The sequence below is a fragment of the Diorhabda sublineata genome, chromosome 8 (assembly GCF_026230105.1).
Source record: "Diorhabda sublineata isolate icDioSubl1.1 chromosome 8, icDioSubl1.1, whole genome shotgun sequence".
NCBI classification, from domain to species: Eukaryota; Metazoa; Arthropoda; class Insecta; order Coleoptera; family Chrysomelidae; genus Diorhabda; species Diorhabda sublineata.
The window spans coordinates 25,171,605-25,315,783 of record NC_079481.1 but is presented as its reverse complement, the minus strand read 5'-3'; positions in this window follow the sequence as shown (position 1 = coordinate 25,315,783).

Below are 144,179 nucleotides of genomic sequence, written 5' to 3'. Positions count from 1 at the left end.
CAATAACTTAACGAGGTTAGAGTTCATAATGATAAATAAGTAATTGATGATGATGCGCCGCTGTGAAGAGGGTTGTTTTGGATTAGTTAACTATATTATCTTGTATGAAATTTCTTGTTTGTGATGATACATGCGATTTTTAAATATAAAAACACACCATATGATATTGGCACCTCTCTTATACAACTGAACTGAGAAGCCTGCAGTTCAGCTGTGAAATTTAAAAACGTATTATGCTTTGAAAGAACAACTTGACACCGATCCAGATTTTCTGTCATTATTGGTTATGAGTCTTGGTGCTATAAGTCAAGATCAAAACACCAAATAAGTTAATGGAAAACGTCATCAAGTGGGAAAGTTGAATTTATTATCAAAATATTGCTGATTTTTTTATGTCAAAGATTTAACTGTATTTCATATCTGGTTTGTTCCAACGTATGAGATAAACATGAAAACACATGTTCCAAAAGATTAAAAATTGCAAAATAAAAATAAGGAAGGAGATGTCAGCTATCTCAACAAGTAATTACAAAAATCTGGTAGGTACATTGGAATATTGGGAATCCTTCAAAAAAATTAGAAAAAAAAGTAACTGAAGACACTGCTTACACCAGCTTTACATCAAAACTCACAATTACACTGTATGATGCAGGTTTCGATCAACAAAACCTCGTCTTCAGAGACTGAAGTTAAGCTAAAACCTATCAACTTGAATTACCTGAGAAAATATATTGGCCAGATTTAGAGATCCCTTAATGTCCGGTTTAAAGAGCACATAGCTCATTTAAAAAATGGATGAACCGAAAAATCGTGTATTGCCGATCACGCTGCAAATCATAATCATGAAATAAATATAAATAATGTAAAACATTTGAGAAATGTATTCAATAATAAATTGTTGAAAACATTTAAAAGCTTTGAAATTGTTGAATATGAAAACAGTTTGAATAGGGGCTAAGGTTTGTTGAGGAATAAATGTGAGTGAAGATTGTCGCCAAAGATGTTCTCCTGCTGGAGTTATTTTACGCAGGAAAAAGTTCATTGGTGGAAACATTTTGTATAAAATAAGTTGTTGGTAGGTTTTAGTTTACCTTCGGTCAGACAGTGTAATTGTGAGTTTTTGTATAGTGCTAGTGTAAACAGTGTATTCAATACTTAACGATATACTAGAGAGATTAGTGAACACCAGTAACAAAGTTCCGAGTCGATAATTAAGACCGATAAATGTTATCTTGTTATAAGGGAGGAATATTACGAAAATTATGTTGAGTTCACGTTTTGGGTCCAAAACCAAGTGAACTTATAAAACTTCAATATGTTTTACTACGCAATAATCTATCCTCCGCGATATATACAATGCGGTCCATATGTATGGAATAAATTTAATTTTAGCGTTATGATGTACTATGTGATAAAAACCTGAAACAGCTCGATTTTCATTCTTAAATTGCCAATTTACAGTATGAAAATATCATCCCCTCCTCACCTCCTCTGAATTATAGGCACCCCTTCGAAAATTTTAAATAAGAAAGGGGATCGTGTGGCACCTTGTTGGAAAAGGATTTTAGTCTGCTCAGCAATACAAAGTTTTTCCAAATTTTGGGCTGTTATAATTGACCTCGGGGGTTTTTTGTAAATTTCTTTCGTTATCCTAACTTTTAAATCAGCAATATTATCCGGTCCATTGAAATATACTATACTATATTATAAATAACCACATAAGAAGTAATCGAAAGGAGTCAAATCGAGGGATCTAGCCGGCCATTCGATCGTTCTACATTTTCCAATCCACCTATTGGGAAAAACCTCGTTTAAATTATTTCTAGCTTCACGTGTAAAATGCGGTGGAGCTTCGTCTTGTTAATAGTAAAAAGATTGATCTATCCCATTTGAATGATATATGATATATAATGTTGTATCTTTTACTATTATTATGTGAATATGAACATTACGATTCTATTTATACAAAAGATATAAGCGATCAAACATCTAATATTCCCAAGTATAATTTCTATACACCACGCAAATAATCCGCATTGTTATGTATTTCAATAAAGTAAAGTGATGAAACATCAAATATATACACGAAATTTCAAATAAAAGTTTCTTTTCTCGATACCCGCAAAACCAATAACTCGGAAGTAGTGAGGCATGACCTGGTTTTCGGCATCTACCCTATTTTAGAAGATTTACTCTTCTCATTTTATACTTATGCAGACGAATATTGGCAAAGCCGTATCTTGGTAGGAAATTAGAGTATTACCTCAAAATAAAACGAGTTCAGAAAGCCGCATAGATTCCCTCGTGTTACCAAATATATGGGATTAATGATATAGCGAATTTTGTAGGCCACTAATTCCTCTTAATCAATGCTATATATTATCTATTCCAATATATGTAGGAAAAAGGAGGTAACGGAATAATTTGAAGTAAATAAAGTTGTTAAACAGGAGGTTGAACTTATTTTGAATTAGACAAAAAATGAATCTGAGAACGACAGAAAACTTTTAGATTATTATTGGATTATGTTTCAATGTTACAATTATAAGAAGAATGATATCAGAAATGAAAGAGAAAGAAAAGAATAAGTAATATCTTGACGAGAATGACATAACAAGTTAAGGCAAAAACAGTACTACGTTTTTTGAAAAGTGATGAAATGAATGAAAGAACCAAGTGCAACATCATTATCAGAATATAACACAAAATAAAAAAGAATGGATGAACACAGGCAAGTTCAGATATCCATGGATTGAACTAGATGAGACTTAAGAAGTCTATAATTGACCCATATCAGAATATGTCCCCGCGTAAACTGAAAATTTCAGAATTGAGAAAATAATGGCTAAAATATTCAATGTGCCGATTAGAGAAGATTGAGAACTAAACTTGCTAGCGGTGTCAGGATAGAAATATATTATCCGGCTATTAAAAAATAGTTATTTATGCATTTAAGTAGTGAGTGAAGTAATACTTCGTTTCAAGAGTAGGACGGTTTGACGAAGACGAAGTTACTTTACTCACGAGTTTCGTACAAAAATTTTTCTACGTCTGTTGACTTAAAACAATTGGACAAAACTTTTATCATTTTTTATTTTGTGATAGTAATATTAAAAGTACAAATGTGAGCATTATTAATTTGAAGTGAAGAAGAATTTACATCACTATTGGTACTTGAATTGGCAATATTTAACGAGTTCAAAGAAATAACATCGTCTATAGTTGTATTAGTACTTATTGAGTTGTTGGTAATCGTGAACATTTACAATGTTGCTTCAAGTCGAACTAGTTATTCCAGTTAAAATTTTCACTGCGGAATTCATTTTGATTTCTATTGAGTCGCCTACGTAACCCTCCGCAACTGTGTTGGATTTCCACCAACCGTGCTTCTTTACTTGACTTATATCACCACCGTAATCCACTAATAGAGACGCCGAAGAGCGTATACCTAGTGTAGTTTTTTTGGATTAGGTAAATTCAAATATGTTGCGATAAGCGAGGCAGTTTTTGAAAAGGTATTGATATCTACACCTACAGCTTGGGTTTTGTATTTTCAATTTGTATAATGCAAAAGAAATGATCTGTTTTGACATTTGTGGGCCGTTGGTTTTTATATTTTTTTATAAATGTTTACCAAGTTTAATCTATTGTCATATATTTCACCAATAATATTAAATCGATATTGAACTTCAGTTTTTTTATCAGGTACTGTCATAATAAAAACATTTCCGGTATTATTAGTATCGTTACACTTCATTTTATATAATTCCTCCCTCCACAGAGCTCCTGCGAATCCGAATATGGAAGCAACCTGAAAGATGTTACAAATAATATCTAAGCCTACATTAAAAATGTTTGCTGTCATATCTTATGCATGAGATAATGATAGTCTGGAGCTGGCAACAGAAACTTAATAATTTCTTCACGGGAAAATGTCTTAGATTTTTTGAGTCTATAGCCAACTGATTTATTTTTCAAATATGCAATCAATTTCGAGTAGTAACTGTTGTCTACGTCGTTATTTACCATTAGGTTGCCTTTCAGTTTTGAATAAGTCGACCAAAGTGTTGAAGACTTTTTGGATTTAGGTTCAAAGTAAGCTAGTAACACTCCTTCTGTGAAGCTGTTTATACCTTTTTGTAGTACGCCACTTCATAAAAGAATTATATTTTTTTACATACTGTTCCAGGATTTCTCAGGAAGTATATTCATAGTCGCTGCAGTTGCCGATTCAACAAAATCTTCTGGCGTGTAGTTTAAACTTTTTTAACTATTACTCTCAATCACGAATAATACTACTACACTCCCTTTAGTTAGACACAAAAGGTTTTTCTTGAACTATTATCAATAAATAAAAGTGTAACTGTTTCTCGAGAAACGAATTGATATTATGAGAAAGAGAGCGTTCACTGCATACTATTTTGATCAAACAATTTTATAATTTCTTCAAAAAATGATACTTTGGCACTTTTTTAACGCAAAAATGTGAAAAAATGAACCGCCACGGTACTTATTTCCCGCTTTTTAACCGATTCAGAAATTACATTCCTTATGAATGCAAATTAATGAAAAAGAAAACGTGAATATTATAACGGACCTAGGAAAAAAATATTTTTTAGAGAAAAGTTATTAATTTCTATTAGATAAATTATCAATTTCTATCAGGTAAATCATCGAATTGAATGTAGTTCAACTGAGGTATATGATACGGTGAAAATTGGCCTAAATTTCATCCCAAGCTCCAACTTTATTATTCGTCCTGAAATGTGCAATAACGAACAATCGTGATAAAAATATCCTATCCGCATAATAACTTATCACTGACTCCATTGTAACTATATATATATATATATATATATATATATATATATATATAAATAACAAGAAATTAATTATTTAAATCAAATTATTCATTGAATATATTCAATAGGATATATCGCATCTTAACATTGATAGCTCTTCTCAGCTCTCAGTATTCTCTCAATTATGAGAAAAAATTGTTAATTTGCTGAAAAAACATAATTGATTAGAACAAATGAATTCGAGAACTGACCTGAAGAATCTTGAACAATTTGTTTTTATGTCAATTTATTAGTAACCTTGTTATAAAACTTAAGCTTAAACTCAAAACCCAGTCTTTATCAAATCCTATTGCAAAAATTGATGATATATGTATATAATCAAAGTAGGTATACTATACTTTATTCTTTCAGATGGAAATATCTCTTATTTGAATGTTGAACTGAATAAAAACAATAGCAGGTATTGCAGTGGAACTGATCTATATTAATTTGATAGAAGGAATAGAAATAGAAATAAATAGAATGATTAGGCTAATAACACATTCTTAGGATATTTATGGCAACCTAGATGGCGACAGTTGGTTACAACTCTTCTATAATATGTTTTTCAACTTATCTTAAGCCATCGAATACATTGATTTATTAACGATTTTCTGAAACTGAAACCTCTGAAATAACTGAAACAAATTGGTCGAGATCTGACTGTCGAATTAGTTTGAAGAATTAAAGAGTCTATGCTCATACATTTCATCTCTATGTATGTTTAATTATTTAATTATTTGCATATCTTTTTCAAATACATTGATCTTTTTTCCCATTCAATTCTTTGAAAAAACTTGATCGACAGTTTTATTTACCCACATCCAACTGTCGACTTAGTTTAAGAAATCAAGGAGCTGTAAATTTAAGTTCCATGTCTATATATGTTCAATTTTTTACATATCTTTTCCAAATACGAGGTATATTAAATAACGAAAATGGTTACCAAGATTTTATTTTAAAAATTACTACCTTCCCCTCGCCACTCACCTTTATATACGTTTTTACCATTGATCGAAGCAGTGCTGGAAAATCTTCTTTGATGTGTGCCTTTAGAAGCTCTGCCTTCTTTTGCTTTGCCGCTTCCATCGACTCAAATAAGGTCCCTTTCAAAGAAATATTTTTCTAGCCTTTCAAGGAAATCTGAGAAGACCCGTTGAAGCAATACCTTTTGGTTAGGATTTAGGTTTACAGCCTGGGCAATCATCCGGATGCTCACTCCACAATCTGCACGCATAATTTGGTTAATGTGTCCGGAGTTGAAACAATCCCAGGGCGACCTGTGTGCACGAGATAGAAAATTAGCATCTTGCAACAATTTATAGCACACAGTCGTAGTTTTTTTCAATTTGACGAGAAATTTAAGATTGATACGTTGCTCCTTTTTTGCGTCACACATGGATTTCAACACGAGAACAAAACACGTTCGTTACAAACCGCTACCACACAAATACTATAATAGTGACGGAAACGTGTTTTGGTACGTGAAAAACAAGATATCTAGATACCCAACGCACCACTCATTTTTTGCCCCACCCGTCTAGGGGGCCCTCTAAGCGCGCCGTCTCGTTATTTAGTAGCCAGACCTCGTACATTACATATTAATTTTTTCTCATCTATTCTAATATTACAACAATATATGTGAATATTTACTGTACATTTTTCTATTTCTTGTTAAAATTAGAGTCTTTAAGAATCTTTTGAATTGTAACGTAAGCTAGGTTCGGATTTACTACGACATTAAAAAAAGAACACGAGTAGGTAGGGAGAACCCGATATTTTTCATCCCTAAGTTTGGGACAGTAGGTATTACTTCTATGTCATTATAGTGTGAAACATTGACATGTTCAGTCCATTTTCTTTTACGTAAATTTTCAATTGCAATTTTCCTGCAGTCATTTTCCATTTAAAATGTTGTGTTTTTTGTATGGAAGTGCTCAGAACGTTTGACGAAAATAAATTAAAAGGGTATCCTGATGCATTGAAGTATCGAATCATAAAAGATTTCAAGTACAAAGCGTTGTGTTACTTAAAGACTGTAAACCATGGATAAGCTATCACACAGGATGTTGGAAAAAGTTTTTGATAAAGTATTGCCCGGGTTTCACGTGTATGCAGTTTGTGACTATACCTGTAGATCCTTTAAAAAAAATAAAACCAAACCTTTCAATATTTCAATGAATAATGTAAAATATCGGGAATTGTTTGCTTCACTTAATGATCTTGGTAGGATCGAAGATAAGGAGATGAAGGACACGATTCGAAAGTATACTTGCGAAATGTATGGTATAAGAAATTTCAAGCATGTTGGTTTATCACGATTAATCATTTTTCAAAATAATAAGAAATTATGATTACAGCCTAATGCCACCTTGCTGAGAATCGTTAAAAAAAAATTCTTAGAACAATTTACGTGTATGAAATGTGGTATAATTCTTTGTATAAACAATGTATTGGTAATGAGTTACGATGATTGGGGTTGGATATATGATCATGATAATATTACCATAACGCCGAATATGTTTAATCGTAGTCCTACACAACTTCAAGTAAAAGAAATCATTTTAACTGATAGTAGCAATAAATTTTTTAATAACTATAAAACTGACGACTTCAATAATGGTGGAAATAGCATTGGAGACAACAATGGCGATAATGGTAATATTTCGAATTATAGTGATGATGTAAATAATGATTTAAATGACGACAGTTATATGTAAAATTAATGGTTAATCATCGTATATCATTTTTGTATGTAATTAATCTCATTCATTTGTTGATTCCATCTAAGACTCTTTCATTCTATCTCACAGGAATTGATTAATACATAGAATTAAGAATGATTATCAATTTATTTAAGAAAGATGTGCAGATAATTAGAAATAGACATGGAACGTATGAGTTACAGCTCATTGATTTTTTTTAAACTAATTCGACAGTTGGATGTTGGTAAATGAAAGAATTAATTGAAAAAAAATAATCACTGTATTTAAAAAAAATATGCAGATAATTAAATAATTAAACGTACATAAAGATGAGATGTATAAGCATAGGCTCTTTAATTCTTCAAAGTACCCGTGCAAATAAAAGGACTCAAACAAATTTTTTCAGTCATTTCAGCAGTTCATGTTTCGCAAAATCGTAAGCAAATCCATGTATTCGATGGGCTCAGATACATTGAAAAGAATATTTTTAATGGTGGTCGAGTTTTCTTGATGTATTTCATAAATTACAATTACACCTTAAATAAAAACCAGAATACATTGTTCATGTATCTGATTCGTAAGACTTTTATAGAGTACCGCACTTGAAAAGTACTATGTCGATATTTATTCTATTCAAACCATTTTTACACTGGAAGGTAGTTTTTGACTGAAAATTATTTGATAATAGTGTATCATTGAATTTTCGCCAATGAAAAATATTTCCAGCAATAAATATAAAATTTTCAATTTTGAAATAATTTTCTTGTTTAGAAATTCTCCACTTCTTTTTGTTCTGTTTTAATTAATCATTCTTATACAGGCAACATTTTTTTGCTCGTTAAAGCTCATTATCTCTGAAATTCTATCTGACATGAAATAAAACTGGATTTATTCTTGATTATACGCCTATGGTGAAACACGCGCTCCAAACTGAAAAAAAACACTTTAGTTCTATATTGGTTACTAAAGTTTGAGTTTTATATGCTGTTTGTCGGAGGCTTTACTTTCCGTTATTGACAGAAAGTAGAAGGAATAACTAACTTTAATACTAAAAATTCACTTGAAACTGGAAAATGAAATATATAGCAAACTTGCCAGCAGTGATTGAAAATTTTATGAATAAATGATTAAATCATGTTTATTTTATTGAGTATAATATATAACTTTGGACAAAAGAGAAATTATTTATTTTGATATTTCGAGTTGAATTGCACTATTTTACAACGACTTCATCCCTATTTTATAATTCTCTCAGTCTTTTCATTATTTCATGGTATTTTCTGTTCAATACTTTCCATCTTTCTAGTTTTTCAGGCTTCCTATGTTCAAGAATGATTGATAGTAGCAAAGATAATGAATGAAATTCGAGATAACGTGGCGGAACCCCAAATTGGTCGTTTCGAACGTGCGTTGCTCGAAAGATAATGCATTCGTTTCCAATTCAACTTTTCCGGATATTTTTTTATAAGCTGATGGCGAGGGACAGGAGTTCAAAGTGGGTTTTAACGACTTGGAATAACAGACTTCTTGTAATTAACGTGAAGATCGGGAAAAATAAATCATCGAATGCTTGAATACGATATTTTCTGATAAAAAAATGATTGCTTTCGATTCAAGAGGAATCCATTACGATAAAAAGAATAAAAGCTTCCTTCGAAACAATATTCTGTGATTTGATTTAAAATTTGTGATTGTAATCATGATAATTCACAGTTCATTTTTATTTGTATGACGGTAAGGGTACATGGTAATAAGGCACTTTTAAACAATCAGCCAAATGTAATTGCTCAATGTTCATATCTATAAGTACATTGAGTTCAGAACATACTTGTGAGTTATTAGTTTGAAAATATTTTTCTAATCTATATCTGGTTTACTTTAAGGCAGAATGTGGTACACTAGATGTACTAGCAATTTGTATTAGACAAGGGAGAGAGAAATATCATCCAGCAAGGCAAAAATATTAGAAAGGATGAAGTTGCATCATATAATATCAAACAAATATGTAAATTTTCAATAAAGTTAAATCTGATGATAGTGTTTTAAGAAGAATTTTCAAAATTGATGTTTGCAATGAAAACATTTTCTATTCTTAAGTTATACAAGCTACGGTATATGGGCAAGTTTAACTGTATAGGTTCGCCTGCTCGGGTGAACATCACATCAGTATCGTCTATAGGGATGTTCCTGTGAGTCTTAATTTCTTTCTGCAATAGCATCGATTGAAACAAATGTCTAGTCCTTTATTTTGAAGATGATTAATACAAACATAGTGTAATGAGATCATTTGAAGATGAGTGATTATAACTTTTATTTATTTACTAATTTTTAAGTATTTCTACTACTGAATCAGATAACACCATTTTACAATATTGAATTGATATTAGTAGCATAGCAACGAGAGAATTGTCCGAGTCAAATACTAGAAAACAACTGACGCACTCGGAGCATGTGATTGAAATAAACGCCACATGCTTACCTTCTTGCGCACAACTCCGTAAACCGTAACGTGTGTGACAACTTGCACCAACAGGTTAAGAAAATGATAACATAACAAGTTTTCGAAAACGTAAAATAAAAATCAATCGTAAGCTATAGCTAAAAAAAATTCTTAGAACAATTTACGTGTATGAAATGTGGTAAAATTCTTTGTATAAACAATGTATTGGTAATGAGTTACGAAGATTGGGGTTGGATATATGATCATGATAATATTACCATAACGCCGAATATGTTTAATCGTAGTCCTACACAACTTCAAGTGAAAGAAATCATTTTAACTGATAGTAGCAATAAATTTTTTAATAACTATAAAACTGACGACTTCAATAATGGTGGAAATAGCATTGGAGACAACAATGGCGATAATGGTAATATTTCGAATTATAGTGATGATGTTAATAATGATTTAAATGACGACAGTTATATGTAAAATTAATGGTTAATCATCGTATATCATTTTTGTATGTAATTAATCTCATTCATTTGTTGATTCCATCTAAGACTCTTTCATTCTATCTCACAGGAATTGATTAATAGATAGAATTAAGAATGATTATCAATTTATTTAAGAAAGATGTGCAGATAATTAGAAATAGACATGGAACGTATGAGTTACAGCTCATTGATTTTTTTTAAACCAATTCGACAGTTGGATGTTGGTAAATGAAATCATCAATGATGAAATCAATCGTAAGCTACCGATGGACATTATTAGAAAATTGCAGACAATAATTCACGACAAATAAAACAATCTCATGAGGGTAGTGGACCCATTACCTACATGGAAGAACCGTGCAGTCATTATTTTCACACTTATTAAAAAGTTACATCTGGTAACAATGTAGTAGAAGCAGAGATTAGTCATATTTAAGGCAGAATGAGAAAATGGATCATATCAAATATTTTGTTCATGATAAGTCAAAAACAATCCATCAGATTTTGATCACAACTCCGTCAGGTAGAAAACGAGCAGGATGAAAATCTCCTATATCCTTATCCTGAAAAGACCAACTGAAATTGTGGTACCCCTATTGAGAATGGAAATTTTAAGGATGGAATGAGCTCTTAAGTTTTCACACCGATATCATTTCGTACATTATTTGATACAACAACCGATAGAGTAGATCGTGATTTGTTAGATGAGATCGATTTTATGCAATGCCATCATTAATTCATCATAGAGCGGTTGCTGTTGGATTGGGGACAACGATTTTGTGACAAGAGTTCAACATTTGCTTCATTTCTGTTATTTTCATCAAGGCTACCTAAAGAATTTACGTTCTCATAATCATGTCATTTTCCATATTTGTTTGTTGTGTTGTGTATTTTAATTTGAGCACGTTCTCTCTTTTCAGAATTATAACTCCAGCTAAGGAAAATTCTGTCTTATCCATGAGTGAGACAGATTTAAAAAATGTATCAAACTGATAGGAAACATCTCCTTCAATTACAGTTCATAAAAAACTAAACTTTTTCGCTGAGTGTACTTTTGCATTATCAACTTCTTACTTATAATATATGCATCATATTTTCTAAGTGCTATTCGCTCTGATCAGGTTGTGTAATTTATTGATTTTAGATATCATATAATCACAAAAATTTAGAGGATAGTATGCTTTCCTTCGGAGCCACGTATGTGTGAATTCCTACCTTACTGCTATGTGTGAAAGCTGAAAATGAAGAACTAGAGATGAACAATGAGTGAGCAGTGTTTTTCATTTCAACCTGATTTACTGTAACCTTTAACTCTAGAGGATCAATGGTACAGAAAACGACTATCATAAACTTAGAAATTGAACTATATCATCGTATTCTGTGATCAAATCCAGGTCTCTCTAGGTACGTGTGAGTGTCAAGCGGGGATTTGAGTGAAGCTAAGGTCACAACTGTCAATATTTTGCGGTATGTACATCTCCACGACCATTGTGTAATGCTACAGTTCACTTGTAGCTCTCATTAGAGCGATATTAAGGCACAAGAGTTGCAAGAAACGCTACACAATGCCAAGTAAACAACTTCCACTAGACTCAAATTCATCTCCTACTTCAGCCACAATCCACAATCCATAGATTTGTTGACTATGTTTGAGACATACTCGTTGAAAGTTTGAGATACATACAGCGGCCTTATCAAACACGGATGACTTTTTTGCACGATATAATATGTTAATGTAATGTTCTCATTTATTTGGACAATTTTCAATCACAAAACCGTATAATGAATTTCTATGTACGGTCTATCTAAATAAACTATTAATAAATAAATTACTATTTTGATATGACATCGTACTGTTCACCGATTCCCCTGCGACTATCATCACATTCTACAATTTTCGATTACCTGCAAATCTGTAATTTGCCGTAAATAACAAAAACGTGTTCTTATAATCGTCTCTATCAAAACAGGTCATAAAAAACGTAATGTGGACAAATACAAATAAATACCCACACAAAATTATCCGACGCGTCCGTCAAACTTCAGCTTCGATAACATATTTGAATAGGACCAGCTTCACGGTCTATATCAAAAGGCGAGTTCGTAACAATGGAATGAGATACTCATAACTTAATTGTGAGATGCATTAGTGAATTATTTACATATAACAAAGGCTTTAATATATATGACAAATATTACCGAAATTAAATAATTTTTACAGCTCGTTCAGATTTGTATAACACTGAGTATATTTTCCCTAAATTGAATCACTCATGAATTATCATTTTAACTGTGAAGTTGTTTACGTGAGCTCCACTACGAGTCATGAAACACAAAATGTTGATGGAATGAAGTGAAATATTTGCCCTAAAAGTTTATGGAGAAGTTTTAATGTTTTCAGTTTCATCGTTTATTCGCAAGAATAAGAAACATACTCTCGCATAAAAATGTCTTTTATGTGTATTTAATTTTATTCGGAACTTGCAAAAATCTGATCGGAATACGATATTCTCGTGTAGATTGTGCGCTCGTATAACCCCGAAAAAACTCATTCTAATGCGTGAAGCGTTTATAGGGCCTGTAGGACTGCGCTACGGACCCGGGAAAAGTTTCAGCTACCAATTTCACTCAATAAATACATTTTTTGTCACGTCTACTTAGTGAAAAATTAACCCAAAGAAGGATAAATATCGACCTCGTAGAACTTATTTTTCGAGGCGCGACACTTGCATTTAACAAATTCTAATTATAATATTTGTGATGGGGTGTTTATTGGTCTAACAAAGCTGTATGTTAACTTTTGATGTAAGGAGCATCCATTAAAATATATATGAACAGTTTAACCAAGTATTTTCATGAATATTACATACAATAAGTATAACTAATGTGGAATTTAAAAAAAAAACTGTACATAAAAATAGATTTACAGGTTTTTTATACATTCAACTTTATATTTGCTTGGGTAGGATGTGAATGTAAATGTTTCCCCCGTAAATGAGTTTAACCATTGGAAATATATAATTCCAGGAACATTACATCGAAGTATAGTATGTCGCATTTAAAGGAAAAGCACCTCGATATTTTTGTAATCTGAAGGAATTTGAATTTGTGTTTTTTCAAGACTAGAAACTGGAATTTGAAAAATTATACGGCTTAATCCAAGTAGATGTTTTATGATAAAATACACGTCAACCATTTTCTTGTATACATTAAATTAGTTCGTCGTTCCATTTTGATACTATTGTGTCCAAGAATAATTTTTTTATTCAAATGAGATGATAAAATTCAGTAAACTAGTCCATTTTTAGATTTTACCATTTTAATATTATTATAATTTGGAAATCCGTGATTTTTTAACAATTCGTTTTATCAGCTGCTATTTATAAATTTATCTTAGTATTGGTGCTAGCGAAAAAACAAAGTATCTCTAATCTGGCCATTAGGCTACCATGGTATGACAGGCAATAAGCATATAGCCTTTTTAAACAAAGAAGCAATGACTCCTCATGTCGGACCAGAGCCCTATTTTGGCCTCATGAGATGCCACATAGGCAACAACATGAAAGATCAGATGAAATCTTGATGGAGAAACTCTCTGGGGCAAAGATGCACATTATGCGGGAAACCCATAGAGCCAGCAAAGAATCAACTTTGCGATTGTCCTGCCATTTCATCAAGGCTTAGATACCTTGAAGTAGTAGTTCCAATACCTTAGAAAGTAGCAAAAATAGCTACTTTTGAAAGTTTTCTACCTAGTATAAAGATATAATAATGAAATTCATAGTCACCCACAATTTTTTTAGCGTACAGTGCAATTAGGAAGCCAAAACACTCTCAAAACAAACTTTAGTCTATTTAACTTCTTACATTTAATATGGGAATATATATTCGTCAGCTTTCATTGTTTGGGTGGTATAGAGCTAAAAGAAAAATGACTAATCTCTTTCAAATAATACTTTATTCAAAATATCCCAAATATTTGCTACACTCTGATCTTATATCACTGAGGACAATACTAACTTAGTGTTCAATACATTAACAAAAGAAAACACTCTTAATTCATCCCGGTATGGGATAAAACTACCTTTCCAACACAAAAATTACAAAATAATTCATAATCACGAATTACATATAGGATAGTTTACAAATCAAGGATATCGTAAATTGCAGAAGAGTTATTAGTGGGAATACAGGATTCAATTTGAAATTGTTTGAGTTCATTTTGCTAAAAATACTTACCTTTAGTGAAATCTAAGGATATGTAGAAAACATTCCCGATAGCTTGTATCATTTGAAACCTCAATTTTCACTACAAATTTATAACATAAACAATGTGTAGTCTGAGAGATTCAATTACCTAGCTCGGAGATCATCACAAGACAATAATCATAACGTACAATCCAATTTTTAATTTATTAGGTATTTAAATTAATAGTATGCAATTTTAACAGGTAATGGAGAGAGAAAGATCAACGAATAACTTCCGAACACCTCGATATTTTAGTGAAGTTAATTATTAACCTGAAAGCCCCCTAGTATTTCTTTGAAGCTGAATCTTTTGATGTATCCTCTCAATAACGTTGGTACACAATTGATTTTGTAGAAAAATGATAATAGCATTAAAATTCCCAGCAAGTGATCTCTGCACGAAACGTTTTTTTTTAAATTAGAATAGATACTCGTTTCTGAGTTTAATGAGAAAATAATTTTAGAATTAATTTCCGTTCAACAAATTAAAAATTAAATTGGGAATAATTAGAGCTTATTAGCAAGCGTTTTCAATACAATCAGGTCTCCTTGGAAATAGGTCTGAAAACGATGTCAGGCTTAAATTTGTAAATGATTGGAAAGTTATTGAATGGGGGTAACTAACCCAATCGTATCTCGATTCCCCACAATTCATGAATATGTTATGAAGTCTCACATATGATTAAAATATATTAGACTCTCCAAGCACTTAACATTTGTGGAATTGGAATTAGAAGTAAACAATTACTTAAGTCATCAAGAAACATGAAGTGAAGTTAAAAATCGATCTATTCTTAGAGTTTTTCTGGATAATTTTATTGAAAATATTGTTGAATCAAATATTGTATTACTATCTATAATCTTGAGTTGATATTAATTATTTGAGATCTGTTTCAATGAATAACGTCTTGTTTCATGGAAAATGTTTCTTAATAAAACTTAACATGAATATTTCCTTGTATCTCCTTTATTCACTGTACTACTACTATAAAATAAAATTAAATAAAATAAAAACTCACAATCGAGATCGTACAAAATAAAGTCACAGTAGAGAAAATAAGAAATAACATAAAAACAGAATGGTCCACAAAACCAACGATATTTGGACTTGGGATCAAAAAGAATCATGATCATTATCAGTTTGGTAGAACTTACAAGTATGGAATTATAGTCCAGTCAAATTTGACTCTACTCAAAAGAATGTATGCCACATGCTTTTTCTTGTACATCACGCTAATACAAAGCTACTGTGGAAAATGAAGATTATGAGTTTTGGCGGAATTGTTTGTATCACTATAGCGTCAAAATATGACTCTTCATATTTTGCGAAAAAACCAATGCTCAGAAGAGGTATATTGTATGGAAGATACTGTGAATATTAGGAAAACCTACAAAACTAAAGGTTATCCATTAGACACATTCATGTATTTATGTCGCGAAAAGCGCAAAATTTGAGTTTTTCAATTTTTTCATTGAAATAAAATATTATTTATTATAGATAATTGAAAGTTTGCATATTACGAAAAATACAATGATATATATGATGATTTACAACTAAAGACATTTTAAAATTAATTCTTACAGGAAAAAAAGGTCTTGTTGACACGGGTTGAAGCTTATTTCCCTCCTCAATTAAAAGAAATCACTCAAATCCATGGATTAGTTGCCGAGAAAAGCTAAATTCTTCATTCTATGTAATTTCAAAGTTACTAATTCAGATTTCAGGCAGCGCGCGATCGAGCGATTAGCGAAAATTAACTGTTCTTGTTTTAAAACCATTTTTCATAGTTTCGAACTAATGAAAGTAATATACTTCTTTTATAGCAATTAAAGTACAACTCTTCAAAAAGAGAATAATTTCCACTCAGAATAATGGAGCTTCGCTTTCCTGCGATATTTCATTAAAAAAAGTGTTAGTTGTAAAATTTAAAAATAATATGAACAATTGCACCAAATTATGACCTGCATTTTTAACTGTAGCTGTCTAATGGTATACTGAACAAATATAAGACACCCACATTTTAATTTTCTTCGAATATCATCTTTTTCAAGCAAATTTGATTGGACTCTTGAGATGTATTTAATAACTCATAAAAACATATTATCTTACATTCATCAAAATACTCTAATAGCTCTGAATTTAACTACAAAAAACTAAAAGAGATAGTTGCCTGCAAAATCATCCGGCCAAATACGTGATGTATTTATATCGCAATGTTGTGTAGACATTCGACAACAACATGTCGAAACGACTGCCTATAGAAATACGTAAAAATAAGATCAAATAACATAACTGGGTATAGGATCGACTGTCAACGATATAATTACTAAATTTGAGACCACAAGTACTTCAGAAGATAAACGCAATCCTGACACATCTAGGAAAAAACTATGCGTGTTGATAAACTTATTAACAGAAAGACTCTCAGAAGTAGAGAAGAATGCTGACATTAGTCGAAATACTATAACATGGAAATTGAATGAAGTGGGACGTGTTGGAGTGAAAAACTATGCATTAGAAAGAAAATAAGGAGAGTACGAGGATGTTCCCAGAAGTAACTGACTTAACAAAGAAAACACAAAAATTTTGAATAAAAATAAATTTGTTTTTCAACGTAATCTTCTTTTAACTTCATACACTTTTTCCATCGAGGTTCAATAAGTTCGATACCCTTTTTATGATGAGAATCGTCATAAACTGCATTGTTTTGATAAAACAACACGTTTTTGCTTGATTTCTTCGCTCATACGTTGTAATCTCATAATACTTGACCTTGATAGCTTATTCTTTTTCAAGAAAATTATCTCACGACCAGCAAAAAAACCCGATGCCATGACCATACCTGCATATAGAACGGTCTTTGCCTTCTTTGGAGCCAATTCTGCCTTTTCAGTACATTGTTTTTATGGTCTTCGCAGGTCGTACGGCCTCGATTAAACGCTGTTACCCAATATTTCACTGTTAATAACGAAGAAGCAGTTTCAGCGAGAGTAGAATTCAGTTCAGCTTTTATATTGGTTGGACTAACGCCTTTCAAATAAAAGTATTTTATGACAACGATGATGACCAATTCTTTCCATGTTTACAAAGTCACTTAAAACGTTCACAACGTGCCCAACAAATATCAAATAACGTGGCGTTACTAAACTTGAAACATATGTATAGCACTCGTACGTGTACTTTCTAATACAACATCCTCGTCAACTGGTATCGACAAAGTAATATCAACACTAGACGATTAAACATTGGAAAGAAGTGCTATTTTAGGAAGAAAACAAAATTAATTTGTTTTAAAATGATGGCAGATTATACGTTCGAAGACCAAAAGGTACAATATTCGATTCACGGTATCAAACACCAGCTGTGAAACACAACGGTAGTAACATCATGCTTTGAGCCGTGTTTTTTGGAAAAACGTCAGCTCAATCCTCAAAATTGAAGGTACCAAATATTCTATCACTCCAATGCTGCAATACTTTAATAAGAGGATGGATTTTTCAACAGAGTAAAGTTCTGAAGCATCGATCGAAGCATCTTCAGCAGGCCTTATCCTTTATTTATTTTAGAAGGCCAATTTAATATCCAGATCTAATTCCGATATAATATTTCTGGTATAGAGTTAAAACTAAGTGTAGGAATCAAAAATAATACCGGTGAAGCTATTTTGTCAGAGAAAGTGCAGAAAGAATGGAAAAATATTTCTCAAGGCATAATTATTTTGAAGTGTGTTTTTTGTGTTTGGCTGGATATAAATGAACAATGTTTATAAATGTTTATATTTGGTTCAAACATTTATAAAGAGTTACAGATAATTGTCGATGCTGTTATAATATTTTTAAAATAGCTAGAGTACTAGCTAAGAGGATAAGAAACCTAAAAGTACATTAGAAAATGAGTAAAAGATATTAAGTTAGTGTCCCTTGATTTTAAATAAGAGTTGTGGAAAGTAACTTGTCCACTAAATTCAAAAGTTGTCGCGGAATTTAGTAACTTTTAATAATCCATTTCTATTTTTCAGTTATAGTTTTTGCATCAATAACTACTAATTGTAATTCTCCAATGAAATAATCTCGATAGTCCCTTTTTTCTAACGGCGCAACAGTTTATTGAAGAGGACACCTTAAAAACAGAAGGCGTGGAATTGTTTGAATTTAATACAATCCATATATTTAGCATATAAAAAGTATCATTTATATTCTCAATGAGATTCACCATGACAAATATAGGATAACTTTGGAATGCTCACTTAAATATGCACCCTTAAATGGAACTTATCTATATCAACAATTCAATGGTGTTTTCAGGCGTTCCAAGTTCTAAAGCTTGTGACTCGTAGAGTGTGAATTTCAGATTTTTTGTGGCTTGTACTTGAAATTCTGAAAACGATTGAGTAGAAGAGAGATTCCTACAAAAAAGTATGAGAAGTATGAGAAGCCGATTAGAATGTTGAAAAATACCTAAAAGGCAAAGAAGTAAAAAAACTTTTGTATTTGGAAACCTTCAGAAATGATTTTCAACATTTCATTTAATGGACATCGAATACAATAAATTTTTTTAGATACATAGAAAGGCGTTTAAGCCAATATTTTCCTGAATATATATATATATATATATATATATATATATATATATATATATATATATATATGTATATGTACTAACAGACATTTTTTCATGAATATGTTCTATGAAATTGCTTGCTAGTTATCAATAGAGGTATGTACCAGAACGTGAACGTTATATAATTTAAAACTAAGTTTAAACATATTATGAAGCATAAATTAACAATTAATTATAGTAATGTTAACAAAAGTATCAATATGTTTAAGAGAATTTTAACTGATTCTTGTTCAGGTCAAATTCGAAATCAATATATCAAAGCAACATGTCTTTATTTAGTATTTACAAAAGTCAAACAATTGATGCAATTGAACAAAAATATCAGTCCATTAACAGAAATATTTTTATATGAACTACTGGAAGAAGTGTGCATGATCTAGCAGCGTCAAGGCGTTGGAATCCAGATATTTTTGATCTCAAATTTAACAGCGTCATAATTAAGATAAAATGTAGGCGGTTTGGAAAGTATAATCCTAATATAATGAAGTTACTATGTGGTTCTTCATCACTAAAAACTATGTCTTCGCTATCCTCATGCTTCGTTTTGTGGATTTCGTCCAATTTTTTTAAAAAGGGCTACTCATTTTCTGTTGAGTTCATCTTTTTCGAGAGTTTTTCTCCATGTTAGTACATGTCTGCGTTTTTCTGTTCATATCTTCATCATATCATATCTTCTTCAGTTATGTTCCAAAGGTGTTGATTACTTATCCTTTTGTGCTCACTATGCTTTCTGGATAGCAAAATTATTCGACTTTTTTTCTGATTCTTCCCAAGTAACACACAGCTTACCCTTCCATTACCGAGTTGATTAATAAATATTATATAACTGCTGTGTGAGAAATATAATAAATTTCTTAAGAAAATTTAGCATATTCTACCTTACGGTGATCGATCTATGTTTCATAAGCGTTTATTCTATCCGGTTTGTAAGCTTTCATAGAACAGCTCTATGGTTGTTTTCTCGAAGCTTCAGAAGAAACTTTGATGTCATTTAATAGGTCCACAAGTAACGTTTCTCACCTCGTTTATACAAAGAAACTGCTTTCTGGTTAAGGGATCTATAAGAAGTTTTATATCTCATATACAACCTTCAAAATATTCGATGGCAATAGATGAATTAGTTATTAAAGTTTTTGAAGTTGATAATTCAAAAGATTATAACGACTGGTCAGTATTGGTTTCATGATCATGAAAATCAGTTGCTCAATTTACTGAAATTTATTGATAATAATTCGGTCGGAGCTTCAGTAAAAGTCAATATTGTTGGATTATCTCTGTCCAAAAGTTCACAACAAGAGTTTTGGCCCATGTTATGTAATATTTCTGTGATTATTCAAACCTATAGGAGTATTTTATGAATATGAAAAACTTTCTGTTCTGTAACACATTAATTATCTATTTCCATTATTCACATAATACGATTCTTAAATTTTAATCCTTGTATTTGTTGTGTAGATTGTCTTATTTGTCTTGTGCTAAAATTTCGAGATTGAATTAACAATAGATCTTAATTATTAAACACAAAATTAAATGTAACTTTGCTAATTTATTTGTTAATAAAAAATCAGTATAATTAGCAATAGAATGAGCAGAATGTCATATGATTGTAATATTGGTATTTATATTAATAATAGAATGATTATATGACAGTATCATTTAAGTCTCCTTACCGAACTGTTTTCTGAGAAACTGACCAGAATACGAAAATCAAAATTTTGTATGTACTACTACTATGTCTGTTTACCTTTAGTCTCTGAAGACGATAACTTGTTTATCGAAACGCGCGTCAGACAGTGTAATTGTGAGTGTTGGTGTTGTGGTTGTGTAAACACTGTATTATATAACAAAATGATATGCTCGCATTAGGCCGCTGCCGTTGGCTAAGGCTTATAAAGGGGTAGAAGACAAAGCCATATTATTTCACCGTAAAATAATTCTGAATGAGTAAAAGTAAAAATTTGGCTGATTATCATATTATTATCACGATGATGTCAATTGTGATTGACACTGATGAAAGTCATTAACGGCATTGAATTTTCTTCTCTTTGAAAGAATTAAATAAATAGTTGAATTTGCTTATATTCAATGGGAGTCGTCTTTTTTGGAATTATCAGACAGGTTTCATAGTGAATACATTTTGGTGACAGAATTATGTTGAATAACGTTTCATGATCAATAATATTTATTCTACAGACGACATGTTGAACTTAATTAAGAAAAGTTATCGAATATCATATTATTGACTATAACATGCATCTTATACAGCTTCTAAAGCTGCAACTCTTTCTAATAATAAGTAAAAAGTGGTAGAACAGAATTCTTTACTGATATAATATAAATACTAAGTGATGACTCAAGTAATTCATAAACGTGTTGTGTTACTTGGGTTCTCAATAGATGGCTCTATCTGTATCAGTTTTGTTGTGTATTATCTCAATTTTCAATTTTTTTTATTTACTTGTTTAGTCCATCTGATGTTGAGCTATTAAGTAGCATCTTAGTTCTCTCTTGCATGTTATTTCTATTTTTTTCCATAGACTAATGTCAACTTTCAAACAGATTCCTAACCTTCTACTCTTTGTGTTCCTCAATATCCAATCTAATATAATGTTAAACAGGATTGGCGACACGACACATGCCTATAATTTCCCTTCCTGATGTATCCTGGTTTATTGTTATAAAAAAAAGTTGTAATATTCTGGTGTACTAGTATGATACTCAGTACACTTTTAAGATTTTCCTCAATACTTCTTTATTCATTGAGTAAAATACTTTTTCAAAACCTATAATATTTATCTAGATCTCTTTATTTTGCTTTTCTACTACGTTTTTGCTTAGTTTGTCGTTTACTGATTCTCTCATTCTTTCCAGGTCAACTCTAAAATTTATTTGACTTGTCACATTCAGTAACGCGATGGGCTGCTAGTTTTCACAATTAGATAAGTTTCTTTTCTTTTTACAAGTTTGATAGTTGTTCCTTCGTTCCACTTTTTGAGATTTTCTCTTCATTCCAGACTTTATTAAATAGATGAAACATTTATGTAGGAAGACATGTATGTACATATTGGATGAAAAGTTTTAACCTTATGATGAAATTATGAAGTTCTGGTTGTGAGTTTTATTTATAGTAAAGAAATAGCCGTAAAAATCACAAGGGCTGGTAATAAGGAGACTATATCCATACGATGGCGGATAAATGCGTCAATAAATAATATTAATATTTTAACTAATGCACTACATAAGAAAGGGATTATAAACATATTAAAGAAACCAACCAGTTAATGTAAATATTGCAGTTACTTCAAATTTATCAAATTCAATTTTCAGTTGTCTGAGCTGGTAGAGCTTTTAGACTCGCGATTGTACTTTATTAGACTTGAAGGTTGATCGACTAATCACGTTTTAAGTAGAACGCTTGATATGCTTCCTAGGTGTGAAAAATAATAATGATGCAAAATATACATAGAAGGCAACCAAAGGGAAAAAACACATAGGATGATGTGGTTGCTAGAATACTATAAAAAGTTGAATTAAATTGGTAGGAGTCAACCTTTGATACGAGGGCAACATTGATGTGAAAATATAAAATCTGACATTGCCATCATAGAATTTGACACTTTTAATGGGGAACGAACTCAGAACGTGTTGTCTTACAAGTTCTATTTGAGTTGTTTACAGATACTTGGTTAGGTTAGGTCAACAAATGGAACTAAATCAAGAACATTTTCTTGTGATAATTTCCACTTTTGACATAAACTAAACTAAAAGCAGCAGATCAACTGGCTTCGACTTTTGGTGGTGAAGCACCATGTTGAGTTACCGTGTTTGGCCAGTTTTCCGGATTCAATCGAGGCCGTACTTACCTACAGGACAAATTGCGTGAAGGTCATCCAGAATCGGCTGAAAACATCGAATCTGTGGGTAAGCTGACATTGCAAGTCATGTGACATACCGTAAGATTGGATAAATTAGCAGTCGCTCATGAAAATTTTGTGTTAATTGGTGCAAAGAAATGTTAAGCAAATTCAATCGCGTTGCTTCAAAATACGTCTTTAAGATCGTGAAAGGTGATGAATAATTGATCTATGGACTAAACAACAATTGACTGCTCACGACGAGCCAAATCCAACAAAATTTGTTCGCACATGAAGCACTTCGAAGGAAATGGTCGCTTGTTTTTACGGAAAAACTGGACATGTTGCCACCGTTCCATTGGAGCAACATATAACGTACAATTCTCAATTATACTCCAGCACTTATTTGCCAGAAAAAATCAGGAAATCAATTGAAGAAAACGAATCATCTTCCACCACGACAATACAAACCATTTCAATCAAAAACGTTTTCAGACTGTCAAAACATTGAATTGATGTATCATTCGCCGTAAAGTCCTTGTTTGGCACTCAATGATTTCTTCTCAATTGTTCAGATCAAAAATAAATTACGAGGTCAACGTTTTCTACACCTGAAGAAGCGCTTGATACGTTAGTATTACATGTATTTAACCGTATATTGATCTTAATGAAGATTATTTTGAAAAACAATCAAGTCAATTTAATTATAAATATTGGCTTTTGTTTGTTTATCTCAAAACTTAAATATAAACCTTCGTATAGAGACGAAGGGATTGAAATACTAAATATCAATATCTATATCTATAAATATCATCATATCATGTCAATAAATATATATGAATTATGACAGTTTTCCTTTCCTCTTTCTAATATACTTCAACTTAGTTATGATTTAACAAAGCAATAATCATAATGAATTATTTATTGGAATCGTTAGATTGAATAATAATCCTCGTCTTTATATATGTACAAATGAAATATATACATTTGTGAGAATTTTTCACAGTTTTCCAATAAATTCCTTTGTTTTCCAATACAAATTATGATAAATACACTTTATGTTTGATACATTATAACAAAATGTTTGAGGAATTAATATGTCGTTTTATCGTTGTATGGATGTCACTAAAATAGTTTCCGCTTATGTCCAACCATTTATTTAACAGTGATCATAACTTCTACAACGCATCTTCATTTATCTTTTTGTGTTATTTCCCCTTCATTCATTTCAAACGATGCGTAGTTACGGTATTATGATAAAATGTTAAATGAAAAATAAATACGATTTATTTCTTCGCCCATATAATTAATTACGCCTGTTGAGGTAGGTTTTTATTGAAGACACTTAGTGTGGAACGCATCAATTATTTCTGAAGAGGCTCACACGATTTTTATATATTCTGGTTTATGGAAGTTGCATGTCACGACAAATCTTAGGAAAGTAATAACATTGTTGTCAAGTATTCTGTTTTTCTGGAAATGAAATTAATTTTGTTATTTTTTACAGGCCACCCAATTTCTTAGCGTATTTGTAATGAAAACATTTCTGGACATTCTATATGGAAAATCCACATATTTCGTTATCATTATTGATGCTTCTGTAACTTACTTCGGTGTAGATTGTGTAGTCACTTCAAATCAGGAACTCGTTCCTTCCGTTCAATTTCGATGTGTAATATTACTGAAAAACTATGTTGCATCATTCATTCTTTCGAAACATCTTCCACACCCACAAATATATCACGATTTATACTGATTTCCTATAGTCAATTGGAACCTTTTCCATTAAATAGTTCGTAAAGTACAAACTCCCTTTACTAATGATCTAACAGTTTCTCTTTGGCTTTCATCGCACGCTGGAATCATTGGAAATGAAATTCCAGATCTCCACGTCAAGGAAGCTCATTCATTCAGAGATCCTAATCTAGTTTGCAAATAACTTCAAAAACCACAATATAGTTTTCCGGAGAGATCAATGGAGTAAGACAGCACTACACAACATTCATCTATCTACTTCTCAACTCTCCTTCAATTTTTTTAATAGAATATGAGACTGTGAGACTCCGTACTAATCACACTTAAGTAAAACATCGTATTAGATGTCTTCGAAAAGTCATTCTGTTTGTCACAATTATCACACTCCTTTGATTGTCCAGCACAACCATGCCGACTGCAGACGATAATCTCATATCACCAATTTTATGTGGAGCGTAGCATTGAGGAAATACTCTACTGCTCTATAGCGATTAGGAAAGTTTTTGAATTCTCTAAAGTTACCACAGAATATAATCATTTATTGCACAATGACTAATTTGGTTGCAATGGATAATTAATCTGAGAAAGAGCGAATTAAGAGTCAAATTATATTAGAATATTGTGGTGTGATTATGAAGATTAATAAAATAATTTATTCATACTCTATCTAAACTTTCAAAAGGAGCTAAAAAGAACAATTTATTGAAAAAGTTCAACTGAAATTGTGCCGTAGAATATTTATCTAAATCTTGAAGTAAACAAACTGAATGAAGTAGGATCCAATATTTAGTTGCATGTGTCATGTGAGAAAACGATTCACGCCTAAGTGATATCTACAGAACTAGGAAAATTCTACTTGATAATCCATCAATCCAAACTAATGTTTGTTTAAGTTGGATTTTGTTTATTATAACTTCTATAAACGTGAAGAATTTGCTGGAAAAATTATGAAATAAATTCATATTAACCCTCGTATATAGGCGACTGAAGAAGTGATTTCGTCCACACAATCACTTACATCAGTCCTTAGTTTTTCTATGACATCATCATTTCAAGAAATTTTCTACTATAATAACTTCATTCAAATTTTTCACAATTCACTCATAGTAGACATTAGAAAATATTTAAAATTAGAAAGCATGCTGGGTAATCCAGTAGAAATTACAAAGTTTGTTATATTCTGGGAAAAGCGATAGATCTAACAATATAAACGGTACTATAATATCGAATATATTAAAAAGCGCTTACAAAGCAAAATTCATAAAAATCGTGCAAGTCGTTTCCGAGATAATTGAAGCATAGTTTGGTCTATTCAATAATTTTTAATTAGTTTTTGTTACAGATCGGGATGATATTTATTGGATTCTCGAGGAAAAAATTTGTTTATAGGATATTTGAAGTACATATGTTTATATTATCATCTTGTTACAAAATTCAGCATTCTTTAACGAATTTGCTTTCTCAAATGTCGCGAAAGTGCCAGATGATCTTTTTTATTCACTGTCTCATCTTCTTGGGAGAATTTCCAATACATATACTTCTCATGATAGGAAATAAATTTTCAATATCAACTATCAATTTTTTCGATTCCATTTCATTTAAGAATCTCTATTTCAAAACATTTCTTAACGGTTTAAAAATATAGCATATAAACTACATTTTACTGACAAAAATAGGAAACAGATTTCTTTTGTCACAATCGTGTTAAAACTGCTAGTAAAATGAGAGAGATAGAGAGATGCTTTATGGTAAAAAATTGTTACAATTTGTAGACAAAAGCTTGTAAAACTAAAAAACAAATGTAAAAATAACTAATAAAGATACAAATAAAATGAAATTTCAATATACAGAAGAAAATCACAATGAGTAAGAAAATTATAGGTAACAGTAATATGTAATAATTAGGATATAAGTCCATACCAAAATTAAACTAGTAGGCAGCATGCCCGGAACTGAATATTTTTTATTAGAATTGAAGTCTTTTACAGAGTAGAAGGCACTTTCTAGTAAATAGTGAAAATTCTGAGCTTTGAGTTGGTAGTTAAAGGTCGTGGTCCGTGTTCCTAAGTGGATAGCCGTGCAACGACCTTTCTGAAATTGGAAAAGCGTGCTTACGAATTAGGCAAACTGACTCAAAAATAAATATCGGAGATGCGACTCAATAAGAACATAATAAACTGTTGAATAGATGGATAAATTCAGTTCTTTTGATATTGATCTCAGCGCAAAGCAGGAGAAACTTAATTTTTTAGATAAGGCGGTGTTTCAAGGAATTGTCCACAACAAGCCCTAAGAATTTTAGAGATTAAACGACGACAATGATGGTGTTAATTAATAAAAAAGGCTGGAATTCAATTTTTTATGATAAAACTTTTGTTTTAGAAACGTTGAGATACAGAAAATTAGAATCGCATGATGATTCAAGGGTGATTAGATCACTAGATATGGTCTTATGAAGTGCCGTGAGATCAGGGTTGCTCCAAGAGAAACTAGTACCGTGTGCAAAAAGACATATTTCACCACGGATGCTAGATAGGCGATGTCGTTTATAACGCGAAGAAACAAAATGGGGCCTAGTACTGAGTCTTGAGACACATACATTCTATTAGCTTGCAAGAAGACATCGTTATATCAACTCCTACAAGCTGACTTCAGTTGGTGAGGTATGACTTAAACTATGTAAGAGGTGTTTCCCTGAAACCGTAGTACTGCAATTTGTTAATTCAAATATTATGATTAACACAATCGAAAATTGTTGCAATGGAGAGTGATGGCTCTCACCAAATTGATGGGTAGTAAATATTTTATATTTGAACACAAATGATAACAGTCTCTTTTTGACCAATCTTTCTACGATCTTAAGAAACGTGAGAAGGAGTGGAATCGGGCGATTAGTTGATGTTTGATTTTTATCTCCTCCTTCATGAATAGGTAGAATTATAGCAGTCTTTTGTAAATTGGGAAAATTGCCATTATGAAATTAAACGTTAATCAAAGCGGTAGGGTAATGTATTGTGTAATCGGGCAGACTCAAAAACATTTTTAAAGTAAGTTCATCAGTTTGAAATAATGAATTCTACTGTGAAGCTCTGCTAAAACTACGAGCATAAAGAAGAAACTGTGTAAGTTAGGATTAGCAACAGGGAGATATGAAAGCGGATCATGAGAAACTTAATAAATTTTTGACTACAAATTATTGAGGTTATCAGGTGAAGTAGAGATTATGCTCGACAAGGCAGCCTTATTTCTTGGATCATTCACAATGGATCTTCTTTAGAAATATTACGAGAATTGGCAAGTCTCCTATTATAATGAATATTTTCGGCAGCTTTTATTGTCGGATAATAAATTCTTCTGTATAGTTTCAAGTAATTTTAGGTGATATGAAGATCGCATGATCTTTGCAGATATACGTAAACCTTCAGTGGACCAAGGTTTATTTTGCTTACTTTTAATACGCCTGAGAGGAATACGCCAAACTTTGTCATATTATCATTGAGTAGAAATATTTACTTATTATATTTCATATTTCTTTTGTAGTTTTGTATATACTTGTTGGTGACATACTGAGTTCCTGGAATTAAAGTTACTTAGTATAGTTTAATTTGTCCTTTTGGTGTACTATTTTTATATAAACAAATTGAATGTTTGGTTTATTTTCTTTTGAAGTAAAGTCTTGGTCTACAGGACGCAAGCATTATTCGAAATTTGCCAGTCGTGGTATAACTGGTTGCAGAATTATGTTGCTTGAAAGAGCAAAGTTGCTTCCCCTTAGAAGGTTCGAGCATCTAGTTAACTGTTCACGAATTAAGTTATTCGTGCAGTATTTTTGTAAATTTTGCGGATATTGATTTTTGGTTGTTCAGTACGTTAAAAGGTTGTTTTGATGAGTGATTTGTATTCTATTCTATTCCTATTTGTATTCTCCCGACAAGTAGGGAGCCTTATGTGTTGTTAAAGGTCAGATCAACTCATATTAGTTTACTTCATTATTTTCTGTAAACCGTCAAACTCATGAGTTTTGCGGGTAATTTTTTTAACATTGTTTTTTTCAAAATTTCAAATTTCAAATATAGATCATTGTACTTTGTCTTAACGAGTAGCGTTATTCCTAAAGATACCTCAACCTATTTCTCTACTTTTCTTAGTTTAGGCTAAAAAATTGAGTGGCGCCCCATTTGGGAATTTGAAAGCATACAAAATTTTTGTACATCTGAAACACAACAAAATCTTGCAACAAACCCTGACAACACACATTAACATGATGAGCTTAGTCGGAGCCCAAAATGTGACCTTTTAGGCTACAAGTTTTGAAAATTTTTTTCCAAAAGATGAAGCGTAATTTGCTAGAAGCAATGATTTTGTAAAAAAATGGGCTATACCTCTGAGCAGCTTTTACATAAATTATTTCCTAGTCCAATCTATCTCAATCAATTTCTGATTAATTGATCATTCTTAATCGATGAACTGCACAACTGAGAGTATCATGCAGAAAATTGAATTCCTTTCCATCAATTCGTTCATTGCTACAAAATGATTGGTGTTAAAGCTATCCGGCACGATGTCATTTTCTACGGTGTATATAACAATGAAATAACTTCTCCTGGAGAACTATAAGTGAAGTTTGACCTCAATAACCCATTTAGGGATTAATAAGGCAGCCTGAACTAAGTTGAGAACTTAAATGGTAGTAAATAACTAATTAGTGTCCCAGCACAATTAATCCATCATTCGAAGTGACTGATTGGTGAGATGGAAATAACTTAATATTGACCTATAGTCCTCGAAGGCCACAGAAATGAACAGGAATCAAATTATTCTACTAAAATGATAGCCTATAACTTTGCATATTTTCCATCCTATAAACTGTTAATTATTCAGAAATAGGTCTATAATCTTTGGTCCCTACGAATGGTACCCTCAAGAATAAGATCATTTTTGTGAAGGAATACGTATTTTATGATTTTCCAACTGAATTAATGCCCATTCTATTATTCTGATTATAATTGCTGGCTTGTACTACGTATGGGAAGACCGTGATTAGCAAATTTCGATTCCATAATTGAGCTAATTGAGCACCTTGATTCGAAAAAAGAGTAAAACTTCGTACAGAAGTGAGGATCATAGATATCGAATGGAACCATCATATGTAAACTGTGCAAAGTATGATACAAATGTCACAAATGTGACAAACTATTGAAAATATGACTCTGCTTCTCAATTTTTCTAATGAATTTTCTTTTGCGCTGTTAACTATTTGGATTCAACTTTATGTTAGTGTCTATCTACTCCTTAGTCTTAATGAAATGTCCAGTTTTCTCTCAATCTTGAGTTCGAGAACAACAATTTAATTCAAAGTAACAATAGAAGAGAGTTATGTGAAGTTATTTTGCTCACTTTATATAAAAATATCTGTGTCAGCTTTTGACGATAAAAGAACTTTATAAATTCATGATCATTCATTTTTACATTCATTCTGTTTGTAGCTCTGAAATTGTAAACTGGTGTAAAAATAAAGTTTATTTTTAAAAAGATATTTTTTATACAAAATATCTTAACTGGCGCAGTCACAGTAGGATATAGTCGTAGTTTTGTGTTTTCGAAAAGTCACGGCATCGAGACCGCTTTTGTGAAAAAACGGAACGTGAGTTTCAACTCTTAGACGACAATGACCTACACCAACCAGAGAAAGCAGAATCACGTAGGGAGAACTTCAAGAAGTACCTGTAAGTACCGAGTTTTCCTATTACACTTCCCTAATTTTAAGATAGGTAAAATATTTCCCGGTCGGAAATATCAACTACCTTTTATATTTAGGCATTAGAAAATATATATAATTATCCTGTTTATTAATTAATGAATAATTCTGACATAAATATTGAAGAATTGATTTCAAGTTTTAACAAATTAATAAATTTAGAAGAAAACGATAGTTATAACAATAATATTTCAAACAATATGGCTAACAATAATGAACAGATTAATATCCAAATGTTGAAATTATCAGTAGACTTAATTGCACCGTACGATGGCAATACATCGACTCTTATACAATTTATAGAGAATTGCCAATTTCTCATTGATACATATAATAATGTAGGTAATTTAGTGATCAATAATTATATCTTAAGAGCTATCCGCTCCAAATTAATAGGTAGAGCAAATCTTTTAGTTGGATGTAGAACAGAGTTAGATAGTTGGAATTTATTGAAAGTTGCTTTAGAACAATGTTTTGGCGATAAGAGATCATTAGAATGTCTAGAACAAGACCTTCTAATGGCACATCCTTCTAAAAATGAAACAACATTAGATTTTGCTAGGAGACTACAAGTGTTAAGAAGTCATCTGGTTCAAAGAATCAATAGCTTTTCTTTAGCAGAAATGCCTGCTAATACTAAAGAAATATATCGCAGACAATATGACCAAATGGCTTTAAAAACGCTCATTAGGAATTTAACCGGTTTGCTTCAACATACAATTAGACTCAAGAATCCAGTTTCAATAGAAGCCGCTATTACATTTATTATTGAAGAAGAAAATTTCAATTATTCTCAAAATAATTTCAGATTTAAAAGTAATACGAGAACTGTCACAAACTCAGAAAATTATAACAGACCAATATCAAATAGTAACAACCGATATTCAAATTATAACACATATCAAAATCAGATGTTCCGACAACAAACACCTCAAACTAATTTCACCTACCGAAACCCAAATCCCACACAAAGTCCAAACGATCAAAACCCAACAAACAATTTTCCTAGACAACCAATTCCAGTCCAACCTCGACAAATAACTAGACATTACCCGACCAATAGACAAGTATTTGGGCAACAAAAAAACGTCTTTGCACCCACTGGAAAAACTCCGGAATACAAACCAGAACCAATGTCAATAAATTCAAGAAATACTTTCAGACCTAACCAACCTAATCATTATTTCAGACCTTCAAATCCGAGAAACTTCGTTTCGCAAGAATTACACCAAATTCAATCAGACTCTCATGATTCAAACACCGACTACCCCGATTTTCAGATAAATCACGATTCCGAAAACCCTGCTTATGAAAGCGACCCTGACTACTCAGATTCCGTCACATATAATGCCAATTTTCCAAATGAGAACACAAAAAAATTTTCGTATAACGAGCCAGAAAGACAATGCAACATAAATGAAATATTTTCTGATTCTAATAACGTTCAATTACCATACATAAAAATCAAAAACCCTCCAATAAAACTCCTAGTAGATACTGGCAGTATGCAATCAATTTTAAATCCTAGTATCGCAGAAAAATTCTTCCCTAATACTATTTATCATGAAACAACCATAATATCGACAGCAGTAGGTCATAAAGATGCAAAATTCAAAGCGGATATTCCAGCTTTCCCCGAATTTAGATCACCCTGTACTATACCATTTATTTTATTTAAATTTCATAACTATTTCGATGGCCTCATCGGTCTGAATGTAATAAAAAAACTTAGATTATGTGTTGATTTCGAGAATAATATACTTAAAAATAATAATATTCAAATTCCGATTTTTTATGATTTTGTTAAAGAAGATTTTAAAATATGTGTTGACTCCCACGAAATAGCTGCCGTGAGAATTCCAGTCAGTTGTTTCAATGGAGAAGTCATAATACCCAGTCAAAACATAGATAATCTTTATTTCCCAGAAACAATTACAATTGCAAAAAATGGTTTCGCGAAAACTGAAATAATAAACCGCAGCGATAAACGCGTTGAAATTATAATTAAAGACAGACTGAAAGTGATACCTCTTACTAATACTATAAAACAAAATTATAATTTTTATTATACCGAGGATATTTTACAAAATAGATATTCGGAAAATCATGAAGAAAATATACAAAACTTCATTAGAACAGAACACCTGAACGAAGAAGAAAAAGAGGCTATTCTTAAATTATGTAACGATTTTAAAGATATATTTCATAAAGATAAGGACAAATTGACTTTTACGAATGAAATAAAACATGAAATTAAAACATTGGACGAAGTACCCGTACACACGAAATCATACCGTTACCCCTATATACACAAGGAGGAGGTTCAACGACAGATAAAGAAGATGTTAGACGATGGAATAATTAGACCAAGTTCTTCCCCGTGGAGCAGCCCCGTATGGATAGTCCCGAAGAAAACCGACGCCAGCAATAAACAAAAATGGAGAATCGTCATAGACTACAGAAAAGTGAACGAGAAAACTTTGGAAGACCGTTACCCTGTACCACGAATAGAAGATGTATTAGACCGGCTAGGCAGATGTCAATATTTCTCAACCATAGACTTGGCTTCAGGCTTTCATCAAATCCAGATGCATGAGAATTCCATATCGAAAACAGCATTTAGCGTAGAGAACGGGCACTACGAATATTTACGTATGCCATTTGGACTCCGGAACGCCCCTGCCACTTTTCAGCGTGTCATGGACAACGTCTTGAAAGATCTCCAAGGAAAAATCTGCATGGTTTACATGGACGATATAATTATTTTTAGTTCAAGCCTAGAAGAACATATAGCTAATCTCAAGCTACTCTTTCGAAGACTCAGAGAAACTAACCTTAAAATTCAACTGGATAAATCAGATTTTGTTAGAAAAGAAGTCGAGTTTCTAGGCCATGTCATCACACCGCAAGGCGTTAAGCCTAATCCAAAAAAGATAGATGCCATAAAACAATTTCCTTTACCTAAAACGGCTAAAGAAATAAAGTCATTTCTGGGATTGCTAGGCTATTATAGAAAATTCATCAAGAATTTCGCGAAAATTACGAAACCTTTTACCAAATGCCTGAAAAGGGGAGAAAAAATTGTTCATTCCCCCGAATTTATCGAAACATTCGCACTTTGTAAAAATTTGTTAACAAATGACCCTATCTTACAATTTCCTGACTTTGAAAAACCCTTTAACGTTACGACCGATGCCTCCAATTTCGCATTAGGTGCTGTGTTAAGCCAAGGACCGATTGGTAGCGACCTACCGATTGCTTACGCGTCGCGCACACTCAATCCCGCCGAAATAAATTATAGTACTATTGAAAAAGAACTTCTGGCAATCACTTGGGCTGTAAAGCATTTCCGACCATACATTTATGGGCGCAAAGTGAAACTAATCACTGACCACAAACCACTTAAATGGCTCTTCAATCTAAAAGAACCCAATTCGAAACTAATACGATGGAGACTTCTACTAGAGGAATACGATTTCGAAATACAATATAAGCCCGGTTCGCAAAACTCTAATGCCGATGCCCTGAGCCGAATAGAAATCAACGCAATGGACATCGAGAACGAATCTTTATTAGGAAACCCAGGAGACATAGACGAAATAATAGGAACATATGCGGACGAAAATACCACTAACAATCAAAACCTAACGGAACAAGAAATAAGGGACGAATTGGAAAAACTTTTGAATTCAAACGATAAAACTCCCATCGAAAAAGATGATGATGAAACAATACACTCAGCACAAGAAAATCCAATACTAGGTATACCGTATAGCGAAAATATAACTAATTCTTACAACAATCAAGTAATAATCAAGCAAAACGTACATAAAGCTTTCAACATAACAAAACAAACTCCATTTGACACAAAAACGCGTATATCAATTAATTTGACTAATGATTTCGAAAAAGAACTCATACATGTTTTCAAAAACTTTATAGATCCGAAAAAACTATATTGTCTACATATCCCAAATTCCTCAACCGATTTAATCCCAAGATTAATAACTACTCTCCAAAAAACTTTTAAAAATCACGCATTCAAATTAGTAGTTTCGCGTAAATTTGTCAGAGATGTAGAAATGGCCGATGAACGCAAAGAAATTTTACAGTATCATCACGAAACTAAAACATGCCACAGAGGAATAAACGAAACGCTAGAAGCTTTAAAATCAAAATACTATTGGCCCGACATGAAAAAGGACATTACTCAATATATAAATGCATGCGACACTTGTCAACAAGCGAAATACGACAGACACCCTCCAGTCATCAAATATTCACTCACGCTTACTCCCACAAAACCATTCGAAATGATTCACATTGATGTATTTCAGATGATGAAAACAAAGTTCTTGACATTTCTAGATTCATTCTCTAAATATGGCCAAGCCTATCTCTTAGAATCAGTAAACGCAATATCAATAATCGAAGGTCTATCTCTTTTTATATCTCACTTTGGCGTACCATCAGCGATAACTTGTGATAGTGGAACTGAATTCCACTGTCAGCTATTACAAGAGTTTTGTAAGCTACACAAAATCAAACTACATTTTACTACACCCAGAAATTCTAACAGCAACAGTCCCGTTGAAAGGTTTCATTTATCATTATTAGAAAATGCTCGCGTTATTCACTTGCAAAATTCAAACACGTCCCCTAAACAGATCATTCAAAATGCTGTGTTAGGATACAATTCTTCTGTTCATTCAGTAACTAAATGCAAACCTTTTGACATAATCCTAGGTGACACTAAGGCACTCGACCCTTTCGACCTCACCGAAGAAACTATTATTAATGACTTTTTAGAGAATAGACGCAAACGACTTAGTAATCTTTATCAATCAATAGCAGAACGGTCATTAAACGAAAAGGAAAAAGTAATTTTAAAACGGAATGAGAATCGCGAAGACCCTATAAATTTTGACGACAATCAGACAATATTCATTAAAAACCGTGAAGCAAAACGAAATAAAATAAAACCTCGACATGTGAAATCTAAAGTAAAACGTGACTTAGGCACAAAAATACTTTTAGAAAAAAATAAAAAGATTCATAAATCTATTGTTAAGAAACCTAGTAATAAGTAAACTCTTTCTTTACAGAACTATGAACAGAACAAAAACAAATCTTATCCTCACCATATTTCTAATCCTAATTCCCATCTCAATAACTTTCGACATAGAAATTCATGAATTGGACACTCCAATTATGCCACTTGACTTAGGACCAACTAAAGTGATTGAAACGAAACATACATTCTTACACTATATTCAAACAAATCAACTAACTAACCAACTACAAAATATAGAGTACTTTTACGCTAAAATTGACAAACTTTTGAATATTACAAATTTAGGATACAATGAAAATATGATAATTGATTTACTTTCCCATGCTAACTACTTATTGAAAAGAACTACAGAAAAATTGAACAATCTCACTCCTATTAAACGGCAAAAGCGCGGATTAATAAATGGATTAGGAACCGCTAGTAAATGGCTATTTGGTACACTCGATCACGACGACGAAATAAAATATAATTCTCAAATAGAGAAATTGCTAGAAAATCAAAACTCTATCAAGCATCAATTAGAACTTCAGACATCATTAAATTTCAACCTTATCGACCACTATAACAGAACCGTTCTAAGCCTAAACAAAAATCAACTCTCAATAAAAGTCAAACTAAAAGAACTCTCTACAGAATTAAGTAATTTTACCGAAGATATATATAACTATGTAAGATTTTCCAACGCTTTAGATCAAATAACATTAAACTGTCAAAATCTTATTAACTTCTTAGACAATTTAGAGAACGCCATTATGTTTGCTCACTCAGGAGTTTTACATACATCAATAATACCAATTAACGAACTACTAAAGTTAGTAGATCATTTAAGTAAAATCTACGGAGAAAATAAAATCATTAGATTCAATAATCCATTTTATTATTATGAATTAGCTGGTATACAAACTGTAATCCGAGAAACTAATATAATCTTTGCAATACACTTACCTATCTTAAAAAACGATAATTACCAAACCTTCCATCTTATTAGCCTCCCCTACCATAATTCCATAATTATTCCCGAAAAATCCTTTTTAATACTCGGTACAAGCAGCCACCAGTATGAAGACACCCTGTGCCCAAAGCTGAGCAGTCTCTACTTGTGCCAAAATCATGAAGACATCAATGCAGACTCCTGTATTATCCCATTATTAAAAGCCGAAAAACCCACCTGTCAAGCAAGCCCAGCAGTTTTGACCCATCCAGTCATTGAAAGGATTGACGAAAAATTCATACTAGCATTACCGACCATCGTCCCAGTCAAAATCGAATCCAACTGCGACAAGAGACGCATACTATTGATTAAACAAAACACCCTAATCAAAATTCCTACAGGTTGCCAAATCAATACGGAAAATTCCACGTTTAGTAATAATCAAGAAACAACCGCTGTAAACCCTCTAATACTCCCAAAATTTGATTGGGAATTCGCTGGAACAGAAAAATACACAAAACAACCCATTAAACTAGAAACAATCGACCTTCAATCAATCAAGGATTTGAAACTCCAAGCTGAATTAACAGAACCAATACAAAATCAAACAGTACACCCTGCAATATGGAATATTCCCGGACTTCTAGCAATCATAATACCAGCCATGATAATCTGGATATTTTGGAGACGTTTCAAACTGAAAAAGATGAAGAAAGCCAGTCAACAACCCCAGCAAAACAACCCCTTTGACGGTGTCGTTTTAACTTAAGGAGGGAGGAGTTATGTGAAGTTATTTTGCTCACTTTATATAAAAATATCTGTGTCAGCTTTTGACGATAAAAGAACTTTATAAATTCATGATCATTCATTTTCACATTCATTCTGTTTGTAGCTCTGAAATTGTAAACTGGTGTAAAAATAAAGTTTATTTTTAAAAAGATATTTTTTATACAAAATATCTTAACTAGAGCTACCGATAGGAAACATAAACGTAATATGAAAAAAGAATCGCTTATTATTCATTCTGCACCTTTCGGAAGAATTGAACAGAATTTTTTTGCCATTAACTCGACCACAAAAAGACACTACCTATAAACCAGCTCTTGTCTAAGGCATAACTTGATAAATGATGGTGACATGGCCTATTAAGGTGAAATTGCCCCATTTGCACGAAGTACTTCCATAAAACGAGCCCTCAAACATTTTTTGAATAACTACTCATACATTGGATTTAATCTCAAAAATTTATACCTTCCTGTTGGAACGAAAAATGAAACATTCAAGCAGATATAGTAAATATCGTGAAGAAAGATCAGAGAATCTGACGTAAAATGAAAACATTTCGGCGTTAGGGCAGATCGTTAGTTGAGATAAACAGCCATTTTGGCTGTATCTATCCTGTTGATACCTGAAATGGGTTCAGAGGAGTGTCTCACGTATTGTTTAAGGGTTGTTTGCATTCCATACGTTTATACAGACAAGAACGTTATTGAAATTCCATCAGGAAATAGAAAGGAGAAGACGAATCCGTTCCTCTTTATGTTTAGAGATTTATTTAATATAATTAAGCAAATAATTTGAAGAAATTTCAATGAACATGACACAAATAAATTAGAAATTGAATATATTTATATTCGTTGATAGTATAGAAATCGTTAATAATAATTGTATAACCTTATATCTCTAAAAATAGATTGGGTTTTATTTCATCTGTGAATTACTTCTGTATCCTAAATAGATATAGTAAATAAGTTTTTTTACAACAATTAGGGAAGACTTAAAACTTTATGTAACACGGTCGATGATCCATGACCAAATCGCAATAACAACGCAGCAAAGATTTCAGTTCATAATCATTCTGAATTTTAATCAGTAACTTACCTAAAATCCTTTCAGGATATACTCATATTTCAGTATTATCAAGTTTGATAATAGACAATGATAAAAGCATATAGAATCATATTACCTGATATTAACATTTCATATAATATTAAGTAATTATTTGGCGAAAGCTTGTAACAAATTTATAATGAGAGAAGTGGTAAGTAGAAACTTTGCTGTATTACAAAATATACACAATGTTTACTACCATTATACCAACAAAAACAGTTAAACCGCCACGAGTTTCGATAATGTTTTGTCGAAAAAAAAAAATGGAAGGTACATGATATGAGAGCGATAATGATTAGAACGAATGAAACTAATCGACTAACCGAATTGAATAAAACTATGGTACTAGTTAAAAAAATTACAAATAGGTATAAGATATCACACAAATCATTAGCTCACTAGTTATCTATTATATCTGCGATCTATGAATTTCCACTCATACTGTTTACCAAAACAGTTCTATCCGCATACATTCAATACTGCATGAACATTTGACTGTAAAATATATTGTAAACCGCCTAAATTGACAATAGCTTTAAAAAAAAGGTGGTGTGGATTTGAGCAAAGATATATTGAAAAAATTAATTGCGATATTTCAGAAGGTAATAATCGTAATGGATATTTGGTTAACACGTTTTTAGAAGTGTTTTTATCTCAAATGAGAATATTCTGTAAACACAATGAATCAATATTCAATAATAAATATTTGTTTATAAATGATTTTTATCGTGTTAGCTCCTCGTGGAAGTATTAATATTTGCTCTTAACAAAATTAATTCCATATTAATTGTCGAACTGATTTCTATGACTGAACTGACTAGACTTAATATCCTTTCCATTCCATTCATACAGTTATCAGATTGAATGAATTTTCTAGCTTCGTAGACCAATAACTATTCACATAAAATCCTTCTTATCTACACAACTCATCAAGAATTCCCAATTTGTTCAAAAAAACTTTACAGTTATTTATTTTCCCAACATAAGGACCATTCAATGACTAAGTCAATCAGTATTGAGAAATAACGTTAGAAAATCCATTTATCTCAAGAATCCAATCAACCAAAGATAAACTGTATGAACAGAAAAATAATGATGAGGCAGACTTCGTTATTACATTTTGTTGGAAGGGTTTTATGGAATTTCGCAGGAATAAAATGATTGAAAGTGTAATTTTAACTGACGTGTAAATAAGCAGATCTCCAACTTCAATTCTAATGGCTTGTTCTTGCAATGAATTTGAGACAAACTTTTCTCAACTTGTTAAAAAAGCAAATTTCTAATACGTTTGCTCTTAAGGTCCTTTCATATATCCTAAGCATTTGGAAACAAACTACGAGTAAGTCGAATTTAGTGACAAACACATTTCATTATGTTACAATTGTAGTTATCTAATAATTAATTATTTTCTCCTTTGCAAGTATCAAGATGTATAACAATTTGAATATTTCTAGCTCTTCATATTTACTTCCATATCTAAGCTTCAATTACTTATTATGGTTTGTTTGGCATACGCAATAACGCCATAATACTAAGAAAGACCATATAATAAATTCTTAACTCTAATATTTGAATAAAACAAAATAAATATAGGAACCAAAATATAAATTTTCTTCCAATAATTAGGATCTAATTAGTAAATTATACGAGTATAGTTAAAATTGTACCTGAATCAAACCACCTTGCTCAATCTAATGTTTTAAATCATTAGCTATGACCCTCCCATATGCAGATAGAAAATATTGTTACTTAGGTTCAGTATATTATTGAATTTTCCTTTGAGAGAAGGTCGATTAGAATTCGTATAAATGTTCGTGCTATAGAATTATGAAACTGAACTAATTCAAAGATAAGGGTAAGGATGTAGGTATGAAATCTATCCCATGTTTTCAATGTTTGAACACACTTTGAAAGAATGCAGAAAAACCTTCTCTTATTTTGTGAAAAGAATTTATTCTGGCTTTCATTTGAAACTTCCTAAGGAATATTGATTCCCACATCACCTCAAGTTTTATATACTAATTTTGAAGAGAGCCGTGACACCATTATGTTGAATTTACATTTAGAAGAAGTACTCGATATCCTTCAGAAGTCTTTTTGAACTGCAAGAACTATATTGAAACATAATGAATTGTATCTGACCATCGCAGCGAATTACTGGAATCTTAACCACTTCGCTAGATTACAATTGACCTCACGCGGTACTCCGCTAGAAATAATGGCATTAAGGAGAGCTTGTAGTACATACAATGTATTATAACATCAAAATTTATACTAGTCAGCTGCAATTTATGGTGAATAAAATAACCTGGTGATCGCCTTAGTGTACTAGTATTGTTTTGTACCTGCTAAATCATCTACACAATCAATGGTAACATCAAAAAATCCTAGTAGATGCAAATTGGCAGTCGATAGCGGAATAATACAGCAGGTAGGAAACTTGACAGAAGAGGCACGAATACAAGCGATGAAAGCATCAAAAGTCAGCGGTTGTCTGAGAGATATAGTGTGGAGAAACAAAGTGATGAGCTCACAGAGCAAGACCAGAATCTATAAAACGTGTGTGAGATCTATTCTCATGCATGCCTCAGAAACCAGAGCCGAGACACCAACAACAAAAGGAAGGATGAGAACCACAGAGATGAAAATATTGCGATACTTTAAGGGAGTCACCCTCACTGAATAAGGAGTGATGGAGTGATAACACAAGAGAAGAATTGGGCGTACAGGATATTGTAAGATGGGTCAGGACACAAAAAAGATTATGGAGTGATCACGTAGAAAGAATACCAAAAGACAGATGGGTAAAGTGGGCTAGAACTCAGAGACCGAATACACGCAGATTTGTAGGCAGACCACCAAAGAGGTGGTACGAGAGCTGGTGTTCAGTTTCTCAGGAAGAAAGCCAAAAGTACAGGATTGAGCAGGACCTGGTTCTATTGAAAGAGAAAGAAGAAGAAAAATAAATTATCTATCAACAACCTAAGGAGGAAGAGAAATAAAGCAAGTCGAACAAGTTTGTTATTAGGGCAGCATAATATGTTTACAAGGGGGTGCTGAAAATGGTATCCAAAGGAAAATATGTCTGGCGCTAAACGGTTTTAAGTCATTGTATAAAATATGGTATTCAACAAAAATAAGACTGCTTCAGACCAATGTGAAATCTGTTATGTTATATGAAGTTGACATTTAGGCATATAATATGAAGATATTCCAGGAAATTGGAACAGGAACCTACGAGTTATCTGCGGGTTCGAACAATATCTAAAACTGGAAATTCCGTTTAACGTCTGTCGAAACGCAAAGGCGAACAACAGAAAGTATAAAACCATAATAAACTCCCTGTACGTAACCATGGATCCGTCGTTAAATTGTAGGTCGTTTTTATCTGAGGTAAATGGAAAAAACAGTTATCAGTGTGAGGACGCCATTCCAATCATGGACATGAAGTAAGAAGAAAGTAATATCACTCCTTAATTAATATAATATAACCATTGCTTCTATGACACTATTTTATAGAAAATATTTCTAACAATAAAGCTTAACTTTGGGTAGACTGTCGATAATTGACTGTAACTGTTCATCATGTTGAAAAACTGTGGTTGCAAACATGACTTTTCCTTAGAAGAACATCCCGATATGACTTGGGTATTGGTAGAAAGCATGATAGATTGTTTTCTTGAATCCAGAACGGAATCACTGATGTACATCAGTATTTGAACGATTGAGAAAAGTATTTGAATAGTGGCACATAGAAAATACGGTAAAATGAAAGAAGCTGAAGGAAAGGAATATAACAAGAGGGTTCATACTCAAGTTTCGACAATATTTAACAAATAATTATGATTAAATATAGTTTTATTGTTTTTCAAAATACTCTCCATTGAGATCAATACATTTTTGCATGCGTTTGAACCAATTGAGGTACATTCAAAACATGTGATTGGAACGCATCAACAACTTCTTTGAGTATTGTCATGGTGGAGAATTATTCATCTTTTGATTTTTTCGAACATTTCATACAGACGGTGATATAGCATTCAAAATTGACCGTTCTATGTTACTCTAGTGAAACGGTGGCGATATATACAGTCGATTATTATTAAGATTCGGAATGATCTGCATAGACCCATGATTCGTCTTATAAATGTCTTTTGTAGCACCACGATTGAATTCTTTATGCCAATGAGCACGAGCTTTTTGTTTCAATTATCTGTAAACAACTCAAATAGCAAATAAAAGATGTCGAATGTGGGATATCTCAAAAATAGCTATCCTAGTTAATATCCCAAAGTTGTTTTAATGTATGCACTCCAAAATTAAGCTGGATCAGTTGAATAATCGCGGACATAAAAGTGTGAAAATCCAACAAGACAACTGGAAAAAATATAATTAATTTTTCCCCCTCCAAAGTATAAGCTTTCAATAATACAAATTTAATGCAAATCTGGAAATGTTATTTCAAACAAAATTGATAAGCGTAACTTTTGTTCTCTGGCGAAATTGCTTTTCAATTAAAAATCAACCAGAAAGGGAAATTTGTTGTTTCTGAATTTATATTAATGATTGAATTCGACAGTTAATTGATTTTATGAAAAGTAAGAAGAAATTAAACATCGTTATAAGAGACAGATTTGAAAAATATAACCTTGGTCTGAAAACTCAATTATTCACTAAAAACAGAATTCATAAATATAAAGCGTCACAGTATATACTTTATCATTCTCTCATATTCCATGTTAATTTTTTGTGTGACTAACCAGACGCGTTTTTCAGATGCTAATGAATTAAGTAAATTGTTCTTATGGATCTGTTTCGCTCAACGCTAAAATTATTTTTATCTCCTTTTCAAATTTATCACTGTACAATTTGGATAATCCCCGTGAGAATAATCATATTTACTTTTCGGCTTTCATGTTACATGTTTTTATTTGAATAATTCTACTATTTATACATTCAACGGTTATTGGAATTTCGTTCGGTTGAGAAGATATTAGGAAAATAAAAATCTGTCATTTGGGATAAAAGTTTTTTTGGCAATAATGGAAATGTCCACATATTTTTACGTGAAATTCTCTTGTGAAATGCATTTCAAGTGAAGTAATTTTTAGATTATATTCAGTAAAAAATCATCAAAAAATATGCTTCTGATATACTCAGAAATTCTTAAGCCATCAGTGTTTGGCCAGGGATTGTTGAAAATCGTACTTTTTTATTAATAAAAATTTGAATGGTGGTTTTTATCAAATCCATATACCCAAGTTCCAGTGAATACGAAATGCTTACAACAAGATGGAGGAACACAACATTGGTATTGCAATGTCTGGTAGTACCTCAATGCAATATTTTCCAATCAATAAATAGGAAGACGAACATAGAGAGAAATGACTGAATAGAAGATATAATGTTGGCGATTAATTCAATCACGTCTTATATTATGATAAAGAAGGTTAAAAGACAATTTAATTTGAGAAGAGGATTTCGCTAAGATGTTGTCGGTGAAGATATTAAACACCTTTTCATTGAAATTCATAGTTTTTAATAGTATTCTATGTTTTATCACATTTTACATCATATTTTAGTTTTTGTTTGCTTCATGAAGAATTTGTGTGCTAATTTATTTTTAATTATTGTAATTAACTTGAAAATGATAACATTTGGGAGGTTGTAAGAATTGGATAGTAATCGTACGAGGTCTGGCTATTAAATAACTAGACTGGTTACGAGAAAGTGTTTTGTTATAAAAATTATTCTATCGAAGCAGTGCTGGAAGTCTTCTTTGGTGAGTGCCTTTAGGAGCTCTGCCGTTTTCTTCTTTACCGCTTCCATCGACTCGAATTGGGTCCCTTTCAAAGCACATCTTTTTATAACATTTCAAGGAAATCTGAGCAGACTTATTGACCCAAGAGCTTCTGATCAGGAGTCAGATTTTTTGGCACCAACTTCGCAACTTTGTCATGTGTAACTCCTCGTGTAAAATTTCTCTAGCTCTATCTTTATCGGCGTTTACAGCCTCGGCAATTATCCGGATGCAACGCTCTAAAGCTCTTACACCACTCAATAACAAGCGCACGAGATAGAGGATTATCCCCATAGGCCTCAATTCATAGCACTAAGTGGGAGTTTTTTTCAATTTAAAAAGAAAAAAGAGAACCGTTACTTCACAAATACTATGATGTGAGGGAAACGTGTTTTGAGACGTGCATAGACGTGCAAGATATCTAGATACCCAACGTACTACTTGTTTTTCACCCCACCTGACTAGGGCGCCCCCAAGGCGCGCAGTTTCAATATTTAATAGCCAGACCTCGTATTTTCACATTGAAGAATGTCAATTGATAATTCAAAATAGACGTATTCATGAATTTTTCCTGGACATATATTGCAACTAAAATAATTAATTCACTCCATTTGGCTTTAGCATGCTCTATATTGTCTAGCATCTTTAACTACATACCTAATTTAAAGCTATAGCTAGGGTGGTCCTTTGCTTTTTAATAGACGAGATGAAACATTTGTTGAATATTTTCGAATAGGTGTCTTCCAAATTTTTAAAATTAATAATTACGTTGTCGTATCAATATCATTGAACTTAAACTATGCATTACGACTTATTGCTAAACACGTGACTAATTCTATACATGCTATAGTATTTAAATACGTTTCTGACCAAATTTAATATAAGACATATTGCAGAATCGTCTTTCCTAGAAATCACTAATTTGCCGTTAACAAACAAAAGTCCTTCTCAGTATCATCTCTATGGAAAACAGCCACAAGACGATGTAAATATCCTATAAAAACTATATAAAACATGCCGCTTTATAACACTTCATAAATGTTCGTAAGCATCCACCAAACTTTTGAATTTAGGACCGGCTTTACGTTCTATGTCAGCGGACGAGTTGGTAACAATATCAATCATTAGGAACGTTGATTGAAAACAGTCTTCCAAAGAACTATTATCTATTAATTATTTATTAATAATATATTAGATATATACACATATTTTAGGTCAGAAGCATCGTAAATTAAGTAGATTGTAAATTATATTACAAAATTTTTCATTCATTCCTAGTATTGTGAATAACTTTGGCAGAGGAAATTTGCTAACAAAGTGGTCAAAGAAGCTATGTGGCCAGAATTGAAAATCGTGGTTAGCCCCGACACTCAAACCACAAAGATCTGTCGAAAGTGCTAACCAAGACAAGAGAATATGCTTTGTCTGAAATAGAAAGCGATATCACAAGTTTAAACAAAGATTCTCAAGAGAAAATCTCCTGATAATGAGATCCAGAACCTAGGAAATAATATAGGTCCGTCATATATATCCCAAGGTGACTAAGAAATGGTAATTGCTTCAAATAAACAAAAACAAGATATTGGGGACATTAGCAAATCAGTTGAAGAATCTTTGAAAAAGCGAGCAGATAAAGTATTAGCTTTATCTTCGTTAAAAACTCATGTTCCTAATACAGGTGATAATATAGTGGTCAAAATTCCTGATGTGCCAAAGCCTATAATAGAAATATTATTACTGTTATAATTTCTCAAGAAACAAAAGGAATGTATAAGTTAGAGAGCAAGCATAGGGTTCTAAATCAATTTTACGCAAGACATCAGTTAAACAACTGCAGAGAAACGAGTATTAAAGTTGATATCGTTCCCCAACAAGAAATTAATATCAGATAATTTGCAAAGAAATAGTCGTATAAATCTTTGTTTTTTTTTGTTCTATGGCTATTGAGGTTCAAATTCACTTTAGAAAGCTAATTGAAGTAAAACTTTCGCCTATGATAATATTATTATAATTTTTTATAATTATCAGTATATAAATACAGATCGAAATACAATTTTATAATCTTCACCTGTACCTTCTCTATTCAAATCTTCGAAGATATTACATGAAATTGCTAATTGATATGATTAATTTTGTGTCATTTATCACTTTGTCTAAATTGGGTAGGTAGACGTTATAAATAATGGATGGATAGTATATAATATCCGAATTTATTACTTTGTCTTTATCATAATACATAAGTTTGGAAACACATATCTTCTGAAGAGTGTAAGGCATATTATTTTTATATTTAAGTTTTAAGTCCGGGAAGTGATTTAGTACGGTACGAGATAAATGTTTATGGACGAGGCCACGAAGGAACCGAATCAAGAATATCAAATTTTTTTCATACTGTTTTCGGTTTTAAAGAAAAATCAAAATTATATTAAATCATGAAATGACATATTTGACGATTTTACTGAAAAATTTGATTTGATTATTCTCTAATTATGTAAAAAAATTATTATTAGCAGAAGTCACTAGGGTAACATTGTAAACAAGGGTACAAAAATATTTTCCGAAAGAAACATCAAATAGCTTTAAATTATGGTCTAAATACTCGATGGTCAAATCAATGATTATGATTAAAGAGAATGTCAATATTTCCCGTTATTCTAAGTTAACAGCTTTTTGAAAAAAAAAACAAAGTGTGGGCTACCATCTAAACCAGTCGAAGGTTCTAACAAAGAAAGAAGTTGGAAGAGGAGAGGGACGCCTCAGTCAACTACTATTTACTGTTGGAAGTTATCGCATTAATTAGCAGATTGTCGAAGGAAAGACATTTCTAATTTAAAAGGATACTGGTTCTCAATTAGTGGTTCGTATTAATCACACAAAAACACATGTTCGACAGTTTTTACTGTGATCAACAGCTATGCGGTGCAATATTTGGATGTGTTCAGAAAATACAAAAATTTGCGAAAACACCTTTCACTAAAAGCTTTTTTGGTAGGGGTATAAAAAGCTGGAATACACACTGTTGACGGGGCATCGAAAAATTGCTGAATTCCTAAATCTTAAGCATCCTGAACAGTACACCGGACATTGCTTCAGAAGGACTTCGTCAACGCTGCGCGCTGGGGCTGATATCAATGTTTTAAAAGGGCATGGTTGATGGAAGAGTTCATCACTGGCTGAAAAATATGTGGAAGAATCCGTCGAGAGCAAAAATAAAATAGCAAGAATGATTCAAGGGGGTGGAAATTTTGTGTATGAAGAATAAAGAAGTAAATCCAGTAATTACTACAATAAATGTTTCTGGTAACAGTAGTTGCATCATTACTGTTAACAATCAAAAATTAGGAAAAAAATTTTAGTTATTGATGTCAATTGATTTTTTATTTCTAATTATATAAAACGAGATTGTAAAGAACAAGGATACCGCAAGGTGCCATTTTACGGACCTAAATTAGTACTGTAAAGTCGACTTTACAGTACAATATGAAAAAACATTTTTTTTGCTTCTTATGAGGATTTTCTTTTTGAATTATTCCAATTAACTGTAGGACTTCGTTTTAAAGTGTTTTCATCTATTTATACAATCTCATTTGCAGCGATAAGATATAATAATTGCCGAATTATGCTTAAAAAAATCACCAAGGTCTCTTTTTATTGTAAGTGACGTGCTATTCGAACTTGAGTTTTCTGTATAATAGACAAATAAATTGAACTACTTAGTATATCAAGATGTGAACATATAATATATTATGAAAAATTTGGAAAGTAGATTACTTTTTTCAATACATATAAAGTAGATTGCTTATACGTTGATTGATTATACCATGATAAACAATTCTAGTCAGTATAAACTATAATTGATAAATAATGAGCATAAATACATCTCTCATAAAGTATTGGATAACTTCACCCGCTGTTTGCAATAACAACCTCAAATTACGTGTTTTTCTGTAGCTAAATTAGAATAATTTCGGCTTGGCGTATAATTTGGTAGGAAAATAATGATACACCATAGGAGGGTTGTTTATCAAAAGCTGACAAAAGGATGTATATGTTTTGTTATCATCTAAATTCGTGTATGATGTTTTTTTGTCCAAGCTAAATGTGAAAAATTTCAAAGCCGTAATGAGCTGAAAATATTTTGTATTATTAATCGGAAAGATTTGTTGACGTTCACAGTAAACATTTCTTATTATGCGGCAAGTCTAAATATTTCTTCGATAATTTCTAGATTCCAACATATAAAAATATGAAGTTAATCATCATTTATCACACTTTATATACGAGAAGATATATCTATAATTATATGAAAAGAATATACATAATATATATACATATTGATCAATATTAGGTGAACATACAAAAAAATTCGCTTGTATTCCCAAACTTGTTTGAAATATTTTGAAATCGGATGTTATTACATTCTTTTTCTATTGTATATGATAACCTTACAATATATTACAGTCCATTCTTCTAGATTACGAAGCAATTTTACGAGAGTGGAAGTGATAAAAAGAAGGTTAATCATCATAAAACATAATAATAATAACTTTCCTCTTTATAACTTCCATAGAAAAACTCCACTGAGATTTCAATTTTTTCAGACGCGTTTGTCTCTACCCTCGTATATAATTTCCAACAATACTTTCTTCCTGGGAAACAATATAGGTATTTATTTAGATATATGTCAATAGTTCAATTTGCTAGTAAACTAAATTTAGAAGAAAGTGTCAAAATTTCACTTACCAATATTTACCCAATGTTTGTACCTTCCATAACTGTGCAAAACAAAGCTACTCCATTACCTGGAACGTATTTTCTAATCAAGTTATAACAACTATCCCAGTTACTAAATGGTGGACCAATTTTAGAAATTTACAACATATGAAAGTTTCATGAACCTTGCTTGTTCAGTGATAACAAATAGTTTCAATTCACTGAAGCTCTAAATATTGAAGCTGATTATAGATTAGCACTAATCGAAAAAGGAGAGAAAGAAAAAAATATTTGAAGGCAATACCATAATTGAGAACAAATACTAGAATTAATTAGAAATACTGGGCGACCTTATTCGTGTTTATGATCGAGTTTGAAGACTTAAGGTATTATGTATGGTGATTTGCTTCAATTTCTACCAAAAAAAGAACAGATGCGTTGATGTTTACGAAAAATATCTCTATAAACTACAAATATTAAAGAAAGAAGACAGTGGGGATGAAGAATATGATATAAGTGATGAAGGTACAATACTACAATATGAAGAAAAAACTCTACAGAAGTTGAATGTAATGACATAATCAACAAAGTTGAATACAACCTAGAAGAAGGATTAAGAAGGATCAAATTAAATAGTGAGAGAGCTAGTAAAATATGCTGGGAGATTTGTCAGAAACATTCCACAGTTTCAAAAGGAAGACATGGAAAATGTTGAAGTACCCCAAAAGTTAATACGATTCGAAGAGAATAGTGATAACAAAAAAAGAACTATCTGAGAAACATGATATGATTGCTGGGATAAGGCAAGTTGATGAACATATCTGCGGTATTGTTTAAAAATACCTCAAGAGAGAACAAGCTTGACACAAAGAATGAGAAAAGACAAATAATAAATGCTGAATATAGGTATATTGAGTAGAAAATCATATTGGAGAGAATGAGAATATGCCGAGCAACCAAATTGAGAATATAGAGACTGCGATAAAACCTGTTAGTTGCATACGCCGCGGAAACAATGAGACTAACAAATATGGACGAAGAAAAACTATAAATTTATGAGAGGAGAAAAATTAGGTATATTAATGACCAGTGCAAGCTAGAAATAATGGTTATAGAGATAGGAAAGATTACGATGGTACGGACACATTGGAGGAATGAAAAATGACTGTAAATAAGAAGTGCTAAAATATGGGCAGGCCTGCTACAAAATACAGAGGAGCTGAATTTCAGCGTCTAAAAATACTCAAAATATTCTGATAAAGACTTGAAGTAGCGTCGAAAAGTCAATTTTTATCTATCTCTTAAAAATTATTGAAAAAAACTAAGTTTAAAATAGAAGAGAGCTAAAATCAAGAACATTTAGAAACATAAAAATATTACCAGTATGACTAATTTCTACTTCCCTTAGACTAGTTTAAACAACCAAATCTATTATTATATGTATTACTCATTTGGCAAAATAATACAGTTGACTAATCCACAACACAGGAGCCAAACAATCATAATAACATACTATTATTATTATATAGATTGTGCTATAATGATTGTTTATGAGCCATGCAAAATTTTATGTTATTTTGAAAATAAATTTATTGTTGCATTTTAGTAGTGATATGAGCGTAGCTTTATTTTGGAAATAAGCGTAGGAAACTAAGTTTATAGAGTTATTTATTGCTGTAATTTATGAAGGACGCTGTTAATTGAAAATAAATATACCTACAATAATTGTGAATCTAATAGACTTTGTGCTTTTTCAAAGCAGAACTTCGTTTTTACGTAAAAATATTGGAAATTATTTTTAAAAAAATCTTGTTTGAGAGTGAAGCAATTTAACTTCCTAATAATCATTAGTATACAGGGGTTGTTACTCACACTAATATGATTCGTCACCTGTCCTAACCTCATAGACGTCTTTTGGTGTACGGCGATTGAATTTTTTCTTTGCGAACCAATCAACACGAGCTTTTTTGAGCGATTGTCAAATTTAACAGTAACCAATGCAAACAAACCTTTTTGACAGCCAAATGTTCATGCAATATTAGATGTATGCGAGTAAAACTGATGCTCAAGTATGCCTTAATCTGACAGTACAGCAACGACGTTATCATGGTACAACAGCAACAGATATTGGACGACCTTCACGATATTCATCCTGTAGCGAAGTGCGAACACGCACACACCAAAAGTCGAAGCGAGTTGAAATACACACTGCTGTTGGTCATAGAAAATCATAACACGAAAATGGTCGCGATTTAATTCAATTTTTTTATCAAGCTGGATGTTCCAAATATCTTTAACAGCGTAATTAGCAGTAGTTTGACAACACGTCCTAATCACGTTCACCATTAATAATTTCAAACTTCATGATGTCTACGTCAGATTTGACATATCCACATTAGTGCTGCTATATCTCAAAATATCGTAAATGGAGCTCAAGAGATCAAATATTTACAAACATCAATCAAATAATCCTACAATAAGTTAACAAATTGCAAATTGATGATTTTATTTGTTAGATATTGTTGCTTTAAATGAATTTTTCATATTTTAATCAATATACCATTGTAGTACTTAGTACGCTGAAATAAATATGACGTCCACTGACGTATTATAATGATACATTGCACTACCAAAAAAAAACTTCTTCAATCACATACCTACAAATCCATTTTTCATTGCAATTAAAATTTTGTAAAACACAGTTTAGTTTAACCTCAACCAAATAGCTTGCCAATATTTTTAAAGCGTAATTCAAAAAATATAATAAAATACCTGCAGTAGACCGCTATTTGCGGTCACGAAGAATGTTCTAATCAGGAAAGAATTCAGACAATGTAGTAATTTCCACGAGCTGTGGAAACGGTTGAATTGGAAGCAAAGGAACTAAAAATTGTTGAAATGCTACAAACCACGTAACATATACATTTCAACGCAGATTTTGGTAGATCTACACGAATTCCTTCCGATTTTTAACGGAATTTCTGAAAGAAAATAGCCAGCTTTGTAAAAATTTGAAGTATTTCTATCAACGGTTCCATTAGAATGTTGAAAGCATCGTCCTTTACCGGTTTAATGTTTGAAGAAAATCATCAATAAAATTTTATTGAATTTTGCTTTAAAGAGGTTTTACATGTAGAAAACATGAAAGACTGGTCATTTCAAGGTAATTCACGAAATCAATAGAGTAAAGAAATGATACTTATATAGAAAAATATAGAGTTAAAAAAACGTAAGTAGCTTGGGTATAAAATACAGACTAATTAGAAATTTATTAATTTTTCACGCTACATTTAGTTATGTACATATAATCATGATATTTAAATGATGACTACTATTGAAATTATGTTACTATTTGACAGTTACTATAGTATACCTTTAGCATTTTAAGCACAGGGTGATACAAGAGTTTTGTTAACTGGAACTGACTTTATCTCCTCGCCAATATTCCTAGTAGTCTAATCCTTATTCACTTTATCCGCCAGCTTCTCTACGAACACATTGCCATCTGTTACTTCTTTTAAATGCAGTAGCCCATTACTTTGCAGCTTTGCAGCATTCATGATCTGTTTTAATCATACTTTTTTATCGTCAGTAGTGCCAACGACACGGTGTAGAGCCAATTCTTTCAGATTTACCGCCACCTTACCACTTCGAATGGGTAGTTCGAATGAAAGCTTGCCCTTTCTAGAGGCATCCTTGATCTCTTCTTTTAAGACCCTCTGATAAATATTTTTTCCAGCACATAGGGACACTAGAGTGTAAGATTAACTCAAGCTCTATTTATACAGGATCTTCCCCAAAGATACGAGGAGCATCCGCATGTAGTTCCCATAGAGTCTCGTCTGCAGGCAGTGAAGCAGAATTTTTCACATTATCCACAGAAGAATCATCTACTTCTGTATATTTGATTTTCTCTGATTTTTTCATTTTGAGACCCACACTTGTATCATCTATTTCAAAAGTGTTTTTAATGTTTGCTTCATAAATGTTGTATGCATTCATAAAAGGTTAGTTTGGAGAATACTTTGAAAATTTTTTGTAAATATTCAAGTATTACATTATAGTTTTCGTCAAAGTACTCTCCTTGTGATAAGATGCACTTCTGCCAACGCTGTTTTCACTGTTGAAAGTCTTACTCCTGAAGCACCATTTTGCAGTTCGGGAAAAAGAATAAGTCACAAGGTGGCTAAATAGCGTGCAAAATGCGGGTGGCCAAAACTCACGCACAAATTATGAATGTGATAAAAGATCCACCTGTCCCCTTGTATCAATACGATCAAACTCGGGCCACACGAGCTCTGAAACGTCACAAATTTTCAACGTAAAAAGCTCCACTTACTCATTGGTCGGAAGAGACAAATTCCTTGTAAACAATGCACCTAGAATCAAAGAAAAAAATTAACAGTGTCTTCGCATTGGACCTGGATTTTCACAAATGTTTTGTTCTTGGTTTTCCTTCTAACTTCCATACCTTGCATTAAGATTTGAGCTCCACATCGAATTCGTGAAATGAGGACTCCTCTCAAGTCATGACCCTCTTTCATCAGTGTCCAACCAATACTCAACTCAACACTCAACCATATTTGCTCTCTGTTCTGGAGTCAAGAAGTTCGATACGATATTCGCACACAATTTCTCATTTCAAGTTTTTATGTCAGAATTTCGTGAACAAGAACACAAACTCGAGTTCGTTTAAAATTTCGAGTTCGATGTCAACGGGCATCTTTGTTCCCGGTTGGTTCTTTTTGAAGAATTGTATACTTGTTCCAAACACTCAAAAGTTTCATGGCCACTCTTACCTAGCTCTGCGAAAAACTTAATTTCATGCGCTGTTCCTCAATCACAGTGAAAAAGTGTAACTTTCAACAAGCATTCGCTCACTCCTACTTACACGTAGAGCGCTCTGAGTCGAACTGTAGCCTATAAAATAAAGTTATTTCCAACTTTCATCTGTATTCTCTGGGCAAACCTCGTACAAACTTCGTAGTTACCAAGAGGACACAACGTTGAATTAAAACTCTTATTTTGATTTATATTTTGAATATATGCCTCAATAAATCATTGAAAGTATAAATTCATTAGAAATTCTGGATTTTATTGAATGTAAAGTCAAGCTACAGCTAGTAGACCAGGGAATCTACTAGGTTTATCGTCATAGAAGTTCGGTTTATATAAAGCTCTATACATCGTAGTACAATAGAAACGCAAATATATAGTTGGAATTGTTAAGTAGAGAACATCGAGTGTCCTTTGTACTATAAATGGAAGTTATAGAGATGTAAAGCAATGGAAAACGTGTGTTTTATCTCATCGCATGAATAATAGATAAGTGCAATCTGTATTTCTTTGTTCAAAGACGAAATGTTATAATGGTGAAAATTTTAGTTGTACATAGTTAAGAATTTTTGAATAATGAATTGGTGTTACTCACAAAATTAATAAAACAGGTTGAATCAACTGAAATGAATGGAGCCGTTAACATGAAGATACTGAAACTTTTATTGAACTGTTGAATTTTTGATTGGAGGTAGTTTCTTGTTGGACACTTTGATCTACTTCCGATATTGTGTAAGTATATTAAAAGGAAACGATAATTCAAAGCAAGAGTTCTATAAAGAAAATAATTAACGTTTCCTACCTCTAATTCTATTAGAAACTCTAGAACGTGAATAACCATATCTCAGTTTCCTCATTACAAAAACGAGGTATTTTGGATAAAACTTTTATGAGGAGTATATTAGAGTTTTGATAATTTAAAAGAAAACGAGTACTTGAAAAATCCAAATAATATAACGAAGATTTTGAATACTAGGACCCTACTTTACTATAAAAACCTTACTAGAGCTACTAATAACTTAAATAAGTACTAAAACATGTTTGAGAACAATAACTTTTCGTTTTTCTTGAGGACGGCAGTGATTCATCATTGATGTTTGTTTTTTCTTTCTGGAAAAGCTTTCTTTGCCCATAATATTTGGCCGGACGATAAACAATTTTTGATGGAAATCTGTTATTAAGAGTTTTTTGCTGCGATCTTATCACTTATCGTACTTCATATTTTGCAGAATGTTCTTTGGTGGCACACGTTATAATCACCAAATGCTTGTTTTTGATTCACGGACTAAAATATTATTGAATTACATCATGTATCTAATTGACGTTGCTCTGAAGAGTATCTCCAGAACCACGCCCAAACGGTGTTTAGTTTCTTAATTGCCGCCTTCCCATTCAGACATTTTTCTTGATTTTACCAATAAACTCTCTTTTTAGGTCCTTTTTGATAGTATCACATAAGAGGTAAAAATTGACGTTTTAACCTATTCCGATATTTATTAGGTAATATTTCATGTTTATATGAAATGTTTATATTTTCACATTATATTTGGACCATAATTTCAATCCCTAATGATAAATACATAATGTTTAGGAAGCTTGGAATATATATTGAAATAAGTACACTTTGGTGTTTGATTGCCACAGTCCCACGATTTTCATAATATAAATATTCCAATAAGAATTTGTGATATGTTGAACGTCTGTTCTTTCTTTGAACTCTTTTATAGTTCATCAGTGACGTTTTAATGTTAAATTTCGGTTTACTGTAGGACGTCTAGGGGTAATAATATGTTACAACGTAACAATATAACGATTTAATTCAGGTTGGTTTTTCCGCTTGCTTTTTAATTTCAATTTTATATAATTTATTATGACCACTTCGCAATACCACATATTTTTATTTTGGATTTTTTAGGGTTGAGGAATTTAATAGCGGAAAACATGTCAAATTAGTTGAAATATATATGCTTTAATCCCCGCAATTATTTAAATTCCCGGTCACGGTCACGGTCAAAGTGCAGAAATAAATTTGGATAAACGAAGGTAAGTTGATGGAAGAGTGATTTTTCGAAGAAAGAAATTTATTTACTATAAAAAACTGTTCTAATTATCTACGTAAATTTTGTTCAACTCTATATATACAGTCCAGCAAGTTTCCATGTTTTTCAAACAATTAAAAAAATAAACTTTCTGCAAAATACGCGTTTGTCCACTTCATTAATCTGAAATCAAACTTTCCATCAAGACATATTTCTAAAATTGAGACCAGCAAGTGATTAAAAGCAAATAGATGGAGATGAATATGGTGAGTGAGACCATAAATCATAACTAAATTCGGCAATAATTGTGAGCCAATGGGCAGGTTGTATTGTGTGGTCGAAAAAAACTCTTTCTGGTTTTCTCCTTCGTTCTATATCAAAAGATATGAGCAAATTTGTATAATATGTGCCAGTTACGGTTTTTCATTTTTCTAAATTATTGGAGGAAACTGATGATATAATAATTGTAGCTAGTAGTGTTGTAAAGTCGATTTTTCATCAAACGACCCTAGTTTATTACTGTTATTATATTAGACAGAAAGATGAATCCTATATATAATTATTCATGCCAAAACCATAAACAATTTGGTTATGAACTTCAGTTCTTGCGTCTTATTTTGACGGTGTTATATGAAATATTTTATATATTTTATATTCTTTTATAGGCATATTGCTCAGTACATGGAATAGAAGCTCCTGCAATCATACATTTCATGCAGTAACCCAAGAACAAGTATCTAATAACGCTTTGGAATTTTGTAATATATGTTAGTAAAAAGTCAATTTTTGTTACAACCTTCACATTCCATTCATTAATATAAAATTTTAAGAAGGTATCTGTTTGTTAAACAAGCTCTGTGGAGATGAATGGAAAGTCCTGGCATGAGATAAGCTAAGGCATACATAAATCAGTTTTCTGTTTCTATAACAAATTACGAGGGGGGTTCAACTATAAAACGGAATGGTAATATGAAAAAATTAATTATTATGATACAGAACTGAAATGTTTCAGAGTTTTTCTAAATAAAATCCATCACACTCTATATACTTTTGCCATATATTCGGAAGCGTTCGGATATCTTTTGCGTAAGAACTCTTGTCGTGTAACGTAATCATTGGTGCAGAAGGATTCTACCTCTGCAGTGCTTCGAATCGCCAAATGCGTCTTTCAATGGACCAAATAAATAATATATAGTCACATAGCGACAAATCACTAAAACGAGAGTGTTTGAATATTTCTTGATCCAATTCACGAAGACGTGTGCAATTTTTCCACGGTGTGAATTTTTGCGCAAAATTCAGAAGTCTTGGCACTCACCTAGCTGAAATTTTGCAATAATCCACCGGTTAATGTATTATTTCCTCAATACTACCTACGCTGATAACCAGTTCTTCAGCCATATGGCGTACAGTACTGCGTCGATATTGCAAAATGAGTTTTTCCACAGCGCTCACGTTCTCATCGGTAACACTTAGATTATCACTTATTCTATAATTACTGGAGTAATTTTTGATAAGTTCCCACTGATTTTACTTTACCTCTGCTCAAAAATTGCGTTGCACAACAGACACTGGTACATCCTTCTTTTCTCATGGCTACGCTACAACGAACCACGCTGTTTTCTACGCTTTCTTACAGACTAGTCTAACATCCACTGCAGCTACTTTTAAGGCATTAATTTTTTGCGCATTCACTTAATAATTTCAGTTTATATATTAACCACCCCCGTTATTGCTCTACATAAACAAGCGCGAAATTCGACTGGTGACTAGCCATATAATCGGAAACGGTGATCTAAGACGCCATCTTTATACTGTAGGTTATTTCGGACTGGTCCATCGATTGGGAAAAACTGTAGTCACATAGCATTCACACTCGTGAAGTTCAAATACTTGGGCTAACCCAACAGCTTACCTAGTGACGTTAAAATTTCGAGCTAAGCTGCCCGATTGACTTTTCAAGGACATCGGCACTGATGGCATTGGTGGCTAACCAACTAAATTTCTCTTCATTTCAATTTTTTCCTCATGTAATACGATGTTCAGAAGAATAGAATACAATTTTCAATAAATAATTATGTGCCTTTTTGACGAACTGTCTGCTTACCAAAAATTCGTTTTTGATATCTTTAGATTGTACAGGTTGCCCCTGTAAAAGTTACGGATTGTTAACCATTGAACATGAGCTGCTGCTTGTCTTCAGATCGTATTCCGTCAAACATACTACATGGACATACGTAATCATCCATTGGAAATTCATAATGTTCGATTGTATAATTTATAAAATATAATCAAATATAATTTTTGATTTAGTAGCTTCAAATGCCTATAACTCAGAAACGAGGAGTCGTATAACACAATTTTTCCTATATCACAGCATTATTTTCATGTTTGCTAAACCGTGTTATGTGTTGATGTGTCTCATATAAAAAACAATCCAATAATTCCATCTACTACATCTATTTATCGCATATTTATTTATTTCTTCCTTATGAACCTTTGGAAAATAACTTGAAGCCATTATGTATAAGAGTGTAATAAAAGATATTTAAACCGAAGAATAGGAGCAATAAAGAATATGGGATTTTAATATCTTATTTACGCGTTCGTCTTCACAAAATATCATGATCCACCTTTTAGTCTTAAACCTAGAATAAAATTATAATTGGCCATTTCGTTTATGACGTATTGAGATGTCGACAAAATGGATTGGACATGGACAAAAATTGAAATTAACCAGTGAACGGTATACAATTTGATTCCATTATTCTACGATGTGAAAGATCCAAATGGAATAAATTCTTTAATCATTGAATGAAGGCATGTTGGGAGAAATGCTTGGAAATGACAAATTTTTATTAAGGTAATATTCTTGGCTCATTAAGGCACTCGGAAGAAACGTTTTAGTACGTGATTTGTATTATTATAAACAACAAGCGTAGCATCTCTTATGTGACATTGGCAAATAGCAAATTTCTTATTTTGATTGCCCCCAGTATATTATCAATTTTTTGATTATTCAAAAAACGCCAAGCGTAATTCGTCTACAATACCCATCTTCAACTATACTTCTAGTCAGGTTCACTACAAAATCAAAATTAGACATCTTTTTCGAAATCACCCAGATTAAAAAATATATCAAAATATTTGGAATTGAGGCGAGTAGAATGCGCCGTGTTTAGTTACACAACTGAATAATATTATTTTGAAAAATCGGCATGCAAATATTACTTCATTTCATTTATTTTATTTTAATAGATTGAATTATTGGTATTATTAATATGTTGTGAGCTGGTTGACATGTAATAATCAACTGCTGTCGAACATGAAGCGGATGACTGTTAAGTTACTTTAGTGCCTAAATTACACCAAAAACCCAATAAGTAATACTGATCATTTCTGATAATGTGGAAAAAAATGACAATTAAGGAGATGTTTAAAATGCTCTCCTCAACATGCTAATCTGATATGGAAATGTCTTCTAAAATTACTCAACATCTTAGGCGCGACTAAGCTACTTTCAAGCGTGATTAACCTCTAGTTTTGTTTTGTATACTTTTGACTTATCCCCACAAAAATAAGACTAACGGCCTCAGATCAGAAAATCGTGCTGACCATTCCATCGATCCGCGAATGATATTTAGTCACGTTTTCAAAACGAAAAAATTACAAATGAAGACATCTTTTCACTGAATTACAAAATATCTTTGTTTTCATGTAAAAAAATTCTTCTCATTGATTTTATGAAATTACAAAGTGATCATTTATTTTATTGTGAATCAGCCTTTGTGGTTACGTTCTCCTATCGCAATCTGTGGCTAACGTTGGCAGTAGACAGCTTTTCAGCCAGTGTTATCTGGGTTTCCTTGAAAGTTAAGCACTACATCCAATTTCGTATTGTCATTCACTGCCATTTTTTTTCTGTTATTCATGATCATGCTCTCGAAAATTCTTTTTTATTTTGGTAATCATTTCTTGAGATATTGGCAGCAATTTTGGAAATTTTTCGTGAAATCAGCGTACACCTTTCATTTGTGTCAATGAGTTAACAGTACTGATAACCCAATGACAATGACAACAGCTCGAAATTTTTTACTATAATAGGTACTTTTTTGGTATGTTTCGTGTCAGAATCGAAATAAATCAATATGTATTCATGTATTCATGACAACGTGATTAGGCCCATTTCAGTATAATCTTGTTTGATTGTTTGTCTTCAATTAGATAATTCCAAATTATTTGATTTCAATGCATTTCTACTGTAAAAAATTTCCTCCATACCAATCATTTGTATAACGGTTATCTTTTACATCTCTGTTAACATGCTTTGAAGTTGGTTTATTACGTATAGTTCATTCGACTATCGATTGGACTCCGGTGTGAAATAATAAGAGTATCAGATAAGACTAAAAGCTCCAAGCACTGTTCAGAATAATCTATTTATTGTTTTGTTTTGGTCGATTGTGAATTCACGCGAGCCCCATTTTGAACAAAGCTACCGTATACCCAAATATTCATTCATGAGATGTACAACACGTTTCTTTGATATCTTTAGATTCTTCTAGCTCTCACGATTATCTAAATAATTTTGCGAAGTTTTTTAATGTTTACGTCAACGACAGCTTCTTCGAGGTGCATCGTCATCGGTGCTCATTTCGTCTCATTTGAACAGCAAGCTACCTATGAACGGTTGATTCTTCTGGGGCAGTCTCAACAGTATTTGTCAAATCAAGGGACTAGTACCTACCGGTTATAATTTTCCAAAAATTGATTTTTACATTTTGCGAATCCTTCTACTTCTACTACAGATTTCTCTAATTTTTTGTTCGTTTTATTCCATTTGTTGTATTTTACAGTGATTTATCAGAAAATTGTGGAAATATAGAAAAAAAAATTTGGCATGGAAATAAAGTCAAATAAAACGTTAATTTTACATATGCCTTTCAACAGTCTCCATTTTGTTTTTTTCTCAATTTTTCTTCCAAAGGTGGTTATTTACGATATGAGCAACCTTCTTTGGAAAGCTTTTTGAATTTTTTGTTTCATATTTACCAAATTCGAGATTATCTCAGCGCAGTCTCAACTTTGGCTTCTCCAAATTTTCTTTTGTAACACAAAAAGTTTTATATGGAATTATATTAAAGAAAAAACCAGAAAAAAATTATAGTTCATACTATCGACTCCTAACCATACTATATAATTAAAGATGTGGAAAAGAAGGTTCAAAAAAGTGAATAGATCGTCAAATATTTCCGGAAGAAGTTATAATAATAATGGAATGGATGGATGTGACCTTTTCAGTGATAGAATTATTTGATAAAAAAAATTTGTCTATACTATACATATACAAAGTTTAATTCACAAAAATAGTTACCGTCATATAATAATCGACCCTATATCATTTAAAATTAATGTGAAATTACTTTTATTAATTTGGATCAAGATCAATGTACAAAATTTTGACTGCTGAATTGAAATTTTATTGCGCATGTTATTAACACACAACATTTTCATTTGATATAGTTGACATAATAATAGCTGTTTTCCTGTATTGACGTAATTTTTTTCAATTATTGGTAAACCGATATTCCATAGTATGAAATCTTGCATCCCCTGTGATCAGTTTTGAATTTCACATACAAAAACGAACCTACTCATATATCGAGTTTCCGGGTTAAATTACTTCTTTGTTTCACTAGAATAAGATATCATTTTACTGTTTCTTATCTGCTGCGATTTCGATGTATTACTTTTTCAGTAACTACACAATAAAAAATTTCTTTGTAGATATGTACAGAGAATTTGGTGCGTCGAAGCAAATCAAGAAATAATGAAAAATCCATTTTAATATGTTTAACTTAGTACCAAGCTGATTCATCATTAGAATTGAACAGGCAACTACACATATTTGCTATATAATTTAATAATCAAAACGCGCATCGGACAGTGTAATTGTGAGTGTTGGTGTAGCGGTAGTTAACAGTATGTTCAATGGAAAGTAATTTTATTATTATATATTTTTCTATGTAAAAGCAAGTACAAGAGGGAAACATTCTTACACTCGAGTAGTTCGATTGGTGCCTGCCGTGTGGAGATGCCTAGACATATACTCCGTTGAGTCCACAGGTTTATACTTTTCCACAGAAATGAGTCCCGATAACTTGAAGTTCAGAGCATCGACAGGTGAACTCGGTGTTCATGAACCACGTTGTCTGTCAAGTTGGTCTTGTCAAATCTGCTCTAGTCGGGATTATGCTAGACAGCTTGGAAGATCATTTGTCGTGGTAGTATCAGTAAAACAGAATCGGGTCAGCGACCTTTCTTCTATGCTCTAAGCTGTCCAATTTTCTGGTCAACTCTGAATCGTCTATAAGTTGAACTGATCTTTTCTGTTTTGAGTCAAGCATTTCAAGGGTGGGAACTCCAATTTTGTGAAAAATATTCCAAAGATGGAATCATTTGGGCGTTGTAGAGGATTAGGAAGCTGTTGTGGAGTATATATGTTTATGTTCTTAAAGAGAACTCCAAGTTGTTGTGAAGATGATACCAAATAATTAAGCTTGTATTACTGCTTTGCAAAAAATTCCTCGATATTGAAAAACTTGTATAAAGGTGAAATAGGTCTCCTAAATAAACAAATGAGGTCTTTTATCAGTTCTTGAAACAACATGTATGTGTGCGATGAGGGTGCATGTGATTTAAGAACCAGGAAAACCTATTAGTCATACTTACCACACAATAGAATAGGTTTCTGATTGAATCGAGCGTTCAGAAATTCAATCCTCATAAGCGATCTCTATGAAAGTAAGGTTTAACTTTGAGTAGGTACATACATAGGTACTTCATGTGCTAAATAAAGAGACATATTCTCCCGCCGTTCTTCATAAGATGTTCTCTCGAACACCTCGGATATTAGTGTAGTTTCACACTACCTAGAGTGAATTTTCATAGTTACTTTTTGCATTTTTGGAACTAAGCAACTTGTGTGATGCTCATCTGCTATATAAGTGGCAGATACCCAGCTGATTTCAGTCGACTCGATTTAAACTGTCTTTCCGCACCTTAGATGGCCATCTGTACAAGATTTTGGTGTGTCGCATATCAATTGTTCCCGATCACCTCTTCAGAACGCTATATCCTCCTCTTCTATCCTCAAATTTCTGATGAAACCATCGTGTACGAAAAGCATATGAGACAAATCTACTAACTCTAATGTACTAGAGAAGTATTTCTAGTACTTGACGCTTAAACACAGTATGTAAGAACTACTGTTTCAATATCTAAATACTATGGTACTTCACTATTTGATGCATTTGTTCTTCTAAAACTAGAATGTCTTCTTCTCCCCCTTCTTCTTATTCATTTTTAAGATCTCATGATCTGTTAGTTTTGCAGTACTTTAAAGTACGATGCGTGGCAGTCTACTCTCTTCCATTCTTCTCACGTGGGCGTACCAGTATCTTTTTCTTTGTCTTCCCCATCTTACGATATCTTGCACCCCACATTGTTCCCTGATGTCAGTGTTCCTGATTCGATCTACTCTTGTTTTTTCCACTATAGTCCTGAGCGTTTTCATTTCGGCTACCCGAAGTATGCTTTTTGTTTTGTGGGTTTCCTCTCTGGTTTCTATTCCGTATGTCATGATTGGCCTGATACAAGTCTTTTAGATCCTAACCTTGCTATCCTTTCGCATGTATTCGTTCGCCCATATTATCTGCCTTAAATAGCCCAATATAGCAGTCGCTTTGTTGATCTGGCTTCTTAGGTCCTTAACTGGGTTGTGATGATTCGACACGTCCATATCCAGGTATTTAAATTGTGAGACTTGATCTTGTTCTGGACTACCAGCTTATATCATACGGGTTATTTAGCGAAGGTTATGCTTTTCGCTTTTTCTGTGGATATACTCATGTTCATAGCTTGACTGACCTGGCAAAATTTGTGTAGTTGAACTAGAATGTACTTCCTTTATATGAACCCAAGCTACTGAACTCATATTAGAAAAATAAATATTATTCACAGAAAGTATGTTAAATATATATGATTCAGGTTTGACAATATTCATCTACCACAAGGAATACCTCAAAACACACTGTTAGATTCCTTTAACTTAAACGATCTAGCGATTAGAAGTATGTGTTCTTCCTGGATACTCCTTCACAAAATTGTGACGAATAAAATTGACTGTCCAAAGGTTTTTTAAGAATACATACTCTTGGGATTACCAACCGATCCAACTCTTTATTCTACTTTCCAGTTACTAGAACCAATGTTTTCAGATTTTTTCCATTATATCGAGTGAGTCAATTTCACTGTCAAATGCAGAACTCTCGGGATATTTTTAGCGGCACTATTTCTAACGTGAAAAAAGTTTTCCGTTCTATAACTATCTCCTTATTCGTATTTGGAAGTGTTATAAAATGGAATTCTAGTACTTCCTTTTTTTCGTATTTTTGAGTGTATATTATTCACACTTCATCTAAATGTACCTTGTTTACTCGTACTACAATTTTAATTGTCCAATTGTAAACTTCTATGTATATCTCTCCCGCCTTCTAATTGGTCCTTGGACTGTAGTGTAAATGAACAAATAAATAAATAATTTGTTAGTAACAATCCATATTAATTTTCTATTTCTTTCAATGCGTATCCACTTATGGATGTTCGCGATAACATTTTCCATCACTTCTCTATTTCTTGTTGTTGGGTATTAAAGATTGTATATCGTAAAGTCCTGTCCACAGCAGCCAAGATATTTTTTTCCTTCCGATCCCTCTTTTTCCTTCAATTTTACCTTCGATTAGATGCAAAAATTGATATTTGTTGTTTCGTATAATGTGCCCTAGGTACGCCGTTCTTCTCCTCTAAATTAATTTAAACAATTCATGTTGTTTACCGATGCGTCTCAGAATTTCTTCGTTTTACAATCTAGCCGTCCAAGGCACCTTAAGGATTCTGCGGATGCAGCCACATCTCGGAAACCTCCAACTTGTTAATCGCAGTTGTCTTCAATGAAGCCTTCTATGCCGTAGAGAATCACCGACCAAACGTAGCACTTCACGAATTTCAGTTGTAGTTTAATATCAACAAGGAGCACTGTACTATGTTAAGATCGAGTTTCAATAAAGCAGTGCGGTCGGAGTATAGAACAAAAGTTATAACTGATTTCACTAGTTCTTTTGTTATAAGAATTCCCACATAATATTAATAAGAAGTTTAAGTAGTTTTATAAAAGCTGTAACATATTTTGCTAGCAAATTCCCCTCCAAAAGATTATTTAACAACAGTATTTCCTAGTTATTGTCAAACATTTCGTATCAAAATTAGCAATTCATCTGTTCCTAGTCCATGATCGATAAAGGAATTAACGGTGCCGGAAATGGTATGTAGCGTGCAAACAAAGTCCACCTACACATGCCAATCCCATAAATAACCCGACAAATTCAATGGAAGACTTCACACTTCCGCGAATAGTACGGACGGCGCCTTCAAATTCACATCTAGAAATTCTGCCTCGGTAGTTAGTCACCTCAGTGGTATAATTCACTTCTGATTGTAATGCAATAACTGAGGTCTCTTAAGCGTATTTCTAAGGATTGAATTATTGAAATAGGGTCACTGTCAAGCCGCTAAATTCAATCAACTATTTCCGTATAATTGTTCAAGTACGATAATTGTGGATCTAAAATGGATGATCTCTTTCTCTATCCCGCATATTAACATCATTTTTTACTTTATACAAGGTGGTCCATTATTAGGAATATTAATTTTAAAGTCGATAGTACAAACAAAAATTAGTACTTTTCCATAAATTGAATAATAAGTGGGATACAACCTATTGGAAGGATAAGTTGAGAGCCTTCTTTTTTCAAATAATCATTTAACCCTTCCAATAAGAAAGGGGTCGTGTGGCACCTTGTTGGAAACGGATTTTAGTCCTCTGTTCAGCAATATAAGGTTTTTTGAAATTGGTACAATTATAAATGGGAAAATTAATTTTTAAGATGTAAAATTTTTATTGTCTCTATCACAAAAAAATTAGTTAAAAAGCCAAATATACAATTGATATGAATCTGCTGCTGTCAGTATAATATTTTTGCGCGTATTAAATTTAATTATTGCTTGTTTGTCCGAGACTCAAAGAATAGACATTTCGATTATGATTGGTTGTGGTAATAAAACAAAAACTCAAAAGTAGGTATGTAATATTATTAATAATGAATACCCTGGTCAACACATTTCGCAGTCTACAGCAGAAGAAGCTAGATGTACTTCTAGAGATTGAGGAAAATCCGTACAACTCGAGAACTTCCCGCCGAAAACGATAAAAGTAAATCATCTATATTGAGAGTTTTTCATAAAGAAAAACACACCCTTACTAAGTTCAGTTGGTTCAAGAATTGAATGGAAATGATCCTGAAAGAAGGCAAGCTTACTGTGAATTGATAACGGACAGATTGAACGCAGATTTGCAGTTCATAAATAAAATCTGATGAAGAGACATTCCATTTAAAATCCTCACTGGATGTGAAAATGTGAACATTTTGGGCTGGTATCATTAAAAATAAAACTATTGGCCTTTAATTTTTTTAAGTTTTATCTAGATTTTTCGATAAACTTCTTAGTGCCCACATTACAAAGACATGACATTAGCAAAACGACAAGAATTGTTTTGACTTCACTTTACAAATACGCTTAAATGTATCTACGAGTACTTTGGTATGTCATTAAGCTGTATCTTACAACTTTCGAAGCTCTCTTTCAATACCTACTAAACATTGGCTGATTTTAACAATACATAAACAGTGGCTACCACTGCTTAGTGGCAATAAGTTTTAGAAATTGATATATAGATATAATTCTCGACAATCATTTGAAGGGTTAACACGTAAATCGGTGAATTATAAACTCTTATTTGTTCCTACTTCATTTACAGTTACTAGCTACTACTATCGTTTTATGCGTAATAAAACAAATAATCTGATTAAGAATAAATTTTCGCTAATATTCATATAAATAATTGTTTTTATGATTGTTTTGACTTTAAAAATACTATTATTATCGTCAGTTCATTATAGAACTATTGGTAGTCAAGAGGGGCTATTCCATTCCCATGTACCATGTTCCCAGGAAAATACATGTAAAAGTTAAATAATAATAAGTTTATTTTACAAGGTTCAGGTGCCGCCAGACTACACTGCCCCTATAGGCAATCCCATCAACGCTCAGTTTCAGTCAGAGCACTCTGCGTGTAGCTAGAAGTGAACGGCTGCTTTTTGAAAGTCACCTGCCGTCGACATGTCGACCTGCGATTGAGGAACAGCTCATCAACATCAAGTTTTATGCAAATCTAGACAAGAATGGTCGTGGGATTTTTGAATGTTTGAAACAGAAGAAACCAATCGTGAACAAGTAGTTAAAAAGGTTTCGGGAAGGCCGAGACGAAGTGAAAGTAGACTCTCACCCATAACGCCCTACAACATCGAGTTCTGATGACAATATTAAGCGAATTCGAGCTTGTGCTCTTAAAGACCGAAGATTTCCAGTCAAAATAATAGCTGCCCAGCAGTCAATCCCCAAAACAATGTTTCACGAAATTCTGACACAAAAACTTGAAATAAAGAAATTGTGCAAAAACCCACCGAAGCTCTTGACTCCAGAAAAAAAAGCAAAGGGGGTTGCGTGCTGTGAGGATTGTCTGGAAGCAGAAATCTTTCAACGGAATCATCACTGGAGAATGGTCCTAGTTTTACGAATTCGATGTGGAGCTCAAATCTCAAATCAAGAAAAGGAATGTAGAAGTTCCAATTTGAAGACAATGTTGATTATTTTCTCTGATTCTAAGTATATTATTCTGGATCCTTCATCACGATAATGCACCCCCTCACACGTTGCTTATGTGCGTGAATGTTTGATCTGAAGCTCAATCAACGTGATACACCAACCGCCTGATTCACTCAATTCAGACCCTTGTCACTTTTTCTTTTTCCCGAAATGCAAAATGGTACTTTGGGTGCGGCACTTGAGAGATGTGGAAGCCATCAAGGCAAAAACGACACGGCAATTGAAGAGCATGACAACTGAAAACTTTCAGCAATGTTATTAACAGTGGAAACACCGTTAGCAGAGTACTTTGAAGGAGATCATATTGTTTAATGATAAATTTGAAAAATAATGTTCATCAGGTTATCTGCCGCCATTATAAATCTAGACTATATAACAAAGACTTTATCAAAGTAGACTCAAATTTTTGTCATAATAACTGTAATATAATACCTTTTAAATCAAATGAGATGATACAGTTCTCACTATTTGGTACAGAGTAATGTTATGTTCAAATAAAACAAACCGTAACAAGATTAATGGAAATTTGTATCCTGTACATTTCTATCTGTAGTTATCATCACGACAAATGAAAAATAGACAACATTCATATAATAAATGACTCGTTTTAAGCTTGACCGTCCGGTTTAAACAAAACTAATAGTCAACATTAGATCAAAATGCGATATCTATCTCCCTCTAATATTTATGTGTATCATATTTAACAAACCATATTGCGAAGGCCCAGTTAATTATATTCAAGGACGATAAATTACATTGTCCAGAGAGTAGTGACTGCGTCCTGTGAAATTAACTGATCATAACTTCCCGTTTTGTGACCAACCGATCTCACGCTAATTATTAACTCAATTAAACGGTAACCAACGACGTAACATAACATTTACGCCAAAACAAAAACTCATTTCGATTGATGATTCACTCAAATAATATAATTCTCCTTAATGACACGAGTTCACGAAAAATCACACTACGAGTACTTAATTTGAGAAAAAAAAAACATTCACTATTCATTTTTTCTAAGTCTTCACATTAATAATGAAATAATAAAATTTGTAATAAACCTCTACTACCCATCCAATGTCTAAATATATTCACGTACGCATTAGAGATATAAATAAAAGAAAGCGGTCAATGTCAGCTTGTGACATTTCGTTCCAAGCAACTGTATCAGAATCTGTGGTTATTCTATTTCTTGTATGTAAAAAGCAAGCACAGAAAGGTGAACCCTATTAAACTCGAGTAGTTCGAGGGATGTCTACCGTGGATATCAATCTTGAACTTCTGTAGGTTTTGTGTCCGGGAAAGACATGTCTTGATTCACAGTCTTGCACTTTTCCAAATGGAAGCTAACGTTTTGGAGTTCGCGGGCGAACAAAGTGTCCATGAACCACTAATCTGCCTATCGAGTAGGTCTTGCAAATACTGATGTAGAGGGGATGATGCTGGACAGCTCGGAAGAGCATCTGTCGTGGTAGTATCGATAAAAAAGAGTCAATAGTCCAAGTTGTCCACGTTTCTAGTTAACTCTGAATCCCTTATAAGTCGAATTGCTCTCTTCTGTATTAAGTCGAGCATCCTAAGGTTACCGAGTTCCAAATGTGCGAGCAATATTCCAAAAATGGACGAATCTGAGGCTTGTAGAGGATTAGAAACTGTTATGGAGTATTAAGCTTTTTGTTCTTGAAAAGGGCTCCGAGTTTCTGTGAAGCTGCACTAGGTAATTCGGCCACGTGACCATCAGGACATAAAATTCACAATCTCAACATTCTACAAGCGAATTTGCGGCGAGGTAATGTTTTATATCTAGAAAGGAGCTTTAGTGCCTACTTTCTTTATAAAAACTAAAATCTGGGTCTTTGCTGCATTAAATTCGATCAGATTCCTTTCATCTCACCCAAAATGTTTCCAATATCGGTATTGATGGTAGCGATCTGTTGCTGCCTATGGATTTGGGTGTTATCCAAGTTTATTGGGGGGCAGATTTAAACGAAGACTCCAGTGTGGTATCCTCGGCAGAGCTAAAGATTGGGCTTGCAATACTTGCAACTACTAGATCTTTGTTGTACAAGAGAAAAAAAGAAGGTGAGAAGATGCAACCCTGGGAAATACCAGCGTTGACCTCAAATATTCCTGAAATAAGTCCATCACTAGCGATCTGGATGGATCTGTCTTTGAGGAAACTACTAAGTAAGTCGATAAGTGAGGACGAAACCGTAAGAACTGTAGCTTCAATCTAGTGATGGATGGTGAACATGGGTTGTCCTGCTGTAAAAAGAACTTGTGAAATTTCATTTCATTTCATTGCATAATAGTCAACTGTCATACTCCGACTCCAGCTTAAACGTTGTTGACAATGGTCTGCAGTCATAGAAAGCAATTTTTGGTTCGAGTGCAGTGAGATAATATGTGCATAGTTGGTTTTTCTTCATATTCTTCACCTTCTTCAATCAACACCTCTTATTCTCATATAACTGTAATTGTCGCAAAAAATAACGAGGAAAAAATTCACGAATGAAGAAAGTCAATAGCTAGTTATGGTAAAGGATCACCCTGTATTGCACAATAATAAAATGGTATTGCAGTGTCACCGTTTTTGTACATTTAGTATATAAGCGTTGCATGCACAATTTTGTAAGATTCTCAATTTTATCACAATAGTGTGAAGATCAATTTGTAATAATAGAATTTTCTAAAGAAATCTACGAACTTTACAAATACGTTAATTAGCCACAATTTTACTTCTGATAAAATAATTAACTGGGTGATAATTTTGACGCTCAATACGAAATACGAACTGTCTGCAATTAACATGTCTAAGTTTCCCTCATCTGTTTTTATCAGATGGAAACTAACAGGGAAAATCTGTTTGTCTAATCTTAGTCGAAGATGAAGCATTAATTTCGTGATATGTTGCTCTGAACACGATTCTGTTGTTTCCAAAGAAATCGAAGTCATGAACTCTAAAGTCATAACCAGAAAAATATATTATACAACTGATATTATCTCTATACTCCACATTTTCAACTTAAACTAAATTGTGATGTTAAAAACCGTCTTTTGCCGAATTTTTTAAAAGAGATATGATCCCAAAATGCCGCTATTTATTCATCAACGATAACATCGTTCGACAGGTGAAATCCTCATTTATCCTATTTCATTCAAATTACCGTCAACTTATCTGGATATTTGGAAATCAAATCACAATTCGATCGACTACTTAATGTACAAATAGATCCTAACATCATAACTTCGAACTGTTTTTGTTATCGAGAACATTCTCACATAATTTCTTAGTAATATTTAATGACATAGTTGAGGCTTGCGTTTTAATCAGTATTATATTAGTACTGATTATTATAGTTAATAGTTTTTTGGTTAATTGAGAGTCTAGCTATATGTATCCAAAGATATGGAAACAAATGATTTAGAATATCATTTAGTAATAAGTTTTCAGTAAAATTTATCCACCGTGGATGCAATACATTCATCAATTGAAAAATCTCTGGAAAAAACCACTGAATGTAATGAGTTCGCCTTTATGAAATTTATAAATCTGACGGACGCGTTTCGTTGGGTGATGTTTCTGGATGTAACCGTACTACCAACTGAATGAACGAAATAGCAGTTAATATCATTCAAAATATGAACAGCGGATGACGCACTGCAGTAGAAGTGAACAATGAATTCTCCAATATAATACTAGGAACGATAGAAATCAATAGAGGTAACAGTAACAGTAACAGAGGTAAGGTTATAGAATATGCAAGAGAATGATACTAAGAATAAATTAAGAAAATCTATATACTGTTACAGTTGAAATATCAAAAATTGAGAGAGAAGCAGGAACAAAGTCAAACATACTTGAATCAAAACAGAAGCGCTGTCCTTACAAAACTCTGCTGAAGAACCACGAAAATTTGAATTGTCATTGTCAACGTTTTTCAAATATTTAGAAGGCAACATGAACTTGACAGGTTTGCAAGCAAATTAGGTTCATTACCACGTACTTAAAAAAGACAACGTTTAAGAATCACAAACTAAAAATATTACATTCAGTCACAGGCAAATAATAGAAGCAATGATATCAGAATGATAAGCGAATGCTCTAGCGCTGGTAAGCGAGTTATTTATTATGCATATCGTAGCAATTTCAATTCCATGAAATATCTCATTATCTAAGTTGTCATTTTTCTTTAATGTATTGTGAAATGAAAAAATAAAATTCTCTCGCTATCAATTTCAATAAAAGTACTTCCATTAAGGTATGTAGGTCATTGTAATTATGGATGAGAATAAACGCAGTTGATAAAAATAAGTTTCTAGTTTATTCTGCTGGTATAAATATGTGTAATCCTATTTTGTATTAAAAACGTTGTGCGTATATAAAGTTTTGAATAATTTCATTGTGATTCAATTGATCCCAGGGATATATATTCCTTGATTTTGAATGACTAATGCGGTCTTCAGTTTAAGAAACATACTAGGTAACTAAAGGATGGATTTACAGAGCACCGCTAAATTATGTGAAAACAAATTATCTTAAATAAAATGAATGCCGTGTTTGAAGTTTCGGAATTGTACGGAAATGTGAAACATGAATAATATAATCACTTAAACATTATTTTCGTATACAAAGTATATTCAGACATAAACATTAACATCCAAAGAAACAGAGATCTTCCATAAATATTCAATCATACATAAGTAAACTCTCAATCTTAAAACAACAAATTCGAAAATTGGTATTTATATTTTCAGTTAAAATTAATATTAGAATAACAAACAACAAACAAAATTGTTTGGTAAGTTCATTAAACTTCGTCTGTATCTATATATTCTCTGTTTATTTTATTTAACTTGTATAATATATAGAAAAGAAATAGGCAGACTGATTGTTTTCCCAATAATTCATCTCATACATATGTTGTGTTAGAGGATTTTACGAAACTTGCCGAAAATATGCACAATACAAACTTTCTATTAAAAAGTAATTATATTGTACCAATATTTTACAAACGCGCGAGTGGGAAGTTCCGTTCCGCTAATAATCCATCCCCTAACGAATCCATGGATAGATGCGAAGAAAGACATTCCAACACCCTCTGTCATTTCGACAAATCCTCATACTCGTTCACGTCACTGTTTCGCGCATAATCTCCTTCCTCTCCCCTGCGTTTTATGGGGCATTTGGGAAATCTCATTTTTATGTTAAGAGTTAACCTTTTGGCTATACACTCTTGTCTTCTTGGTTGTCTCGATCTCTTAATGTAGGTGCATGTCTTCGCTGCCTCGGGTAAACCCTTTCCAATCTTCCTCGGCAAGAAAATATCTCATCTGAGTGATCTTTTGCTTTCTCTTCAACTGTTCCCGATGTATAACTCGCCACTTGTTTATAAAGTGCGAAGTTACCGTGTCGGGGGTGTCTTCTTCTGGTTACTTTACGTGTTTCCCGAACAGTTTTGACATGAGGGTCTGCATATTCTGCAGCATACTTGTCCTTCTAGAGCTGGAGTTTTCTTAGCAGCTAGTGTGTAGCAACCTCCTGGTTGTGTGGTGATTATGGCTTGTTGGTTTTTTTGTTTGTGAGTTTTTTGGTTACCACCTGAAGTTCGCTGGGGGTTCTCTTTCGCAATTTTTGCATTTCGGTATCTCGGTTCTGCTGATGGTGCAATCTACCACCCTGTGCACTCCGACACACAGTACACGTTCATGTTGCACGTGTTTTGCATAGTGGAAGCCTTCTGCGGGCTCTCTTACTACCATGAATATTAGTAGTAATTTTTGGGGATTGTTAGCGTTTTTCTGTGTACGGTTTGAGTCCATTTTCCATCAGCTTGATTTCGACATCCAACGCGAAGGTATTGACTGCCAGTATTTTTACGACCAGCTTCTTTTCTTTCTCTTCGTTGAGTAGATACGTATACAACTCAATCTCTTTATGGTCGCTCAGGAGCACATTCATTTTATTGAAATCCTCTTTTGTTGGTGTCCTGATTTTTCCTGTATGGTTTCCCTTCAATATTATAGGACATTGCCATCTGCCTGTGTTTTCTCTTCCTATCTCCTGATTTTCCCAGTTCTTCTTGTGTTGTTCGTGTATTTTCGGTATATCCTTTTTCGGCGGTTATTATCTCCGTTTTACTTCTTCTTTTTGTGTCCTTTGCTGCTGTGAAATCGTCATCCATAGGCGAGTCATCCGTTCGCTTCTCTCCAGAGTCGATTCAATTCCATTATTTGATTTTTAGGACTATTCTCGCTTCTCTTATCTATCTGGTAGTAGAGCAGGTGTCTTTACTTCGCGAATCTTCATCATTCTTCAAAAGTTGTCACATATTGGTCTACATTTTCTGTATAGTTTCTTCCAGAAACTGTAATCTTTGATTTTGTCTTTTCATTTCCTTTTCCTGTTTTCTTATAATGCCTTCGTAGTTTTTTTTTTCTGCATTTCCGTATCGTAGGGCTTCCTCTTATTTGGTAGTTTTTAAGCTACATGCCTGTAAATGCTGTATTTTTTCCCATCTTGACCTGAAATAACTACATACTTAAAAATAAGTATCGCAATTTTGAAAAACGAATAGAACAACAACAATAATTTTGCGTTCAAAAACACTATTCTTCTATACCAAAATATTTTAGTACATAATAACATAAAAGGCTGTGCCAAAGGACAACTACCCGAAAAAGAGAAAAGAGAATTACCTGAGTCCACTTTCATTTCACTACACTTAACTGAGTCAACTCTATTATTTCACATCATAAATAAAAAGGGTTATCTCTTACTCAGCCACTATCCTACCAACAATAAAAGATTAACGAAGTCTTTTTCAGGGTAAACACATTTTATTCATCTATCTTCTTCTATCATTTCAAATCAGTCTCGAAATAAAGATTATTCAACAACTGCAAACTGATAATTTATGCACATACAAAGAAAAAAAAAGCCGTGAGCAGCAGAACTCCATCACGAAAGTCGAATTTTTCGTCGAATGACGAATTTAACTAGCACACAAACAAATCTTTCCATAAAATGAATTTCTTGGAAATGATATCAATTCTCAATCTTATTTCTTTATATAGAAAATTTGCTATTCCTCAATAACTTTTCATTTCACAAGTTAACTCTCTCTCTCGAATGAAAATTCATAATTTCAATAGACCCGGTGGTCTCGAACCCTCTTGTTCAATTCCAATTGACAACAAAGAAAAAATTGTCATAATGACAAGAAATTTCGAAAATGGTAAGTGAAAAAAATCACCTTGCGACGATCATACTTGTATTATTCATTAAATAGGAGGCGGTCCAGTTCAACAATTAGAACGATCAAAATGATTTCGGGCATTTTGTGCTAGAAGAACTGAAGAAGAAAACTTTGAACTTGAGAAAGACAATTCTTCAACATCACCCCTACTTGCATGCGAAGTTCGAACCCTCTAGTTAAACTTTTAATGGTCAAAAAATAAAAAAAATATAACAAAAATGACCATAAAATGGAGAGGGGTGGAGATGGAAAGTTTCGACCTTAAATAGGAAATCATCTCACAACTAATTGAACCTACATGTGAAATTTCATTTTTCAGTCGGTTTTCGTTTGACCTGCAGAGGTGAGCAAAGGTCTAAAACCACTTTTTTTGTACTGCGACCCCTCGAAATATTCATTTGTTTTCAACCAAACTCTAATAACATCACATCAATCCGCCAAAAAAACCATGTATGCTAATTTTGAACCAAATCGGACCCATAGCAATTGCTCGAGAGACGAAAATAAGAATTGTAGCTTAAACAGATATATATATATATATATATATATATATATATATATATATATATATATATATATATATATATATATATATATATATATACAGTGCTTTTCAGATAAAAGTATCCACCTTTAATAACTTTTGTAATACTGGTATTTAGAAAAAATCCAAAAACACGTCAATTTATGTTGGAAGGGGCAAGCATTATGGCTTATTTAAACTTACTGGAAAAGCCACCCCCTCACCCCTAGCAGCATACCCTTTATTTTTTTAAATTACTTTTCATATTTTTGATGTAAAATTTGGATACTCCTCTTTGAGCTGATTTCAAAAATGTATAATGGTTAGTTTATGAGATAAACAATTTTTCTTTTAAGAGCACAAATTTTACTTATTATTTACTTTCACCTAATTTGCCACGTAAATAACAAAGCAATCCAAGTGGCAATTTCAGGGCAAGTCAGCTTAGAGGCTCAACAACCCCAATCGTTGTCAACAATAAGTAGAGCGATCGGTGTTTCATCTTCTACAGTTTTCCGAGTTCTACATAAATTCAAGTACCACCCATACAAAGTTAAGTTGGTGCACGAGTTGAATGAAGATGATTTTGATCGTCGTCTAGAGTTTTGCGAATCAATGACGCAAATTATCAATAACAATCCACAATTGTTAAACAATATTTGCTTTTCTGATGAATGTTCATGGTCATTAAATGGCTTAGTAAGTAGGCATAATTGTGGATATTGGGCTGAAAGTGATCCACATATTATGCGTGAATTCCATACACAACATCCCCAAAAGTTAAACGTTTGGTGTGGTATCCTAGGTGACCACATTGTCGGACCTTGCTTCATCAACGGAAATTTAAATGGCGAATCATATCTTGAGTTACTCAGGGAAGGGGTTGACCCACGTATTACAACAATAATAGAAAATGATGATAACCTTTCCGAAGATTTACTGGTATTTCAACAAGACGTAGCTCCCCCACACTATGCTATGCCTGTCCGATAATTTTTAAACGAAACATTCCCCGCTCGTTGGATAGGTAGAAGGGGGCAGATGATGGAGTGGCCACCTAGGTCACCGGATTTAACACCCCTAGACTTCTTTTTATGGGGGTATTTAAAAACAAAAGTTTATGCTACCCAACCAGAATCTCTGGATGATTTACGAGAGAGGATAGAAAATGAATGTCGACAATTAAATCCAGCCGTATTAAGCAATGTCAGAGAGGCATTTCAAAATAGATCATACCATTGTATGGAAGTGAATGGTACTCATTTTGAACACTTATTGTAACTTCATAATAAATAGCACAGTTAAAAAGATTAAAGAGTTTGAACTGTTGTACAACCCATTTTATTACAGGCGAATAAGGTGAAAGTAAATAATAAGTAAAATTTGTGCTCTTAAAAGAAAAATTGTTTATCTCATAAACTAACCACTTTAACCTACAAGTATTATAAATATGAAAAGTAATTTAAAAAAATAAAGGGCATGCTGCTAGGGGTGAGGGGGTGGCTTTTCCAGTAAGTTTAAATAAGCCATAATGCTTGCCCCTTCCAACATAAATTAACGTGTTTTTGGATTTCTTCTAAATACCAGTATTACAAAAGTTATTAAAGGTGGATACTTTTATCTGAAAAGCACTTATATATATAAACTACAGACATTCGAAAAACCATCATAATCGAGTTCAGGATGTCTCAAAACAAGGGAAAAATGATGTACCCCCCATTTTTCTTCTAGTCATGCCTACCGTAATAGTCTAATTTTTCCTTGAAAAACTGTCAATAAGTTTTGGGAACAGCCCTTGATCGCTGCTAGCCAAATCTAGAGAACATGAAGGACTCTTAACTAAATCAAAGCCTACCTGAGCTATTTTCATTGTGGTAAAATGAATACCTCCCTCAGAATTTTCTTTTTTAATTATCTCATGTGATTTTGAAATTGCATTGGTATAATCAGTACCTACAATTGTGACCCTTTTGCAGGTAATCTCTTAAAATCAGACAGAATACGGTTATCTTGGCCTTCCCTTATGGTTACACTGAATTTTTTGGCGCTAATGTACCTCGATATTTTCACTCCTTACTCTACATTTTAAGATCTACACTATGGTGATGGACCCATATTGTTTTTTTTGTCTATATTGCGTTGAACTACGACCAAATGAGTTCACTTCGACAATAAGTATATTATGTACCACAAGATATGAGATCCCATTATCTTAAAACTATTCGTCTAATATTCACATGTCGATTTTATAACTCTTTTTAACTTAACAATTCAATCTGTGGGCAATAATCGGAATGATCTACTTTAATATAGAGTTGTGACCTTCTAGAATTTGGGATTCTATTTTAGACACACTTTCACAGGTTCAGTTCCATAAATTTCTAGCATGAACCTATAGATAAAAGGTTACAATGTGATGTGATGTGATAACAGTTTCGATTTATATTTAGGTTATTGTGATATTGACATTTTTACATATCTGAATTTGGGCTTTTACTCATAATTTCTTGGTATGTTTCAGGAAATGTTAAAAGCCTTCCAATTCAGCGAATTACAAATATGGTAGAAATCTATACATCACATTCTTTTCAAAATCGTTGTAATCTAACTGAGGTCCACGACATGGTGCTTATCTAGCATTAATGGAACGCCATGATACACATATTTCCCATTGACTATATGTGTTTTTGATATAAAAGAAACTGATTAACAATTTCATCTCTATTTGCATTTGGGTCGTACTTGCACGATTCATTGCATTGTACAAGCTGAACTATGAAAATAAACGTGATGAGATACTCGAATCTACTACTTTGCTGAAAATTCAATGAACTATTTAGGTTTGCAAATTAAATTAACATTTAACTGTTCATTAGAGCGTTATATTCGATCACAGTAATGATATTCAATGAAGTGCTGAATAATTGTTTGCATTAATTCAGATCTCACCGCATTTTTGAACTGATAATTCAGATCATGAAATATATTTCGTACAGTTTAATGAAGGAAAAAAGTAATTCTGGAGGAGCTTATTAAGTATGAGTAGTTACATGAAATTTCTCGCCTTTGCGATTTGCGCTCACTTACTGCCTTAGTAAAATCGTACCCTGAAAAACTTTAAGACAAATCTTCAAGTTATGTTATGTTCAAATTTTATCAGCACAAATATAAAGTAAATGCGGTTAGGTTAGGTCAATACATAAAACAATTGATTTTTAAAAGTTTCCAATACATTATGTAATATTCCTTGTTACACAATTCATGTTATTTCTGTGGCACTTCTGGAGATTACAATTTTTCTCATAGAAAATTCTCATAGGAATTCATGTCAGGTATATATAGGGTTTCACTCTTTCCAACCCATCTTTTGGGAAACATATGATTCAGGTATTACCTGTAAGACGGAATTCCACCTTGTCCAATATTGTTTGGAATATTTTTCGAGTCATAGAATTTCCAAATTGAGAAACTATTACTAATCTAAAAGTGAACTGAGCCAACCCAGATATTTTCACTTATAAAACGACCAGATTATCGAAATTACCTTCAAAGGAGAAAGGAACTGATTTTTTGTCGATATTGGGTAAACGATTCTCATATCCAGCAAGTTATATGATCGTTATTCACAAATATACCGATTTCGGTATGAATACAAAAAGTGGCCTCAAACCAGAGCATAATATTTTTGTAGAAATTTGGATCCTCATATTTTCCTATTAATGTTTCAATAAACTCTTCACGCTTAATGAAATCATTAATAGATAACTCTTGAAATGAATTGAAATCAATTGAATACAAACAAAACAATATTTGATTGCACTTGATGCAATCTTTGCACTCTGATTTGTATTAGATTTCGGTTGTGATGTACATTATCAATGATGTCATACATTCCTTATTGACTTATTATCATCATCCTGATATGATTAAAATCTCGATTCGTGCTTTCTTTGATAAATGATTCATTGTTTAGTTAGTTCTAAGAAAGAAGAAAAGAAAAATCCTCTCCTGCAAGATTTCTCGCAAAGCAGTTAATGAGAATATCTTTTATGGAGTAAATTAGACCTGCATAAATAAATATTCTATACTATCAGAAGGGGTCTATTTACGTTGACATGTGTTCTTATGTCAGACAGAGCCAATAATTCCTTAATAAGTCATAAATAGTAACGGACAATCCCTGGAGATTGTGAAATGGTCACGGTTATGGCTATACCCATAGCCCATAACCATAAAGTACTGTCTGTTAGATTAATAATTCTACTCAAAGAATTGTAATAATTATTTGCCACGTATTTCATTCATATGATCTTAATAAATTTAGTAGTTACCTTATTTATGATTCGATATCATGTAATCATGAAAATTTTTTATGTTCAAATTAGGTTATGATTGATTCTAGTCAAATATTATATCCGTATCGACCTTCCAACATTGCTAACCACAACTTCCAATAAACCCACTATAAAATTGTCATTGTTGCATTCGCAATAATTTATTATTTTATCATAGTATGAGAAATATGCAGCTTTTTAGGAAATCCCAAAAATCAAAGTAATCTATTTGAAATAACAAAGTTACAAATTTATCATACTCGAATAAGACGACAATTGAGGCGTTCCTTAGTTACACTGTGGAAGAAATTGAAACTCTTCTTTGGAAATTACATTATTAAAGCGGCTGTCGAATTTCCGTTGACACACAGATGGGACCTAAAATACAGAATTGATATTTTCTCTGTAATCAGTCACTTAAGAAAAATACCTTTAAGTTTGATCGTTACAAAAAGAGTAACGAGCGTTAGTATTGGTAGATAGTAACTTTTTATACTTTCACCCAAAATGATCTACAAATCTCATAATACCCGCATAAGAATCAATACAGAGCAGGAACATATAGGAGATCACAGAATATAGCGATTGGGGGCAATTTATCTTTCTACTTCAGAGTTGCAGCTCTGAGGAGTTGTAGTGCCCGAAATTTTGAGAATACCAAATTTGGTACACAATATAAGACTGTTCGGGGCAATAAATATTGGTAACTAAAGGTGATCGAACTATTCCAGGAGGTTAATTACGGGTTATCTAACATTGAAATTTCACACAAGTCTTTTATTTGACAGTTGATTGAAAAAAAATTCAAACTCTATACTATGGATCATTCAAATTCAAAACCTTTTTGTCATTTCCAAAGAGAAGTAGAATAACTAAAGACATGTTAAAATAAGGCAAAAGTCATATTGACAGTAAAATAAGATGGTGCTTCATCATGCCTAATTTAATCTCAAACGCAATGGCAAATCGTCAAATAAATCCGGAAGAGTATCTTAGAGAACCTGTGAATAAATTTCGCCATTTAGCAGATTTGATTAAATAACTAATTCAATTGAATAATGATAGATAAAGTCAACCCAAACATTAATCTCAAACTCACGTTGGAAAAGCTATTACATGGAGGTTTTCATCTAAATTATCATGTTACTTATGAATACTTTGTTACATGAGTTAAGCAAACATCAGTAAAAAGAATATTCTTCTAAAAGTGAATATTCTGACATAAAATATATCGACAGAAATTCACTCATTCACTCCAAGTCTTCATGTAACAACTCTTGCACTTTTTGGACAAGACATGGATAGAGTGAAATACGTATAAAAGTTTGGTGTACACATGAATTTGATACAGCAATTTGTTTGCATAAAATTCTAGTGCTAAATATGTCGTTGATCATCAATGATATTCAAAATAAGTTAGCACTCTCATTTGAACAGGACGTTCTCGAATAACTCTATGGAACTTACCTGTTTTTCGAGCCCCTCTTCAAGAAAATGGTTTCTCTGTGTTAAGCCCTGCGATTATGAAACCTCCTCCGATATTTTTTCACGATTCTTCCACAGTTTCCTTCACACAACCCAACATAATAAATTTCCACTTGTTTGCTAAATGCGAATTTTTCACGATTTGAAAAAATATAACAATTTAATGACTCAAAAAACTGAATTGCAAATTGTCAAATTTGATGTATGAATTCATAGTCAACTCTCTTGTAACTTTTTAAATAACTTCGCCGAAGTTATGAACATGTTTTTGGTTATTCGACCTTTTTTTTCATGAAAAATTCCAGGAGTAGGAAAAGTTTTAGAATTAAATAATGTATCAGATGAAACTGAACATTTTCAAATGAACTGACAGATAAAGAACTTGTGAAATTTTAAAGTAAAGTCACCCGTTATTAAACCCCCGGAATCGTTTGATCCCTTTACTTACCATTACTTAATACTCATAACAGTATCATATAGCGAATAGCAATTTAAAGTTAGAAAATAAGTTTAATTTCCAAATATTGAGGCCTTATAACTTCTCAGGGGGGCAACTTGGCATCGAGGTGAATCGCCACAATCGTCATATTTTGAGTTTCCCTATATTTCTCTGCTCTATATATCCATTTGAAATCAAAATGTTTTGAGATATTCTGTGAATCTCAGGAGATAGTAAAAATAACGTTGTTTTTTGAGCGTGATGAAGTGATAATAGTTTTGTTTGTGCAAATCTTCTTTCTTCACTGATTGTTTTCTTCATATTTTAATATTATTATAATTAGTTTTGGGCGTTATCGTAAAATTGTAGCAGATTTGACATCAAGTAATTTATCAAAGTGCATGTCGTTTATAAAATAAAGAATAAATTATTTTTATGTATCATCTTTAATGTGTGATGTTTCATACATTCCACCCAACCTAATGACTTACCTATTTTATACTAGATTTTCCCACCAATAAACCTTCTCCCTCGAAAATTAATTCAAGCGGAAAAACCTCTTTGGAGGAAATCTTCCCATTCATTCCTTGATTACTGAACTATTTAGAGGGCTGTAAGGACCTTTGTCCCAATTTATGCTATTCTTACATTAAGCAATTTCAATGCTTTCAAATACATACAGAATTTATTATTGGATACATTTTTCTTACAATTTTACATTATTAATATTTATGTCATGATTATGACTGACAGCGTTATCAGCAATACTTGATTTTTCGCTGGGTTTGCCCACTATACTTCCGTCACAATCACTACAGCTAATTTCATATCCACCACTCCTTTCTAAATTAAATGCTTCATCTTTAGGATTGCCTAAGAATTTTTTTGATGTATTGTGGTATTTATAAATCAATTTAAAACTCACCCTGTTAAATATTCCTTTCAATCCTGTTGCATAAACAGGATTAAAATGTATTATAGCAAATTTTTCTTGTTTCTCATTTTGGATTGGGTGCAGGTACATTCCTCTGATTCTTTCCATTTTATCCAACATAAGATGACCAGTCTCTCCCTTTTCTGGTACATCAGTTAATTCACTTTCCAATTACCATCGAGAGATACAATAAAGAAAAGAACTTTATTGGGGATGTAGCTGTACTCAAGGGTTATGATAAAAGAATTGTAAATAGGTTAACAGGTTTAAAAATTTCGATATGAAACCACTTTTTTATCAGGTTTATTGGTAGGAAAATTTAGTATAGAATAGATAAGTCAAGCCATTAGGTTTTAGTTTACCGCGCGTCATAGAGTGTAATTGTGAGTGTTGGTGTAGTGGTAGTGTAAACAGTGTATTCAGAATGAATATCACCAACGGTTCTAAAAATTCCAACTTATATAAGTACGCATGGATAATTATCTATGAAAAATACGTTTTAATAGTGGACCATGTGAACAATCTGAAAACAAAACAGTTCCATTGATGAACATGAACATCTATGTTAACTTTATTAAAAGTACCCAGAAATGCAAAATTGAATAGAGGAAATTATTTTGAGTTATATCATTAGGCACAAACGGTGATCATATCTCTCTTTATTTTCTAGTATCTTCTGGATGAAAAGGAAATGATAATTGGAACCTTCTACTTTCACACTCCTGGAAAGTCTTTCATTTACATTTCTTCTCTCGTAAATCATCAATAATATAATAAAAGTATCTCTAGCTCAAGTTCAAACTGTTTTCCCCTCATTCTAACGGGAAGTGCGAAACTGATAGACCTATCGACTTCGTCACTCTAAAAATTAACTTCAAAAAGTTTTGTTTTATAAAAAGATTGGAACACTCTGTTCCGACAATATGATTCACAAACAAAAACACTCAGGTTCAGTGAAAAAAACCAGACGCAATAAAAACTTTTTAATCTTAAAATTATTGCCATAAAGGAGCATTCTTCGGAAACTTGTATTCAAGGGAGCGACAAAATAGGGTGGAAAAGAGAGGCATTTTTCAACAATGAAGTTATAAAGATATTTTCAGATTGTTTCGTATAAAAGACAATAGAGGAAAAAGTTGCTACTACTTAAGTTCAAATAAATTGTCTATAAACAATGAAACAAGGGAAATATTGAGTTGCAAGCCACTGCAGATAGAAGAAGTATCAAAGAATTAGGTTAGTAAATGATAATACAGTTCGTTTGGTGAAAGTAATAAAAATAAGGTTGATATGAGGAAATATTGTTCTCGAAGTCTTTTTGATTTTACAGCCGCTATGCACCTATACTCATAAAGATATTTTATGCACGACTCTGCATAAAACCTAACCAAAATTCGAGGACACTCACAAAGAAGATACTCTGTTATCTCTATGCTTGCTATATATTTATTTTCTTCTGGATGTGTCGTAAGGAACAAAATATGGTATCGTTCCCTTTATTTTAGTAAAGCTGGCGACTTCACCTTATGGCATGGTAACCCCATGGGATATTTATATTCAATGGAAATTGTTATTTAAAATTGGTGAATGTTGTGAAACATTACATAGAGATGTCTGTAAATTTTCCATTTGAACTTTCAATTATGTTATAATTTGTGTCTGAAGTTATGAAAGAATTTAGAGCCTTTCCAACAAAACATCTCTGAATATTCATGTCAAATTATGTTCAATCATGCTTTTTCACTTTTCTTATATACATCACTTCTTGATTAACATTTTCCGCCACTTTCAGCTGCGTCTAAAATAAGACGAAATTCACTTTTATTTTTTCCACCGACTGAAAAAAAAACGTAATAAATTTATACGAAGAATGTGCTATTCATTTGATCAACGTTCGTTATCAATTTTGTGATATATAAATAATAACAGTTCCTTAGCAATTATTATGAAGCTAAACATTTATTTGAAAGAAAGAGGGTTTTCAAGTGCCGTGTATTCTTTATATCAAAATAGTTCAGCGATGTCTGGATGGAGCTTAACATCCCATCATGTGAAACAGATTGTGATAATCACATTTTGGTAACTTAATAATTTACTCGGACCATCCAAACTTTGCTGTAAATATGAAAACTTATACAATATGTATGATAAACATTTTGAATTTCATATAGCAGTCAACAAAAGTTGTATTTCGAAGATCTAGATAAAAGTCGGTCATCTGCGCATTGACTTATTTCTCTATTAGAGCTACCAGAGAAAGTATTGACAGAAAGATCACAGGAGCAAATTACCAAAGTTCAGATAGCAGTAGAGAAATTTCATTCGAGTATTCCATTTCTTCTTTGGAGAGTTATGTTATTGTTATAAATTTTCCAACTGATACGTAGGTTGCTACTTGAGTTTTGAGATAGACAAACAAAAACAAATATTTTTTAATTGGATATGGCTTTTTTTGTTTTCCAATTCCAATTAAGGTACCTACAAAACATGTGTATTGAACGCATCAACCGCTTCTGCAGGTGTTGTAATACAATGATCTCGCAATTTACTTTTGAGCTGCAGGAATGAGAAGAAATCATTGGATTCAAAATGTCTTCCTCCACTTCCTGGAGTAGGCAAGCTTATATATCATAGCTACTTGCATCTATGCGTAAGATATAGGGTAAATGTGAATCAGCTTATCTGTGAATCGAAGACATGCTTAATAAAGTTTTTTTTTAAACTGCAAATTGTGTATCAACGCATTCCCATCTTGCTTTTTTCTTTCTATACCTCAATCTAATGGTATGTCACATGATGATCCTGAATATCAGTTTACGCAGAGCATCGATGTGTTCTGATATAACAACTGATTTTAGACGACGTCCTGCAGTAGAGTGCGACCACGATTGAGTTTTTAAAAGCAGCGAAACACGGTGGCCTGAGATACTGCTTTATCACTAAAAGTCGAACTGAGTTAATCGACACACGGCTTTTGATCAAGATGAGTGTTTCAAGTACCTGTAAACCACTCAAATAAATAAAAACACCTATACAGGATGATATGATGACAGGTACTTTACGCACAGACAATTCTCATTCAATTTATCATTCAAACTTTGAGGGTTAATAGAAATAGGCACTGCGGATTAGTTATGATCTTCTGGAGACATGAAAGATTATTGCAATTGGAAGCTAGATTTCATAGAATTGTGAGAAAGTTGGTACTTATAATAGCTAAGAACTTTTGGAAAAGTTATTCACGGCATAAAATGGAAATATTAACAATGCTGGTACTTATGCATTTGAAATATTTATTAGGTAAAAGAAGGAATTGAATAATTTGAATCAATTCACCATAAATGCCGAGAATTTGCGTTTATCTGATCAAAAATTTATCTCAGTTCTATGAAATTTATCAGAAATTTCGTATCAAGATTGCCCGAAGATATCAATTTTAAATGATTCCAAAAGAATGGATAACCTGTATGATTTAGTTTATAGAAGTGTCATCTTTTTCTCAACTTGGTTGAACTATTTGGTAAAGTAAAATTGAGATTTTGTTCTAATTCATAAATCAATGCGTTAAAAGTATTTTTAACAATACCAACAAATATATCGTTATTAAATTGATTTTGCTCACTTAGAAACGACTAGAGTGTAACCAATGATTTTAAATCCGGATTATCACATGCACTAGAATTGTGTGCACCAAGGGGTTCAATTGACCACTTTATTATCCTCGAACTTTATTATTATTTTTTAATTCTCAATTTGAATAACTTTCTCTTCAATTTTTGTCCTTCGGGAAATAATTTTTTTCTGAAATACCCCCGTTGTTGGAGATGGTGGTTAATTCATCTATATTAAAAAATTCATCGTAACAGCAGCGAAAATTTGAATATTTCTATTTGTGTACCTCTGTAAGGAGATGTGGCGGTAGTAATATATACTTGGATAGAATTAAAATCATCACAAAATCATTTCTAAAATGATGCAACATTTTTCTATTTTCATTACTTAACACGACCTATACAACATTGGTATAAAATACTGGGTGTTTATATTTGTTACATGACGAACTAGGGCAATCAAGTTATACAGGAAAACCTGGTATTGTAGTCTAACTCCTTTTCATGTATTATCATTGATACAATGAAAGGATCCAAAAATAACTAGACTTATCTTTACAAAAATATTTATTTCTAAATTTTTCAGTAAATAACATTATCTTCATCAAAATATTTCCAATTATAATCTATACATACGTCCTATTGATGCTTCCTTTTTTTGTACTATTCTTTTTCTTGGCCTTTTGAAAGTTGTTAAGTCAAGTAAAGCATATAATTTGCATGAAGCAGCCTAATCATTCCATTTTAATCCAAAAACTGTTAAACGGAGATGGCAGTGTGTGCATGTGAATTGTCATATTGGAAAAATCAGTGACACATCATTACAAAATTTGGATAAGTGTAAAGCTTTTCTCCCAAAGCACGACATATTCCAACTGTCTTCCTTATCATTGTATTTAAAAGCCCGAGGAATGACCTTGGTAGCAACATAAATCTTCAGTTATAATTCTCTTAACAGTGCTCCTGAATAACTCACCACTCAATGACAGTTGATGAACTGTCATTAGACGGTTTGTGAGCACAAAATTTCGAATTGTTCCATATGATCGTCTCTTTGGACAGTTGACGGGCGTCTACAACAAGGTTTTTCATCAATCGACATATTAAGCCGTTCAAACCAATCGTACAACTGAGTTTTCCCCCTTTAGTACACGTAGTATAACAAAACATTTGCCCCCAAATATTTTGGAGTCAATTCATATTCCTTATCAATTAGCAAATAACTAAATCAACTTTCCAATATTCTAAGATTACATACTGTGAAAGAGTAATAGTGTCAATACCTACCAAAATTTTTATGAAGTTACAATTGATTAAAATATTTCACTCCCGTAGCTTACTCCGAAAGTTGTTTCAAAAAGTTTCTTTCAATCAATAAACAAACTTTAACAGACAGCCGCCTCCGGATTTATTTGTAAAACGGTGAGTAGTAGGATCTTAGATAAGTACATGCGGTTTAATTCTATAGCAGAATTGGAATCGTTAACATCTTATATCTTACAATGTAGACTGTTAGAATCATAAGTGAATAGTAATATAAAAAGAGACTGATGACATTGCGATAAAAGTTTCAAGATTAATTTTTGAAGAAAAAAATATATGACGAGGCAGTGGTTAGATGAATTTGAACTAGAAAAATAATAACTGAAATATCTATCTTTATTGAAGTCGCATATTCATTATCGCGAAGAAGTCAATGCATTTCCAGTATGAATAAATGATAGCAACGTATTCAGAATAATGAGAGATCTGATTATTTCTAGTACGTTGAAAGTAACGAGTGAAAATTTGTATATGTGTTTCCTTCGTTACTATTAAATTCTCCATTACGTCGATTAATGGAAGTGTGATGTAAATAAGAAGGTTATGTATCGTTATACTGAAACTTATTTTAGGTTGACTCTATCGTTGGTTACGATCATGGATAGGATCAATAAATTTAACAATAGATTCAAATGTTGTTGCAAGAATTAACGAGTAATCCAACTGTTATTCTGAATTCTTTTAAAATTTAGATTAACAACTGAATGATTCTGATAATCAAATAATTTGATGGACAAGGAAAAATGGATTCAGTTTGTATGCACTTCCAAATGTTCTGTGCTCAATAGATTAAGTTGGAATAACTCCGTTAGTGACAACTAAAAAGAAACCAAATGGCCCACATTCAGGCTTGTTTGACGCCGATTGAAATCTGCTATCCGAAAGCTCGTAAAGACTTTCTCAGAACAACTTTTCGATAATGAAAATACAAGTGAATATACACCCGACGAGCCTTCAATTCTAAGATCCGAGGAAGAGGTAGAGGCAGCCATACGGTCTTTAAATCATAGCATAAAACCGGGTTCTGATAACATACAGGGTGAAATATTGAAATTAATTTGTGAAAAAGAAAATCAGTAGAAAACCAAATGCGAAGCACTTTGTACAATACCTCCTACTAAGCTTGATAACTCACATAACGAATATACGTAAAATTTGATACAAACATCTTTATACGCCGTTTGGTTTTCGTAGCGCATTAAGTACAAAGAAAGTCATCCTTAGACTACAGGTTCTCATCCAGAGGTGCAGAGATGTATTAAATCATTGGATAAAGGAACTTTGAATCATTAGCTGTCTATTCTGTAACCAATATATAGTTAATAAAAGAAAATTTTTGTGTGTATATTGTCGATTAAGTCAGATATATCAACCAAATAAGTGGGAATGTATTATTTAGAAAATGCAGTTGAATTTAGTTGAACGGCTACTAGTAAGGTACAATTGCACTCGCAAAACTTCATAGCTACAATATAAATTAGATATATTCAGTCATTATTAACCTATCGATTGAAAAATTTATGCCAATTCTATGTTACCAATTTATGTTTAATTGAATGGGAATGCATTCACGGCATCATGGTTTGCGTTATTAGGAAGTATCCAACAATTATGAGTAGTTCAATTATTCAATGCTCCAATATTCATTAAAAACAATGTAGCTTCGTAAAACATTTACATGCACATGTCAATATCACTATATCACCATTTAAAACTGAAACAAAATAGTATTCGAGGCAAACAAGAAGAATTCGATTGATCTATTCGGCACTAAGAATGGATAATTATCGTTAGTTAGAATTGAAGCTCCCTCTAATACATTAGAGGTAAATCTATAAAAAAAGATAACAATATCATGGAATATCGTATAAATAAGCTAACGAATTAGTGAACCACTGAAAAATCTGTTCATTTACAATAGTTTATAGATTAATACTAATTTTTAATAAGTTGACGGGCCTATATTTAGACTCATGTCTCCGAACCAATTATAAGGTCGCGGCAAAATGTGATGTTTATGATTTAACTTGGAGTTATATGAATTTTTCTTATTTTTCTATTTTTTCTGTAGCGTCCAAGATCAAGATGGCGCTATTGTCAACATCGCTCATACTTTGTCGAATTTCTTTCCCTTAAGACACAATTGAATCAATCTTCAGCTTCATAATAATATATACAGAGTACTTCAAAATCCATGCGAAAAAATTAAGGATATGAATGTTGGTATGAAATTAAGATGGGTTTTTCCTATAACAGAATTCCCTCAGTCCACCCTTTTCTGAGATATTATTCTTAATAGGTGGTGACTAAAATTGAATTTATATTTTTTTTTCTAAAATTTCAGTACAGCTAGAAATTTAAAATGCTGTAATGTTAGTGCATTCTCATAGGACTAGGTAGTTATTTCCAGCATTTATTATGAGTTGTTTTTTTGTTACATCTTCACAGTTTTCTACTCAATTTATTAAAATGAATATAAATTATTGTATTTTGTCTCCTGGGCTATTGGTTTTGGAGAGAAAAAATTAACATTAAAAAATCTTAAAAAAATGGTTTGATATTACCTTTTAAGGGTAATATTTCGGGAAGGGGTAGGCTGAAATCTACCTTAATTTAATGCATGCAATCACCTCCTGAATTCTGCGGCGTAAATTTGGAAGCACCCTGTATGTGTAATGGTATTACTAATCAATTGGTTAAATTCGCTGTTTATTGGATGGTGGGTATATGCCTCTAAAATCCACCAAAACACGTTCAACATATTATAGAGTTATCGCATACAATTGCTCTTTACTTTGGCTAAAGTTCAACTGTGAACATATCGTTCTTTCTTCAGTCTAATGAGATTTTTCAAATTATGGTGATGATACTTAAACCTCAAGCATCCATTTGATGTAAAGATACATTTAGTTTATGATCATTTTCTTTGTTTTCTGATGACCAAGAGAAAAAGTTACAGGAAAGTTCAACTACCTATACAAAATTTTTGAAAAGTACATCAATAAAACTTGAAATAATATAACCGATGATTGTTTTATGAAACATGTCAAGATTTCTATTAAACAGATAGTGAACATTATGGTTTCAAAATTTTTGTTTGATTCAAAACCTTGAGAATCATATCCTAACTATGATGCCATTGGGATAAAATGTGTTGAATTTGTTCTAATATACTCCATGCGTAACGGCAAACTTTCCACCGATTTCCAACAATCCCGAGAAATGTCAAGCTGGAATTCTTTTCAGACTATTGGTGAAAAAGAAAGTTCTGAAACATATCACAAATTCTATGCAATATTCTAAATCGTTTTATAATATATAGATTATAAAAAATTGATACAACTATTTTCTATTTTTGGATCTGAAATGAATTCGAATTTTCCTCCATTATCGTAAATGTGAATTTTTATAAAACAATAAACATTCCGAATATTGGGTTAACGATCATTGCGTAACTTAATCCATTCAATTTAACTCAGAACAATGTGTGGATATGATCGGGTCATAAATGAAACATTTTCCGATCTGTCTGATCAACTTTCAGTCATCACTCCTTTATAGTATAAGCGTGATCGTTTCTAAAAGAGCAAACCTATTTTTCTTGATATTCCATTTCCTCAACTTTCTAGAGTAAATATAAATAAATCCCATATTTCACATTTTAAATTTTCAAAATGAAGCAAGTATGTGTTTAGTTCCTTTGTAAACGTTGATATTCGACTCACCAACTAATTACCCATCATTATTTCATGAACATCGTGGAAGATAAATTATTTTCAAGTGTTTACACAACGTATTCCCTGTGCTGAAATAATAAACACAGAACTTGCCTCTTTGGTATTGTTGATGATGTTACCCCATACTCTATTACCATAAACAAATCAATTCGAAGATTTGAGATAATAATTGATAAACAGATAGAGTTACATGGACGGTCTCAAACATTTTTCATAGTGAAGTACCATTATTCCATTTATTTAACTGGTTTCCAATAATTTTTAAAAAATCTAGTCACATTAATAGCTGATTTTGCAGCACTTCATCTTTATTATATGAAAGCATCCATGCAGTTTACGGAGAATTGATGAATTACTATGTTAATAGCAATCAACATGGTTCTTATTCACTTTGTCACTGTTCCATTATTTTTTCATGCTTCAAGCAAAGTAGTTGTTCGAAGAACTTCCAGGTTTATCAAATACCTTTAATGTTACTCACAAAATCTTCAGATTTCCACGATATATTTCCATCCAAAAATTACCACAAATATAAAAAAGACAGTGATGATCACATATATAGGAAACTTGAGATTGTAGTTTGTTTCACAGGAAAAAAAAAGACATCAACTGGTAATAAGAGAGAAGAATAATTTTTTCTCTAGTCAGAAAATATGTTTCCGAAATTCTATTAAGATCATTAACATATTTCACCAATTATTCTAACTATATAACGGTGATATTCTCAGTAATTCACTAAAATTGAGTTAAAAATGCTGAGAAATTGAGATGCAGCTTTCTGAGTACATGTTCAGTTGCAGCAGCTTAGAGAAAAAAAGATTCGCAGTAAAATATTGATCATCCTCTACCGCTGTAATGATTCAACTGATTCGACAATATTTCGAATTGGAGAAACTAATCCAGCAGAATAACAAGTCATTGGATCATAAATTACTATGAGAAAATAATACTTGGTCGCAATAATTAGTCAAATGAATATCTATATTTCAGTCAACAATGATGATCGACAGAAATTAGATATAATAAAATTACCAAATATTGATTACTTGATGAGAATAAGAATTTCTTTCGTTTCTTATTTTCTATACCCCACGTTACCTCTATCCACTTCTTTATCATTCTTTTCTCGATAGTATTTCTTCTTTCTATCAATTTTCTTCTTAATCTTTCTGATTTCCTTCAGAACCTATGTTCGTAACAATTTTTCTTATTATTATGTTTTTATTCTCATATTTCTTCCAACTCGTTTTCTACGACATTCTTAATTTCATTTCAGTTGTGTTCATTTTAGCTTCATCTTTTTCTCTCGTCTAATTTTTACTTGTGTTTGTTATTATTAGTATTTTTATTGTTATGTCCTTTGTTACTTCCATGTTGATATGTTTCAGTATTATCTTTAATATGTGGTAGTGTCGTTGATTTAGTTCCCTATTTGTTATTTTATTGTCATCCATTGTCAATATAGTTACTAGTTACTCTTTTATTGTCTTTGCTTCTATTCGATTTCTATTTTGATTTTGTTGCTAACAAATGATCATAACTTTGGTTTTATGGGTATTCATTTCTATTTCACACTTTCTGTTTCTTTCGTCCTCATATTCACTAGCTTCTCATCTTTTCGCCATAAATATCATCTAAGAGATTCAATTTTGAAAGTATTCTTTCAGTTTCATTCAATTAGATTGAATGGATTCAGAAGAGGCATTCCAGTGAACTGATATTGTTTTTTTTTTGTCAAAAACACAGTATTGCATAGAGTTATGATGCAAGTTTCATCAAAATAAATGAATGGTCATTAAAAAAGTATTAACGGTTAATATTCTCAAAACTAATTTGAATTTTATAGGTGTCATGAAATTCATTTCATTTGAAACAATGAGGGAAAATTGCTATTCCATGTATTGAATACTTAAAAAAAATTGAAATTATAAGAAAGTTGTAGTGAATCTGAACAAACTAATAATATAAGATCGTTAATCAATATTATAGATTAATTGATATAATCCTTCAATACAAATTAATCAGTTTAATTACATAATATGTCCAAAATCATTGACACGTCAATTAATCTTTAGTTAAACACTATTACTGCAACTATTAGTATTACTTTATCCGGCCCGTTGAAAAATCCTGCATGTAACTTTTTTAATCTCTTATTAATGATTTTAATAGAATCAATAATAATTTAGAATTGCTGAAATTATATTACTACTTTAATGTATGCAACATACTCTCATGGTCGGCTTACTACATAGAATTGAACGTGCACACAATTAGTACTGGTAAAATAAGATCAAACATGTAATTAAATTGGGTGCTTTTGATTTTCTAGATTCTTAGAGGTTTTAGGTTACTGCAGCTCATAACCAAATTACTTTGAACTCAAAAAATTTTGCAACGCTAATAACTCGAGAACTAAGAGGAATTCGAAAAAATATGCTCAAATAATAAATGTAGACCACAAAATTTTCTACAAAAAAGAACTGAAATATTTTTTTCGTTGGAGCCACAATTTAAGCCAATTTACGTTCCAGTCGCACATGGAAACTGCTCTAACTCTTGGAAAACTCCTTCTTTTTCGAAAAATCGAAACGTATCATGATGGTTGAGATCTCTATTTTCTACTCGGGTAAGCACAATACTCGACTGTGGAAATTGGAGATATATTGGCCACATAAGCACTTGTTTCGATGGATATGTTTCATCAGAGATTTGTCGTTCGTGTTATTACCAATATTTATATATATATATATATATATATATATATATATATATATATATATATATATAACACTCATGAACTACTTCTTAGTTTCAAATGAACTAACTTTTAAAAAACTTGATCGTGAACACTATCTTCGTTCTCGGTTGATAATTATTTCAATATAGACAGACTTTTTAATAGTTTCTCTTTCAGAAAATAGTGAGGTTTAGAATGTCAGCTTCAAGTTTATACAAAAACATTCTCAGGATGATATAGATAGATGGAGATAGATAGATATGATAGAAAGTTCTAAATGTCCTGTTTTCTGTCCTTTAATATCCAAGAATCAGTTTATTCGAAAATTTTAATAGTGTTTTTTACATAAATAAGCAGGTTTTTTGACGGAAAGCGGTGCCGAAATTGTGGAAGAGAGAATCTGAAGGATTATGTAAAAAATAGTAGAAGTAGTAGAATAGGAGAAGTGACCATCCAGTTGTGAGCAAGTGCATACTAATTTCGAAATTCTTAAAAAAATTCAATTGTTAGTCGAATATATAGTTATTGAATTGAATGTAGCTCAATTTTCCAAGTCCCGGCAAGCATTTAGTTCTTCTATTACTGAAAATAGTATTATTATCAAGGAGGAAAGGTTATAATGGATCATCGTGTTTCAGTATTGTACTTTAGTTCAGTTTGTGGGTTTGCCATTCATAATAGGCTCTTTTTCATAATATTGGGCTATTACGATAACAATTTCAGCTTCAATATCCCCCTTACAGTTCATTTTTATGATATTATTGTGTAAAAAAAATCAAAAGGTATAGATCCCAAATAATTCATACATGATAATTATACACATGCCGTTGAAGTTTTTGAGATTCATGTGTAAATTGCACTTTTCTTCGAGTTATTCGCGATTCAAAACGTTTTTGAGCGTTCAAACCCATTTTATAATGTACATTTTGAGGTTAGAAAAAATTTGAAACGTTTTTTGTACAGAATGCCGTGCTCCACATTTTTTGTCCCGGTAGTTTGTGTCGAAATCCTCATAGTTTTCGAGTTATCCGCTATTCAAAATGTTTTTAAGTACTTGAAACCATTTTACGGTGAAAATTGTGAGGTTAGGAAAAAATGCTCACATACCAGTCTGTATAGAATTTTGTGATGTACATTTCTTGCTCATGCACTTTTTTTTGTTACTCAGAGTTTTCGAGTTATTGGCGATTAGAAATATTTTTGAGTGTATAAAGATGAAAATTTTGAGGTTAAGAACAAATACATTTTGGTGAAGAACTTTGTACTCTACATTTTTTGTTACGACAGTTTTATTCGAATTCCTCATAGTTTTCGAGTTATTCGCGTTTCAATATTTTTTGGAGTTTCAAGTTCCAAAATTTCGAATATCTATGCCCATAATTTTGTTAAGAATTGCTTGACTTATTTAGTATCCCAAAATCTCCCAGACTCTGGTAAATCAAAACGCCCCATTTAAGGTATCAACTCAAAATCGCCCAATTTGCCTGTACTAAATCTGGAAGGGATGACAGGTCATACTCGTCATTTATTTTAAGACTAATGTTGGTTATTTTTCCAATATAATAAATCATTATTTTTTATTGCTAATAAGAAATAAGATTGATAAAAAATTGTCAATTATAATTAATAATAAATGGAAAAACTTGAAAATTTACTATCATTACTATCTCTTATCAATTTTCAAATTCTTCTGTTCAAATGCTTTAAAATTATACTCATAGTATTTTTGTCAGAAACATATCTTGGACAGAGAAAAAAATTTCACCCAAAAGACATTTTGAAAATTCGATCTTGGCCTGCGCTTGAAACTACGATATTTGCATAACCCTTACCCTATCAAGCAACTTCGTGTAAAGCGTGTAAGATCATAAATTAATATTTTTATTCCATACAGAATATAAATATCTCCATACCACATAACGCCATTAGTAACATTGTTGATGCATCTAATCACGTCATCTTTTGTATCTAATAGAAAAATTTACAGTCAAGTTTTAAAGCACCGAGTATCAATCCCTATTTCAAAAGCTTTATTTTTATTAAAATTGATGCCACATTTATCGTTATATAATATATTTTCATGTTATCTGAAAGTGTTAGAAGGTTTCGGTTTACACATGTAACATTTTTAAAAGATTGAGTCTCGATAACCGTTGGCTTCAATAAATTTCATTTTGGTTAGTAGAACCGATAAACGTGGAAAATATTAGCGCTTCTCTTAGTATGCATAGTTTTTACTAAGATAGTATCACGGAAGTCCGCCCAAAAAAAATACATTTATATGGTATAATCCATTGTTACCGCTAAATATATAAATCTAAACATGCATACTTACAAAGAAACACAATTTGGATGTACGTATATATAATTTATGGGTACAATATGTACTGTGACTGGAAGGATCTATTGTTTGTTTTTTTCTTACTATTACACTAAAAAACATCAATGTTTAGAGCTGATCTTCCACTTCTTCCAGAAAGTTTAGGATGTGGAATGGTTCCAGTTGCAGAAGACCTTCATTTATTACGTCACACACTTTCATCTGCAAAGCTCTCACATTTCGTAGTCTCTTACACTTCGGAATAAATACGAGTAAAGTTTAATGCTCCACATAGTAGAGTCTGCTTGTTGTATCCTCTGCTAAAACTAGCGTCCATGAATGTGACAGTACCTCGACAAGACTCCAGTCAGTATTCGTGAATATTTTATACATTTTTTGATCTGTATACCACTGTATATTTTAATGATCTTGTATAATTCTTATCTCAAAACAAAATAGATCTATTATTACTATATTACTAAATACGCACTACTGTATTTTAAATACCCTCCAATAAACTGTAGAGGTAGTTATGTAAAAACTATCCTACAGTTTACACAGTAAAGGAACTTGATAGCATTATATCTAAAACCCCGATTCAGATAGTTTAATGCACATTACACAGGTAGCATTTGTATATAATATGTGATGCTTGTCACATTATAGAACGCTATTATTCATCATAAGCATTTCCTTGGTGGAAATTTAGTAGTAGAGATTTACTGTTTGCCATACATTCGAATATACAAGCTATTGTTAAACTCATAAGCGTCTACTATCAGATTCAAGGAAATCATTAATTTTACTATGGAGGTTTTTTGAATTTAATATCTTGGAATCTTTGAACACTTAAGAATTATTAGCTGTTGATAAATTTTTTGTTCCTTATAACCTTTAGAAATAAATATTTTTCCAAATATTGACGCAATAAGCCCATTTATATAAGACCAACATAGATCTTCTTATGCTTTTGTACGGCTTACGCAGTGACTTTATAAGTCTTTACGGAAAATATGATTAACAATTATCGATTTTCTGAAGTTTATAATTCTCATTTAAAGCTAGTATTATATTTCAGCGGTCAGAAAATTTAATTTAATTGTGTAAGAATCTTGTATAATCTAGTATATCATATCAAATGTTGAGGTGATTAAATCTGTTAATGGAAGATTTGAATTGCTTGTGTTTGTTTTAAGGCAAAAAAAACTGAATTTCTGCGAATTAATCATATGTGTTACTTACTTATCTACTAGAAAGTAAGCATATTATGTGAAAAAGTCCACATATGAAATATATATTATGAATTTTCAATATTATTTGTAGTTTGATTTGAGTTCATATATGAAAAATATCTCTGTCTAATTTATTTTAAGTACGATGTATGGCAATTTCCTGGAACCAATCATTAAAAAACTATTATCGATGCACTACCCTCTTCGAACTTCTTCGCGCAATCAAACGAGTGTGTTTGTGATATTTTCATCCATTTACTTCAATTTGCGAAGGATTTGTGATGTTTTTATCCCAGAATTCTTCACGCTACATGTAATTTGAATGATTTTATCTCACACCAATAAATCAGTTTTGTTCAAATAAATAGACAAAATACCAACCAAACATGCTGTCGACTTTAGGATTCAAGGAATAATAAGAGACAAATTCCAAATTATCGGTTTTAAAAGTAATACGTATTTATTCAAATAGAATAAAATTTGCAGGTTTTTGAGGACTTTTGATGATTGGGCAAATATATTTAATTGAACTTTTATATATTTTTCAAACTTCAATATTTCTTATCTGTTATAATATTAGGAATAAAAAGATAAATTGAATGCTACAACATTTTTTCTCAAAGCCACGACATGTTCCTCATTCGTTTTCTAAATTCTTGCCTGACTAAATGTCAATATACACTTCTACTGACATCCAATAAAACCCACAAAAAAGATGAATGACTTATGACATCACATATCGTTGATAGATATTTTACTTCAACTTTTTAATCCCAATGTCATGTAAGAATTCGTACAAAAGGAGGCAGTTACGATAAAAACCTTCATCATAACATAAAGGTTACAAAAGTGGCGTGTCAGAGACGACATAAAAATTTTTGCGGTGTAATCTATCATCTACATTACTCTTGAAGTAATAAAAAATATAGACCAGGTAATTCCTCTGGATAATAGAAATTTTGTCCGATAGAGAGTTATTGTGTGAAAATATCACGTAACAAAAATAGCATTATTGTTGATTGATATGAATAGAGGCGCAATTCCACTGGGACACATACAACATGCTACAAGTCTCTAACGTTTCCTATTTGTACAAGGGCTGCTACTTTAGTTTTGAAATATGGCAACACTGATGTGATGATGTCGGATCTGACACTGCAATCTTATAGAAACGAATTAAATTGAATCCCAATTTATATTCCCAAAATTTATCGTAGCCACATTCCGCTACAAGATTAATTACGTGAAGGTCATCCAAAATCGGCTATTGTGCCAGAAAACATCGATGCTGAGCGCAAACTGCAAGACTTACTTAAGCATTAGTCTCATTAGCATACATTCAATATTGCAGGAACATTTGGCTGACAAAAAAATTTTCTCGCGTTGGATACTGCATAATTTGACAGTTGCTCAAAAGAGCTCCTGTCGATTGGCGCAAAAAATACAGAAGAAATACAATCACGATGCTTCAAAAGGCGTCTATTAGATCGTGACAGTGTATGAATAATGGATCTATGCATATTAACTTTAAAACCTGTTTCCTCGGAATTACTGGACATGTCACCACCGTTCAAACGGTGGAAATGTCAGCGCTAAATGCTACACCAGTATTTTTTTGCTAGAAATGTTCGAAAAAATAAGGAAAACCAATCGCAGAAGATAAATCAACTAATATTAAATCGTCTACATAATGTGCCGGTCAGAGGGTTAATATAAAAACATATGGCGGAAATGATAATTTAAGATGGGGTGTGTCTATTAAAACTCTTTCATATGAAATAACTCGATTCTATACCAGTGTAGAATCACAAATCTTCGACTAAGACCGCTCGACATGAATCACGACAACGTGTTCATAATACTTCTTGTTAGATCAATAGCTACCTCTAACAAAAATCAACCATTTATCCCTCTTTGTGTGTATTCAAATTTGATTGCAAAATATATGAATGGCAGCGACAAAAAATTGAGGAAAAACAATAAGGTTCAAGTTAAATTTGTTACATAATGAAAAAGTTGGAATTTCTCAAAAGTGTTTCAGTGAAACAGTTGTTCTTATAGACACATTTGATTGCATCGTTTTGTTTTCTATCCAGCAGCTTCTAGCTGTAGCAAGTTAATTGTACAATTTATGAATCCAATATCTTGGTACGTAAGCAAGTTTTCAGTCTGAATCACACCCAACTGATATTTTCGAGAACAAAATATCATGATATAATACTCCTTAATTTCATAACAGAAATGATACGACATCGACATGAGGAGACTTTTTTTAATATCTCACATTTGTATGCCTAGCTTTTTTGATTTATATTGTTTCTCTACTCCTCTGTGACATATCTTTTAAATATTTGAGCTTAAATTGTTCCCACCGGTGATATAGAAACAATTTTACCTTCATGATAAATAACTTTAGTCGTCGAAATAATTTTTCAGCTTTGTTATCTATTCATCTACGAAGTTACACCAAAAATTTGAGAATACGAAATATTTAAAATACTTTATCGAAACTTTTATTATTTACTTGAAAATAGTTTGATTAAGAATGATTAGAACCTCAAAATATACATTTTCTCTGCATTATATATCTCTCTATACAAACGAATCCGAATACATTCCAAATATTAGCTATATTGAATAAAATAAACAAGATGTGATTTGGTGTGTGGTGAGACTATAATACTTGGATATGAGTTTTAAATGAAATATGAACGAATTGCGATAGAAACTAATAGAACTGCAAGATCAACTAGTTAACCAGCTCTTATGAAATTTTCGGCGCAAGTTGATAATATAAAGTTACATTATTGTGTATTTTTTTTCTTGAGAATTATTCTTATTTCTTCTAGTAGGCAGCCTCTTGAAAAGTAGATGTCCATCTCTCGTGCCATCTTTTGAGAAGTCGGCCGAAAGGTTTTCTTGAAGTTAGTTTTTCATCTTTCGCCCATTTAGCGCAAGGGTTTTCGATCATTCTGTCGACGTGGTTTCTCCAATATCGTCATCTCGATCTCGTGAATCTTACCATATCCCTAATTTTCAGATCTTTTTTTAAAGTTTTGGTTCTTATTTGATCTCTTGGGCTAAGTTCTCTAATAGTTCTCAACGTTTCCATCTCTGTGCCCTCATCATGTTTTTGTTATGTCCACTCGAGTTTCCACTGTAAGTAAGTATTTTATTTGTATATTTGTAAGTATAGGTCTCACGATTGTTTGTATGTTTTACCATATGAGCTCCGCTCAGATAGCCCGAGAGTCTTGCGGCCTTATTTACTTTGGTTCGTACCACTTGATATAAGTTTTGGGAGCTTGAGATTTCTCCTCCTAAGAATGCACATTGCATAAATTGGAGTATGAGATTGTCGTTCACAGCTAGTTCACATCCTATGGATTCTTTGGTTATTACCATTGATTTTGTTTTTTTTTTCTATATATCTAAGGTTTCCGGCTGTTGTTTGGAACCGATATAGCAAACATTGTAGGTAATCCTCGTTATCGGCTATTAAGATTTCGTTGTTAGCATAACCATAATATATTCATTGATCTTCGTCCCATCTAGTATCCTCCAGGAGCTCATTTCACGCTATTAATTATTTTATCCATGATCAAATTTTACAAGAATGGGCTCAGACTGTCACCTTGTCGAATTACTGTCAGTATTGAAGCTTGTTCGATAAACCCTGTTGTGTTTTGATCTATATTTTATTGTTTTGTTGAAAGATCCTATTACATTTATGTGCTTTACAAGTGTCCTGTGTACTTGATTGATACATGTAACAAAGTGATATAAGGAAACTGGAAGATAATATTTTTTTTTCAAATTACTTATTCAAAATTTCCCATTTAAAAATCTGAAAATACTACAAAAAACCACACGAAAAGTCTTGCTAGCAATATAATGAATTTCAAGACTAGTAATTTCCCACATCAGTGGAAGATAGCTTCAATCACAATGATACCATCGAAACAACTACTAAATTATGTGAGTTCATACAGATACATGAGCCTTCTACCAGTTTTGTCAAAAGTCTGTGCGGAGTAATCGGTGTGGAGATTAGATCTAATAATAAAAAAACATCCTATTTCCAATTAGATTTTTGTAAACACCAAGGAACTACCGAGCAAGTTGTTGAACAATAATCCATATATAGTTTTATTTTATCTCAATATTCTTCATTAAGATTGTTACATTTTTTCTTGCAATATTGTGAAAAATCTTTTTTGTTTATTTTCGATGTACGAGGACAAGATGAAGATAAATTATGACCACATAGTTTCATAGTTTTGCTGGTGAAAAATTCAATTGTTTGTGTCAAACATATGTCTTTGTTTGTTCACCACGATAATATGGCTAACGTCTCAAATCACGTTACTCGTAAATATTCGTTACTTTGTTTGAATAAATTTCTTATTAAATATTAAATTTCGACCTTCATTTCAGATAATATAATTAAATATCAATAATAATACAAAAATTCCATTAAATATTATACAAAGTTTAAGTTTCAATATCTGGTTATGTACCATTTTGCCCGTCTACACACAGTCTCATGGATGATTATACTAAAGAAATAGGCAAAAGTTCACGATGTCCTCCTTCTCAGAACAATTTTTGTAGGACTTGAGTGATATATATGCATATAAACATGATTCGTCAACTGTGCAAAAATTATACATAGCCTTTGATGACCTATTACCACATTATTTCTCAATGCATCAATACAAGCGAGATTTTTTTACGGCCAAATGATGACAATTTCATTATGCTGGTCATACCAATGCCCAAAAAAACCTAAATCTTAAGCAACGGTGTCCATGTTCATTATTATAGTTCATGAATAAAGGACTCGATATATCTTATATACTCTTTTCATAATAATCGACTAAAATGATAAAAGGGTTCTATTCTTCACCAGCGACAGTATTTCAACGATAGATAGAAATAGTCAACGCTGGAAAGGCAAATATATAAATGACAGACCTTCTATAAATCACTAATCACAAATTACCGATTTATTAGGGTTATATAATGGAATTATTCATTGAATTAATTGATGAATTACTTTATCTTTATATGAAAAATAACTTTTTTCATTTGAGCGGTGTCCCTAAAACAAATCAGTAAATCATTAATCGTGTTTCCCATTATCCATGTCCGCTCCTTTGACATGCACCCCTCCTCCATATTTCGTGCTATTCAATTATCGACTTTTAACATAAAAGAAAAGCTGCACCTTCATCCATTAGCCATGCACTAATTATTAGATTGTGGATCAAATTCAAAAAAGATTCCAGCTTATGGCTTGTTCATAAGATTGACCAATTAGAGTTAATGTTATTTAATAGACCAGGCAATACCAGTATACTCTTTTAATTTATATTTAGAATGAATTAGCTCCTTTAAGAAGTGATATCAAGAAATGGATGGAGTGAAAGTCATCATTAAACCCACAGGAACAGGGTAACATCTATATACTAAATAGAATACTATCGATCTCTTTCTTTCTTATTTAACTGTACATGTGCCGTCATGTTAAGGCTGGACCATATTCACATTTTGTAATACACTCATATTCAAAAGCAAAATGTGTCATGTGTCGTATCTTATATTTTCTATTACAAATAATGCCTCGTATTCATGATGTATATGAAGTTGATGCTCGTACTATCACACTTTTATGTGATCAATTAGGTACAACAACGTCTGAAATTGATATCAATTTGTTATTAAGGAAAACCAGGAATCGAGTTCTTTACAAAAGACTTTCTCGATCCGTTCCAAAATAAATAAATTCAAGTTTTCCTTTTATTTCTAATGAAACTAATTGCTTTTTACGGTTGGCTATTTGATGAAGTATTGTTTTTTCGATTTTGTTCCAACTGTGTCTATAACAAGTAGGTTTATACGTTGTCCAATTGCCTTTTGTTTTCAACTTTTGAACTAAGAAAGATTGAAATTGGAGTTTATAATATTATTCATAGTTGTATATTTATTGTCTGATAGTTCAGTTAACACAGTTAATATAGATATTATGTGAACTGTTTCAATTTACTATTGTGAAAGTCACAGTCAGACTTTGTGTTGTGTGATGTTGTGGAAAATTTTTGGAGGATGGATATCGGTGGATGATTTCATGCGCAAACTGAGGTATAGCATTTCCGAGTAGCAATTAATGACGAAATTGTTTCCGTTACAAGGTTCCAAGTGAGTTTAATGGCTCAAAAACTAAGAATATACAAACAGTATATTGATTTAACTAACTCTACCAATGGGCTGATACCATCAGTATTTCAAGCGGAAGCCTTTAGCATAGAATTTCACAACGCGCGGGACGAAACCACCGGAAAAAATTTTCTAATAAAAGTTAGTCTAGGAATGAAATACTGGTCACCTCGTTTAGGTACCTAATAATTCTGAGTAACACGGTTATGAATTCTCAGAGAAATACTTCATTGAAGTCCATTATCTAAGGACAAAAATCAGTCCATAAGACATAAGATCTACAACTCCGTAGATTAGGATTGATTGAAATGACATGCACACTTATGGGACATAACCTCGTCAATGTGGTCTAAGAAATCTTCACGATGATATAGGTTGTTGGATGGACATAGCACCCAGGACGGTAGTAAGAATCATCGAGACTTTGATGCTGGAGGATGTACAATAGATCTTTGAAGCTACGTTTTCGCGAGTTTTATCGCCCGTTAGCTAACCTAAATATCGAATTCAGATAGAGGGAATCTTTTGTGTATTAGAATTGATAAAGTTTATTTATTGTCTCCATTTTTTCAGTCTTTCTAGCTTAATTTCAGTCCTAAACTGGAGAGAAAAACCAAACATAAACTCTCCATTATAGATAGAAAATAGGATAGAAAAATATTTTGGTTCTCAATTATTCACAAAATTCAATCTTGTCAATTCATTGAAGTATAGTATTTCCTAACCATTTGTGAGAAATTCCTATTTGGCAATGTAATATGGAGGAGTCTGCAGTACCTAAGTGAGCCTTAAACTTCCATTTGGGTTGCTTTATTATTCCTATTATTCATTTCTGATTAGCATCGTAATGATCTTAACTAAACGTAAGTAGTAACTAATTCTAAAACATATTTGTGATACAAATTACTCCTCTTCGAACATTGTCTTCTTTATCTTCTTCATCTGCTTTATTCTCTATTAAGTGAAAATAATTTCATATCCTTTTTTCACCAATTTTATCCTTAAGCTTGTAAAACTTATTTCACAATCAAGTTATTTTGGTAACAAGAAATACTGCTGGATAAAATTATCGGAACGGCGATTTTAATGGAAATCAACTTTATGATTCTTCTTTTTTCTTAATCGATAACTAGTTGCCTATGTGATTCTGTTTTCAAAAATAAAAAAAGTATATAGGTTGGTATACGAAGTCCAAATCCAAAAGATTTTTGTTTGGCTATAAAGAGGCTTATTTTGTTTATAAAGGAAATGATGTATAATAACCCTCAAGCCTCTTTATTTAGCTGGTGGAGAAAAAAATAAAAAACAACCACCATCAAGTTATGAAAAAGACAAAACAAATCGCCATTATTACAATGAATCCCCGAGAATTGTTTATTATAATTTTAGCAGTTGTACTCACCCCTACTGAATGAATTATATAATTCAGTTGAATACCAGTCTATAGACTGCCCTCCTTAAATTATTAACGTTATTTCAGATTTTGTTTTGAAAATCAACGATTGCAGGTTGACATCAAACATTTGGTTGCGATTAGTAGTAGACATTTTACATTGTGTACACATTAGTTCTTATGCATCCTACCATTGATTCTTATATCGAATTAAAGATTTCTTATATTTTCGTTGGAAAATATTTGAATTTGAATTATGAATAAAGGCAAATATCATCAAATTTATCTACAGATCGTAATGTCTAAGCCCGCGAGAGAATTAAGTAAATAACGTATCAACAATTTTCTTATCAGTCCTCACATAATTTTGATTTTAAAAATATTCTATCATTATATTTATTTAATATTCTGTCCGAATAACTATCAAAGACAGAGACCTCATATAATCTTGCCTATTTATTATCACCTTTGTTCCAAAACCTAATTATATCAAATGAACATCAATCGGTAGAAGCACAGAATTTCTGGAGTACACCCTTCTGCAACTCTCTCTACTAATTATTTTCAATTAAAAGAGATGTGATTCCCTTGAAGAAAACAAAACGACTTGAAATGATTGAAGCGTAACCTCTCGTGTGTCAGTGATTAGGGTCGAGGGCTGAACCTTAAAAAACACTTTAATACCAGTGGCGCTTCTGGGATTCAAACTATTTCCGGAAAAAAATTGTTGACCATTTATCGCATTCAGTGCATTGTTCGCATGTGAAATTCTCTCTAGATTTCTGAGAATAAACAGTGCTTTGTGCCTGGTCTCGTGAGAGATTTTTATTTAGTAAATATTCTATCTCTTGTTGGTGCATCGTGACAAAAATGAAACTATAATTTCTCAACAATTCATACAAAATTGTAGAGTTTTTCCAATACCAACTGCAGATTATAAAAACCATTGCCGACAATTTTGTTTTATCTACCATAGGCGTAGATAACTCATCTTATAAATCATTATTTTCATAAATGCCTTATATAAACTATGAATTGTCCTACGTATAAAATTTTGAGTAGCTTTGTCAACTGATTTCAGTTTTTCTCCACATATTTTTCTGTGACTACTCGATAAGTGGAAAATTTATTTACTCTAGTTAACTCAGCAACTCTTATTATGAATGCCATTATCAGATTGCTGAATATTTTCCTTTTTTAAACATTCGAATAAATTTAAAATAAATTGCTGTGTTTGTATATGTGAATATTTATTATTAAATTAATACCTGTCTTCATTCGCCCATGGTCTAAAGAACGGCATATTTCTATTTATTTAAAGAAATTTATGAATCAAATGAATCTCCAAGCCATGCCACTGCTTATCGCAGACTTTCTAGCAAGAATATTTTGAAAAAATTGTTTACATAAGTCTTCCGACAACTTCGGTCAATAGAAATATTTTTATTGGTAAACAGTGGAGATGATGAGTCCACGTGGACTGATAATTTGTTGGATATTTACAGAATTTTATACAAGGAATAAACATTATTTTTCATTTCTTAATTTGGTATAGTGCCATGCGTATTTAGAAATATTGAGTGCTCCTCTCATTATTATCTTCTGCAATTGATATTGGAAGACTGACATTTGGCAATAATATTGTACAATTCGAAAACTGATATTTGTTTAATTGGTGATGATTGATTAACTTCATTCAAATAACTCAAAACTAGTAAAAGAAGGAGTGCAGTTGATCAGAGTGTCATCATTATTTTGGTTCACACACAATACTCTTTTCTTATGGTGTTTTAAATAGTCCACACAATCGAAAATACTTTTATCGGATGTGAAAGTGATATTTTTGGGACTATTCTGTTCTTCATGAAAAATAAACCGGGTATGGTAACACTTCTCAACTAAATAAATGATGTAGATACTACTATTATTTCAAAGTAGAAGAGGCAAATCAACAAAAAGGGCTTCAGCTACTTTACTGGTCGATTCAGAAGATTATTCAACTATATTGAAGCGCTACTGATGATGGAAACCACTCAAAATTATGTTGAGACATCTATCAATAACAAACAAAAAACTGCAAATTGAAATCTTCAATCAAACAATGCTGTAGAGATTGTTAACAATGAAGATAATAATGAAGCAAAAACATAAAATAAACTTTTTATTAGTAATAGTGTGTAAAATAAGGTTCTAGCAACATAATAAATAATAATTAATTTAATAATCATAGTTGAAGCAGTGGCATGTAAATAGAATTTATCAATTAATCTTATTCTACATTTATGAGAGACCTTGAAAAAAGGTGAAAAAGCCAAAGATAATTTCAAATATAATGTTGTTTATTGATTAAACTAAACCGAAATATCTTTATTTTTGTTTAGAACTCAATATAAAATTTCTATTTTTCTACGTTTGAGTTCTGGATCACTGATTTCGAATAAGAAATTTCATATCATATCATATTTTATGGTACTTATTATTTAATTGATAATTCAAACAAATGATTTTAGCTTATACCAATCTCATCTTCAGGTCATTAACTAAATGAGAAAACTGCTTTTACAGTATGGGAGAACCTTAAACAGAAGAGAAGTAGATATTCTTCCATCTTTCAGTTACTTTCAAGAACATACTTTTTTGTTATTTCAATGTTACAAATGTAATATTCCCTCAGATAACAAATCAAAAGGTATGGTGTTCGGGGATAGAACAGGCCACTCCATTGCATCTCTTCATCCAATCCATCTACCTAACCCAACCTAACCAAATATCATCTTTTTGCACCATATTTTTACGAAGCACCATCGTGTTGAAACGTTTTTTCCAAACAACAGTAAATTATAATCTTCAAAATGATTAGTTTATTTACGTGACAGTAACCGTAAATTATGAGGGACATTTCCCTTAAAGCCGAAGGCGGTATGTGATTTATAGAGTATTTGCTGCGGGAATGGCAGCTCGCCACTGTTTATCATCTACGTCCTTTCTCTAATCTAATCTAAAATGGAATGTAAATGAAACGAAAATTTCGTGCGTTGAATTTCATACAGTTTCTTCATTTTCAACTGTCTCTAATCTTTGTAGCTAAGTCTCAATCTTGAATTAGTTTCCATTGAAATTCGTCGTCCAATCCCTCTACTAGGCTATTTCTCATTCAAATACCATTTTTCTTCATTGTAATAATGTTCAGAATAACCATTCTGTTGGTATGTTATTTCTGAAGTACAAAATTGATCTATATAATCTTAACAAAGTGAGTAATGAAGAGTTAAGTATTAAAAAACTGTGGTTTCCAAGGATGACTACCCGAATATTAAATTTTGAGAGAATCAGTTACTGGAACAAAGTGTTTTGATATAAGTTAATTTGTGTGATCATCGTCTGGAAGTGAATGAATTTTTTATTGGTTGTTTCTTATAATATCTTGTGTACTTTCACTGACACACAAGGGCACAAGCAACTTAACATGCTGTGAAAGTAGGATTTATTATAACTTCTGCAGGTATAACATTTTTTTCTCATCAGAAATGTGTGGTCTTCCGGACCGTTTTGCAGCATTACTACTACTCAAATGAGTTTTCGATAAGGCCAATCGAGAAATTTTCCATTACAAATACATGTCACTGCATGAATTTTTTATCGTTTAATAAAATTAATGGAATAGTGTTGGAAGAAACAAGACAAGATTAAGAATTAAATACTAAACGCGAACTAGGTATACTTTACTTTAAGTAAGAGGCTCATAAATTAGAAAGAAATCTCCAAATAGAGAAAAATGAGAATGTTCAGAGCAATTTACAAGCCAATTTTCACATATCACATATTACTGTGAATCATAGGTACTAACAAAAAGAGTCCAGGGTAAGTGTTGAACACTAGGGATGGAATAAAGACAGCTAGAATGGTGAATCCACCTATAAATGATGGATAACACAGTGTGCGTGAAAAAAATTTGAGAAAATAGAATGTTAAGAAAACGGAAGACCACAAGCAACATGGGACAACACGCTAGGAGAAATCTTGAAAAAAGGGAAGATCATGGATTGAAACGAAAAATTTGACGCAAGATAGAAGGGACTGGATTTTTCATGATAAATTAGTCAAATAGTAAAATAAATTCCCCTTCAACCTATAGGATATAAAGGCAATTGAGCATTTAGCTCACAAAAGCTCAATAAATTATAAAGTGTAGAAAAAATTTCAAATAAGTTACTGAACAATCACAAAAACGTCATATTAGACAGAATTCAAGCGTTAGATTTTTTGACACCTAGAGACGAAACTTGAAATAAATCCAGTAGACAACTACCATGACCAAGCTAATATCATTGAATATGTTTGAAAAGAGAGAGAAAAGTTTCAGAATTATTGGTTACGATAACCTTGTAGACTCATCGTTGACAATCACTGGTAATGAACTTCACCAAACGCTATATTCAATTACCGAACTCCACAAATTTATGTATTATCGTTCAAAGATGAAAAGAGTCATATACATCAATTTTCAGGAAAAGGATACCTTTTTCATATATCATTGATGACTTCATGATTCATTGATTCTCTTGCATCTCGCGAATTTATGTTTATTGTGATATATATCTTATAACCATGTGAATTTTCTTTTGGTTTTTGATATAGACCGAAGTAGATCGAATCGTCAAATTTTTATTTGTTATTCGAAACTGATTTTCTATTGAAAAAGTCCTAAAATCGAGATGGATCATCACGAATAACTATCTTATCTAGTATCTGTCGGGGATGTCGATCTCTGTTTTAACTACAATAAAAAATTATATAGTTGGGAAACTCCTTTGTTTTCATTTCTTTGCTAGGAAGAATGGAACGATTATATTGTTCGAGCACAAACCTGGCATCCCTTTTATTATAACATCCCGGAGAATTTTATTATTACCAGCTATCCTAACATTAGGGTGAGTACTAGTTGTAACCATCAAACTTGGACGGTTACTGATTTGTGTTACATGGAGAAAGAAAACGACAGTTAATACCTATCTGTATATATTTTATTCATTAGTAATTTTCTGTTTATTATATACATCAATTTTTTCAAAATATTCCATGAGTATTTTGAATGGTATAAAATGATATCTTTAAATAAATTCCTTCCTCACAAAGTGTTCTAGGATTCAAATCTAGAAATAAAAAACAAAAATGGATGACCGCTGAAATTTTGCTCTTAATGGATGAGCGTAGAAAACTAAAAAAGGACATAAATAAGTACAGAGACTTACAGAGACTCATAAGATCAAAAATTAGAGTTGCAAAAAATGAATGGCTTAAAAACGAATGCAACGAAATAGAACAACTGCAACGAAGACACGATGATTTCAACCTCCATAAAAGATTAAAGGAAGCCGCTGGTATATTTAAAAAACGAAGTCTGGGTATAATAACCAACCAGGACAACCAGATAGTTATGGAAGATCATCAGAAATACAGGATATGGGAAGACTATGTAGAAAAACTTTTTGACGACAATAGACCATACCAGACCAGAGAACTCGATGCAGAAGAATGTCTAACTGGACCTTCTATTACCAAAGAAGAGGTAGAAAAGGCTGTACTAGTCGCTAAAAACAATAAAGCAGCTGGTCCACATGAAATACCATAAGAAATACTGAAACTACTGGACGAAAGGGGCATTAGAGTGCTTCACAAGCTATTCAACACGATATATGATACTGGTCATTACCCTGAACAGTGGCTATCTTCAGTTTTTATTCCTATCCCAAAAAAATCGAACGCAAGAAAGTGTGAAGATCATAGGCTAATTAGCCTTATGAGCCACTCCCTAAAAATAATACATCAGAGATTATATAGAAAATGTGATAATAATATAAGCGACTCGCAATTTGGATTTAGACAGGGGTTAGGTACAAGAGAGGCAATAGTCGCAACACAGGTCCTTGTACAGAACTGCTATGACCAAAGAAAAAATGTTTGTCTATGCTTCATAGACTACGAAAAAGCTTTCGATAAAGTTCAACATCACAAACTTATGCAGCTCCTTAAAAAATTGGATTTGGACGAAAAATACATTCGTTGTATCGAAAATCTGTACTGACACCAAAAAGCGCAAGTCAAAGTAAATCATTGTCTAACTGAGCAAGTTCGGATTCGCGGGGTACGTCAAGGTTGTATATTGTTGCCTTGTATATTGTCGCCGCTCCTGTTTAATATATACTCTGAAGCCATCTTTCGAGAGTCACTTGAAGATAGAGACATTGGGATCAAAGTCAATGGAGTCTGGGTCAACAACGTACGTTACGCCGATGACACAGTACTGATTACAGATAATATAGATGACCTACAACAACTAATTAATATAGTAGGCGGACATAGCCAAAACATGGAATTAAACATCAACATCAAAAAAACTAAATTCATGATTATCACTAGGGAAGCGAATACGTTTAGAAAATCTAGAGTAACATATAATGGAAAACCTATAGAACGGGTAGAAAAATTTAAATATCTAAGAACATGGCTCTATGAAGAATGGTCGTTGGACGGTGAAATAAAATGCCGAATTGAACAAGCTCGAAGTACATTCATAAAATTTAAAAATGCATTTACGTGTACCGACTTTGATCTTGATCTTAGACTGAGAATTGTGCGGTGCTACGTTTGGTCAGTGCTTCTTTACGGGATGGAGGGTTGGACCCTTAAGGTGAAAAACATCAACAAATTAGAGGCATTCGAAATGTGGGTATATCGTAGAATCCTGAAGATACCATGGACTGCCAAAGTGAGGAATGAGGATATTCTCAGGCGTATCAATAAAGACAGTGAACTCTTTAACATCGTGAAGAAACGAAAGATTGCATATCTTGGCCATATAGTGCGAGGCCATAAATATCAATTCCTTCAGCTGATAGTCGAGGGCAAGATTGAAGGTAAGAGAGGATTGGGACGGAAGAGGATGTCATGGTTGCGGAACGTGAGGCAGTGGACGGGTATACAAGATATTCAGACATTGATCCATACCGCTAGAGATAGAGAAGCTATGAAAAATGTGGTCGCGAACATCCATTAATGGATAAGCATTAAAAGAAGAAGAAATAAATTCTAGTTCAGCTTTTTTGTTTTACACTCAAGTACAGTCTGTAAATAAAAGTTTCATAGATTTTCACGGAGCCAAGTTAGAATAACCGAGAGCAATGACAGCAATTTATTTTATGTTGTCTTCTCATCGTAATTTGAGAAAATTTGATTTAGATTGACATAGGATAATTTGTCTCCGCCATAAGATACTCGATTTTGGATAAGTTTTTGTTCGATATGAGAAAAAAAGAAGCTGAATTCTTGTGGATTTGTGAAGAAGTCAAATAGATGTGGAGTTTCTCTGTTATTGTTTGTTCCGCTAGTACGGCAGTTTCGTAATTACTTGGAAATACTGTCTGATTATATAACCATAATAAATTGAGTCTTATGTCTCTCAATTTAATAGGAAATATAAATTTGGGTATAAATAAGCTGATCGAGAGGAGATTGTGTCTTTGTGGCGATGTGTTTAATTAGCCTGAAATAATGAAGAATAAAAGGAAAATCTATCTTTAGACTCTTTAGATATAATAATGAAGAGGATTAAGAAGTGTAGGTGATGAATTTCTGGTAAAGGGAAAAATTTCAAGAGATGCTTTAACAAGATTGTGATAGTAATTTATGCTAATATTGAGCCTAACTGCTACTTGCTAGCATATTGAGGTTAACTTCTAATTTAATTCCTAGTAACTGTTCTAATTCCAGATTAATAGAACTGACTTCATTTCATGACAATGAATTAATAGTGAGACAACTATTTTCGTTGTCATGACCTTTTAACCAAGTTTTGTATCTCGTTGATAAACGTCTAAGATTGTAGTTCTTGTAAACCCAAAACTTACCAACGGTTAGTTTCAGGAGTATGTACAGATATCAATTTTCTTTGCCAATAGGTTTCCGATGATTTAATTCGTCCTTCTCGAAAATCAAATTCTAGTAAATTATTTTGAAATTTATGGAAAACCAAATTTTTCTTTATTTTGATGCTACAAAATTTGTTGTTGTCATAAACTCAATAAAACGAATGGCATGTTACTACCATAGAAACATCATACTTATTGAAAAATTCTTTAATATTATTTCAAATATTTCACTTCTCCCTTATTTTATCTGATTCACACTCCGCTCTCTTGAGAATGGAAAGCGTAACTATAAATAAGAGTTTCTAATGATTTGAAGTTTATTGATGCTGAAAATAATTTTCCATTGTCCTGGAATACTGCCACACTTCTGAGATTTATCAAATGGATCGTTACTAGAATATGCAGACACCAAACACAATATTCCAAAAATAGGGCAAACATTCCACTCTAAATGAAGACTACTGAATTCTATTTATTTCCGCAGAAGGTACCAATGAAGTGAAGGCTCTGGAGTTATCTGAAAATATTGCCTAATGGAATAAACGAGGAATAATATAATCAAATAATGAAGTGAAGCTTCAATTTAAATTTTAGCTTTGTTAAAAATTTTTGACACACACTTTCAAGCACTGTACAAAATTTAAGACTCTTATATTTATTTTGTGCTTTTTTAACATCAATTTCCTTTATAAAATATAAATAGGTTGCAAAGCGATAACAGCTGAAATATACAAGGACAAACTTAAAGCCGTAGGTAGATTTAACTCCTTATCATTACATGTCTTCAAAATCCTGCTCAATTTTCATGTTTCGAATATGCTTGTGTGTTAGAATATACATACCTCTTGCCTACATTGAGCAAAAAACTGCATAGTATGAAATAAAACCGATGAGTTATATTTTTGAAAGGAAATTTTGCACTTCTTTCAGTAGCAACTCTTCAAGAATCAAATTCGCAGTAATACGGAAAATGATAAGGTTTAAAATCGATCAAATAAGTTCACAATACGCACGAACACATACGTCGGAATCATTTGTTTACCCCACGGCAGGTATTTTTAAATAGAGATCAAGTGATTTCAACAAATCATTAGATTGCTTCGTAGAAGCAAATATATAATTTGAAACTTGAATTATGACAAGTTTGAAGGACATTTGACATAGCAAACTTCCGAATTAAATACCTCTACAATTGACTAATATTCCATATAGAGCTGTCCCTAAAATTCATTAACAGAACAAAAAACATCAGAAAATGGTGAAATGGACGTATTGTTAATTATCGAGGAGAATCCAACAACAAGTGCCCATTAGTTGCCTTTAAAAATAATGTGAGTCCCGTAACAGTCCTAATGTGTCTATATAAAGATAAATCACATTCAGATAAACAATATACGTCTTTTTTCTAATGAATCAGTTGAATGAATTGAAGTCGTCTTTTACATTATTAAAAAAATACTTTGTTATTTAAGCCTATCGAAGTAACTAGCCACATTAACTCAAATGTATCAGTACTTCTTAACCGTGATGAATTGAACTTTTGAAAAAACAGACATGGTTTTTTTGTTGTTTTCTAGAATTAAAATTAATTACGAACCGATGATATATGAATTGACAACAAATCCTAGAGCATTTTTGACAGTCTGAGATAAACAAGATTCATTTTCCGCACAATTAGAGTACTTATTTCAATTAAATATTCTTATTAAAGAGAGCTTGTTTGATCCAAATAGAATATTAGGAACAAAAAAGACATCCATTTCAAGTAAGCGCTTCAGTTTTGGGAAAGATTTGGTGTATAAGTACCTCAAAATTTAGTCAAAAATTGTGTCGCGAGATTGCCGATTCATCCACAAATCCATAAAAGAAATAAATCCATAAGAAATAAATGCCAATATTGATATTATTGTCCTTTCTATTAAGGCTGTTGCGTGTTGAGGACTCAAAAAAACTGTCTAGGAGTTTTTTTTTTTTAAATACCAACGTTTTGATCTTTCATTTGACCTTTATAAAGGCTAAGAATATATAATACATTATGACTCAAATGAAGCTTATCGAATTGTGAAATTAGAAGTGACACAATAATCAGATATTGTCACAATATAAAAATCTATGTATATAGAAATGAAAAGGACACACTGTATATGAGACAAAAATTTGGAAAAACTATATAACATGAGAAAATTGTTGTATAAAGTAGGAGAACAAGGTAAAAGTCATTAATAAAAGTCTTAGACAGTTTTATTTTGAATCCTCAACCCGCAACACCATTCGAAATTATAAAAGAAATAAACTAAAGGAAAATACTTTAATGTTGAAAAATAAATTTTTGGATAGGTATAATCTTATATATAATTATAACACACCCGCACATCCTGAATTCTAATGTCTGATTCTAACTAAAAATCTGCACAAGCTTTTAAATTGATTTTTTCTACAGACGCTCAAGCTTGCTTGCACAAAAAGCTTGATCATGCATGCTTGTCAAGCTTGCAGTTACGTCTGTATCCGCCTTAAGAAAACATATTATGCTTGAATGTTAAGAACTTACTTAAGCGAAGTTTTTCCATATGCATGGATTGAACGAAGTGATAATATCGAATGACCTACTAGATTGGCGTACAAGTTATGAGATTTTTTCCGCGGAATTATCTCAAGATCAAAGAATACAGAACACGGCTAACTAGCATCGCATATCTTATAGAAAAAATAACTACATTTACATTTTCAGCATTTAAACATCAATTTTTGTCGAAAGAGGTCTAAAGTCAAGACGATTTATCAAGAAAATCATAAATAGGTCAAAGAAGAATAAAGTTGAAGGAATATTTTCAGTTTCATCAAGAATTATTCAAAGTACAATATTACTTCATTAAATTGAGGTTTTCAAGTTCCTTGTTAAGAACATCTTTGTAAAGTATAGACACTTAGTATAGAACTTGTACATCAAAATTGTACATAAAAAAAGTTCGAAGTGAGATTCTTCTTGACGGTTTAATTTGAAGTTTTGGGTTCTTGATCACTTCCATATTCATAATCCTCATAACAGCTCAACCTCTCGAATATTCACTTCCCTTCAGAGTTTTTACATGTGCAATAGGTTCTTTTCTTTTCACAGGTATCAAGGCCTAGGATCGGTACAACCTTTTCTTTAACTATCTTGAATATGATATTGCTTCCTTCTTTTAGCTTCAAAGAAGAATTGAGCTATCTGAAGGGAATAATTTTATAAAGGAAATAAAATTGTAGTACCAAAATCACAGTTTGCGGAAATGCTACAAAATATTTATCAAGGACACATCTGTGTAAGAAGAGCATAACAAATTCTCTACATCACAAAACTAATTCAAACCTACTCTATATGTGAACAAATACCAAGAAATGATATTTTAGGTTCACCCAACCAATGTCTATACAGCAGAACAACCAGATCTCCATTACCTACAAAAGACAGTAACCTAAAACCATTTGGGTTCTCGATTAGCTCAATATCATACCCACAATATTCATTACAGCCTAACCCTTCGAACAATTACTTTCCTCCAGTGTTTTTACATGTGCAATAAGTTCTAACTTTTCACAGGTATTAAGTCCTATGGTCGGCGGTACCTTTTCTTCAACTATCTGGAATATAATGTTACTCTCTTTTTTTAACTTTAAAGAAGAATTGAACTATCTAAAGGGAATAATCCTTAATGGAAATAGATGGTACCAGAATAACAGTTTGCTAAAATGCTAAAGAATATTCAGTAATTTCATGTAGGAACAATATGACGACACTTCAAAACTAATTGAAACATACTCTTTCTGTGAACAACCACCAAGAAATGATATTTAAGGTTCACCCAACCAACGTATATTCAGAAAAATAACCAGATCTCAATTACCTATAAAAAATTTAACCTTATACCAAAAATAAAGCAAAGAGTCGCATCCGAAATAAGATGATTTAGAGAAGAACAAGCCAACTACAGTAAAAAGCAAACTAAAAGACTAGACAATTTTTAAATTGGTGTAACAGTCAGACACAAAGTTGTTCATCACCAAACGAAAGGGACAAGAGTGGTAGTTCAAACTTACAAATAGACTTGATATTTAATAATACTTGATTAGTAATTGCAATATTATTCTCATGGTAATTGAAACTAATATATCGATTCAAAATGTAAGTTCAAAAAGAAATGTTTTTAGGTCAGAAAGAAAGAGAAATGTAAGGTACAGACACCTAGTGTAAAACTTGATTATCAAAAGAAACGTCAATTAAAAATATAGTTTTTATATGCCACGTCCTTAGATTCATAGTTACAGTAGTAACCACAACTTTACATCTTGCATATTAAAATTTGTTTTTGAGCTAAACGCAACTCAAAAATTGACATATCGCTTTTATAATTCTTTAGAATAGTAACATAAGCAATTCCATTCTGTAACTATTTTCACACTGTAGAGAAATAAAAATATCAGAAATAAAAAATGTTCCAAACCAAATGTTGAATCGACGATTTTTGGTTGGAATCAACTGAAAATATTCAGAATTGAATCGGTTTGTTATATGAAATTGATCTCCTAATTTTGTATGAAAATTTTAACGCGAGAAGCAGCTTAAAAATCGTTTTTATGGAAACCAAAAATAAATGAGAACGATTTTGAATGCAGGCTTGAAATGGAAACATAATTCTATATTTCACCATCCACTTTTTTTATATTTCCGTAAACATAGGCGGAACTGTTTGTATTCAATTTATTTCTTATTTTTATAGCTGCACTGGGATTGTTATATACAACGCGTCGAATGATAGGGGAACTAACCGGCACACACTTATGTTATTTTACAATAAAATAATCGAGAAAGCACTCAAAATGTGCTTAAAATAAAAATTTATGATATTTTGGAAATTCTTAGATATATATATTCACTAGATATTGCCGTAAAGATTTCTCATTAATTTAATTAGTTAAGTCAAAAACAGCTACTAAAAGTTTTAGACGATGAGTTTTGAAATCACCATTATTTATAGGTATAAAACAATTGGCATAATGTGAACCGATTTCTTTAGAACTTTTATATTTTGGCTTGGAATGGTCTTGTGGCATATGGGGACTACAATCTTTAGTTTAAGAAGAATTTGTCAATTGGTCAATCAATTTGTTAAATACGTGTTCATACAATTTTCTTCTATTGATGACGTGTATGATATAGAGATATGATGCATTTAGAAAAAATAAATAAATTAATATGGTGGAAACTAGTGCAGTTGCTTCTTTACTTGAATGTAATAATGATTTCAACTTGGAATATGAACATGTTTCCAAGCTTACTAAGCACGGAGAAGTCCGTGAGAATATAAAAAATTATGACAAACATTGACAAAGATGTCTTGATGAATTGTACGCCATTATATATTTGTTTAAATCAAGACGAACAACGTCTTAATTGTGCAAATAAAGTATACTTCAGAGAATCAGATACAATTTTCCAGTAAAAGGCGTGGTTAAAAGGATTTACAACCGAGTAGAATTCCCCTGGCCGTAAAATGGCAAGACGTGTTGAGTCGTCTGTTATTTAGATCCAGAAAGGAAAATTATAATTAAGAGACGATACCAAGAATTCTTTCCACCCAATATTTAATTTGGAGACAAGTTAAATTCATTGTCAGTTCAAAATTGGATAAAAAACGATTGTTTTATTTGAAAAATAGGGTACTTGCATTTCCAAAAAGTATTAATTTTTTTGCTTATTTTACAGGTTCTTGATAGGCAATAAAGTCAGATAGTGAAATATTCAATTTAAAATGAAAAAATAATACCTAAATATAAAAATCGTAAAGTTTTTAACCACATAAAAAATTATTCTGATTGGTTTTCAGTTGGGACGTTATATGTTTAATAACAAAATTGAGTTGTTGTCTGCTTGATGATCACGAGGTTATCGTTGGCGATAATGAAGCGTGTGCTGTTATAACATAGTTTTTATTTATTAGTTACGTATAAATAAAACATTTTTTATGTATAAAAATAAAGTGACTGAACCTTTTATAGGTTCAGTTCTTGTATATGACATAATCACAAACAATTGTTGGAGTTGTTATAGAATGAGAAAACTACATTGATTTCGAATTTTTCCGTCTCGCCAACGAGGCACTTAGATACTACAGGAAGTACTTTTCAAGATAAAGTTACAGTTGTATGAAAGTTGTTCAAATTATAAGACTTTTTTATTGTGAAGATACTATAATCAGCCTTAAAATTTTTACGTTACTCAAAATATTAAGAGTTTATAATATTAGTTTTCCAAAAGGAATTGTTCGAAATCCTATCTTTTGAATAAAAATGTAACAATGCAATCGTGAAAAAATAATAAATTCAATATTATTAAGAATTTGCTTCTCTAGAAAATTGAAAATATAAGCTCGTGGATTTTTCATAATACGAGGGAGGCCGTTTTTTCCAACCTCTTATAGGCTATAAATAAAAGAAAAGTTGATATAAAACAATAATGTTATTACCAAAACTTGGATTGGTACACTTACGGATAATTTTCGTCAAAATCACAGAAGAGATTGAGACATTTGTCGTAACTGTTGACAAGTTTTTCAATACCCTCTTCAAACAAATTTGCCGCCAATGTAGCTTAACCGTTCAGTAAAAATAGAGTACAAAACAGATCTTGAAACTTCTGGAAATTCCGTAGACATAGCAATAATAGTGAATATGTGGTTTTCTTTAATCATTCTCTCAACTCGTTGAACTAGGTTATCTGAAACGACAGATTTGCGTCCTTGGCCCCCTTAATCATTTTTCTCATACACATGACTCATTCTCCGATGGATTTCTGTAGCATTTGGCCTTCAGCCTGTAGAAAACGAATCACACTTCGCAATTCACACTTGGTGGGAGCGTGAATAATGTTTACGTGACTGTAGCACAACGCCGACTGACACCTGAATGTCACATGGCGGAGTGTGTTCTGAAAAAGCTTCGCAGTCGCCTATAGCGCATGCCCGCTTGCTTCTGTCCGCGTAGCGTCTGCACACAGCGATTGGGGGTTGAAAAGAAAACGACCCTCGTATAATATTTGGTATTCAGTCAAATTGTATACATGAATTGCATTGGCTAATGAACAACAAATTTTTTCTTATCGAATTTAGTAAGAAGGAAGGAACCAATATTTATATTTTTTGGATTACGAACATTCAACTTTCAGGTCTCTCTCTTTTTTTTCAGATTCTTCAGTTTCTGCGAATCCCAATAACTTCTTTGTTATTTTCAATTAATTTCTCTTTTGTTTGATCATTTTAACATTTCGTATTGGTTTATTTTCGTCTTGTAACCACGTGGTCGATGGTGTATTAGTATATAGCCCGGATTGTCCCTTACATATATTTTATTTAGAAACCTTTATCCTGAAATACTAACAGACTATCCTTTGAACATTCTGGAACATAATATTTTTCACATTTTCTGGGGGCATCTTGATACAGTAACGTCTATCATTTTGACCCGTACGCTTTTGTATCTTGTGATTTAAAAGATATTTTCCAAAATCTGAATTATACTTAACAATGTACTTAATCCTTAATATTTCATGCCATAAATATTTCTTGGAAAATGTGACATTCCGGTATATGAGCGTAGTAGATTTTCTATGGCTTCTTGAAGAAGAGGAGATTGTTATTTTCTCATAACTTGATGCTGGATTGCCCTTTATTTATCTATTCAAGAAATTCTATTAGAAGAACTTATATGAGAAACAAATGCAAGGTGGAAAAAATCGTATGGTCGTACATAATCACTGCTTATAAATAAAAAATTAGTATACTATAAACGTATGTATCTTATATTTTTACCGAAATTAGTTCAAAATTGTAATTCTTAGAATAGTGGCAATGGATCAGAAGGATATATTACGATTAGATATATATATGCTCTATATAGATAAATAGATCGATAGTAAATTAATTTGACTGAGCAGATGAGAAAATTTGGGACAAATATGAACATATACCTAAAGAGACAGATAAATTAGACATATTAGACACAATGAATCACTAATTCAACTAATTCGAAATAATACGACATATGTTTAGACAGCTTCAAAACATCGTTGTATCACTACAGTTACGAATTGGAAACACTTTGAAAAAAAATATTGCCAACTTCTTTCTATACATGATTTCATCAATATCAACGACACGTCTTGGACCACCTTATCGTTTATTCGAATTGTTAACACATCCATTTTCCAATACCTCACAAATGAAATGGATCCAAACAGACACATCTGTTAGAGATAATTCTATTTATAAGGCCACAGTGATGTTTTCTATTGGAAAGAAATAAAATATGATTTAATTCTTCGTCAAAATGGCATGTTTTAATATTAAAATATCATTGTTGAAACTGTAAATTTGAATAACCACACTTTTATTGGATTTTTCCTCACAAAAATCCAACAAATTACTTACGTTACGCGGGAAAAAGCTTGATATTCATTAGTTTCACTCCAAATATAATGAATGTTGATCACGCCACTGCTGGAAGGGTTGAAAATTTTATGATATCTGCTGGAATCTGCGTTTAATTTGGTATATCGAATTTTTAGAGTCCAATTAAGAATTTATTAAACACGAGCATTTCCAATTTTTTTATGGACGAAGTATTTTTCAAATTGGAATTTAAACATCCCATTCACGGCGTTTCACTGAAATAAATTATTGATTTTTGAAATCACTGCGGAATAATTATGTTTTAATTATTATTATCATACTGGACCTTAAATTAGATCAGAATTGCTGATGGAATAAATTGCAATTTCTCATAGGACTAATTAAGAAAAAGAAGATGAGAACGACGAAGGAACCTCAATAAAAAAATGTGGCGATTCGACTTATTTTGTATGGGAACATTTTATTGGTATTCGTACGTATCAAAATATTTTGATAAAGACTTAAAGAAAAGTCGTAACGTCAAATTTATCTTCCAAAAATTATCAAAAAAGAAAACTAATTTTAAGACAAAGAAGACCTAAAATCAAGAACCATTAGATGTATTAAAAAGCTTGGTTATATATTATATTCACGTAGAACTTTCCAATTCGAATATATTTGGTATTCCATGTTCAATAACTAATTTTATTCCGAGATATTGGAAGAATTCAAAGTTTAGATGAGGGTTTGGACGTGGAACATCGTTTAAGAAAGCAAATAATTTTTTGCAAGTGAAAAAAATTAATAATGGAATAAATTCTTGTGAAATCCTTAAAGGAAAATAATTATATACATAAATCAATACATTTCTAATGGTGTTGTGAGTTCAAGACTGAAAATGAAACTCTCTTAGAGTTTTTTAGAAATGCAATCCTTTGGATCAATTTTTTGATCTTTATCAAAGCTAGAAATATATGTTGAGGAAGATGAACAAATAACAAAAACTGTGAAATTAAAAAGTGAAACAATAATCAGATAAGTTTAGTGTAACAATATAAAAATATGAACAATTAAGAACATTGTTATATAGAGCAGAAAAATAAGGAAAAATTCATTTAGAGAGACTTATACATACACATAAAGAAAAAACTGTACAAACAACATACCTTTTTAAATTATTGGACGTCAGTCAAAAGATGAAATAAATAGCGTGATACAGGTACCTCGAAACGAAAGTAAAATATTTGTTTACACTATAGGAAAACTATTTCAAAACGCACTCGTCAAATAATTGCGAATAAACAAAGTGGGCAACTTATTCACACATATCAAAGACTAAACACCTAAACTACAGCATTCCAATGTGATTTATTGAATAAAATGTTTAGACTGCAATAAGAGTAACATCGGTATGACTGAACAGTACTTGAAATCCAGAATATGCCAGCATGAATACGATTGTCGAGAACATAATACGAACAATAAAGATAAAAGATTTCTAGCCCAACATAATTTCACCGATAGTCACAACATTAATTTTGATGATGAAAAAAATATTGATGAGGAACATAAATATCAAAAAGAGCCCTAAGCGAAATGATATACATGAAACTAAACTTTGATAATGTTGCCAATCTCCAAATGCATCTTTCCGTTGGTCTGGGCATTTTTGAAGTAATATATTCAGTGCAAAAAGTACTTCTCGTGTTCTCAACCCATTTCTGAAGCCGAATTGAGTTTAGTTTTGATCTTCTTCGCACTTATTTCTGATTCTAGCGTGGATGATTCTTAAGAATATTTTTATAGTGTGACTCTTAAGACTTATCAGTCTATATTTTTTTGACAAAGTTATGAATTCGGATTTTAACCAGTCTTCTGGAATTTTAGCGGTTGAATAAACATGATTAAAGAGTTTGAATAATATTCCTATGTGTTCACCATTAATAAGCTTTAGCATCTCTGCTGGAATGTTATCAGTTCCAAAAGCTTTCTTGTTTTTTGCCAACTTCGTAGCATGTTCACTTCTGATTTTAGTATTTCTGGTCCTTTGTCTTCAACAAATTTGTTGTTCTGATCTAGAGTTATTATACAGTTCTTTGATATTCACATACCAAATTGTTCGAATTTCTTCTTTGTCTATGATTCTTTTTCCTTTTGAATCCCTTAAGGTATGACGAGTTTTCTTGATGTATAGGCCAGCTACTTCTCCGACTTTTTTAAGCATATTGAACGTATCATTTTTGTCTAGTAACCCTTCCAATTCAATGCATTTGTCTTTCACCCAATTTTCTGTGGCCTTTCTGATTTTTTCTGTCGTCTTCTTTGCTCCATCAAATCAAATAGGATATCGTCAATTATCCATTGTTGTTTTTTGTATCTTGGACTCGTTTTTATGTGTTTTTCTATTACTTTGGAAATGTGATCCTTAAAAGTGTTCCAGATTTCTGTACTATCAAATCAACTTCATGTTTTATGTGTCTCGGTTGGATGTTAATATCTTTCTTAATTTGTATTTTATTGTTCTCTGTGATATCCAGTTTTGATTTTATTGAACTTTTTTGGACTTTTTTGAGCTAGATTTTAATATCGGCTATCAGAGGATTGTAATCCGATGAAATGTCTGAGCCAGGATATGTTGTTACTTTCCTGACAAGGCAACTGAATGGAAAAATTTCAAAAACGTGGCTGAATCAGACATACGAGGAAACTGACAAATGATGAATTAAATACGAGAAAAAACAATTAAATTCTTATGAACGCATAATGAGAATCAACTAACTAAATAATTAGGTGAGTAAAGTGAGAGAACTTAGAAAAAGCAAAGAGGAAAACCGAGAAGGTAAAATATTGATTTTGGAATAAATAACTTGTTGGTGAGAAAAATGAATGGGCATAGAGTTTCAATCAAAAAAAAACAGAATAAGAATGAAAATCACAGTTTATTTGCTGGAGGCGAAACATTGGAATTTAACATTTCCTTATTTTTGAATTGAATAAAACTTTCAAAAATGATTATGCATGATGAAAGTGACAGTAAATGCATTCGATTCATTATCCATTAACTACTTTGTTCTACGTGTACCAGCGAATATGCTTTCATGACTTTTCACTGTAGAGTCATTAAAGACACCAATTTAGTAATTCGGTCGACTTGTAGTTTGGAAGACAAGATTCGCAACACTTGGGTGATCACGTTACATTCATGTAGTTCGAAATAGCGTAATTACAGATTTGGCGTTCGAGAAATGTTATGTGTCTGTTACACAAAGCATATATTATTCAAACTTCAGTGAATATGGCCAATATGATACACGAAATTCTTGATATTTGATTAATGTTTTGATTAATATTCAAAGCGAAATTTATCAATGTCCATAATGAATATAATTTCACGAAGCATTTAAATTAGAGAATTCAATTATTACACCGTTTCATACAATTAACGTAACTTTAGTATAAAAGTGAATATTGGGAATTAAATATTTCAAAAGATTCCAGTCAAATTCAATCAAGAATATAATTAATTGCTACAGATACGAATTACTCTAGTTGTTTGAAGAGGATAATAGGATAAAAGATAAAATGTTTCAGAAATTGTGCTTTGTATCTGGAAATTATTAAATTAATAATTAATTTCAGTTACTAAAATATCAATATTTTTTTTCTGTGAAACTCATTCGCTTATACTGAAATGAATGAACTATTTATCTTTATATTCAAGTAGTAATTCTCGGTTTTGTTTATAAAATTACAGAAAAAAAATCCTAAAATATAACTCCACTATAATTTGTATTGCGCAAATATAGATGACTTAGTGCAGTCTAGTTATACCATAAAGGTCATAAATTAAAAAAAACTGACTATATTATCCCTACATTTCCACAAACTTCTTAGAACGTCTGATTAAAACTTCTATTCCAACATGAAAATTATGCATCTTAAGAAACAAAATGTTCGTATACCGCCTGTTTAATTCCATCGTCGATGTTCAATCTTTCACCACTTAACTCGGCTTTCAGTTTTGCAAACTAAAGTAGTCCTATGGGGCCAGATCATAGTTATATAGTGAGTTCAATCTCTGTACATTCATGTACAGTAGCCTTGGAAAGTGGATTAAAGCATTTTCATGAAGCAAGCGCACAACTCGGCTGATTTTGCCACGCCTTTTTTCAATAATTTTTTGGCGCCACTCCACCGCCTTAATAAGTCAAAGTAATATGCTACGTTCACGGTTTGTGTGATTCGTTAAAGTCAATCGCAGTCCTAAAATATTGTGGTAATGTGTTTTCTGGTACTTTCCATGACCTTTTCTTCTTTTTGTTTGTTGCAGCAATGCTCTAAAAATTGCTCAAGACATTCTACTCCACACTGCTTTTGCTCTGCGCTGAAAATTCGAGGCACTAATTTTTGTTATATACAATGATTATAAAGGATCCTTCAAACATTTAGGAAATGACGGTCTATGCTACATTTTTTTGATTCTTTTTACTGAGATTACAATTTGTTGTTTTCTGGACCTCTCTCACATGGTTCAACTTCTATTGATTCTCGTCATTAACGAAACAAAAACATGGCAAACTAAATTTAAGACATTTTTCAAAGCAGCAAGTCCAAACTTTGTGTACAGTTTGTTGAGAATTGTCACTGACGCGCACATGAAGAATTTTGCGAACGCTTTCTATTTATTATATGAGATCAAGGACTCAATGACCGTACTACGCATGATGTCATTCTTAAATATTCCGCTCCCTTCTTATCACCAATAAGTTTTATGTAAAATTGGTATTGCGAGTTGTAAATTAAGTGTTTATATTTTTCTACTTTGTTTATAAACCTTAGCAAACCTTAGAAAGTCTACAAGGTTTGATGAAATAAATTCGAAGAGTAATTTGGATCATTCATATGAAACTAGTTACTGAGATCATTAAAATTGAATGAATAAATAACATTTTACGCTGTTAAAACTCACAAATTACTTCGCAATGTCGTAAGCAAAGTATGAATGTTTCACGACACAGTAAAGAAAGTTCTACAGTTAAATAAAAATCACCTATATAGAATACAATTTTTTAACACCATTTTCAGGCAATTATGACAAAAAAACGTACGTTTTTTAATGTGCCCTTTAAAAGTTGTTGTATTGTCGCTATTGGATAAGTTTTTTAAGATCACAGAATCCAGACAACAGTATATCTGATTTTCTCAGGAGGGGAATAATTGAACCATTTTGTATTTTGAAAAATTGAATTAGGGGTTAAGCCAAGTTTACTTCATGAAATTAATGGACCTATCAATATTGAGCATACATTTGTAAGACGATAACTTTCGATGAATTGGTCAAATAGAAGCTATAAAATAACCACTATAATAGCCTTACTTAGCATCTATAGATATACTCCTATGGGGATTTCAAAAATGAGTTTTTATAAAACGTAGCATCAAAATTGAGAGAATTTGGAGAGAAGAATAACAACTGCATGTATAGAGTATTTTTGAAACGTTAGAGAAAAATTTTAGAGCAGTCTACTTGGTCTTATTTTCATGTTTTATTACAAAATACTTGGTACATAAAATGAATCGCCAGTTCTATTAGATTTTTGCAAAAAGGATATTTTTGGAAAGATAGTTGAGGAATTTCCCCAAAATGATTTGTGCTCAATTTAATTAAATGAATGCGTATCTTTTAATAAAAATGAAACGGTAACTATAGTTGATAAAATTTGGAACAGAATAAATAAAAAATAAGAGTTCCAATAACGAAGCTCATTTTTAAAAATGAAACCTTCCTTTTATGCGTGATGAATGAAAATTTAATTAAGAAATTTCAAATCTTTGGAAAAGGACTTTTTTATAGACGAGTTTACGAAAAAAATAAAAACAGCTATTTTTTTATTTTTCGTGGCAAAATTAATTCCGCATAGTTTATTAATTGATACATCATATGCTATAGATTCAATTCAGCTTTTCAAGTTCATGGTATGAAAATTGCTACTATTTTCTAGAGGCCGCTTGACATGACGCAAGACGTGCAATGCAATGCTAGTCGTAATTTTTCTCGATGAAAAGTATACGGAGTGCAAGCTGCAATTCTAGAAAGGAATAAATTTCGGATCTGCTGATATTTCGTCTCTTTCCAAAAATTTTTTATCTTATGTTTTATTTTTCTGGGGAGTTTCAAGCGTTTTTCATCCATTCTCAAATATAATTTTTATATTTTCTCGTCCAATTCTATTGCTGAATTCATGTTTTCCCTTATTTTATCTGGCCAGTGCTTGGCATACCATTGCCTAGATGCTCTTTACTTCCTATTAGACTCCAAAAGCAAGGCAGCAGCCTATAAGCACAAAATATAAAATAAAATTTGCGGTTAGGAAACTGAAATTTTCTTATGGAATTTTGATCAGTACAATGAAATTAGACTTGCGTAATGTTAAGTAACGTGCAATATTCGTCTATGCAATATTTTGATCATCCACATTAAATTGCATGCAATTTCTTGCATGTTGTCTTCTCCCATGTCAAGCGGCCTTAATGAAACTTCAATATTAAAATTTTCCAAATGGAGCTGCAAGGTGAAAGAAAAAAGTATTTTTATTCGGGATACTTTTAATTTGAATTTCCTACAACATTATATATAAACTTATTTTCTGATGAACATCTTTAGAATAAGGTACCGCATATCTTCCATTTCTGTGTGAAGTTTCACATTTTGTACCTACTTCTTCAAACTATTCTTCTCAAATATATATATATATATATATGGTCTACACAATTCATTTTTTTGTATATCTTCATCGAAAGTGTCAATGTGCCACTTTCTAATATTGCCTTTCTTCACAAGAAACATCAAATTTCTATAAAGCTATTTATAGTTCTTCTAAATTGAAATTCCAATTATAATAAAATGTTAGGAAACGCGATAAATTCACGAAATCAGGAAATCGTACCAAATCTGTTCGAACATTTCAGCAAAGAAAAAGAAAACAACACATTTATCGCTGGCAGTTACATTTGGCTTCGTCGCTGGTGAAACATCCCTGTCTGATAACTTATTTCAGTTGTTTGTGGTAGCTTAGGCGCCAAAAGGGTAAAATGAACCGTATTACATTTCCCGTTACTTGAGTGGAGGTGCGTACATTGAGGTTTCGGGAAACATACACGCAAACAGGAATTTATTGCTCGAGATATAATAAACTTGGAAGATAAGGACGTCTGATAAATTAGAATTGGGTGAGACTTATTGAATCGGCTCGCAGAAGTAGCAACATGATTAATACTTAGATTAGTAATAAATATGGAAAAATTATTCCGAGAAGATAAATATCTCATCGTTACAGGAAGTAGTTATTTGATCGATGGCATCCTTGTTTTATTTAGTACGTTTAAGATATCCTGATTGAAGTATTAAATATGCTTCGAATACTTTCACGTGATGATATTCAACTTTAATATTTATATATTTATTGTAAAGCTACTAGGTCTCCTCTTCAATCACATTCTTTAAGACATTTTTTTGTGATTTTACTGAATCTCGAGTAAGTGCTCATTGGTGATCTTAGAAACCTTGTTATTATTTAATACGTTGTCACCATTTTTCTACTACTGTTATTTATCCACTATATACTACATTTTACATGTTTACTTACTTCGTCATAGATAATTTTATCTTCATCGCCTATTACTTGAAATATTTCATATTTAAAGTATTTATTCTTCGCGACATTAACCATGTTAACACTGTTTCTAGTATTTATTAGTTTGGTAAAGTGTTTAATCTCATTCGTATCATTCTCTCTATTTGTAAATGGGTGTTCAAGAGGGAGGGAACAACTAATAAGTTTGATGCCCTTCAATAGCAAACCATACTTGTAATTTGAATTTAATTATTTTAGAAACACAAATAAGGATAGATAGTTTTTGATAGAAGATATCATTTTAATGTCTTGAGGCATGAAATTATCTAAGTGAGCTTATTCACTTTATAATTATATCATTCATCGATCACTTTTATTTGAAATTTTTTTCCAACTTTTAGGAATTGGAAATCAAGTATGTTGATAATTCCTCTTTAGGTAGGTATTTTGGTGCAAAGTTTGCTCTCTTGAATCGTTTTTTTGTTTGATTATCAAGCGCAAGAACAAATAACGTAGATTGTCTTCCGCTCCGTAAACATGCTACATATATTTGTCCATTGGAAAGACATGAATTTTCTAGATTAAGAACACAAGCTTTCAATGATTGGCCGTGTGATTTGTTAATGACCATTAGTGAATTTACTTGCCATCAAACGCGGTCCGATGCACAGTTTTATCTGGTTTACATAATTACTGCAAAGCCAACTTTCATCCTTCAAATTTGAGCGCGGATAAGCCAGACACATCCAAATAAATAAAGTGTTTTAACAAAAAATTTTAATGCACCACAATAGTCGCAAAATACGTCCATTGGACCAATGCGAACGCAGTAATAAATGCTGCAATCATATCGAAAGGCTGTTGGAGCTCTAATTAGTAATTCATAAATTTCTCCATGTATGTCGAATATTTTATAGTTGTTGATCTCTGAGGTATGTTCAACAATTTCGTATTGTCGCTTTGCTCATGTGATTGAGAAGTTCAGCAATACAAACGCATCGCTCTTTTGTGCAATTTCTTGTTTTCCTGTAATTCCCTAATTCGAATCCTAGCTGCACTAGGGCTTTGTCGGAAAAGATTTGACCGCCATGGTCGCGACATTGTTCATGATAAAATCGACACGATAAGCAAATAGAAACTAGAAACAAAGATATTAACTGGTTAACTTTAAAACTTCTAATTGTCAACCCAAGCATGACATCACGTTTAGTTGTCAGCTGAGTTTTATTATTCCGTGTCAGTTGCGTTTTGGTATACCGTTTTTAACAAATGAACGGCTATATTGATAATTTGACTATTGAATTTTCCGTTTCTGTGTTTATTTCGTTTTGTCAAACCATATTTCATATCACCTCTCATGGAAACAGGATAAAAAGTATGTTATGTCTTTCTCCTGGTTCTAAGTAACCTCCTCACCAATTTGGAGACAAATCGATCCTGCCGTTCTTGAGTTATAAATAATGCAAATAACAAGAGTTTCTTCTATACTTATAGATTTTGAATCAAAGATTGTAACTTATCCAAAAATTGGGTGAATTGCGCAAATGTTTTCTTCCTGAAGTTTTTATAAGTCATGCGCTTATCTAAGTACGTCTCTTGTTTGTTGGCAGATATCGAATATTCGAAAATGATGTATCCTGAGAATTCATATTCATACATCAATTATTGAATTGTCATCGATTCTACAAAGTATTAAACTCAAAAGATTCCATTACATACATACATAAAGTGAAATATTTTTCTAAACTCCATAACATACCTACTATCATTTAGAGGCTCGGCGGCTATGTCCATGTGAAATGTAATAGAGAAGCAGTTGCCAACAAACCACATTGAAATTAACAACTTAACTTTATGCTTCATTTTGTTCCAATACTCAATATTTGTTATTTTTGCTATAGTGAATAAAACACTTTACCTACATTTTAATTGATTGAATTTCCGGTGACCCGAAGGATAAAAAATTTCTCATGAAACGAAATAAAATGTGAACATGAAATTTGAATCGAATCCTTCAAATTTACCGCCGTTGGCCAACAATACACTTATCCCAATCCTTTTCTGTAGTTTTTTCTCTGTTCCATCACGACCTTTTCAACGGAAGGTACGTGATGTTGATCATATATCTATTTCCTAAACGAGCCAGAAATTGCAAACCCTCCATCCAGTACTCCTTTGTAAAATTTGGAATTTATGTGTTCCCCTTGGAAAAAACTCGTAGTGCATTTTGCCTCCACATCCAAAGAAAATGAAAAAATGTAATTTTGATGTTCGACATTGACTAATTCTAGTTAGAAAAAGGTGAGTAACTTTATTGCAAACTCAGACTCTTCATCTGAGAGTTATAACCAGAAACATATCTTTCGCATATCGCATTTTTATCCAGTCTAAATTAAACAGTAATCAGTCAAAAATCTCGGAAATGACTTAGCACTCACTAGTCTATTTTTCAAATGAATAGTCAATCGCTTAATTCCATTCTCGGTTGATCTTCACACATTCTGATATATCTTCAATTATTTATAATTGTTTTCCACTTGGAACAGATCTTAATGTTAATACTTTGTTCAAAATCCATGTTTCACATCAGACATTTCACTAAAGCGGCTATAGTAGCAGGCTGATAAATCAAAATGGTTTTAACTTGTCATTGTCTCAACACTTGATCGTATGAGACATACTAGATGAACAGTGAGTAATTGCTAGTTTGGAAATTAATTTTTTATTATACCTCGTAGACTAAAAATGTTTTTATATTTTGATTTTTCATAAAATCAACAATTTCTTATTCAAACAAACCATACTCCTTCATAATAAGCGTTCAAAATTCACTTTTCGTAACAATTAAATATTATTTATTATACTTTTCAGCAAAATAACGCGCATTTAAACCGTTGTCAGTGTAGAAATGGTATAATACGACTACCTCCTTTATTTTAAAACAACCTTTTTCTGTCTAGACTTTCAATGTGGTAGAAACTCAGAGAGAACAATTTAAATTTGCGCCAGACAAGTACTTTTCGAGATAAAAATTATCTTTTCACTTGTCTTTGTGTTTAGAAAAGGTCTTTATCGAAAAAAAATGTTTTCTTATTAACACGTCCAACATGTGTCTCTCATCATAAAAAAGAAATAATAATTATGATTGACTAGAAAATCTCGCAATTTTCACATTTTTCTCAGCCGATGACATGCATCAAAAAGTTCTCAAATGTTCCAAAATAATTCTTAGTGAACATTGTCACATATTCATTTCTCATATCTTTGAAATTGTGAATCAAAAACGATTTTTTGGATGTTTAGAGATTGTTATATCTAGTACTTATTACCCCACAGTCGTATGTTTCTTATATTTAAATTCTTAGCTCATTTTGCAGGCTCTTAGACCTGTTACTAATAACAGATCCTGATCTGTACAATACTTGGAAAATCAGATAACAATCTAATTACAGCAACGTATGAATTGGAGACTCAGTATCGATCTAGACCATGGAAAGTTTAGCATTATAGATCGGCCAAATGAAAAATCTGAGGCATTTCCTTTTTATGTTTTAATTAGAACGATGTTTGCTCGATATCCAAAACCCTTCAGTGTGTATAAATAAGATTTCGGGAATAATTTTATCAGATATGGAAGCCCATATTTCTTAATCCTTCAAGCGCTTCGTAGACAACAATCCATGGTTTAATAAAAAGAGCATTGAAGCCATCAACAACAAAAATGCTCCTTATCTTAAATGGCCCTTGGATCCTGGTACCGAAAATCGTAATAACTTTGTTGCCTCGAGAAATATCTAAGTAGACCATTGATGTTTGCAACGAGCGATAAAATGAGAAAGTTGAAATCAAACTTCTGAATGTCCCAAATAGGTGAAAATCTTTCTGGTCTGTAATAAAAACGGTCGAACAAGGCTTTTGTTAATAAACACTTCCACCGTTGACTGGAGAAGATGGGTCAATCGCAGTTTCTACAAAAGAAAAAGCGGGCTCTTGATTCAAGGTGAAAACTAAAGCCCAGCCTGCCTGGAGCAGGTTCATCTATGCCAGAAATAGAATTTCAAAACTGACTAAAGCTAAACTAAAAAGACTAGGTATCAATAAAGCTACTGGTCCCCATGAAATACCAACAATATTGCTGAAGAAAATCGCACTTACAAGTCCACTATGAAAACTTATTTTTCCTACCATTCAAAAAAGTTCTCTTTCATGCTGATTGGATATTTCCTCGAGTTTAACTCATACCATGCGATTTCTTTTATCCTAACCAAGGTCATGGAGAAAGTCGTTAACCAGCAAATCTAGAAAAATATTGAGTCTACTTATCAGCGACCATAAATACGATTTTCGTAAACATAGATCAGCTGTGGATTTCCTCGTCTATATCACCAACATATGGACTGAAGCTACGAAGAAATATGGGAAATCCCGAGCACTGGACATATCATGAGCAATTGACAGAGTTTGGCATACCAACCTTTTAAATAAATTATGATCGTACGGTTTCTTACTCACTAATCGACTGGCTTATTATCTTCCGATCCATCCATGCATCTTATCACTTACTCTTTTCCTCCTTCACATCAACGATCTACTCCACAAAACTTTAAGCCCGATCCATAGCTTCGCCGACGATAGCAACTGGTGTCGTTTTCAGGCCCATATTCATCCATCTTTGGAGTATTGTTGCCACATTTGGAGCTCGGCTCCCAGGTATATCCTGAGCATGCTCAACTCTATACAGAAGAGATCAATTCGACTTATAGGCGATCCAGAGTTGATCAGAACCTTGGACAGCTCATAACATAGAAAAAAGGTCGCTGATCGGACTTTGTTTCGCCGATACTACCATGGCAGATACTCAGAATTTGTAAGACCCACTCGATAGATAGACGTGTCTCATGAGCACCCGCAGACGCTATGAACGTTAAGTTATCGGGACTCCTCTCTTTGGAGGAGAGCAAGCCAGCTACCAAGGTAAATTCATATTGATTGGAATTGATCTCTAAATTACATTTGAGATATAGATTTAACTCAAAAATTATTTTGGTGGCTCCTTTCCAAAGCTCAAACGTTGCTGTACAAGCACCAATGAGGACCATTTGAGCAAAAAAACCTCTTTCCAAATGGGTTCGGCGTTTATACACATAGAATAGAACTAATGACATATTTATTATTTAAAGCGCTGCTTAGAGTTTTTTAAGTAAAATATGAGAGATTACAAATTGTTATGTAAGAGGACTGGATCATTCTAAAAGCATCCAAATGGAGCAAAAACGCAACAATAGACAAGGAAGTTTGAGGTTTTTGTATTTCAAGATGTACAGAAATTGATATATTATTATTATCAGTTAAATAAAGCAAAGAAATAAAAATATTTATATATTTTTACTCTTTTGAACGGGTCTGCTTCAGTGACATACCTGTATGTGCGTCGTAAGCATGGAGAAAAGTATCATACTGACTGTGTCGTTCCAATGGTTAAACATCCCCCTGAAGTGATGATTTGGTCAGTCATCAGCAACAAGGGCACAAAGAAGTATTACAAAATCGGTTTATTTTGTTCAGAAAATGGTTTCCAGATTGGGAACCATTCAATTTCATGCCTTGCCACACTGCTTGGTCTGTTACAATCCCTATTTAAGTAGGCCGGGTAATAACCCCGATATGAGCCCAATTGAAAATCTATGGGAGCTGATAAAAAAAAGTGGCCAAATTCTATAAGCGGCTTAAAGTGCCTCAACTAAATACCTACTTTTACTTACATTATTCCCACGTTTTTTAAAACTTAATAAACATGAGTATCTAATTTTATTCTGTTATATTTATGTTAAATTAATAGGTAATTGATGTTAGAATATAAAAACAAAAACCAAATCAATTTAAAACAATAATATAACTCGATAATTAATATTTCATATGAAATCTTGCAAGGAACTGTGAAGTTTGAAAACTCGAGAGATTCCATGTTGTTAGTTTCAACACTTCAAATAAATGGAAATAAAAAAAAAAACAAACAATCAAATTACAATTAGCTAATGCTTGTTTATGTGTTTCGGGCTGAATACATCGGAATTTATGATGCGAAAGAGGAAGTTTCTAGCTGTATTTTTAGATCAGGAGAAATGTTGAGGGCAACTCCGTGGGGATAAATCGTTAAAGTTTGATGAACGTTAATCGTCAACTCTCTATTGAGTCTGTTGTTGTTAATAATCCAAAAACAAATTTGGTAGACATAACATTATTTTAGCTAATTAAATTTCAAAGATCTGGATTTAAAAAGAAAATATGTTCGGTTACTTTATTTTGAAAAAATACTGATATCAACGACTATAAGAAAAATTTCGACAGAGAAGTTTCATGAGAATCACTCCTAATTCTCCATCATAGAGTGAAGCAAAAGATGTTATATAAGATATATAATGTGGCATAATTCACATAAAACATCATAAACATTGGAGTCTTGATTATTTGAAATAATCTATTTTTTTCAATTTCATTAGAAATATTTGATAATGACTCTTCTGCCAAATGGAAACTACATATATTATATATGATTTTATCTCCACATCTACCCAAAAATTCCTCATAAGGGAGTAAGCGCTATTAAAAGATGACGCTGTTGAATTAAGCAAATCTTTTGTTCACTAGAAACCCGCGTTTTTTATTAGCATCACAAGCTTTCAATGTATGAGGAACAATGAATAAATTTGTTTACATCAAATTCAGGAGCCATTTTTTATGAAAAAAAAATTTAATTTTCATCTCATGATAACAGAAAATCTGAGAACAATGAGAATACTACCATAATATCTATTATACAGAGTGTTTCTGTATTCGACCAACAACGCTCTACCACAAGGAGATCTTACGGGACCCAGTTGCTGAGATATAGGGAGTTCAAAATTTTAAATCGAAATCAAAAATTTGCCATAACTCAAAAACACCTTTAAATTTGTTTTTTCAAATGTGGTCACCTCAATAAAATAATATTATGACATAAAAAAAAATTTAACCAGTGGCATGCCAGTGTTAGTTGTCACTTTTATCTCCCTATATTTTACGCCACTGGAGCAAATTCTTTTTTTAATTTTGTTTAAAACTGCTTGATTATTTTTAGTTGAGAAATTATTGACCTTTTATGGAGCTGAAATGAACGGTGTTGTGGAAATTTGCCTCTAAACTAATGTCTGTAAGCACGTAAGTAACTTACAAATTAATTAATTATTCTTTTAATTTCGGATAATGATAAAGCGTAGTTAGAAACTTATTGACTGATTCTTGATTTATGGTAAATCTTTGATTTTGATTTATATCATTAATCATTCATTGAAATGTAGTAGAGCGTTGTCGGTCGAATATAGAAACACTCTGTATTTCAGAAACGTTAGAAACATATTTGAAATATTTAAAAATCGTGTAGGCCTCTTCCAAAATAATTAAAGGTTCCTGACTATTTTTTATTTCATATTATTCATTTTATTTAATAGGTCTCTACTTAATACACAATTATTATGAAAAATTTATCAAGATTCCTCATTCACTGATCAATTATTGGTAATAACCTATAAATAAATGATCTTTATTCCTGAATAAAGGATAAGACAACTGATCAATGGAACACAATCATCAAACAATAATTACCAAAAATTTTTGTTTCATCTAAATCATTTTGAAAGTAAAATAATACTCCTCTACACATCAATTAATAATTTCATATCAATAAATATTCAGTGTTAGCTTCTATTTTTAGTTATTTAGATATTAGTATATGCCGTGATGAACAAGATGGCGCTTATACCTTAATTTAATCAATTGTATGGCATCCAAAATTTTCTTCTGATTCTCTGATTTAAGGCAAACCTTTCCGAATTTGGACCTACCAGGAGCAAATACTACTGGAACTATAGTTCTTCCAATATCAATTGCAGATTATAAAAACCCTTGCCGACAATTTTGTTTGATCTAGCATAGGCGTAGATAATTAATTTTATAAGGGTAAGATTTTTATCAATACAACTGAATAATAAATTATAAAACGTAAATAGACCAGTAAAATGTACCTGTCTGTGAGGTAATTTGGTTTAAACAGGATACCAGTCGTGAACTGAGCCATTTTTGTATCCCATTCGTCTATTAGAACTTCGGTAGTCTTTTATTTGACGCCAATAATCTTGTCGCCATCGAACTATTCTTGACGATTCGGTTATTGCCATCCGTTTATTCAGTTTTTTGTGTGAAGAACCACATGCTGACAAAGCTTGGAGCAGTGTTTTCAGATTGGTATTATTGTATTCTGGATAAATTTCTACCTTTTGCTATATTACTTCTAATGTCGCAACTTCATTTTTCTAATAAAAACTATTAATTGTCCTACGTATAAAATCTTTAGTAGCTTTGCCAACTGATTCAGTTTTTCTCTACATGTTCTTCAGTTCTGTAAATGATCAACAACAACCCCTTTCATTACTACTCGATAAATGAAAAATTGATTCACTCTAGTTAATTCAGCAATTCTTTATTCTCGCTACACTGTGCAATGTCATCATTCACCCATAATGTAGAAAAAGCCATATCTCTATTTATTTAAAGAAATTTATGGCTTATGCAAATCTCACCAGGTCTCGTCACTGCTTATCGCAGACTGTCTAGTAGGTATATTTTATTTGTCTACATATGTATTCCGACAGCTTTGGCCAATAGAAATGCATTTATGTTTACGATTTTTTCATTGGTGTAAAGTGGAGATAACACTATTATGAATTCAATTTATTTGTCATTATCACAATCTGAAGTGAAAAAAAGTTTCTGATAGAAAAGAAAGTTTTATTTACTGGTTATAGAGTAAATTGAGTAAATTAGTTCTCTAATTGTATTAAACAACAAAAAATGAATAAATATTAACACTATGGAGCGAAATTGAAGCACAAAAATTGATATTTTAGTTAATAAATTGATGTTGTGTCAGTTTCAACAGTGAAAAATATGTTTTTTTGTTAGCAATTTCCACTCAATTTATTTCCAGTTAATTTTGCACCGCAAATATACTCTCATTGCTCCAAACTCATTGTCACAGATGAAATATCAGCTCAATTATATTTAATGAATTAAAAAAAGTATAATTTTTCTCTTTTTTCCCTCGGTGTTTGTTTCTGGTTTTCTAAATTAGGAGAAGGCAGCTCAACTTTTCTCTTAATGAACAATAAACGCAAGGCACAAAAAATTAAGTTTACACTCTAATTTTTTCAGATGAGTTGCTTTCAATTAAACTTTCCAGAAAGTAATTTAAGGTGCGAACGGTGCTGCGAATTTACAGAGTGGAGTGAAAGTTTGCTACACAAACTAATCAAAATTGGGGATTAGCCTAAAGTTTTCGGATCTTATATTTGTAATGTTGTCGAATTAACCATTATCATAGCTAAAAACCCCGATTTTAATGTTGTTCGTTTTGGATTTCTTACGCTCTGATTGATATTAGATTTATATAACGTTTTGGAACGAAAACAGAAGAGTACAACAGAAATTATAATCTACGTCTGACTGAAATTCTATTTTATTAACTTCTAATTATCCAACAAAATCCAGGTTCCGCACTTTCTCCTTCTACCTCTGCTCTTAGCCATAAAAGACTTGCACTTGTAGTTTCTTATCGTCTTCAAAGCACTATGTTGCTTGCAAGTTCTTTATTCTAGGAAAGAAGTAAGAATCTCTAGATGTGAAATCAGGATATAAGGCGAATAAAGGAAGGAAAACCATCCGTCTGAATTGTACAGATAATTCATGATATCGATAATCCGTGTCTTACCATACAAAATTGGAACTTAAGACTCTAGTATCACTCTGAAGAAATCCGTAGCTTACATAGCTAATTTTGAAAGATATTTTCCATAATCTTCTCCTCCTCATAGTCTGTAAGGATTCCACCCAATCAATGAATTTCCACGTTTGTTGAATGTATCCATTCATGTTCAAGCTGTACCAAATAACTCAACTTTAAAATGGTCTTTAAGTAATTTCAACACTCATTTTGCATACCCTAACTAGTGATCAACAATACTTGATAAAAATCTTCAGGAATCTTTGGGAAAACTTACAGAAAACTCTGCTATTGTAAAACAGCTGTTTTCACGAATCTGTTCATCAGGTACCGTCTTTTCTTGATTGTGAACGGCCATTTTCCCGTTGTGATATCATGCCGATCATCAAATGGCGAAAATATTATCACACATGTTTTCACTTTGTAAAACCATAATTGGCTTACAAACATAGATAAGAAACCCATCATTAAGAATTGTACAGAGTGTAATGATGTTTATCTATACTTTTGAATGATTCACTGATTCTGAAAATTAAGTACTTGATGAAATGCCGCCCTCGCAGTCACAAAGCCTAAGAACTTCTCTTCCTTTCTGAATTCCTTCATATTTGATTACAATTGTCATTGTTGTTTAATTTACCTCATACCTTTTATATACGAAACATATTTTTTAAGTAAGTAACGTTTTGGAATTAAAAAAAAGAAGTGCAAAGAGTTCGCGATAATTTTATTTTTGCATGAAAGCCTGTACCTTAATCTACTTTTCTACATAATTTCCGTGAATATTGAGGCACTTGTCATAACGTGGCACCAGTTTTTGAATACCCTCCTCATCAAATTCTGCCGCCTGACTTGTTAACCACTGTATCACAACTGTTTTGACTTCGTTATCGTCTTGAAGACGCTGATCACCCAGGTGTTTCGTCAAGGGCAGGAACAAATGGTAGTCGCTGAGCGCCAGATCAGGGCTGTAGGGAGGATGATCTAGAGTTTCCCATTGAAAAGATTAGATGAGATCTTTGGTCCGATTAGTCATATGTTGACGGGCATTGTCATGCAGCAAAACGATACCCTTACTCAACCTGCCACATCTTTTTTTTCTGGAATCCATGAAATAGTGACATTCATCATCACCCAAAAAACTGTGCAAATGATTTTGCGGGCAGAAATTGTTTGCTTAAATTTCACTTTTTTGGATGATGATGAATGTCGCCATTCCATGGATTGTTGTTTCGATTCTGGTGTGACTTAGGCCATCCATGTTTCGTCACCAGTAACAATTTGGTCTAAAAAAATCTTCACCTTCATTTTGATACAACTCAAGGAAAGTCAATGCACTACCTAAACGTTGGGTTTTGTGCAAATCCGTCAACACTTTTGGACCCCAACGTGAACACAATTTCCGTTATTTCAAGTTCTCGGTTACAATGCGATACAAAACACTACGAGAATATTGAGGAATGTAGTCGCATAATGATGAAATTGTAAAGCGTCTGTTTTCTCTCACCTTTCCGTCCACTTTCTGCACAAAATCTTCATTAACGACCGAAGGACGCCCACTCCATTTTTCATCATGCACATTTGTGCGGCCATCCTTAAATGCTTTCAACGATTTCCTTACCATTCCATCACCCATAATGTTTTGTCCGTAAACTGCACAGATCTCACGATGAATATCGATCGGTTTTACGTATTTAGCACTAAGAAATCGTACTTAAATTCGGCGGGACTCACGACTGTCGGAGGCATCTTAAACACTCAGTAAACAACGTACACAATGAAGAATCAGACTGTAATGGCGTCAGTGCGTAGACAAGAGATGTGGGTAATCAGCGCGCATATGCGGAACGTCGACCTTGGAGTTGCGGCGGCGGAATCGCAAAACGGTACTTACTTAAAAAATATGACTCGTACAAAATAAGTAAAAGTCAATAGGAAATTGAAAAATTTTTTTTGTTTCTATTCTTGTTCAAAGAATGTAACCCCGCTGTTACTTTTCAGTTATTATTTCTTGATGGACACGTGTGTCTTGCAGCGTGTTAAATCGTGAAGAAATTTGCATTTAAATGCGAGGAAATGGAAAAAAGCCCTTTTTGTTGCCGCAATACGAATGACTAAAATATTACACCTACTGTTTCATGCAAATAACTTGGTCAATTTTAGTAATTATCCACTTTTCCCTCAAATTAAAAGCGCATAAAAAGAATATGCAAAGAAGAATGCATAGAAGAATAAATTAAAAGGGTTTTATTTGGTCGTATACAGGATGTCGAGTATATTTATTTTCTAGACTATTTACCAAGAATTAATGAGTTTTAAACAAATTTATGACTACTATTTCTTGGCGCCTAGCAAATTGCTATGAAGTTAGATGGTACTCTTATATATCTTATATACATGTTTCTACCAAATGATTAATTTCCATATCATAGGATTGACATAAGAAGTTGTTTTCAGGGCCGACGCCAAGTAAAAGTGTAGATTTTTATTTTTGGGGACATGAAATCATTTGTATACTTCTCACATATAGGAAATTGCTGGGAGCTGTCTAAACGACTAAATAATTGATGTAGTTAGAGGGTAGATATTTGTTATAAACATAAAATTTAATATTACCATTCAATACTGTCATACTTTTATACATATATTACAGAGAGTACATTTCGGTATTCTGCTAATGCCGGTCTGGGCTCAAATTTCTTTTGTTTTTAGATGCCGATCAAAATAATTCCTTTCAGTAATTCCATAAATTAATTATTTGATTCCCGCTATCCTTTTTCTCGCATGGGTCATTAACTTGTGATCAGTCCAACTCCGAGGCTTACTGCTGGAGCTTTGAGCATGTTGCTGTTTTACGATGGGTAGGGTGCCAACCTGGCCCATCAACTTTACTCCTTTATCCGGTCTTCTACTTCTACTCAATCCACCCAGTGGTCATTCATGGGGAGTTCATATTCGTATTCATATTCATATTAAGATAAGTAGTTGTGACATCCATAAAATATAACAAATCACCATATCTGTGTTTCATAGACCTTCAGAAAGCAATTTACCGCATTCAACTTGAAAATGTTATTCACCTGCTATATAATAGAGACATCCCGATAAATATAGTTCAGACCATCGAGAACTTCTATTCCCATAACCAAGTCCAAGCTAGAATTGATAACAAGTTGACAAATGTTGTACCTGTAAATATCAACATCAGACAAAGCGACTCATTAAGCCCCGTTTTACTCAATATAATAATGGACGAAGTTATAAAAAACATACCACAGGGCAAAGGGTACCAGATGGGTAACAAATGATGCCGTAATGTTCGCTGAATCCGAGGACGATCTCCAGAGACTAGTACACATCTTCAACACAGTAGGTAAACAGTACAATATAATAATATCAGCTGAGAAAACAAAATGCATGACAAAGTCCAAGGAACCTATATGCTGCAAAAAAATTGATGGTCATGTAATACAATAGGTACTAAAATTTAGATATTTAGGAATAGACATAACGAGCTATGGAGATGTGGAGAATGAGGGGCGATAGCAGATCATCAAAACAAATAAAGTAGCAGGATGCCTCAACAGCACAACATTTGAAAAAATGAACATCTCACAAATGAAACAAAAAGCAGAATATAGAAAACAACAATTAGACCTATAATGACATACACAGCAGAGACAAGATCCGATACAACTAAGACAAAAAGACTACTAGAGACGACGGAAACTAGAGACAACGGAAATGAAAGTACTCAGGAAAATAGCAAGGAAAACACCTTTAGGCAGAGAAAGAAGTGAAAACATAAGAAATACGTGCAAAGTAGAAAATTTGATTGACTAGGAACTAAAACGAAAACAAGAATTGAATAATCACATTAGCAGAATGACAAACGAAAGAATAGTGAGTATCGCAAGGAAAAAATCACTAACAGGCAGAAGTGTTGGTCGACCGAGAAAGAGATAGTGTGACAATTTGGATCCAGGAGGCTGAAACTGAAGAAGAAACAGGTTTTAAACCTACCATACAAGAAGGAAGAAGAATTGTTTTCTGGAGTAGTATCCGTTCTATGACCTCCCGCACGTGGATCATCTTTTAATGATTTTCGTTCCTAGGAAACAACATAGACTAATTTTTGATTATTGAAAATAATGGACACAAGTCACAGCCTCCTGTTCTTAATTCAATCAATTGAGCAACATACTATAATGTTTCATCTGTTTATCAAATAATTTTAATGAAGGTAATCTTAGTCCACTATTAAATTTTTAATATGCAGCAAAGTCTTGCTTAAATCGGCGCAAAACAAAAATTTATTATTCGCATAATTCATCACCTTGTATGTATTTATAATATCACAGTTTATACTGAAAATATTGATTCCAATGAAATGAAAACATAGTGCTACTATGAATATTTCCTAGTATTCCAAAAATGCTAATTTCATGCCATTTTATTATTTGCTTTCATTACTTAATATAAAATAATCTCCATCGAAACATATAGCACGTCACGTTGATTCAAATTCAATATATTAACATGAAATTGAATATTTTTGGGAAATAATCAGTTCTAAACGTATTTGTATTCAGTTTGTTCTTGATAGCCAAAAAAAAAACAATTGAAAATTGTAGTAAAGTTCAGTGTCTCCAATAAACGTCGCGTACTTATTTATAATAATTTTTGAGTAGGTGGTTGTTAATCCCAAGAAACTAGTTCAGGTACGGACTAAAGGCATTAGATAGAAATTTCCATCGAAAATAATAAAGGATAATCAAGTCATTATCAAAAATTTTTCTTCGAATCATTTGCTCCAAATAAGGACTTTACACGAGACGAGAATCAGCGAGAGTAACAGAAATATCTCAAACAATGATTAAAAATTCTGAACTCTTCAAATTTAAATGTTTTTAATAAATATGTATAATAAATAAAAGTTCATTTATTTCATAAATAAAGCATTTTCAAGAAAGTATTCAAAC